The sequence below is a fragment of the Parus major genome, chromosome 7 (assembly GCF_001522545.3).
Source record: "Parus major isolate Abel chromosome 7, Parus_major1.1, whole genome shotgun sequence".
Classification (NCBI taxonomy): Eukaryota; Metazoa; Chordata; class Aves; order Passeriformes; family Paridae; genus Parus; species Parus major.
In genome coordinates, this window is record NC_031776.1 from 12,004,848 (window position 1) to 12,109,501 (window position 104,654).

The following is a 104,654-nucleotide window of genomic DNA, read 5'->3' on the forward strand; positions in this document are numbered from 1 at the left end:
CCCTGAGTGATGTGTGTTGAGAAATCCCCTCTTAAGAGCGGGTAGATAGTTAAAACCTCAACAGTCCAAAGACCCAATCTATGAAAAATTGTACTGAATTAATAAGGTCCATGCTTATTCTATTTCAAGGCAAGTTGTAAATTTGTATCTTGGATGTAAAGTGTGGGCAACATGCATAAGGATATTGTTTCTTGTTTCCATTATGCACAAAACACTTTCAAAGAAGTCAAGTGGGCAGACTGGGAGCTGTCAGTTGTTAGTATAGGCTTCCTGCAATTTATATGGAATTAGGTTTAGCACAGCTGTCATGAAGTTATCATTTAAAATTTTTCTTAAGGCTTATGAAAATAGCACTAGGTTTGAGATATTTAGACATGTTTCATTCATGAGAATAAACTGACCACCATCTTAGCTGGAGATAAGAAACAAATCAAAATTAGTTTGCCTGTGGTGTTTTTTGGCTGCACAGTGTCCGGCTGAGACTGCAGTGAAGGAGCACATGTTATGAGTGGGGGAACTTTTTTTCTGCACAAGAGGCAAAACTGTTATAACCCACAGCATGTTACTGGTGTGTAATGTAAGGAGTGTGTTATGCTCATGCCTTTGTCACCGGTTAAAATACAGCTGCAATAACTAGTCTTCCTCTCAACTTCTCTGTGTAGTGCAGATGCAAACATTGCTTCATACTCCAAAGCAAAATCACAGCCTTCAGTAGCTGGACTGATGGCTGAGGAAATCTATGAATGTATGATGTAATATATGTTGTATTTATAACATATGATATACAGCGGTGGAGTGTTGTGCTTATCAAGTCTGACAACTGGACTTGGACCATGTAAAATGTGTGTTAAGTTCTTCCATGCTTTGAGCTTCCAGCTTTGATAGGGGAAGTTCTTATACTGGCTCAGAAAGTGCCACACTAAAGCATGCTAGTTACAGTGTTAGTGGTAAAGATGAGGGCTATCCCAAGACTTATCCCAAGATTTTTTAGAACAAAATTTTAATAAGAAAAAGTTAATTGACATTTGATTATGGGTTTTCTACAACTTGGAGCATTCATAATTATGCTGCTCTTGGTAGTTTGGGGTTGTTCAGAAATAACACATTGTGGCTGCTGATGCTGGTTTGATGTGGACCCCTTGTGTCTAGGGGTTGTGTCCCCTCTTGTGTTACCTGTTCCCACTAAATAACTTATTCCACAAACCTACAACAATGTGCTTGCTGAGTTGTGAACAATAAATCACTGAACTGAATTATAGTGTGTGTCATTTTAAGTTAAAAGTCTTTTGTCACCTTTTGCTTTCAATTGTACTGGTTTGAGCATCTCTACTACTAAAATTCTTAGTCACTTTTGTTTTAATTTAAGCTTTTTTTGGGCACTTAAACAGTTTCTATGATATTAGTGATGGATGATTCATGTTAAATTAACTTTTCAGCTCCTGGAGGTAGGAATCTATAGGAAGTGCATTTAGAAGCAAAGAGGCAGTTTTGGGTTTGTACAACGTGGCTTGGCGTTGTGTTGGTTTTGTTCACAATAGTAAGTGCCCCAGCAAGATCGCTCTTCAGTGTTTTGTGCTGGAATTGAGGGAGCTTTCAAAAAGGGTTCTAAGAATTTTTTCTTGTAAAATCAAAAGCAGGTATGTATCTGTATATTGCTTTTCTATTCATATGCTGCAAAAGCCTTAACTTCTATTTTAAGGAATGACTGTCTATTCTAATTATAGCCAAAATGTTGCATGTTTTTATTGAGGTTATAGATAAAATCCTATATTCAAATGACAGGAAATAGAAGTGGATAATAGTGGATCCATTATTGAGAGTGTTCCCTCAGTCTATTGTTCTAAATGAGAAACATCCTTTCATACACAACCATGGGAGACACTAACACAAAAGTGTATTTTGTTTCCCTGACTGGAGCTGGAGAAAGCAAAACAATATCAGTAGTTATCTGGTAACTGTGACATGCATGCATTTAATTTTCCCAGGCTGGCTTCACTAGAGTTATTCTGGCAAAAAAATAAAAGGGAAATGGAGTTTCATTCAGTATTCCATTAAAGTGATGGCCATAGTATCTGGTTGTTATGATGTAATCATTTAAAGAATACTTCAAGGGCCTTATATTTGGACTTCTTGTAATTATATGATTCAGATTTTTGAGCTGAAAAAGGAAGGCTACCCTCAACTAAGAAAAGCCTCCAGATCTCACTGAACTCAGTGTAGCCAGCAGCTGGGACTTGAAGCAGGCTGGGCCCATCCTGGGTGCCGAGGCGCTGGTTCCATGCACGGCAGAAAGGCTGCGTGCAGTGTCCTCCCACAGACAGAGCCTCACTGTGAGATTTGACACAGTTTGAGATCTTTCATAAAAGAAAACTCCATTCAATTTCCACTACTACAAACGTGATGATTCCTTGAACACAGAAATTAAATTAAACTGAGAGAATAAATAAGCAAAAGAGTTGAAAATTAAAAACTACTCCATTCCATGTTCATGACATTTTTAATACTCATCTTGCTAAGATGCAGAACTATTGAATTTCCATTCATTAGCAGCCAACAGGATATGAATGAGTATTAACTTCAAACAAAAACTTGATTTATAACAACATCAAGTTGTGCACTTTAAAAAATAATTACAAATCATTTTTAAAAGGAAGAGTAACAGTGGAAGCAGTAAAGAATATAAAACATGACTGATTAGGCTTAAAACATAACTTCAAGTATTCTATGGCATTTCCTTAGACATTTGTCTCATCTGTTTGTGCAATACCCATCTTTGCATAGTAAAGAAAAATTGGTTAGACTCCAGCCTTAAGTGATCTGTTTCTTGAACATGCACCTGTACAGCTGTAAATTTGCCTTGCAGACTTCTCTTTTAGGAGTATCAGATCAAATCAATGAGATCATGCAGCAGACTGGAATGAGCTACACAGTTACCACAGTTTCTTGTCCAGCTGAATAGGTAAAAAATGGAGCAAAAGTAGAGTGGATGAAATGGAGGCAGAATCAACCTGGTCTTCTTTTGGTGACGCTTTGCAACGAACAAGTTACTGCTAAATGGATATGCACTTCCCAAAGCACAGTGAGGGGGATGTACAAAATCAACACCTATCACAAATCCAGTCTTTTAACTGTCTACCAGCACCTCAGCCTATGCCAGCTTTGGGCTGTGTTGTCACTTGTGTCATGTACACACAGGGCAGAAAGTGTGTTCTTCCCATACACACAGTGGCTGAGGACTGGAGCATTCAGTCAGTCAAGAAATCCTAATTGCTATGAAACTGCTGGTGTAAATCAAAATGTTACTCCAGCACTGAACATATATACATAGTAGCTGGGGACCACTGTGGTCTGATTTAAAACATCACATCACACACTAACAATGTTGTTTGTGAAATGCTTCTCCAAGGTTTATTACACAGGTAATTCATGTATATCCAGTTGACTTATTGTAATTTTTGATACCACTGGTGTTTCTGTTGTGGGTTATGCCTGCTTTGGAAGCAGAACCTGAAAAAAGTTAGACATTGTGTTCCCAATCAAAGCACTTTTAGAGAACCGTAATAGAGTTGCAAGTATTTTTGGTTTGTCAATAGAGAAATGTCACTATTTGATTCTGATTAAAGCCAAGCAGAAAACTTTTAGAATAAGGTTTATAATTTCTATTAATGTCAACTACCTGTGTGCAGCACCTTTAACTTATAATGTAGTAAGTGTAAATGTGATTATGTTAAAGCTGATTGAAAATATTTAATAACTATGAATCAAAACCAATACATTGAGACTATGGAATTGAACATTATCATAATAAGAAAAATAACTGAAATCAGGTTTTATAACTCACAGGAAAATGTCTGCAGCATTATGTTTTGGCTTTTAAAGCTAACTTGGGAAATGGATGTCCTCTGAACAAAGATGCCAGAAGTAGTGTAACTGGGCTTTTGTTGTTACTAAGCTACAACTTTTAAATTAGATGCAGAATTACAAAAGTCTTTAATTCTGATTAATTATCAGCAGACACAGCAATTAAATTTTCAGTTATTTCACTTACCAAATGATTTAAGTCAAGATTAAAAGGATGAGCTAGACTGTTCAGCTCTGTACTTTAAGGGAGCCCTAAACTAGATCTCTTCACAAACCTTTCTCAAGGCAGTTGTAGCCAGGTGAGCCTGGTTCCTAGGGACACAGGACTGCTGCCCAGGACTGCTGTCTAAAAATCTGTGTTTGTACAGAAGGTGTCTCTAAAAGTAATGACAACACACCTGAAATTACCTGGGATTTTGCACATGTTGTGATGGTAACTGGCTACCAGTAGCCAAGGGCCAAAGTACTAATCTTACATTAAACTTTGAAAAGTGACATGCATCAAAGAGATACAGGGAGTGAGTTAAAAAAGGTCAGTCAATCACCGTTGCAAGCTGCTTCAAATGGAAGGGTAGAAGGCAAGGCAAGAATAACTCATTCCAAGCTTTAACTTCTTTTGAGTACTTTAAGGCTTATTTAAGTTTTTATTTTACAGAATCTAGGCAGGAAAAAAAAGTAGCTTTTCTTAAAAAAAAAAAAAAAAAGAGCTTGGCACTTCTGTGATTTGTTTGAGAGTGTGTTACTTATATAATGGAAAAGTCTGTATAACAGCCAAAAAAAGTAATTCAGACTTATAGTCAATACATAGATATGCATTTATACATTTTAATTATTTTTGGTTTCAAGCATACAAACTTTAGATCACATCTGTTTGGTGTCAGAACTCCCTGCATCTGCATGCTGTTATCTGCCTTTTTTGAGCAAGCCCAGAACATCTGCTGTACAACATGCTACAGAAAAAATGGGGAGGAAAAAAAACCCAAAACCAAACCCAACATCAAAAATAGATTTACATAAAGAATAGAACCTTTTTATATGGAAATTCTTTTCTCTCATATATATATATTTATATATAATCTGTGAAAATGATGCATCAAAATCTTATTTCCATATTTACACTTTTTCCTTCTTGGAAGAATTCCATCCATCATTTAGTAGCTTCCATACCCAACAGGCTCCTGTCCAAAGTAGACAGTGAGCTCAAGGTGCAGGGAACCCTTAAGACCAGCAGCAGAATGCACTGCTTGGCTGGAAAAGCTATTGAAGCCTGGCAATGGCTTCCCAGTGGTTTGTATTTATCGGGCTGCACATTCTGCTTGGGGTCAGCTTGCTAACTTGGTTGTTTGTATGTGAGCCATGCAGGTTACCCTTTCAAAATTAGCTCCTCATGCCACTGGAGTTTGATAAGAAAAAGGAAGTCATGCGAACTCAAGTGAAGTTAGAGTGCCAGCAGGCTGGGAAAGAATCTTTTGCAATTCCATTATTTTGGAACAGTTCTCTTATTGCACTTGGTCTGTGTGTCTCCTTCGTAATTTGAGAAAAGGAAAAAAACACCTGATTTTTGAAGCAGTTTGCTTGTACCACTTGTCAGTTAATGTTAACAGGAGGAAGGTGAATAGAGGAAGTATTTCCAACTTATCTCCAAAGAGGACAATGTTCTACCAACTCATATCCCAACATCCCAACTTTGTGTTTATGGTTACTGTTCTCATGTTCTTCCGTACTGATTTAGTTCCTGTGTAGCTACAGCAAAGACATCATACCCAAAATCCAGTAGTGCAAGAAGCAGCTTTTTGAATGGCATTTCTTCAGATAGGGCCTTGTTGAGTTGGATCGAACCTTCGTTTTTTGACATTTCTTCCAGGTTGCATCAAAAGGAGGTGGAAAGAGAAAAATGCAAGACATTAGTTAGATATAACAGGAACAAAGCCATTGCTAAGGTCATAGTAAAGTAAAAGGCTCACACTGACACAGTTTAACCAGTAACTTTTTCAAGGGGTAACTGTTTAAAGAATTTGGTTGCATGCTTTCTTCAGCATGATATCAAGTACTGATTTCCTTATGCAGTTTAAAGAGCATGCTGGCATACAGAAATCAGTAACTTCTGTAGTACTTCAAATGGTGCTCTAAATTTGTACAACTTCCCAGCTCCCGGTAACTTGTATGCACTAGGCCAAGAATGCATGCATCTACCTAAAGACAATGAGTCACAAGTGTGACTTGGTAACTTGAATGGCAACATTTCAGCCCTGAGGCTTGAGTTCTCAGAGCATGTGCTCAGCTGTGGCTACACCACAATTAACTTTCTATAACCCAATGTGACAAAAGTGTGTGTGCCTTTGTGAGCTCTTACCACACCATTGACCATAAATGCTGTGAATCTTAGTAAGGTGCAAAGGACAGCTGAGACATTGCATTCGAAGGAGACTGGACAGCTTTGTCAGTTGTGTGATTAGAACTGAATGTTAACAGTGGGCAGCAAGCTGGTGACATCCAATCTCCTGCGATGTTGATGTCCTATGTCAAACAGCAAGACATTAGGAAGCAACAACAAAAGTTGGGTGCAACCTCCCCAGTATCTGGCTTTATGTGGGGCATCAAGCAAGGGGCTCATGCATTTAGTTTCACCATTGGGCATACACACCACTACCACCACCAAACCAACATGCAAAAAATACAGAACAGGAATTCATATATTCCCTAGAGCTACAGACCAACCCCTGGATTTTCAATCTTCTGCAGCCCTGTTAACCTCTACCATTGCTATAATTTTCATTCTAAACATAAGGTTTAACCGGTGGTTTGAGACTAATACAAAGGCAACATCTTTTTGAGAGGACTTCCAGAGGCTGGTAATTCTTGGGCATCCTTGAATTTGGCTTTTTCCTTGGATGCCTGTGGTTGGATTTGTACAAGATGAATGCTTAAGAATTGCTAGTTTCTGAAAGAAGATTACTGTATTCATCTTTCAGTCTTTTCCCCTCCAGCATTACTGTACTAAAGCTCCTTTGGAGTGAGGCTGACATTACCTCAGTATCTCAATTCCTTGTCCTCTAAACTACAGGTAAATTTGTGATTAGAAAATTAATTTTCAGGCCAACTTGCAAAACTGCCAGATAGGTAGTCTGAATATTACATAACTTGGTTAAATGTGAGTTAAAGGCTGCTGTGCATCTGCTTGTCCTGACAATTTAAACGGGAAAAGGACATGTCTGCTTTGCTTCCCCCCACCTCCTCCTTTTAAATACTGTCTAGCATCCTGAATTCAAGTATTACTGACAAACAACTAATTAGTCCTTTTGAATTGACAATGGAGATGGAAAATCCAGATGACATGACTTGTCCTTCTATTATATGGGAAGTACCAAATTCCCGTTTGCTCGAAGAGGACAAGTCCTTAAAACAGACACTGAATTACATTGTTACCTGAGCTTATTTTAATTAAAGAAATGGACTTTAAAGTCTTAGAACATGGTACAGAGGATAGATGTTATGCTAGCTTCCCAGTACAATCTAACAAAACTCTTTTGACTTTTATCCTATCTGTTCTTTTCTAACCCAATCTTCACTAGTGTACTGTTCCAGTACAAGCCTCATAATACATTCTGTGATCTGTCCAAACCATATCTTTACTTATTTCCTAATTTTATTCAGCAGAAATACAGCCTTTGAGGAACAAGGTACTGACCAAACCACTGCCTTTCTTCACTTAGGATATTCTGCTAACAGTGTTGTATAAGAGAGAGAAACGTGAAGAACTAAAATAAGAGCCCAAAATACGGAACTATGAGGTACAGTGTCAATAAGGAAACGGTACACACATGCAAAGCTTTAACAAGAGCTGCCATCATAGCACTTCAGAGGTGGGCAGGGAGGTGTTACCCTGTAGGAATTGAAATTCTGTTCTGATTACCTGACCTGCTTTAACAACTTCATCCTGAATTAACAACCATTATAATACTAAAATGAAGACAATTAGTAGCCTAATTTAAATTGTCAAATAGAACAAGTCTCCCTCTTCCCCAAGAAAATTACAATAAAGGAGAGTAGTTGAGTAGCAGTTTCTGGGTATTTCCACCATTTATAGCTAGAAGTTATAGCAGTACAAGGTTCCTTCTGCTATGTTTCAGTTAAATGGTAAGGGAGCAGAAGTGTCCTCTATGGAAGAACACCCAGGAGAATGATGCTGCTTCCTAGTCTTCTGTTGGTTTATGTGGAAGATCTTAGAACATCAACTTATTTGCATTTAAAGTTTTTAATGCCTCTTTTAATAATGAGTGTCAGCCTTTCTGTCTGTAATCCAACCAGAAAAAGAGTCTCTAACAAAAAGAAAAGTATGGGTTATTTTTAATCAAGAAAGCACTCCATGCTACAGCACATCACTGCCTGACATGGTCATATTTACAAAAACCCAATATTTCAGAAAAGAAAAACTGGTTTCAAAAAGGGCTGGATGTATTCAAGAAATGCCTTGCTGCAATCTGCTGCATTCTTTTGTGCAACCAACTAGGAATGTGGTCATAGAGTACATTACTGGCAAATGTGTGCCCCTGTGTGTGATCATGTAAGTACAAAGCTTTATTAAAGTATATGCAGATTTTATGCAAACCCAGTATTTTAATCATTTCAACTAGCTAATGTTTTCATAGGAATTCCTAAAGCATGGTTCAAATGCTGAAGAAGAGCTTAAATAAATTAACTTTTGCTACAAAACTGATTAAAATTAACAAAATGAGGGATTAAAAAAAGCAACTTAAAATAAGACACCGATCTTCCATTTATTCCAGTGGTTTGGCAAAAAAATGAGAAAATACCTCATGTTTGATTCTAGCTGCTGTTTGTGCAGTGATGACTGGATTTTGGTCCACAATTCATGCTTGATGGAAATGCTGGTAAGGGACCAAAACCTCCTTCTGCATAAAATTGCCACCAGCATTCCACTGCTTTAACTTGTGAAAACCTTTAGGGTCTAAACACAACCACACAGACCAGTGCTCAACCTCAGCATCTCTTATAGCTGGGTAAGTCTTTGGTTCCTCCATTAATCTTCTGTTAAAGAAACAGAAAACCTTGCAGCTCTTTAGTGAGGAACAATTGCTGGAAATAGAATTGTGACTACAATCAATTCTCTATCTGCCACTTTTGTATTCTGCTATAACAAGCAGCAGCTTTTAATGTGCGTTTGCACATCACTCTTACTAATATTACCTCTTAGCAGTATTTTGTTACCAAATCGCTGTTGAAGTCAGTAACAAAAGCATTAATTTACTTGTATTACTGCAGTAGCGTAGCAGAACTGAGTGCTAGAATATGTGCTAGGAAAAAAAGTGTCAGCCCTGGAGATACTCTCTAATGATAAAAATGTCCTTCCTATATTAAACACTGTATACTGAAACCTTGCACAGACTTGCTGCACCAAAGTTAAGTTCTTACTGCTGTCTAAATACCAACAGATTTAAAAGTACTATGCAAGGCTCAACTGAGTAAAATCTACTTCTTAACAAGGTTTTTAACCACAGCCTTTAAGCCACCTGAGATGTCTAATGAGATTCTATATTCTGCAAAATTGTCAGTTAAAATTTTCTTTCCTATTCTGCCCACACATTAACTTGATTGACAATTAACCTTGGATTCATTCTTGAAACTGGAAGTTGTTTGTTGAGCTGTTTTTACTTTGTTTCTCTGAATTTGCATCAAGCCTTCTTTTACACTTCCCCTCCAACCCCCACCCCCCACCTCGGTTCATGAACAAAGTTTGCTTAGTTGCAGCTTACGTTTGATATGGACTTGACATCACAGTACCGTATGTTCATATGAACATCTGATAACCTGTGAAACAGAAATCACATCTCCCAGTTTGTAAAGCATTAGCTATCTTCTCTCATAGTTGCAGAGACTAAATATATCACTTGCTTAAAAAAAAGAAAAGAAAAAATCCCTTTATTATCCTCCTCTGTCCCTCCAGATCTATCTGAAGCCAGGTATCAGGGGTCTACATGTGCTAGCCCTCTTTGTGTACAAGCTGAAAAGCCTCTTCTGTTCCCCTCTGGCCCCCAGAAGAAACATGCACTTCAAGCTGTGAGCTAGGCCAGGCCAGTGTATTTGAGGTTCTGCTACAGAATAAACAGTTGTATCTTGCTCTTGTGAAAGTAAGAGCTTCAGGAGGCATTTCCAGTGCAGATCCTCTGTAGGGATAATGAACTTCTCCCTTTGAGCAAACAAATGACACCAGGGTGCAAAGCTGACCACTTGTGACAGCAGTTTGAGAATTGTGAAACATGAAGAAGAAATAATCAATTAAATCCTGTATTGTTTTAGACAGGGAGGGATTGTCCTACTCCTCTCTTTTGTGCAAGGTCTGAAGCTCTGTGGCTGCTGGAGGCAGGGGCTGCAGTGCTGATGGCAAAGGGCAAAAGGTGACCAAAATGCAGCTTGCAAAGACTCAGAGGAAGAACTGACTATTTTATATTTTCATGACATGTATTTTGTTTTCAGCAAACTACCTTGTGCAGTACAAGCTTATCATCTAGGGATGCACACCCTGTTTCTGCAAAGTCTATGAATTGCTAAGTAATGGATAAATGTCTCTAAGGGTAAAAAAACTCATCCAAAAGGGTAAGCTGACTTTTTCCCAACAGAATCTAGCATGGTTAATTCCCATGGGCACCCTCGCAACAGGCACTGAGAGAAAAATGAATGTGGCAGGTGCTGAGTCTTTCTGAGAACACCCAACAGTGACAGGCAGTGCAACTGGGAGTAATTGCCTTGTCCAGGAGAAAGGGAAAAGGCTGATTTGCAGCTTTCAGCAGGCCTGAAAAAGATTTTGAAATATTTTGCTTCTATATGCATGTTTAATTAAGGCCAGCTGAAACTTTGAAAATATAAGAGTATTTTCCAGAATAAAGAGTATAAGAGTATAAACCAGAAGTAAAACATTTTCAGGTGACCTTTGAAAGTGAATAACGAGATAAATTAGACCTTATCACTAGATTCTGCTTTGATAACTGCCTTAATCGTTTTTTTCTTCACAAACTTTGACATGAAATATGAGTAGAGCCCATAAAAAATGTTTTTTGAATTATTATTATTACTACTACTACTTACTCTTCTTGAAGAATTATGGCTTATTGTTGTATCATGGCTTAACCTTGATTCATGTTATTGAAAAGAAACTACTTTAAATACCATGAGAAATCACTTGTACTTAATTACTTCCATGATCTGTTAGGTTATAAACACTGATTCTAAAGGGAGATATTTTTTTACCAAATACAGACCATTCAAATGGGCAGAATGGACACTGCAAAAAGGGTAGGAATTAAGTACCTTTGTACAAGACTCTGTTTCTTTTAACAGACCCAAGTGGAATGGCTAATCTGCTAGTTCATAGTTACAGAACACATCAAACTAGAATTGGGAGATAAATGCTTTCATCTTTCAGGAGAACACTCAAGATTTCAAAATGGTCTCTCTGAACCTGAATTTATTTTTTTAATTGTGTATCAATAATAATAGTAATTAAAACAGAAACCACAAACAAGTTAGGTCTGCTATTCCTGAGTCAACTCTGTCCAATCAGTTGTTCCTGAAAACTACTCTGCTCCTTCCACCTGATCATTTACACAGCATTGCTCATTTGTCAAAAAGCTGAGCAGTTTGAAAGTACTACTACATTCAAAATAAGACACATATCTTTTGGGGGCTTTTTAACCAATGTAATCAGCTTCTGAGAACAATGCCACTGAATGGAGGTGAAAAAAGACCTTGTTCCTTAAGTGTTAATTTAATTTTCATGAATTCACCTAATTCTTTTATTGTTATTCAACTTTGCACCCTGGTAACATTTGCTCTTTTCAAATCCATTTCCTCTGCTTGTTTACTGCATGTGTAATTTCTTTTCTTATTTAAAGCCGTTTGTTAGAGTCTGGGGAACTCTTGTAGCAGGAACTCAAAATTTAGTGATATAAGCAAGAAATAGAAATGCCAGAGCCACCGAAGAGAAGACATGCGGCATTGCTTACTTAAAGCCCCATCCTGTCCCCCCAAGGACAATAGCTGCTACCAGGATGGCACCAGCGATGGAGCCTATTATAAGATTGGTGGCACTAGGACCTGTGATAAAGGATTAGGGTAAGACAGACATAAGAACCAACGACTTCATTCACATTATGTGAAGCATCTGAAGGGTAGTCAAACAATTCAGGGCATACAGACAGCACACAAGGTGATGCCTCTAGACAGTCTCAACAAGGCCAACTTAACTTATTTTTCTTCAACAATAGGAACAAACAAAGCTGTTGGTCTCTGCATTGTGCTATGCTGACTTCTACCATTGATAAAAACCTGGTATTAGACAGTGAATTCCATTGTAACTTACTCCATTACCTGCTGCATGAACAGTCAGCTGAGGACACTAAGATAGTTGTGAATAATTCCTTATCTTAGAGGGAAAAGTATGACTGCTGTATGTTTTAAGACTACAGAAAATGAGAAAGAAATAAAAAAATCAAAAACCCTTCTCTTTTTTCATGGAGCTCCTGAAAGGTGTAGATATTTTAATTTGAGCTGAGAGTATCTACCACCACTTACTCATCAGAGTCCAGACTCCCTACAGTTACATCAATGCTAAATTTACAATTGTTTAACAAAAGCAAAGGATTATATAATAGAGAATGACAGTTGAAATAAAAGTCTATTTCCACTGAGCTTTCCAAACATCAAAGCATCTCTTCATAAACCTCAAGAAGCTACTGAACAACAGAATGGGGAAGGGTGGAGCAGAAAAAAAGAGCAACAAAAGGAAGCAGCACAAAATATGTTCGTGCAATTTTCTGAAAAGGGCAAGAGAACACCTAAATAAGATATTCATAATTGACCCTTAAGTGCTCTGTTTACACAGGACAGAGGAAAACTGACAATAGGCTTGAGTAACGTTTGCTCTGTACAAAAACTTCCTCTTGCAGTCTTTGATGTAAAACATTGCATCTGAATTCAAGGTAAAATGAAAGCAACTCAACAATTCTTCTGCAGCATCTCACATATTTTTTATTTAACCATTTACATATTCAGGAATAGCCTTCAAAAACAATTCTTACCTCCTATCCTACTCTCCCGAAACCAACATTTTTACAAAGTAATTGGAATTTCCTAATTAATTATTCTGAAACTGAGTTTGGAAAACTGTCACACAGCTAACATGAGGAAGAGAGAGGAGCAGCCAGAGAGCAGCAAAGAAAGAGCAAGGGCAGCTGCAACAACTGATAGTTTTAAGCTATTAGGTTGGTATCACAAAACCTCCTGCCCAGCCCCACACACTGCAATAAGCACTTACCCTAAGGTTTAAAGTTTACTGTGGCCACTTAACTTTACTGCTTCCACTACATGTTTGTCACCTCAGTGCTTCTGGAGATTCTGATTAGCCAAAAGAAAAACTTTTTAAAAAAGTTTTAAAAATTGCTTCCTGCAGTTCCTACACAAAAAGTATGCTGGAATATGAATAAAATACTTGGACTGAAGAAAAATATAGTGAGCTTTACAGATGAACAGTGCACAAATTTACCAACACAAATCAAAAGGTAATTTTGCACAACTTGGAAGAATGTATCTTATTTGGACTTACCTTTAAGCCACACCTGACTCAAATTAACAGGAGTAAGCAAGGTGGAGGGTAAGTGCCATCCTGCAGGCATTGTGGTTCCAATTAAGGCTTGCTAGCAACAGCAGCCTAATGAGCTACCATATCTGACTGAGATCCATGGCTTACTCTGGATTTCATCAAATGATCTCACAGAACAAATAACTCAAAACACAGCAAGTGATTTATCTGTAATTTCATTAGCATTTTTCAAGGCTTAAGCCAATTTCTTTCTAGCCATAGAATGCCATCTTCTCACAAGAGAGGTACAATGATTAATTGATAGTAACAGTCATAAATTAGATAAAGATGTGCCAAATCACCACCTTTTACATCCCTCTTCTCACTCTGTTCCATGGTTGTTAAGTGCCCAGGGATGTGTATCGATTTAATGGTGCACATCTAATCACCAAACAGCAGTTTACTCTTTCAGTAAAGTAAATCAGTATTGGTTTTATTTACTATAAATATAAAATAATTAAATCATTTTAAACAAAAGATAATATATAAAACAATTATGGTCAGGTAATAGAAAAGGACAAATATAAAAAAAATCAAGCTTGTAGAATAGGTAATATGACTAAACAGCAACCATGTATTTAAGAGACTGGAGTACTCCAACTGTTGAATCCCAGTTTCAAAATACAGAGATCTAAGAGGATCACTGATAAGCCATTTTATGGACACAGTTTGTCTTAAAAGTACTTAGAAAGAGACTACTTTCATGTGTTGTACCTTACTGTAAGGATCTATGCCTTATGTTTTACTAAGCATTTTAATTTATTTACCAAATAAATTGTATTATTAATAAACCAGAATTTTGCTACCAGTAAAGGGGCATTTATGAAGAAAAATAAAAATCCCTATGTTTCAGCTCAATAAGCCCCTCTAGTCACTGCACTCAGATGCTTGACAAACCAGAAGAGGAAGGTTTTAATAACCACCACACTGCAGGATCATTTTCCATCCAGATTATCACAGGAGGGAACACTTTGGTACCTTTGTTCTTTCTGCCACACTACTGCTATAACCTGCAGACAAATTTATCAGGAGGAAGCTCCTGCAGATAACTGCCTGGCACACCTTTTCCTGCAAGGACACTGCCTCTGGCATGGCTATCCTACCATCCCTGGCTATCTTTCAGGACCCTGATACAAATCCTACTGAAGATGTTAAAGCAGAACACACCTGTAACTTCAGTAGATTTTAGAGTATTCCCTAAATCTTCATCATCATCAAATAGATCCTACAAGAACTAATACACACCATTTGAAACTCTGCCAGTATTAGAAAAGGCAAGTTTACTGCAGACTCTCCTGCAGGTAACAGCAATGCTGGTGATCTGATGTATTTTCTTGCCAGCCAAATCCTTTGGTTTTGTTATCAAAGCTAACTATCTGTTTTGGTATGAAACCTGGAAAAAGACCTACTGCACTATTTTATCCCCCATGATTCTTGAAATAAGTTCATAAAGCATTAAGTAATTAAAGTTATTTCAGCACTTTGAACAAGCATTTACAATTTGCAAGTGAAGTGGCGAGGGAGGAGGAAGGACAGGTCCTGGCATCAGGTTGTGGTGATCACAGCCTCCCCTGCAGCCACACACAGTAAAGGCCAGCAGGGCCTGAAGGGCACTGGGAACAGAGAGGGAATTTGCATTCCCTACGTGCTTTCTATAACCAACGAAACATAGCAGTGGCTTGCCTTGAATGCACATTTATAGAAGAAACCAGAGGACAGAGAAATATGAGATGTAGGAAAAAAGAATGAAGACAAACAAAAAGAATGAGTCAGGTAGTGAGCAATAAAAGCAGAGGAGAGATGAAGAAAAGCTGGCATTGGTACAGAAGGATACAGCAGCAAGAACAAATGGTCAGGGACACTGGTCAGAGCTGAGTGGTTTGAGACAGCATGTGAGGGAAGAGACAAACAGAAGGGAACAAGGCAGAATGTAAGCAAAAGGCAAGTAGTCCTCAACTTGTAGGTACATTTTCTGCTCCAGAATTTGTACCCCAAATCTCTGCAACTTCCAGTTTTTCTACAGTTTTTAGCAAGCAGTTGTAAAAGCTACCAGTAAGACACAGATCTGATCTTTCTCAAGGAAATTACCTATTACCTTCTTCCTTCTATATGTTTTCTAGTAATTGTCCTCTGTGAACACAAAGGTCTCTTCTGAGAATCTTGGATCAGTTTCATGTAAGGACAGGTTCCTAGGGCTGCAGACTCAGACACACAAAGTGCTGCCTCACTGGACTAGAATTGTGTGTGAATGCCTTTGCACTCAACTGTGATTGGAAATGACAGACTCTCCTGATGATGAGTCCCCCTTGAGAGAGGTGCCACTGTCACTTGCCAGGTGTCACATATAGTACTAGAAACACGGGGAAGCTGGAATTCTCAGAGCAGCAAAATAGCAGTCATAGCATCTGTAGTTTGCACAGTGAATGCAGAATCAAGACAGCTCTTATATATGGGCCTTTTTATATGTGCATAAATACATAAACACAAATTTATATAAATCATAGCCATTGTTAAAATTGAGGTCTTGGGATAACACTTAGGATTACCATTTCCTAGAACTATGGAAAGACAATAAAAATTTCTTATACATATTCTTTATATATGAATACTACACTCCAGCACAGTGCTATCTTGAGATAACAGAATCCTAGCAACAGAACCTTCAGAAGCTTTATTGTAAAACTACCTGTCTGTATGACTATCATCAGCTTTCATCTGCCTAGCTTGATCATTAGACTGAAAGCCCTGCATGTAATGAAACAGTTCACATTACTCAGTCCATTTAGAAAAATAATCAAGAAATTCCATTTTTTCTCCTTTTCCTTTCTTCTTTTTTTGGTTTGTTTTGTTTTTTGTTGGGTTTTTTTGGTTTGTTTTTTTTTTTTTTGGTAATTTGGTGTAATGGAAACATTCAGACATTTCATTTTATGGTGACAATGTAAAAATTCACAAACTTTTTGTTTTATGCCCCACATTATCCCAGACAGGAGAAGGTTCAACACTGCATGAGCAAACCACATGACACAGACACAATCAAATCACACGACAAATACGATCACCACAGGACAAAGCTAAGGGGCAACACAGAGGGCTCAGGTGCATACGGTTACCTCACACACTAAGGCACCAGACAGAGAACTCAAACTAAGAAAAGTGCTTACTCTATTCCCCACCCTGTGCCTCCAAAAATCACCCCCAAGGCCAGTATGGTCCCTGCCACTGCACCTATTAGCCTGTTAGCGGCCATGCTCACTGTGTGGAGGGAAAAGGGAAGAATTTTTCAGGAAATCATCGCATATATGTCTGAAATGAAAACATGAAATAATTCCTCAAAGGAATACTTTATGATATAATCACTGTTGGATAAACAATTCAAATCTCCTCACAAACCTTCGTTTACCAAATAACGCAGCTTTAAAAATTGTGAAATGAGGTCTATTCAGTTTTCTTTGAATGCTTGCAAATATTTCAATGAAAAATTTTCCTGTAAATTCCTTTCAGCTTGTGATTCTATTATTTACTCTAAAAGGGAACATCCTCAACCTACTGCTTTTTTAAAACAGCCAAAAGGTAAATAAATTGCCAGTAAGAAAACTTGCTTTTTGATCACCAGAAACTTACTGTATCCACAGCATAATTAAGAAAATGAAAACATTGTTTGGAAAAAATTCCACCTCAAGAAAAAAAAACCCAAACAATTTTTAAATCAATTCCTTTACTAATTATTTTGCTTTGTTACTGCATTTATCAATAGGACTGTGTTTATCTATATGACCTAAAACCAGGTAACACCTTTTTAAAAGCAAAACCTACCCTAGAAACATGCTTCATGTAACACCCTAGAGATTTTGATATGTTCGGATAGTCTCTCAAGACATTGAGGCCTTATTTTTAATCCTTAGGGGAACTGTTTTGAGGGAAAAATTCTGTACATCTCCTATGTTAGAAATTAAAAGTTTGATAGATTCATTGAGTCACAAGTCATAAGCAAGGAGCTGAATTCCCTGTCCAATGGGAACCTAGGGACAAAGATTTTATAGACTCCATACTGAGTGAATTGTTTTAAAATATTTTGGCAATTTTTTTCCTGTTTCATAAATATACACACACAAACACACACACGCACACACTTGAGACGTAAGTTCTCTACTAAAATAAACACTACTCCACTAGTCAAATAAAGGCCTAATTCTGCAAATTAAACTGCAAAGAATAATCTCATGTGTATGTGGAGTCCCACTGACTTCAAAACTGCTAACCCACACTCTAAAGTAATTCAAAGTTTCTGCAGTAACCAAAAACTAACAGCAAGAACTCTTTGTGTTCCCCAAACTGCTAAATGCTGTGTACATCTGCTAGCACAGGATACAGTAGGTTGCTGAGTTTAGAGTAATTCAAGAGTTTTGTATTAATTAATAGCAACATAATAAAGGACCACAAATTTTTTTATCCTGAAATAGAGAATGGAGCCAAACATCAATTGATGGATGATGGAAAAGTCTGAGAAGTACAGCAGAATAGCAGTCAATTGTCAATTATCATAACAATACAAAAATAAATAGCAACAGTCCCTAACTATACACGTTCTAATTGTAACAAGAAAAATACTTGGAGTTTTAGTGTGAAAAATCTTAAACCTATTAGATGAATTTTCACATCATGAGTGTTTCACTTCCTCCAACCTTATGGCTAAGGAAAAACAAGTATTTTGGTTTCTGTCTTAGACTTGTAAACTGGCTTATGCCATAGGGAATAATATGGGATAAAAACTTAATGGAAGCTAATCTTGAGTATGTTGGGTTGTTAGGACAAAGAAAATACTACTGTACTCTTCTGAAATCTTCTCATAAAGGAATTCCTCTATAAGCACACAGAAAGAGAACATAGTGTTCAGCCTCCTAAATTCACTTCTAGGTGATTGAACATTAGTAAATTACTGTAACACCATAAGAAAAATAATCCATCTTTTGAGATCATTGAGCCACCTTGAACAAAAGCACAGTCTGCCATTTTGCAGAGGACTCCAGTGAAAATGCAGTCTAAGCTTTGCCTGTACCTGCTGGCAGAAATCCATGCACATACTATTAATTTAAGGCTTTTTTGCAGAATATTTCAATGTTCATGTATTAATTTTCACAAAGGTACATCCATTCTGAACTAGATGAGTAAATCTGACTTACAGTAATTTATCAAAGATAAGTGTACCTTCTGTGTTACCCTTCCTATAGACCTTTTCACAGAGGAGGGAATCATTTCTTACCTACCAGATTTGGAAATGAACAAAGTAAAATTCACGCGCTCTCAGTGTCACAGCTGTAAATCCTGCTCTCCTCATCCACACACACAAAGAACTGAACAGCTCTGTAGTGTTGGTCTCCATAATTTGTTCTTTTTTAAGACCCTTTTAAGCAGCATTCCACTGTCAGGAAGGTTTTTAGAGGAAACAGAACGATAAGTGGTTTGTAAGGCAGAGTACAAACCAGGCAGCTCTACACTGAACAGCGTTGGGATTGGGAGTCCAGAAAGCACCTGCACAGATTCCATATACAAATCTGGACTGGTCTATGGAGCCTCCATCGCAACAGTAATTTGTTTCAAGATGATCTCTTCAAAACAGTTGTTGGCAAAGGTCTACTGGAACCATTCTGCTAAAGTGTAACAGAAAAAGGCACACAAGACAGACGTAGAGCGATTCCAGAGGGACATACCTAAATCCTGTCCTTCCTTGAAACCTTGGTACTTTTAGTGTCATCAATTAGAGTCTGAGTCCTTAGGACTACATTTTTGAACAAGTCTTTTCTCTATCTGCCTTGCAAATGGAGCCAAAGAACCTGGAACTGGGAACTTTGTCTGTAAATGCATAAGACTGGATAAATATAGTCTGATGTTGAACAGTGCCCTGATGACAGGAAAGACATTAAAAATTGGACAGCACAACTCTGAAGATATCCAGATATTGTTTGGCAGAGGAGTCAAAGAGAAACTCAAATACTTTCTTTCCTCTTCAAAAAAACTTTTGCATTACTTTCTCAATACCTCCTCTTCTTTGTATTTGCACTTTATATGTACTTGAAATATGTACCAAGTACATAAGAACAAGCAACACTGATTGTAAGAATAATTTAAGTTCTCAAAAAATCTTTTTTACTTTTTTTGCAACATGATTTCAAGGAATCTGATTTTACCAGGGACATTCCACTTTTCCCTTTTTTATGCCACAGGTCTCCAAATTAGTTGACTAAGAAAACTGAAAATCTCTAGTAAAATATAAATATTCAATTATCATAAAAAAATAAAAGCTACACTAAGATTCCAATCACAACAAAAATTATCATTAAAAAATAGAGAATAAGGGACAAAGGAAAAACATTACCTGTTGAAATCTTCCCCAAATTTATATTAGAAAAGTAAAAGTTATCAATTCTCAAAGCAGAAAAACCTACTTCCTCTACATGAAGCAGAATTTTATTCTCTGGGTCTAAACACAGCTGTACAAAAGTATTTGCTTTTTATATACTAATTCTGCTACCATATATCAGCAGAAAAAACATCATAAATACTTAAAAGAACATAAAAACTGAAACAAAACACAAACCCTTGGGTCCTTCATCCTTCTTGCCACCAGTATCCCTGACAGGATCGTCAATGCTGCAGTCTGTCCCAGCCCAGGAGAAATTACAAATGCAAGTGGCTTCATTACTACAAACCTGGAAAGAAAAGTAAGTTACAGCAGTTAGTTTTTAACTACCATTTTATTAGCATGTCACACTGCATTTATTTAACATGCAATTAGACATTTAATTAATGGTATAAAACTTACCTATTTATATATTGCAGCAATAGCACTTACATAACACACCTGGAAGTTTGCCTTAACCCTCCTAATACTCTCACACACTAGGAGATGCAGTACTGGTTCTATCATCACTGGCACTACACACCTGCACAGGCTGTGAAAAATGACAGCAATTTAGCTAGACCAGTTAGATCCTCACCAGCCAGCTACCTGGACTTTGAGCCTGGATGCCCAGATGGGATACAAACACTTGTCTTTGAAAAGGTTTAAGACCTCGTTACATTTTCCAACCTCTCCCATATAGCTTGCTCCCATGTAAAACAAAGTCGATATATATTCATTGGTTTTTGTCAGCATTTTTCCTGAGCAGCAATAAGGAATGCTTGTCTGGCTTCTAAAAGAGAGGGAACTAAGTTTACATTTAGCTGAATGACCTCTAAAAAAGGACTTAGCACTTTAAAACTGGCAGTATATTTATTAGATACAAAAAAAACCCAAAAAACTATCCAGTGGACAAAACCTCAACCATCAAATCTATACTAAGAGTTAATAGCTATAAACTTTCCATATGAAAAAGAACATGGAATGGTGTTGCTAGAAGAGGTTACTGTGGAAAAAAGCATGACATAAGAAACAGACAAAGAATGAAGTTTTGATTATAGAACTAGAAATTAAGTTAATCATTAGACAAACAGCTAATAATGTCTTTTGGACGCTGGAACATATTATGAAAAAATCCAGGAAACAACCTACCCACAAATGATTCTAAGTAGCACATGTGATTTTTTAATTCAACTTTTATCATGCTCTGCTTTTAAGAAGCAGTCACTGGAGAATCTTACCTAAGAAGTTGAAGATAAACACATTTTACGGCAGGTTTGATCAACTGAAATACTCTTTTAAAATTAGGAATTGTAATAGTCCAAAACAGAACAGGTATGATAGTTCACTCACCCTTCATGACACTCGCAAAAAGTACCAAGATGGTTTCTAATCTCCTAGATACTTTACTTTTCAATTTTAAAATTTTTCTTCTTGATTTTGAACCTAACCCTCTACTTTGAAACATCCAATTTCATATTCAAGTATAGACAACAAGAAAGAAATAAGACCTTTCTTGTACAAAGTCTAGCCCTTTAGGCAAGTGTTGGTCTCACTGAACACCACAGTGGAAAGGTTTTATTGGTATTTAAAACAGTGATCTGTTCATCAAAACAAACCTAACATCTTAGACAAATGATTTTATGGGTAGCATAACGAATATAACATGCCTGAATGTAAAATGATACACTTTGGAGCTGTTCCAGAACTGTTTGGAGCTGTTCAAGAACTCCCTCTCTGCTGAGGACCCACAGTTTGGAATTTTAATTATTTAAGCCATGGGCTATAAATCTATGAACACAAGACCAACTTTTATAAAGGTGCTAGTGTGCAGGAAAAGGTTTAATTGAAGATGGCAAGTAGCTTGAAATATGGGTAGTACATTACAGAAGTCCTTACAATAACTAATGTCAAAGGTCCTTCTTGCTACTAACAAAGCCAGCTCTTTGGATCTAATTGCAGAACCAATTTGAGAACTTTTCTTTCTAAAATTGTTTTTAGGCATCGCAAAATGGCAGTCTTCCCCCGAATCCAACATTTGTGATTTCAGATCAAAAGGCCTCAGGAAGACTCTCAGGTGTTAGGATCAGGTAGAGCAGAGAGAGCTGGGGAAGCTGAGCTGCTGATTCCCACTACAGACTCACCCCATGACCAGAACACACTTTTCCATTGGAACCAATGGGACAGCTGCTTATGTTCAAGGACTGAATTGGCAGGCACTTTTTGTCCAGACACATCATCTGAGGTCCACATGGGGCTCCATCCTCCACATAACCTAAATCTGTATCATCATCTAAGAGAACATGAGCACCACTAGAAGAAATAAGTTTTAAGATAATATTAGTACTATGACTGGAATCTTCTCAAAATATTAAAAGCATGTCAGTGTAGACACTAGAAGCCTCACACCTTTCTGTCATTTAAGCATTCAGATAGACGGAACAAACCTAGTTTTTCTGTCTGTCCACAGCAATGACAACGTGTTCCAGTTGTCAAAATAAAAATAAATCTAAATTAGGACTAAAATACTCAAGAAAGGCAAATCTCTGATAGACCACGCTTTTTTTCTTTTTTTTTTTTTTCCCAAATGGTGTGAAACATTATTGCTAGAAAAGATACTAAAAAACTAACTTCCCTTGTGATTTAAATAAAAACATTAGTGGAATAATGCAAGAATTAAGAATCACTGTTCACTCAGCACTCAGCTATGTAAGAGGGCATTCTTAAGGTGACAGCAATGTTGTCAGTGTCTTCCAAATACAAACCCCAGTACTGTGCACAAACCTGGTAGTGCAGCAGACTGAAACGCATTTACCTATTCTTTAATTGAACTGTAGCTGAACATCTTATCTTGCCACAACTCTGCAGTTTCCTTTCTCTCAGCCTTCACTTCACTACAGCTGCTTCTTTGAGTATTTAATACTCAAAATCATTATATTTAAAATACTGGTCTTTGGCAATCACAGACTTTCTCCACCCCACAGAGAAACATAATGCTGAGCATAAAGCTCTGACTGTGAAGTTTTGCTATTAGAGGGATCAAGCAGAAGATTCAGGTGTATAACCCATGTTTTGCACTCTTTAAATGTGGAATATTACACTTTTCATAGTTTAGGGATTTTTTATTTTTTTTTAATCAAAAGAAATACCACTCAGAATAATGATTTTCCTGCAATTACCTAAAATTCACAGAAATTCACATCTATGTCTATCTTAATTGAAATGGTTTTGACAGAGATAAATCATGTTGGAATACTGCATTATCTTTTACCTGCAGTCCACTATGCGTCCTTGATGATAAAAAGAATTTGGGATAATTTCTCCTTGAACTTGACCAACTCGTGGAACTCTAGTAAGATTAGTACAGAGCAAAAAGCCACAGAAAACATCACTGGAAAATGAAAACATAAATTAAAATATTACTGGAATAATATGAGGTAAAGTTACAAAAACCAAGTCTGATAATGGTGCTGCTGATTACAGTAATATATTACCATAAGCCACATGATACACTTTCAGAGTGCAAGCTTGGAAATAAAATTTTATTTAAATGACAAGAGGCAGAGATAAGACTTTGTTTATTCCAACGCACCAGTGAATGCTCACATGAGCACAGAATGTATCTGTGCTCTAAGAACAATCCAGTACAAGTAAGAGGAGCTAAACTGTAGAAAGCTTTGTCATGTTAGGCTGAATTGCTTTTCCCTCTCTCTGGTAGCTAACACACCTTACATTAATGTCAAGTTTGAAACTTTCATATCATTTTACTTCCCCTGCAGGACAACAGAACCATAACAAATTTTTAGTGTGCAGTTGTGTGTGCCCAAGTTTTGGTAAAGAATCTACTTTTTTTAATGTCATTTTATATCTACACATATTTAAATAGATATTTATATAAAATACATGTTGTATATGTTATATCTTCAATAGAAGGTTATCAGCTAATACTGATGGTCCTAAGTCACAGAAGCAGCTGGATGAATGCTGGAAATTGACTTTGTTAAAAGTGAAAAAAACAGTAAATAGCCCTTCAGACAGATCATTGGCCTGCATCTCTCTACCAACAAAGAAAAGCTTTTATAGAAATTAGGGGTTTAACATACACACATTAACATTAGAACACATTATCCTCATCTAAATATTAAAAAATCCATGAAACAACTCCTTATGATTCTATCTGGAAAATAATAATAAAAAAGCCACTATAGAAGCATCAAATAGTCAAAGAAGGAAAATGCTATTCCAAAACTGAAATTTCTATGTACATAATTAAAAATGACAAAACAGAAGTAAAGCAGGAGAAAATTTAAGTCTATCTACTAATCATCATTAACCTGAAAAGTGCATCTAATAAAATATTAATCTAGTAATGATCACATGGAAATGAATTAGGCCTTTTCCTTATAGAAGCCAAATGTCTAATGGTCCTCTCTGGTCAAAATAAAGGTTGGCACAAACTTGAATAATGTGGTGTCAGTCCCAGAGCAAGTGAACATGGGGGTTATTTGCAGCCTAATTTACCCCTGGCAAGGCATAGGTGTTCTAATGTTATGAACTTGTGACTTTTTGCTGTCTTGTCCCTCAGCTACTCTGAAATAACTGAAGTCACAGTATATTTATCTGAAAATCTAGAATCCTTTACAAGTGTGTTGCTGAGTCACTCATAGATTTGTCAGAGTGCAGCTTTTTCAAATAGCAAACCTAATGAGGGAAAAAAGATTCAAAATAATGCAAAACAAGCTGCTGAAACATGCATGAAAAAGTAGTAGACAATATTAAACCATTATCAATCTATTTAAATTACAAATAATCTCTACCAAACTAAACTTACTGTTTGCTGCACTGAATCCATCGGTCTCCATCCTTCCCACAGTTTCCTTTTGTTGTGCCTTCTGTATTAAGCTTTTCATAACAAAATTTGTCAGATCCTGAAGACTCTGTTGATGACAAAAAAAGAAACATGCTTACCACTAGCAACATAACAGCTTTGAAACCTACATAATTTATTGCAGCCATTCTCTGTATTTTTTAAATATGAAGCATCAATTTAAATATACATGTATGCCAAAGATGGTGTTTCCCAGTGACTAAAAGGATGAACAGGCTAAACTGAAATGACTTCTACAAGTAGCCTCCACACTGTCTGTATTGTATTCTGCATATGAAATTTATCTGTGTTCTGATTTTGCTCACAACAGTTGCACATAGATTTAATCTAGTTGTTTTTCACTGCAATTTTTCCTGATCTGCATTTCAGATTTTATATAGGACATTAATGATAAGCATATGTTCTGACATCAACTAACTCAATGTTGATTTTATCCTATTTTTCAGATGTTCACAGGAAACCAAGCTTGAACAAAGCATAATTTTTACTTATTTTTAGGAGTAAAATTCTGAACTAATAGGTTTTAAACCCACAATTATTCACTGACGAGCTCATTTGTTTTTTCTAAAAATGAATCTAAAGAAAAAAATAGAAAAGCACAACAATTATATAGAGGAAAATAAAACAATAAGACAGAGTGGCCTCAGTGGCAGTTATGATTAGACAAAGTGCACAAGAACACACTAAATGCCAGAGCACAGGATGTCCTGCTAGTTCTACCCTGCTGAATTGTCTCAAAGTCATTACATAGAACATTCAGCCCCTCTCTGCTGCAAGCCAAGGCCACTGCAATTGCAATTCTATTTAACTCAACACTTCTGGACTTAAATCCATACTGTGCATATTTAAGTTCACACCAATGTACTAATTTTCCAGACTTGGAGGATGGTATAGGAAGGAGATGTAAGCTGGAGCAGCTTTGGCATGAACCCCTGATGGGATAATGGAACTGGTGATTGTCATTAAAAAAAACCCCAAAACATGTTTTTGAACTATACCCAAAAAAATCTTCAACCCCCTCCCCCCAGCAGAATTTTCTGCCCTACACATCACACCAGAACACTCTCACTGACACCACTCCCAGTTGCAGAATTCCACTTGACAATCAAGCCATTCTCCCACTGCAGTCTACTCACTCTACTCATCAGAAAACTTTAACTTGGAGTGACAAGAACAAAAACCAAAAATACGACAAATCCAAAGTAAAGGCAGGAATGAACGAGAAATAAAATACATTTAAGGTAGTCAAAGTAAACCTACTAGATCCCCAGATATATTTGCACTGATTATCTCTTGTCTTGCATTCACCATTATAGCAACGACCCTAAACAAAACACAACATGTTAGGAATGAGAACTGAAAACAACTTCATCTCCTTCCCCTCCCACAACAAATGTCTCATTTTCATTCTTCACACAAATGTTGGGATGTAGATTCCATGAACTAGGTAAATGAAGCACAAATTTTGGCCCAGAATCACAAAGCCAGTTTGTGTCCAATACACACTGACATTTAAACAGTTGCTTTATACTTTTACATAGTTGTAAAGAACTTATTAACATGAAGCATGGTAAAATATGTACATATAAAAAAGGCAGAGATACCAAGTGGATTTCACTCATAATAAAAATTATTACTATGCACATAGAGTGCATAAAGCACAAACAACACTGATGTTTAAAGGATAAAATTTATGAAGAAATATAGAATACAAGATTTTAAAAAATCAATGCTAAAGCAAAACAACAATGTGTTGATTTCTGTTTGCTGATGGGCAGGGGTTTTAAAACATTGCATACCTGATTAGAATCACAGGCATACCCATCTTGTTTATGAAGATTTGGTGGACACTGAAAAAAATTAAGAATATTCTTAGTCATGCATACTGCAATAATACATCAGATTATCACATATGGAATTTTCCTGCTTTTAAGAAAATTATACAACATATAGAGGTTGAAAACATAATTAATGCAATAATCTTTATAGCTACAAAGAGAAATGAAAAAAATTAATGTCTTGAGCCATGAAATACAAGGTTCAAGTATAACTTCCTGAATACTCCTAGAAGTGGTGAAGGAGGTTGGCCGAAATGAAAGGCAATGTGTTCAGGAAAAGGATATTTGGCTACTAATGCTGGGGACATTTTTGCAACACTACCACCACATGCATTCCAGTTCCACTACAACAGTGAGGGAGCACCTGGTCACAGCCTACCAATCTATTGCTTCCAGAGCTTCTGGAAATTCTTTGGTACAAACAAGTCACTAGGTCCATCCAGAAGCCTCAGACTACTAAGATAAGGACTTACTTTAAACCATTCTTAGGTTTTTCCTCATCTCAAAAGGACCTGTGAAAATTTGGAAAGAGTATGCTGCTGCACTGGGCTGTGTTAGCCAATACTCTGAGAGCAGCTTGAGAAAGCCCTTCTCTCTCTCCTTGAGAATGATACATCTACAGAGCAAAAGATTTATAATAAAATATTGGCAATAGCTACTTGTCTATAGAATTGACATTATATATATATATATATATATATGTAAAGAGAATAAGCATATAAGCATTCAATACTGAAAATGTTGAAAAGGAAGTATATTGAAAAGGAGTATATGTCACCTAAAGCATCAAAGTTGCTGTGAAAATGGAAAATGTACAGAATGTTGACTATTTATAAGAACTCAAATAGGTGCAACATTTTGTTTGCTGTTTATTCCTCTATTTTTCAGTATATTAGCCAAATGTTTTCAGGACAAATGTGTAAGATCCACAGCTTTTAAAGTTCTCATACATGTGCACACTCTTAGAAAACATAACACACTATACAAGTCTTACAAGGAGTAATTGAGGGATCTGGGATTGTTTAGCCTGGACAAGAGGAAGTTCAGGGGGGACCTTCTCACTTTCTACAACTCCCTGAAAGGAGCTTGTAGAGACAGAGGTCAGCCTCTTCTGCTCAAGTAACAAATGAATGATGAGAGGAAATGGCCTTAAGTTGTGCTGTTCTTATTATTTAAGTTATAGACCAGGCAAAGAGTAAGGAAGGATGCTTGACACAAATATACACAAAACCCCAAGAGTTATAAAATACAAATAAACCTAGAGAAGTCAACTTTTGAGTCCACTTAGATTATTGTTTCATGAGTTTACACTTCATGATTACATCATCATTTTGGGCATATGACTGTGCAGTTTGTTAATAAAAATTTTCCTGTTAAATGAATACAGAAAAAAAGACTTCAAACAAATATTAGCAGCACAAGCAGAGAACATTTCTGCACACATACCTGTCCAGAATCCCCAGTGCAGAACTCTGCAATGTCACACTCATTCACTGCATATCGACAGTCATAACCTCGTGGGAAAAACTAGAAAATAATAAACAATACATCTACATAAGCTGCTCCTTTTCCTTCTACCTAAAACACATTTTGAACTTTAACAGGCTACACATAACTGCCAAGGACAACTGAAAAGAACAATTGATTTGTGGCAGCAACACTCACAAGACATGATGTATTACAGCAGGGTCCATCACTACAATGAGCTCCATTGGAAAGAGAGCATTTCTTACAGCAGTCTGCATAGCATTCCTGAAAAAAAAATTAAACAAAAAGTTTAGTTTTCCATTTTAAGCACTTTTTTTTTTCTTCACAATCTTTCCAGCAACAAACTATTATGTACCAGCAGACAAAAGATTCAGTTTAGCACTGTTGATTTGAAATTAATAGCTGGAAGAAGCCTTTGCAATACTCAAATATTAAAGGGAAAACAATGACATACAATGCTATAGCAACACAGGGATTCACATTTTCTGAAGCCTGTTCCAAATTTATGCTACTTAGTTCAATAATATTCAATGCAGAAAAAACCCCTCAACCTAATTCCAGGTGCAATTATATTTAAATACTAGAAAATGAGGACTCAAATCTAGAGGGCAGATTTTTGCAAAAACATTATTGGAGTATTTCTGCAATAGAGAAGAAAACAACAGTTTACTTGTTCTGTCTGAACACAGGCACTGGTCTCCAAAGTAACAGTAAGGAGTCTCCCACTCCAGATATGCTATTCAGGAAAAGCAAAAGGGTAAGCACTTCTCCAGTGCAACTCAAACATTGCTGGGCAACAGCTGTATCTTGTCACTGGTGTAACAGGAACTGTTCAGAGTACCCTGTCTTTGCACTCATTGTCATTTGAAAAAGTGTTTTAAACACAGGCCTTTAACAAAATTGTTCCAAAACAACAGGCAAAACAAATTCATTTCCATAACCTTTCCCCCATCTCTTACCAAACAATTTATCTTAATAAATTTTGTCAGGAAGACTTGTAGTGTAATACATAACCTCTACTTACCATTCGGAAACCGCAATCACATTCTTCTCCTGCTTCTACATATCCATTTCCACACTCAGTGACTTCAAAGAGCTGAAAGAAAAAAGCCCCCAACCCCAATGTAAGAATAAAACTAGTGTCAAGTGACGTCTTTGTCACACACAACCCATTTCTGCAATGCTGTATTATATAAATGTGCTGTCCCAGACAATGTAGGTGCCATTCCTTGGTGACAGAAAGGCAATGTGGTTTTCAAGTGCTGCTCATCAGAATTTTTCAGACATGAAAGGCATACAGCTAAATCACAGGAATGCTGGTCCTCTTTAGGAGTATACTGATCTCAGAAAACCATAATAAATAGAGAGACACTGCAATAATATTTAAGGGGATGACATTGGAACTTCATTCCTGCTCCATGGACTCCCAGTTTTCCGGTAATTCCTTCAAAAAACCAGTCCAAAATATCATTCTTGGGATTTGTGCAAGTACCCACACTTGCTTTCTGCAATGACCTACTGTCTGTTCCTGTGCAATATTTGTGCATGAAAATAATAAATAGAAAGAAATACTGCCAAAAAGGAAGTCCTGTGTGCCTTACTACTAAGTTATACACAACCACATACAGATATAGTATTAAACAGCTAATCCTGGAACCAAATACATAAAATGCAAATAAATTCTGCAGTTCAGGGTGATGCAGATTCTATAGTGGTTTCACATATCATAATTTTGATTAAAGATACTTTTCAGTCTTGCCACAGAAATAATTTTGCAAGCAGCTCATCTGTTTTCAATATAATTCTGCTTTAAAAAGCATATAAGAATATCAGGAATCTCCAGTTTAATGTTAGAAGTTAACAAGTTAAAATGTGAACAGATGAAAGATTTGAGTAAACCTTTCTGCATGGGCTTAGTGGAAATAAAGCTGTGGAGAATCATCAAGATATGAAACACAACATATAATACAACACAAATGAAATCAGATTTTTATTCTGTCAAATTGACTCAAATTGACAACTATCACTAAAAGCTGAAGTTCTGTTTTTCTATTTCTATACTTACTCCTTTGTGTAAGAATTCTTGCATTCTTATTCTATAAGCAAAGATTGCTACCCTGGGAAAAGATACAAAACCACTCAAGCAAGCAAAATTTTTTAGTTAATTGTGCAAGGTGATGGTCCACCAAGGCGTATAGCACAGTAAACAGAACAGCCTAATAGCCTCGTGTGGTATTAAATTCTACAAGGACAGCAGTTTGACACTATGATTAAATAGAATATTAATGCTTTGGATTGCTCTTACTTGGCAAAAAGAGCCACATGGAATATTTTTATACTGCTCAGCTTTAGAGGGATGTCAGACTAACATTGTCTTAGAAAATTTATGACCTTGGTAAGTCTTTAAGCAAAAAGGCAATGGCACAAGGAAACCTAGGGTTTCTAGGTACTAGGTGGTACTATGTACTAGGAAACCTAGCTATGAAAGATAGAGTGTGCTAGATGTACATTTGAAATGAAATGAAGCTAACACTGAGAATAACCAAAAGTTACTGCTGTCTACATGAAATCAGCAATGGATTTCTATTTCCTAATGTGGTAATTGGCATTCCTTTTAAACAACCTCAGACTCAAAGTCCAAAAACTGAGTGTAGGTGGAGCATACACTATGACCTCACTTCTGGATTTATTTTGCACTATTCCAGCTTAATAAGTAATGCATTTATGCCAAAAGTGATATTTATCATTATTTGATTTTGAAGCACTATGGAAAACAAGTTGCATTTATCTCAGTATTATTTTTAAATGCTATTTAAAACATTACAGCTAATTACAACCTCAAGAAAATACCCCCATAGATATCTAAATAAATCTGGGAACAGATTATGTCAGTGAAGTTATAACATTTTCATTACAATGTGTAGCAGATGTCCTGACTACCAACTTATTTATTACCTTTGTTGGCCTGTTAAAAAGACAGGCACCTCCCCCACGAAGTAAAAATTCTTTGTATTCTGCAATGCTGCATTTGGAGAATTTCCTGGAATGGTATACCCTAAAATGGCAAAGAATTAGGTGAGTAAACACCTTGAAATACCACCACCTACTGGAAAGGGGCAAAGGGGCCAAAATATTTTTTAAATACTGTAAATCCCAGTTTCTTACAACCACTGTGTGCAACAATATGACAACTGAGTCTTATTCTCAAACAACAAAATCAAAACAAAAGAAAAATTTTAAAACATTTTGGTTTTTTTATATTTCTACTTTATGAATGTACAGTATAAAACTAGCTTTTAAACTATTCACCCTTTCTATTGCATGCATAATCCAGTATCCTCTCAGGTTTGAAAATGCTACAGCAAGAAGTTTCACAGCTTAATACAGACTGGTAGAAGAACAATTTCATCCCATTTTGTTCTGTCATATTTGCTAATCTCATTGCATGTCTCCCTAGTTCTTATACTGGAAGAAAGAGTAATCATTTGTTCATAATGTTACAGATTTCTCTCATATTTCTTCAACTCAATCATTTCCCCAAACTACTGAAAATGTAGTTTATTAGTAATTTCTCACTCAGAAATTGTCTGATATGTTTATTAGTCATGTTTTGAGATCTGGGAATGAGATCTATTCACACTATTAAAGATTCAGGTAACCATGCCATAAAGGAGGTTCTCCATTCCTTTCCTAATAGCTCACTGCTGCTAAGCTATTTCCCCACTGAATTATTCCATATAGAAAAATTGTCTCCTGACACTGAGGGAGTTAAGTGAAAAGGCTTTAACATGCAGCTAATTATTCACTCATTTCATCAGTCAGTCCTTTTTCAGCTTCTACATGACCATCCTCTGCTCCTGGCTTTTGTTTACTGTTAACCTTTTCTACAAAACAGGCTTATTCCACAGCCTCTTCTTCTGATACTTCCACCCAAGACCAATACTTTGATGAGTTCACCATAGGAAGGAAGCCAGTATTTATTCTGATCCATGCCTTACCTCAGATTCCAGAAGCAAATTTATGCAATGATTTTCTGCTGCATTCATACTGTGGCTGACAATTACAAGTGGGAACCCACAAAGTAACTCTACTGAAGAGACAATTTCCAAGTACCGTACAAAGAAACTTAGCTCCTTCTGTCTTATTTATAACTAATTTTCTCTATGATTTTTGCAATAAAGCTTCCACAGTGAGAAAGATACTGACAGGAAGTGATTTATAAGACTCAAACCTCTGTATTTCAGAAGTTATCCTTTTCTAATCAATTGCTTACAGTATAGCGAAACAAATCTTTGACAGTGTGTGAGGGTGGAGGGCAAAGAAATTCCTCCCATATAGGTGTGCTTCCCCTTCAGACTTCACTGACCATTTACTTACCTAAGGATTGAGTTCCAACTGTTTATAGTTTATTGTTTATTAACACTAAAACACATGGATAAATCTCAATGCATAAATATTTCTGTCATAATGTAAACTATGAACTCATTCCAGAGTCCTCAATTACTGATATGTATGACATACCCTGTTTCCTCCATGATGCAACCACCCCAGGATTCAGTGCAGTCACACTCTTCTCAGACAAGACCAAAATACAACAGAGAAGGAGAGAAGTTATAAATATGCTTACAATAAATATGAAGTACTCACTATAAAAATGGAGCTTGACTAATTATACAAAGACTTGATGGTTGCTTGGCTGTACAACTCTAGCCCCAAAAAGGAAACCAGCCCACTTGAAGACATACTAATGCATTAAATAAATATGGTACTTTCAGATTACCATATCTACAGGTTCTTAAGACTCAACACAAAACTTCAGGCATTACACAAAACTAAAAATAGTTGGCAAGGTTCTTCTCTATATGCACTCAAAACAGGCAGCACAAGGCTGTGTTCAGTACACATAATATTGATGATTTTAAATATTCACATTTTCTCATCCCTAAAAATACAGAATATCCTGAAAGAGGATTGTTACTGGACAGGCCAGGTTTTTTCCCTTTGGCATAAAATTATTAACAGTAATATGTGAATCAGCCAATCAAACATTCATTTGAAAAAGTAGTTGAATGAAAATGGATTTACAGTTTACTTACAGCTATAGCATGTAAGTCAACAGTGACCAAATTCATAACATAAAAACAAAAGATCAGCACCTTATATAGTTGGTAAAACAAGCTGCAAACTACTCATAAAAATGATCTACCAAAGATAGATGTACTCTAGTTTCTACTGGAAATCCAGAGTTTCTCCATGGAAAATATTCAGAGATTATTTTTATGGTTATTTCTACACTCCCCAGGTCTTTCATTAATCTGTCTCTATAAAGGACATCCAAACAAGGGCACTAAGCTGTCACATCAGAAACCTCTATCTTTCAGTTAAAAAATATTCTGATTTTCAAATTGTTTGAACTCAGTTCTACCTGTAACCAAAAAACAATGATATAGAAAATATTTTAGCAATTTGTAAGTTTACACAATTCAAAAGCAATGCTTTACAAAACAATATTCCTACTCATTGTTTCCTAACTCACAGATTTTTGAAGTGAATCCACAATAAAGTCAATATTATCATTCAGGTTTTTAAAGAGGAAACAAAGAGAAAAGGTAGCCAAGCTGCTTACAAAACACAAGTGAAAAACCAAACAATTTTTCTTTAGTCCTGAAAAGGGCTTTGCAGCAGTTTTTGTTAACAACACTCTATATGTGTTAAGGCTACACAAATCTGGTCTGGCCATGAATCAGCAAGGTAACAAGTTGAGCAAATGTCACACTGGACTAGGTTACAACTCCATACCATTTCTTCAATCTTAAATCATGTATTTTTGCATTTTAAGAAGTCAGTGATTGTTCTATTGGACATACAGATTTCATTACGAGAGAAAAGGAATTCTAAATTAAATTAATGCTGTTTTTACTAATATACCTTTGAATTTTTGTAATGAATCTAACTTCTCGACACAGGACATCACTGAGGTCATGCAAAATGTCGCTAACCTGGCAGCTCTTATTTTGGTGAAGCTGAAATTTCACTACATATATTTTCAAAAGCAGCAATTCCTATTCTACAGTTACAGGCATTTTGGCATTTCTTTCAAACACAATAAAGGAAGTGTTTATGTATTTAGCTAAGGAAGACAAAAGACACCATGTACATACTCGGTTTCCTGGCAGCTGGCTCCCATTGTATTCCAAGATTCTGAGCAAGACTCTGTGCTAGTTCCTGGGCCATGGGCAAAGGGAGGCCATACTGCATTCCAAGAGGAGCACAATTATAAAAAACCAAAAACCCATTAATTATTGCAATGAACACTACACTGGCTCATCCTGGCTTACCATATACCTACAGTTTCAATAATTCAGTGCAGTCAATCACAGTTCTGTGTGTATATAAGGAAAATAAACTCAATAAGGTATGTAACAGATAAAATATTCCTCTCCTAATCTCAGGCAATCTCTCCCCACTGGTTAAACTAAAGAATGAAGTCTATATGATATATATGCAATACAGTTCTGTAGTAGTATGATTTAACCCATGTAAAAACAGGAGAATTTCATTATCAATTTTACACTACACTGAGTAAAAAAAAAAAAATGACAGTGAAAAATCACAGAGACAATTTGTTTTCTAATTTCAATGTTTAAAAATTTCAGGAAGAATTATATGCCATTGGTACCTCAGAAGATCAAGTGTCTTACAGTGGTAAGACAAAGATATTCACTGCTGTATTTCAAATACTCCTGTCTGAGATTTTTGGGTCTAAATTTCTCTCAAATATAATAAGAGCAAATTTAAGTTCTTTTTTTAAGAGAATAATGCAGACAGGAGAAATATTTTCTAAAAAGAAAACTTTCTGAGCAGTAGTTTGATGATGATCAAAAAAGGCTGTGAGAATCCTAACTTTTTAATAGCAAGTTATCTTTAAAACCCTCAGTACTGAAACATACAAACTCTTGAGATTATAATGTAGAGATTCTACTTTATTTCACTTTAGTCATGAATAAAAAAATTACCTCATTCACTCCTACTCCTCTGGCCACAGAGCAAACACCTCCAAAGTAACTTAAGCTGCTCCTTTTGTAATGAAATGTCACATTCCTTACAAACAAATAAAAACGAAGAAACTATAACACATTGACATTGAGCACCAACAGCTTATTGAAAGACCATACTCTCACGCTACTATGATAGATTTCATGTACATTCTTCTGCTTCTAGCATAAAAACCAACTGCAAGTTTACAAACAGAACACCAACACTGAAAGAGGTGGTTTATATAAGATTTCACAAAAATAGGATTTTTTCTCTTGAAGTGTCAGAATCAGTCTTAACCCACAAACAAACCAAGCACAGAAAGCTTAAGTGCCAGATCCCTAAGACAATACAGTGATAACATTTCTTTTAAAAGTTAACAATATATTCAAATTTATGATCTGTCAGGAAGGAATTCTGTTCTGACATGTACCAGTACTGAGAACTTTTTAAATTATTATCTTAATCCAAACCAATTTAATCTCTAGTTTCAAATCCAAATGAAAAGACTGAGAAGTATACCTAAAGGGAAAGTAATTCAATACTGCTCTTCAATCTTGTCTCCTTTCATTTATTGTTAATAAGCCCCAAATAATTTAGTTAAATAATGTCATCTGGAAGACCTAAATTATTCAATACAATGCCTATAAATTACTATGAATGACACCTATTTTAACTTCATCATCATAACAGGCCTACAAACAACCTACAGTGACACTACATGATGTATGAATGACCTAATCTCTGAAAATTAATGTTGGTTTGGTTTTTTTTTTTAATGACCTGTATGTACCCCATACAGATATGTATTTATTTTTCAGAACATTCTAACAGCCATCAGAACTTTCAGACTGCACCTTAACTAAACACTAATAGCCAGGGGCTTTATGACAGACAGGATTGTAGTAAGGGCTGAGCCTAACAGGTACTTCTGGAAATGTTCTAGTTCATCTCCCCCCAGCTTCAAGGAGGCTCAGCTGGAGCATGCCATGTTTCATTAGCTTTGGAAAATCTCCAAGCATGGGCACTCCATAGTCCCTCTGTGCAGCCTGTTCCAACATCTGACCACCTTCACAGTGAAAGAGGTTTTTTTTCCCCTATATTTAAATGGAATTTCTTGTATTTCAAGTTGGATTTGATACGTTTCACCAAGAGAAGAGCCTGATGCTGGCAAACTCTTCAGCAGGTGACACAAAACATGCGTGGAAGTCACTAAGAGTGCATGTAAGCAGCACTGTGCCTGTATTATGAAGAGCAAAATCAGCATTGTATTGCAATGCCTGTATTAAGGAAATCTGGAGGAAATTCTTCATCCACTATTTTTATCTTCTTCTGCAAAAGATGAACTACAGGACGATCCTATGGAAGACTTTAGTTACTCCACCCTTACAGTATGTCATGCTGCTGGGAGATAGCTTAAGATCTTTATGCTGCACAGCAGAACACACATTTCCTCCTCTTTCCTTACAATGCCATGAAGTAAAAAAATCCTTGCTCAATGCTGAAATCATGCCTAGTGATGCAAGTGGAATTTCCCCTCAATATGTCTTGTGTCAAACGGAGAAAACCTTCCATTAACAAATCATCACTGCAGCTACATGGGTGAATAAATTTACTAACTGGAACACTGTTGTGGCAACATATAATCCTGCCAGCTCTGCCCTCTCCTGATCATAACTGGAAAAGCAGCACATTACATATGTGATTAGCAAAGCTAAGTGTCCTTAAGGACTCATCAAAAGACACTTCCCATGTGACACTGTCCCCAGGTTGCAAAGACATTCAAATATCATTATAGATATATATCAACATGACCATGGTATATACTCCACCTATTAAAAACGGGTACTAAATATCAATCAAGCTTCCTAAGGAAGACAGATGCTGATTGATACAGAGAATCTCAAGCAAAAAAAAGGAAGCAAGAGACAAGTAGAGAAAAGCAGTAGCCAGGAAATAACACTCAAAGCCACTGCCAAGGGTACATACGAGAGCAGGTGCACAGCATCAGCGTGCTGCTTGATGTAGTGCTGCCGGTACTTGGAGAAATCGTGGAGCATCTGCAGAGGGTCAGGGTGAATATTAATGCGGTCTCTGTCTGTCCAAGTCTCCACAGCAACGAGAACCACCCTGGTGTTCAGCTGTTCTTTGTATATCTGAGGGCAGAGACAGGACAGGCACAGGAGTAGAACACTGGGTCAAACATGCACAGTTAGCCAGTAAGAATAAAGCGGAAGGACAAGAGGGATAAAGCAGGAGGAAAACATGGGGAAACAGTTAGCTGGTAATGCCTTGCTTTTCCTAAAAGCTGATATTCTGATCAACTTAAATTTTATGTTTTAGAAGGAAAAAAAAAACCCTTGTTGCTCTTTTTTTTTTTTTTTTGAGCTACTCCATTTTCTTTAAAATTCTCATGGCAAATAACTTTGCCACTGAGTTCTGCAGAAAACCTGTGCAAAAATCAGGAAAGAAGAAATGTAAAGGTACACTGGGTGATCTTAAAGAAAAAGACAAGTGACCTCAAAGAGTAGCCGAAGACAATTTTAAAGTTGAGATTAAATAATTTCTCAGTTTTCCAATAAATCTGAATTTTAATTAATGCTTGATTACCATTTATATAGTATGATCACTTAATTTTCACATTGCTTTCATGGAATTAAGGAAAAATACTGATTTTTCTATAAATTTTCTGTAGCAATAGACAAGGAAACAACAATCATATATATATAAATGAGATAGGGATCAACTAAACTCAGTTTTGTCCAAGACCTTTGAAGGAAAAGAGTACTAGCATGCTTCAGTCTTGAGGAGATAGGCTAAGAATATACACAGAAAATTATTTATAACATGAGAAAACACAATGAAATTAAACTGCCTGAAATGACATGGGATGGGTCAATAAAGATTTTACTTCTGTTTGCTAAGAGAAAAACCTCTATTTCCTGAAGCAAACAGCAACAAAAGAATGGAAGAGGGAGCAGAGAACCTGAAGGCCTCTGAAAGCCAATATCCTTTGCCCAATAAAAAATCCCTAAGAAATACAGCCCACACCCTATGGACACAAGGGAATAACAAGGCAGAAAATCCTACTCTTTTTCATGCTTTACTTAAAGAAAAAGCCACTAAGATGTCATTTTGTAAGATCTCTATGAAGGGACTGAATTCTACACAAGAATGAAGCTTGATGTTTCTGCATACACACAGATAAAAATGGAAAAAACAGACATAATAGAGAAAGAAAATATGGATGAAAACTTTTGTTAAAATGCAGAAGAAAGAGAAAGAAATAATTATCAGATGAGGAAAAAAATAAAGATGCCACCTTTTCTTTGGGTCTGTCTAACATAAATTGCAAAAATATTACAATTATTTACACTTTTATATTCCCTAGTAACTTTTCTCTAGGCAATTGGCATTTTCAAATCATTACAGAAAAATATTCCAAAACATTTCTAGTATTTTATGTAATGTAAATATATACACCTAAATTTTCAATATATATCCAGTATACTTTATGGGTAAGAGCAAATACTGCATTGTTTCTTCTGAGCCAAACAAATCGTTGACAATGTTTTGCAATGAATCATATCACACAGTTCCACTGGTATCAATAATGTCACATGGAAAAGGGACTCAGAGTCAGCATTTGGTAGCCTTTGTAATCATTCCTACTAGAAAATCTACCTGTTTTCACTACAGACAGAACTCTGAAACATGTGTGATCATTATATGTGTATCAAAAAGAGGAAAATAAACACCAAATTAATTTTACTACAAATATTACTTTTATTTTATATGCTGTATGCAAAATTGTTTTAAATTTAGCACAGACACAAGTATGGTATCTCTGTCAGTTCACCCATGTGTAATGTACTACATTTTGTTTGTTTTTAAGCTATAAATAGAGATTTATAAAGCAGATTTTTTTTACTCACTTTTCCTCCCAATAGATATAAGTATCCCTTACGAGCTATACTTGCAGTTTCAATCACTTGTAGTTAGATTCCTTTCACAAATCTAAATTTGATTAAATCTCATTCTTAATTGGTGACAGATACTGAAATCACCCCTGCCAAGGGCAAACTCTGACAGTTGCAGGCTTTAAGAAAAATGCCACAGATAATCTGGAAGTTTCTTGTACCTTCATCCCAGGCTATTCTTTTGCAGAGGAACTAGAAGTGCACTTTAATGCGCAACTGAAATTTGGTATCTGAAAATAATAACATTTTTAATGCAGTGAAGTACAAGTCAGAGAATCAGTTTTCAGAAGAAACATTGATACTTACAGCATCTACAAGGTTTACCACAGACTTTGCAAAATTGTTTGTGTATGCAGTTGAAGAACGGTGCCTTTTGAACTAAAAGAAGAGAAAGTAGAACACAGTGAGAACTTAAATATTTATTAATTCTTTATTTTTACAGCATGAAAGTAAAATTAATATTTTAAGAAAGAGTAAGGGAAAAACTCAAAAAACTTTTCAGATCACAGCCTATATCTCATATTCAAGAATCCCTGGAAGATAAAGGAAGCCATGTATGTTATGCAGCCTTTCCCAACTGTAAAAGGAGCATTTAACCATAAGAAATAGCATTTTTAGAATCAAAGTTCAAATAATTGGTTCAAATAACCAAAAATTACAGGTAAATATGTACATAAACACAAACTCAAAATTGAGAGGATGCTTTACCATTAAAACTGCTTAACCTGATGAGTTACATATCAGACTGTAGTAGCCACATTCCAGCACTTTAATTATAAGACATGAAGCATTTACCATTTATCCTGTGCAAAGGCCTCCTTTTCCACAATAGCACAATAGTTTTGTGGCATGTAGCAGCAGTTATAGGAAAGGCAAAATGGAAGAGGGAGCGCATGGTAAAAGTAAATATGTGTTTGAACATGCAAAGAGTTAAGCTGAATATCTTAAATTCTAACTTCAATTTTTTTTATTTTTATAGACCTAGATGAGCTGTATTACAAATTTTGCTTCATAATATCTGTGTATGTCATCACAAAGGTTTCATGTCTTTCCTCTTCCTGCCCCCTTCTGTTCCAAGTCAAATTTTTTAAAGATGTAGCTATGGTATCTAAACATGAACACATAAGACTTTCAAGAAACTGTAAAATTAGAAACTGATATTACATTACACACTACTACTTCCTACTGCAGGTAGGAAAAATAGGTATTCAAAATTTCATAGAAAATGAATGTGAAATTGCTTAGAACAGGGGAAAAAAACCTTTATCAAAAAACTTACTAATTCCAACTACCTGATAAAAGCAACAAGTCTCATTGCCTCGCAGTGTTCCATGAAAGTGTCAGTTATTCTCTCTATGAAACATAGTACTTTTTTAAGTAGAGGTCTTGGAAGAAGACACTTGGCTGCAGGGGAAACCTGCCCTCTCCTGGTAAGCAGAAATCCTTGAAAGTACATTTAGTGATCTCCCAAACTGGCAGGCTGTGACTCCTAACTGTGAACACCACCCTAAGTCTAACCATTTTATTCTTTGAAAAAAATGATTATTTGCTTCTAAGTCACTGATAACTATGAAGCAAAAAATCTAGTGGTCTAAAGTTCTAACAAATAAAGTGTGAGAGGAGAAAACAGTGTCTGTGATAAGTGTAGTGAACACCTTCAAGCATGTTTGAAATACAAGAGGCCAGGGGAAAGAGACAGACATAGGAATATTTTCTCTTCATAAGGAACACCAAGCATAGGCATCAAACAAAACAACAAAATGGCCATAACTTCAGTTACTGTGCCCTACTGCTAAATAACTGACACCTGAACACTCTTCAAGAAGTTTCCTACCAGGTGGCTTTACAAAGGAAAACGGCTCAAGAAATTTCTCTTTTACTTTTTCTACCCATTCAAATTCCCTCCACAGTGCTAAATTAACACAGATAAAACATAGTTTATGTTTTCCCAGACTACTTCTATGATTTATTAGAGAGGGGAGGGTACATTATCCATCTATTCATGGATACATGTATGAATTACTGCATCCTGTTCTGATATCTTCTATTTCCTGCACTTAAATATCATCCTTCAGTGTTGACAACAGAGCCCACAACTCCACGAAGCACTGGGAAACTTGCAGCAGGGTGAGAGACATAAAAAGTTCTTTACTTGCAAACAAAGTAAGTAAAAACTAATGTATCAGCAGAATTTGATTTTTAAAAAAAGAAGTCTTGCTAACAAATGTCACAGTCTGACTTTTTCCAGTAATACCTCAAGACAAAAAGGGGGAAAAGTTGAGCTTTCCACCCTCCATGCATTTTGTTTAATGACAAACACTTTCTGAATCAAACAAACAACTTACCTTGCACTCCATTATCACTCATATTTATAAATATGGAATAACCATGAAGAACAATCAGAGTTTTGTCTACATGTTTTGCTGCATTAAAATTTAGATTAGTAAAACTAAACTCAAAGTAACAAATTCTGACCTCTTTCTATATAACTTCAAAGATAGGATGTAATTTTAGAACATTTAGTGTGTTTGTTCTGGACAAAAATGTTTTGTTGTTTTACTTTGTTGGTCATGGGCATATTAATTTATCCATATGATACCAAACTACTCCAGATTCACTTTGAATCTATAATTGCCCCAGAAAATATTAGGTAATATTAAGCTTCATGAGGTATTATGGCCTATAGTGCATCTTACAGCACAAATATTAACAGCTGCTGATAAATAAAATTCCGGGCCTTTCAAAAGCAGTTGATGCAGCACAGTGCTGTACATTAGCCTACAAATGGAAGATAAATCAGTCACCAAAAGGAAGATTACCACTGAGTTGATATACTTACCATTTTATGGTCATTGACTATCATGAGTTCCAGATATTTCATTTCTTCAAAGACACCACGAGATAACTGACAAATCAAAGAAATACTTTGAGAAATCATGAAGATGTAGTGATTTTCAAAAATAACTGCAGCTGATTTTTATCATATATAAATATTAAATATATATTGTTTAGGGTATGTAAACCAGGAAACAATTGGATGAGAAGAGAATCTGAGCCACATCACTAAGAAAGTTCAGGGTCTACTCTTTTTGCTTCAGTGCGGATAACACCACTGCTTCCCTCCTCATTTCATTAAGTACTACCCACCACAGATTTAATGAGGAAGGAGATTGCTAAATACATAAGCACCTTCAAAAATATGGCATGAATTGTGCAACCCAGTGAAGAAATACAGAAAAATCTCCTTTAACTCAATTATTTCCCTAACTGATACATACGCATGTGAAGATCATGAGGACTGCCCATTTATGTTCTCCCAGTAACCCAGTTCTAGGTGTCCTCATTTGGATTTTTGATTTAATCATGCTACTTAATGAGCCAAGAGACTCAGATATCTACAAAGTCAGATATCTACAAAGTAGCAAGAATTCATTCAAAATTCTTTATTCTCAAGCAAACAAAAAAAAATTCTGACGTTCCACTACTGAATTTCAATTTAAGTGATGCATAACACTGCTGTCACTTAAAGTTTATCAACTTTCTTCCAAATTTTCTACTTTTGAAGAAAAGTCTTGTTTTCTCATTTGGTAATTGTATTATGTGACAATATTAAGCTTCTAAAAATACTTGTTTCATAAAGCCTATGTTCTCTTGACATTAAAAAATACAGAAATTAGTGAGTTTGGGTTTATAAATGGTCTTAACTTAGGGTTACACTTCTACTTACTGCTCTCTTTCTTCTCCTTCTCCTCAGCCACTGCAGTTCAGACAGAAAGGGCCATTCAGAACTAGAGTCAGTCTCTGTAAAAATTACAATTTAAAAATTTCATGGCATTATTTTAAACTACTTATGCACACTGTCCAAACCAAAAGTAGATTAAGATCACCAAAATTAGAACCACCCTTGCTATTCAAAAGCTTATTTTTAAAAAGATGTAAAATATATAAAAACCTCAAATAATTCAGAAATCTTAAAGCATGCAAGAGAGGAGAAGAAATTATAACCTGAGCTTAGAATATACATTTTCTTCCACCTCATTGCCTCAGTAACATTAATATCACTGATTAAATCCAGTGATTTTCAGAGGAAAGCTAAATACGGGTCTGTGGATGAAAATCTTGCAGCTGGCTTTTGAAAAATCTATATTCCATTGCAATAATTGTGAAGAAAAGGCAGATAAATATCGATTATAAGATTTTCTATATAATCAGCAATTTTAGAAACACTGCTAACCTAATATTTAAATTTTCCAATTTATATGTACAATTATTTCCAATATTTAAAATAAGCAAAAACATACCGAGGTCCTGCAACTGCTTGGAAGCTTGTGTTCCGTAAGTTCTTTGGATGATATGTGGCCTACTTTTACTTTCCTAAAAATAAAAATATGTGAAATTTTCTTATAATTAATAACATCAAATTAAAGATGTGGCACTTCTTTCAGTATTTATAATTTTTATTATTTTTTCTATAAAATGCAAACAACTATAGTATTAATTTGGGATAGTACTAATTTGAAGCAATCTATTTACAATCCTGAGCAAATCATAGACCCTCTCTGCTTCAGCAAATTGACCAATCTACAAAAACAACCAAACCAAACTGTCACAGATGTCTTTGAGATTACCTTAAAAAGTCCTTCAAAAGCCTTAGCATTGGAAAATAAAGATCCCTTACCCCAATAAATCAAAATAGAATGTCTGTATCTGGTTGAAATCTTCCTTCCATAGATGAAAAGCAACTAATACTATTTATGAAAAAAAAATCCTAATTGTAGCAAATTGCAAGAAACTAGTCGATATACTATCCTTAAGAGGACCCTTTCACCTGTTTTAGTGGTGTATTCCACACTTTAAAGGGACAAGAATTTTAATGTGTATTTTCTTTAGAAGTCTGACATACCCCAAATTATCCCATTTGAGTATCTACTCTAGAAAACAACTCCTTTCTTCCGTAACACCTCCTCTGCAGAGCCTGCCAAAACAAGTGATTCTTCTCAAAGGGTAGGTTGCTACTGTTCTGTAACTTCCCTAAGAAATACTGAGCACACTGAAGGGCAATACCGCATATATTTGTTAGATTTTGGAGGGAAGGAGAGGGAGTTTTATATAATATCTACTGTAGTTAAGATTAATCAAGCTGAATAAAGTACATGCTGAAAGCTGTGTTCAAGATATTTATCTCACATACTACAATTTAGAAATGAGCCTTTGAAAGCTCTCTGTAACTGTATTATTTTCAGTAGTTTTGAGAAAATTATGCATCTCATCCGTTTTCTTATTTAGAGTTCAACTTGAAACCTTGAGTTGGGAAATGGTATCTCACTTTTGCAACCAAAATTTTTGCTCCACTCACAATTTTTACTGAAATATCCCTCAGAGAAATATCCTGGTTTCCTTTGTTCACCCAAGCAACAAAATAAGTTTAGTCAAATTTTCTTCTTCCTCATATAAACATAATCTCCATGAATTTATTGCATCTGTGTTGTCCGTTTTTAGAATTACATTTATGAACATGTGCTACATCACAGACACACAGCATGTACTGCTGTTCCTGGGGAGACTGATTCTTTTACAAGTAATATTTTCCCACATCTCTGAAGTTCCATTTATAGCCCAATAATTGACTGTCCAAATGATACTGAGTCCTCTGAATGCTGATCCAGGTTTTTGACAGTATTAGCCAATGATTTTGGAGACCTTTAATCAGACTATCATTTCAGCTTTCCAGTCACTAAAACATGTCAGTTCTGCAGCTTTAGTTATTTGTCACATACTAGACTTATACTGCCATATACATACTAGAGCGAGACAAACTTGAGAACTGTGGCACAGCATCTGCAATATATCCTACAGACCAAGCAGGATAAAAACCTTAAGAATTCTCTGTCTCAACGTTGCAAAATCATTTCACTGAAAATCACTCAAATACTTGAATCATTCAGAAGTTAGAAATATACCTGGTTTTACTGTTGTCTGTGAAATTATGTCAGCTGTATTAACAGCTAAAGTTTTAGAAACTGTTGTAGACATTACAAACAAAAATAATAATAGCAAAATACTTGCATAAAAGCAGTCCTATATGCTGGCCCAGCATAAGCTTATCTTTGAATATGCTGGATCATAATCATTTAAGCTATACAATGATCACTGACTTAAGACATACAAAGTTTAAGATACCTAGATGTAATTTTCTACTTAATTGTGCTTTTTTGTGCAATCATGGCAGGCCAAGAGCAATCTGATGCAACTATTTAGAGAGGAACATATAAATGAGTTCCAGAGATCCTTTCAAAGAATTTAGAAACACTTTAGTTCAAGTACTAGAGCAAATTGATGAATACTTTTTGATAGTCCATAACCATGTGCTACGGGAAACAGTTTTATTTCTCTGTTACCAGCACCTAAATGACCAACAGCAAGTAGGAAAAAAAATTAAAGAAAAGCAGAGAAAAGTCCTAGATAAAACTACATATTTGCCACCTTAAACAAATTCAAATCAAGTGTCTTAAAATACTGTTCATTTTCATACGAGTGCATGAGACCTATCATTCATTGATTTATTCTAATACTTTGATTTGCTATTTCTTGAGCACTCTCCTGAATCAAATAAATGAGACAAAAAGAAACTTACTGCAGTGTGGGTCAGATCCATCGGTTCTATCAAGTACAAATAACTACTATCTTCAAACATGCCACTAGAACATGGAGAATAAAACGTGATATTTAGGATTACAAAGCAATCGGTTTGACTCCAGGGTATGAATTTTGATATGACAAAACCAAACTTAGGGCAGAAAAACTGACCAATATTAAATACATATTCATTACTACTACTCTGTAGCTAAAGCCAAGATTGGGGGATTTTTAAGATACCTGGCACATTTTAATGGACTAACACTAAATGTAATGGCAATGCAGTGATAAAGTACCAAAAGGGATAAAGATTTGACCTTGGAAAAGGGAAGTCCTATGACACCCCTGAGCATGCAAAATACAATCAACAACTGAGTTGCACTTAGCAGTAACTAATGCTAATTTCTTGCAATTTTCCTTGTACAATCTAACAAAAAGATCCATTTTTCTATGACAGAATCCTACATGAATACTGACCATGCAAACTGCTGAAATGTAATTCTTGTTTATCCTTTACCATAGTAAGTCATCTGGGGAAATATTTACCTGCAGTTACTGTATTCAAAAGTTTCATGAGACAGCATCAAAACACTAATTCCAATGATACTAATAAAAATTTCAAAACATCAAAAAAATTTTGAGCTCGTAGTGTTTCAGTTCCTCCCATATTAAGATATAATATATAAGAATAATAATTAGTTATAGCCTTGTTTAAAAAATGAGAACATGCACTTACTGAAGTCCATTACAAGTTGAAAGAGCAACTCTGGAATCCTTCACACCTCTGATATTTCCATGGTAGTAACAATGTTCTCCCCCCTAATAATTTTTAAAAACAATCACACACACAAAATTATCTTGATTTAATGTCTGTTGCTTAAAATCAGTGCAAAAAAAAAAAAAATCTGACAGTAACAATACACATTTACCTCATTATGTACATGCCTTTACTGTGTATCAGCAATAAGCTTAGGTAAACTAAAAATATAAAGTATCCTCAAAAAATTTTATTAAAAATCCTGAAGTGAGATTGTCTCTCAGCCATTGTTTGAAAAACCTGCTATTCATCATAAAAATATTTTTAATTCTTGTGTCATGTCATCCAAACTCCAACATGCACATTAAACCCATTCTTTATGCAATTATTGTAACTTGAGAAGGTACAAGAACGCAAACACTTTGTCTATGACAGTTTATTTCCATTTTGCATCTTACTTAATGAGTTATTCAGATTCTGATTGAAATTCCTTACATGTTATTGTGTATAATTAAATCAAAGTACTTCACAGAAAGTAATCATTGTGTTTACCCTTCCATCAGTAAGAATGCATAAAACATGCTTTTTAACAGCTAAATTTGATTATGTTTCTCAAAGTTTTTTGAGATTTTTTTCTTTAAAAATGATCATCTGAGTAAAGAAATTGCTGTTTGTTCTTCAGTCATTTTTGTAATTAATTACCTCTCTCTAGAAAATACAGTACTTCTCATTGAGGTCTCATTTCTTTAGATCCGTATCAGGAAACAAAACAACCTTTTACTTAGGCCTAAAAAGTACTACAAGACACTACAAAAGACAGGACAGAGTCATTATTTGACCTCCTACACAAATTGTGTGGGGTTTTGGGGTCTTTTTATTATCTGTAATGATGCCTTTTACAGATTAACATGACCTCAGGAGCTCTATTAGTGCTTCTAAATAAAGCAATTCAGAAAACATCCCCTAGGAAGTTTGGATCAAGTTACTGCAGCATGCAAAGGTACCCTATTTGCTGAATCTGAAGTTCTAATATAATTTTCCAGTCAGATTCATGATTCAGCAACCGCAGTGCTCAATGCTAGTGCTGCAGCTGACAATTGCATGAGCTTGTCTAAATGCCAGAGGGAATTGTTTTCTTGCATCATTTAGCATTTTTGCCCATTCTGCAGAATATTGTGTCTTAATGGAACAACTTCCTTTGTATGTAACACAAAACTATTTTTCTTCTTCAGCAGAAGAAAACAAAACAGTATATTTCAGTAGCTACATTTCAATGGGATTGTTTCATTCTGCCCTAATCTGCCATATCTTATTTTGAGAGTCTCTACAGAAAGGGCAAAATAATAAACCAGACATCTAATACTTGGGCAAAAAACAGTCCAGACCTTCTGAAGACATGAATACAAACAGAATGCTTGCTTGCCTCCACTCTAAATACAGACATAATTCACACATAATACAGACATAATTCACACATAATAAGTTTGCAAGAAATACTTGGCATTTCTACCAAATTAAAAAAAAAAAAAAATACTGCAAATGTAGTTTATAACCTTCCTAGGAACCTTCCAGTCCTCATTTTGTTACTACAAACAAATGAAAAGACTGATCTGGCTCCCTTAGGGCTGAACTACCTTGCAGAACTTTAATCTGGCTTTGGATCAATAGCCTATGGCACTGAATTCAATTCAGGAACTAGTCTAACAAACAAAATTAATTGGATGTCTAACAATATGCTGATTTTGTAGTGGCTCCAGAGGTCAAATTTTCAGTTAAATCTTCCATTTTCTATTTCATGACTGTATAATTCTTGCAAACAAAAGTCACTGCAAGACTTCTGGGTTTGTTTTAATGTCTTACATTACCATTATTCTTTCTCCTTGCACTTGTGCTAAGGACATATAAATAATTAATGAAGACTAATCTGACAGTGACTTCAACCCCTCCACTTCCTATATTTCACATGATGTAATTACTCTGGCAGTAATGGATAATCTTCACTACTACCACCTACAAATGCCTACTCCTCACCACAAAACACAGCTTTCCTTTTTTGTACAATTCCTCTTGTATTACTGAGATATTCGTACAAGATGAGATCACAGTCACCTTCTATGTGTGGAAAAACATGTCCAAAGTTTTTAAGTTTTACAAAACTTTTTTTTTTTTTTAAAACATTTTATTGGCATTGTTCCATCCAGAAGATAATTTAAGAACATGATACCTTAGAAAATTTTGGTTTTCCATCTTCATAGTGAATCTCCACATAATTGGAAGATAATAAGTCACTGTCAAAGAAAGGATAAATAAAGATGAGAAAAATCTGAGTACTCTTTTTATTGCTATGGATAGGTTTGGAGGGTTTTGTTAGCATTTTCAAATAATTTTAATTTTCCTTGCACATTAGTATTAAAAAAAACAAAACAAGCCGTTTGTGTTCAGTAAATTGTTTGATGGTACACTGGAAGTCAGAGTGCGGTACAGAAGGAGGAATTCCATTCTGCAATCCCCTGTATTTTAGTTTTACAGTTAGATTAGCAGCCTTCTAAATAAGGAAAAAAAAATATGCCCCTTGGCTTTAAAACTTTCCTTGGTGATAGTAAATGTATTTTAGCTCATCACCGTTTTCAAATAGGTCTTACATTTTATCTAAAAGTGTAAATAGAGTGTATGTTAGGCTGAACAAATAAATACACCACTGTTATGAAGACAGAAGTGTATAATCACTTTCACAAAGTGCAAATAGTCGGGTTTTTTTCCAAAAGCAGTAATGTGCCTTAAAAGAAAACACACAATGCAGAACCCAAAACACATTCCATACTACCCTTTTTCTTACTTACACTTTTTACTTCAGATAACTTTCTCATTCTTATTTTCTTCCTAACTCTGGCAAGAAAATTCCTGAAGCATCATAAAAATTTTCCATAATGTGTAATTTACAGTTTTTTGTTGTTTTTTTTTTTAACTAAGCTTAGCCAGCCTGTACACATCCTGCAATAATCTCAGTGCCCCATTCACATCTCACCCTGTTAAAATCAGGGTTGCAGCAAAATGCCCAGGGAGAGCAAAGCAATTAAAGATGTTAACTGGCCCCACCAAACATGCAAGATAAGCATTTTACTTAATGTCATCCAGAATTCCTAGCATTTTGAAGCCTCTAATGTACACTTCCAACTAAAAAAAAAAAGAAAAATTTTAAAAATCATTAAAGGTTCTGATACTGGTACATATATCAAAACAAAAATACCATGGCTAAAAACAAAAACCATCATTATGGAAGTCTAGTGTGGCAAAATCGCTCTGATGGGAATTTGTGACTAAAAACAACCTTTGATAATGGGTATTTCAAACTAAGATTAGGCTATTAGCAATCCTGATAACACTTCAACTCTGGGACTCCTGGCTCAACAAATCAATTCTTCATGCCATATTTATCAGGCACTGCTCTCATTAGACAGCATCCTGCAGAAGTCAGTTACCAGTCGTTCTCCTAGAAGTCCTCTCTCATGAAACTGACACAAGGCACTCTGGGCCTGCAAAACCAATGCTAATAGCCCTGAAAAATTGCTGAAGTCTAATAATTTGCCTTAAACATCACTGTGAAGGCATTATTAAAAATATGGTTTTTTTTTTAAAGTGCAGATTTAAAAATAAATTCACTTACATGAAATAATTTTAATTTTCTCTATTTGTGTCATAGTAAGCTATAAACTTTCTGCAGAAAATACAAATGCTGTATAAACAGTGAATCTTCCCAGAGTGTAGTATTCTTGGATTTTGGTTGAGCTTCTATTGTAACCCAGCTGGTTCCCTCATCTGCCAACCTTTTCCATTCCTTAGCTTCTCGTTACTTCCAACTGCTAAGGAATTCTCAGTTTGGGTAGTGTCCAAGTACCATGTCACACAGGATATCTAATATGGAAAACTTATGATGGAATACTCCTATATGTATATACAGAAATATTAGAAGTACAAAGCAGGGATGCAGACAGTTTTCCAGTAGACTCTACACTTCTCTCATCACTGACTTTCCAACATGTATGGGGTCAGTGTGGCAAGATTTTGGTAGTGGAGGGGGCTATAGGAATGACGCTCTGAGAAACTATTAGGAGCTTCCCCCATGTCCAACAGAGCTGGTACCAGCCAGCTCAAAGATGGACCTTTGGGATCTGCAGGACACAAGGCACATCAATAAAATTCTTCTTGCTGAAGGAATCTCCTCCAAAGAAAATTAAGGCCTGCTGTTGGTGATATACTTCCCAAATGTCAGGCTATAAACAAAATGCAACTTTAATTTGTGAAGCACCCTTTCGACAAATGTAACACAGTATCCACCACCTAGAAGTTGGAGTAGAAAATCTTTTATAAGACTTTTGAATTTCAAAGAATTGTTTCTCATGTGAGGCTGGACTGGAGTGTTTATCACCAGTTTCTGATCATATGTTTTTAAGCTTGCCACATATAACCATCAAGGTCATGCAAGGGCATGTTTCTCTTAACATTTCCCTCAGGACAGCAAGAATCTTGAACACTCCATTGAAAAAAAAAAAAAACCAACAAAACAGTCAGCTGCTCCTTAAACTGTATGCCCCTACCTTGGCAAATACCTGATTTTTGTCAGGTACCTTATATCACTTTTTCTTATTTCAAGTATCTGCCTACACTAGCAAAATATCCAAAAGAACATCCTGCTTGCAATCATTGTGAAAGACAGGAAGTGTAAGGAAGTTTGTTCTACATTTTGCTGAACCTCCAGGAATAACAATAGATGTAAAACTATACATAAAACTTCTACTGCAAATTTCCCCTACGAAACTTTTACCTGTTATTAATGCTGACAAATATGACAAAAGACATAAGAAAGTACTAAAGGAAAAGGAAAAAAAAATGCTTAACTAAAATATCTTTCAAACATTTTTTCCTACACAAAAGACATACACAGAAGAGCACTGTAATTTCACCAGGAGGTGTGATGGGGTTCATTATGTAAGTGGCATCAAAAAGAAAGGCCTAGAATACACTTATTAAGAGCTCAGGTAGAAGTGCAATTGCCTGAGGAATGAGGCACAGAACTAATGCATAAAGTAGGGGTCTCCAGAGCACAAAATAACTTTTCTTCCTTCATTATCACTTACAGAATGCCTAAATTTTCCTCTGAAAGGCAGACCTGAGTTTTAGAAAATACATTTGCATCTCATGTACAATGGACTGTGTTTTGCCACCTTTGATCCATTTTGCTTAGGGCAGAAATGCACCCAGCACAGCAAATTTGATTTTCAATCCGACAAGCACCAGAAACAGTGCAAGCTTTAACTGAAACAAATGTCAGTCATGATCACATCAGACAAAAGTCTATTTTGGTAGTGACCCAATGGTATGATCCTTTTACAATGAACACATCAAATTGCAACATGTTGAATGAACTCAGGACAAAATAATTTCTCTGCTGTATCCTTTTCTACAGTTCCTTCCACCTTGTTTTGTTTATCTTGGATAACTGTTCTTATTAAGCTGTCTTGCTCCTTGGCTCTTCCATCTGAGTTACACTGAGAAATGCAAAATAAGCAGCAAAGGGATATGCCATTCCCTGTAGCTGCTGCCTTTGAAGGGATAGGCCAGCTGTTAAAGCAAGGAGCAGATGCTTTCTGAAGAACTCACACCACTTCCCTGGCACGTACTTCACTGCTGATGTTTTCATTAGCAGGAGAGCTGCAGAGTAAAAATTGGCTTACCTCAGCTGGCATCTAACTATCCTGATGAAGAGAATTGATTTGGGTAGGAAAAGGCTACGAAACAACTAAAAGATATCTCACATACAAGTAAGCAAATTAGCTTCCAGCAACCTAATAGACAACCTGCAGAAAATTAGAGTACAGCAAGAATTACCTTTCTTGCTTACTTCTTAAATTATCTTTATACTAACCAGGCAATAATTTATTAACTATTCTGAAATGTTTCAAGCTCAGTACCAGTGTCTGAGCAACCTAGTTTAGTTTAATTATTTAACAGAACACCCATCAGATGTTTTTGTCCATTTGACATATATAGTTTAGTAGCACATAAAGATGGATAAACAGAGACCTTGATGCAGTATTTTTTTTAAGATGAACAAGGCACTGTCATCTAATGCAATGTCCATCTACAGCCTTGTTTATATTAGCAGTTTCAATTATATTCACAAGTTTTGTTGGACTCACTGTTCTTAAAGGAATTTCTTAAATTTCTAGCATACATTTCCCTTAGTCTTTACTTGGCTGCTGTCTTCAAAGCTGCTCTGGCAGGAGTGTCTCCAAGAAATAAATATACGGCTAATAGTCATTATTTTTTAAAACAGAGCAAGGCTTTACTACTTTTTCTTATATCGTCTTGAAGGAACTTAAAAAAATCACAACATGATGCTGTGGATCAAGAAATTGTGTTTACAAGTAATTAGCAGAAATAATTGATGATGCAAATGTATAGGTTAACTTTTTCATAACTATGGAATCAAAGGAAGTCCTCACTCACTTCTGCTATTAAAGGCATAATGATTCTGTAAAAGTAAACAGCACACTTACTTAAAAACCACTTCTTGAATGGTCCTGCTATTGTTTCTTGGTTTTGCTTCATTTTTCTTTGAGGTAGAAAAAAAAGATGACCTAACCACAAATTTACAAACTGAAATAACTGAAGTGATCCTCAGATGGGGAATATGTCTCCAAAAAAGACTGACAAGAAAGCATGCAATAGAATGGTTTAGAATACTCATATAGAATGGTGCAGAAAATGCTGCATATTTTTTCTGGATCAGTCTGTCTCTCACAGTGCAAGAAACCCTGAGTCAGTTCAAGATACTTCAGGAAATGAATTCATGATCCTTTCTCTAGCTATGTCCTGAACCTCTCTCTCTGGGAATGGAACATGCTGTATTTTATTGGCTACTTCAGCAAGCATTCTGAAGGCAGCTGTTTGAAGAATTCTTCAGAATATTAACAGTACATTGGTCAGTTTCCACCATATTTTTGTTTACCATCATGCTGAAGATTATATCACTTTAAAAAGTGCTATGCACAAGGATATGAACACACAAACAGCTAGGCAATATTACAGAACATGAGTTCTATGTCATGGAAAACACTTCAGTGCAATTTGCTATGACAGAAGTTTCCAAGAAGAACAATCAACAACAAATATTTCATTTAAACAACTGCTCAAACTTACTCAATATTGCCTTTTAATCAATCCCTTTTCTTTCCTCACCAGCTTGGAAAACTTATCAGTCAGAATTTTATTAACCAGTAGTGTAAGATTGAGGGCTGCCACCTGTCTTTGCCAGAATGGTCTCATCCAATGGTAACTGTATTTGCTAGAGCTTCTTTCATTTAAAGGAAAGTTTTTTAGATAGGAGAGAAACTTGTTTCTTCTCCTCTTATGCACATGACTGAATGTACTAGATGTTCTGATACTTTGTGTCTAATCCTAACACTCCTATTTGAAACAACTCTTTCCATGAAGCAAAAATCCAATCAGATGTAGGTTTTTTCACACTATTATTTTATTTCTAATACCAAAAAAAAATGGAATAAGCTTAGTTATACTTACAGACAGCTGACTTGAGCACCTTCAAATCAGATTAACAACTATAGCAAAGCCAGAGGTACATTTCAGCAAACTCAAAGTTTATTTTGGTTCCTTTAATCCATGCTTCCATGTTCAACTATACTGTGCAACTTTAGCTCAGTCACTGAATCAAGTTAAATTCAGTTACAGAGGCTCCTAGGGACTTGTTTGATGAACTTAGTCACATGCCAGGCATACATAGGCTTTATATTAGCTCCAAATGCAAAGATTCCAGCCTGCCTACAAAGCAGTCTGAGATGCCAGGAATTCACTTCAACAAAGATCTCACTATTGACAAATCTGGATTGTATCAAAAATCAACTGAAACACCTACTAAAGTGGAAAGAAAACAGTTCCTCACCATTGTCAGGGCACAGTGGTTACATGTGGGAATAAGAACATAACCTATGAAAGGATACATCGAGTCAGACAGCTGCTTAGTATTTTGTCTGACAGCAAACACTTCTAGACATGTAGCAATCTTCCAGGGAGTTTCTCAGCACCCAGTGATCTGTTGATACTAGGATTTCATAAACCAGAGTTAGTGTAATTCTTTACGATGGCTCTCAGTAGATTTATTTTCTGTAAGTTCTTCCAATTCTTTTGTTTCTGTAAACAGTTTAATATGTACAGCAACCTGTAACAAAATTTACCTTTTAACTATTTTTGTGAGAAGCACCTCCTTTCAAACTTCCTCCTGCATTTGACACCAGAAATTGTTACATGGGAGAGAGAAGGCAACATCTTCATCCTGCCACATAGAATTTTACAGCATTGTCATATCACTACAGGTGTCTCTTTGTTTTTCCCAAGGCTTGTTGACCCTAACAATCCACCAAACCAATGGCTGTGGTTGCATCTCAGCTGACAGATATTCAAAAAACTGTTCAGATGGATGAGAGATCCACACAATTAAATCTGGGATCAGGACTGCACAGAATGAAGTTTTCACTGCTCAAGCAAGTGGTTTGTCAAGTGTTACTTTATATAAGGACATGTGGTAATAGGACAAGGAGGAATTGCTTTAAACTGAAAAATGGATATAAGATTTGGATATAAGGAAGCACCTCTTTACTGAGGGTGGTGAGGGGTTTTCACATCTGCCTCTAAGACTTCGCACATTAAATGCGCACTGAGACAAATGATAATTTTTAATAGGTTGCCTCCAGCTCTGGGAGTAAAGCTGTTATCTACAACTGAGAAGTTCAAGAGTGCATTTACAGGGCACATACATTTCTATAAAATCCTAACACTGAGTTCCTTGCATTTCATCCATAACAAAATCTTTAAAGCCAACTAGAATTTAACTTTTCACAATATTATTATCACATTTACTTTAGCTTATGCATCTTATAGGAGCCATTTGATACCCTGAAAGTTTAAGTGTTTATTTAAGAAAATGTCATAAATACTCAAAGTTTACTTCTGAAAAACTGTGACTAGCTTTCCCATTTTCATTAAAAAAGAATTATTAAAAAAAACCCAAGAATCAAGTAGTTTCTCAAATAGTTCACTTACTGCCCTATTGTTTTTTAAATTAGGTTAACATTGCAACTTCCTCTGGGACCATTCTCAAGTACAGAAAAACACCACAAAGAAAAAAACACCAATTATTAAGTTTAAACTATTAGACAAAATTTGCTGTTATGTTGACTGCACTTCAAAAAAGACACTGACTTTCCAACATAGTCATCATATTTTAATGTCTCAAATTGTTAAGTCATGTTATGGTCAAATGCAGTGTGGTTGGGTTTTTTCAGTTCATGTCAGAGATGTCAAATATTTTTTCTATGATATCTTCATTGAAAAGAAATACATTTTCCTGGAAACTGCGTTTCCTGGAAAAATGGACTTCTACAGAGAAAAGAAGGAAAAGCTAAAAAATATTTTGATGATTTTTTGTTTTCCTCCCCTTCCCCAAGAGTCCTACATTTTGAGGCAAGTAGGAAGAGAGAGAAATTTTTGTCTTTGGGTTTTACCTTCTGTTTCTGTCCATATCAGTTAACTAATTTCCTATTCTTGGATGTGTCTCAGCCACCACGGTTCCAGTTGGTGAAGGTTCCAGAATAGCCTCAGCCCCCTATGCTGGTGAAGACCTCTTTATTTAGAGGCTGGTACTAGACCATGGCTGCAAAATGCCAGAAAATACAGCTGGCTTCCCTCCTCACTGAAAAAGCAACAAGCAGACATTTTTAATTCACTGGCTTTGCTAGTGCTGCTCTTCAATGTGCTTTAGTACTACACCAGAACATAACGCCTGCTACCTTTAAACAGGGCATTAAGAGCTACCTGCAAAAACTCTTCTCTTTCAGCAGAACAACAACAAATTAAAAGCCTTTCACATCTTGCTGGAAATGAGATCATTAAAAACTATTTTTCTAGCACCTTCAAAACATCTGTTTGTGTAAATAATGCATAAATATAAAATAAGAAACTGGTCAGATATATTAAGATAATTGATTACCCAAATAAAATGTTACAACACTGTTGTTTGAGGACAAAAGTCAACTTACTGAAATAAGAGAACATTTTTAAAAGCTTTTTATATAAATTGTGTTTCATAGCAATGCTACATGTTACTCATTGCATAAGAAATTTATTGAGTTTGGGGACACAATCATAGCTGAATTTTAAGTCTAACTTTTCAAATGGGATTGTTACCCCACTACTGCCCTACAATCTTCCATTTTTGTACTAAGAGTATTAACTAAAAACATTATTTAATCCATTACAGATTATAAAAACTATTACTTTTTGCATGAGGTTATTTCCACAATCAACATACCTGCAATTATTATGCATCATCATAATTGGCATCACACTGAGAGCCTGCAACTGGTCAAACATCTGAGTGTAGCAAGGGGCAAGATATTCTAAAATTTCAGAGTAAGGAAACTGAATTCCTTGCTAAGAAACTCAGAACTGAGTTCTTTCTCCCTGAGTCTTGTCAGAAAAAGCTACCTTTAAAAATCCCCTTTAGAATGACAAATTACATTTTATCTGGTTTAGACCATCTTCAAAGTTGCAAAGCAACTTCAAAGTTGGAAACCCATTCAAGCTCCATACAAATCTTACATATGAATTGTCTCTGCATACTGGATTCAAGTGCTGGAGGGGCTCATATTTCTTTGAAGCTGTTTGTGCCATTGCATCATGGCAAGACAGAAAACAAAGTACAATTTTCTAGTAACATGCTCCATAAACCTTCAGACTGCCACCTCTTCTTACAAAATCTAACAGTTGTTAATGAAATTGAGTATCCAATTTTCTTCACTTAATTGTCATGTTATAATATTTGCTGTGATATAAACAGCATCTGCAACATAGAAGGTAGGCAATCACATTTTCCAACAGAGGTAAAGAAAACTAAAAACTAGAACCTGTTTGTATGTAACAACCATCATTGATTTTAGCTTTAATTACTTGTAGAGCATTCAAAAAAACCACAGGAACAAAACCAAAATGCAGAGGATACATACAGTGTCAGTGGCATTAACTCACCTTAGAGCATCTGTTACAAAAATATATTCATCATATACAAGGGTATTCCCAAATGTTCTGCCTTTGCCTCTGACTAGACATTAGCAGTACCAGTATGCCAACTAAAACCCAACCCAGTAGCAAAACACTGCTTTTTGCTGAACACAAACATAACTGAAACACAAGAATGGAAATCATTTTCAAATCATTTTCTATGGGAATTTACAATTTATGTTACAAGTTTTATGACAAGTTTTAGAGTATTATGTCCAGTGAAAAAGCAGGATAAGTTTTTGGAGTCATTTTCTGGAGCAGAACCAGATAAGGAGTCGAAACCAGTTTATGAGTCAAAAACTACTAAGGAAGCTAGGAGAAAAACCTAACATATAAAGAGACAAACAGTGGGGATATCAGTAAGGCATCTGAACACCCTGTGCATTATATAGGGGCAGTAAGAACACTCCTGATATCACAAGAGCAGAACTTCTTCAGCTTAGGTACACAGCAAGTAAGTTACCTCTCTCTTTTTGAAGTAATACGTTCTGAACTTCTTGATTGCTGAGAAAGCAGCCATAATTAGAAAAAATCCATACATTTACTTTATGAACCATTTGTTGTTAAAAATAAGCAAGCACAAACAGCAGGGGGACAAGAGCTAACACTGCCAGGATATGGGGAATGTCAATGGGTTTGTGATTTTACTTGGACAATAGCCATTCACCATGGGACTTTGACAGGAAATGCAACAAAACCCAAATCCTAATGAACAGGAGATAAGAGTTCTGGTCTTCATTATTGTCGCTGTTAGGCCACTGACCAATGGGCCATAGAAGCAGCCACTCAGGCATGGTCTTGAAGAGGTTCAGCCAGAACTTTAGAACAGATAAGAAGTAGTAAACAACATAATTTGTCTCCAGGGAAGGAACAAACTTATCTCAGGATGTTTGCCCAGACTTGTGGATATGCGCAATCATTTTTATGGAGCATTCAAGGGAATGTGCCAAGGGTAGAGAAGGTGAATCAGGACAGAACGTGTTGGAAAACGGAGAGGATGTGGCCTAAAAAGGAGTCACTAGTGTAAGCTGCAAGACAGTGGGCTTGTTTGGCACAGCACTGCACCTGATCACTGCTAAGTCCTACATCCTACTTTGTGACCTTGCTCTCTGCTCTGCATAGCTGTGATCTGCAAGGAAATTCAAGAGTCAGTCAACAACGATAGGGAGATCTGTATCTGGAAAGACTAAGAAAAGGCCTGAGACAGTGACCACATAAGAGATTTCAATCCTAGGCATCAATATTGAATGAACTTAAAGCCTTTGTTAATATTTGCATCAATGTATGCTGGCCTGCCCATGAATCAGGAGAGGGCTGGTGTACCTTTCACCAGCAAACTTTCAATTCTCATCAGCTTCATGAGCCTGTTTCCTTCCTATTCACCAAAGTGCTGTCAGCATGTTTAAGTGGTGCCAGTAAAAGGCAATGTTTTTTCTTTGTCACTGTCTGTGTGACCAGCAATACCCTACATACAGTGCCATCTTGGGAATGTGTGCTTACTCTCACTACTCACTGGATGTGCAGACAGGAGCAGTGGAAAGCAGACCAAGAGGAGGAATTCCCTGTAGCTTAGAGGGCACTAAACATTGGTTCCCTTCACAGATATGCCATGATTATCCACTGGAATTACTATGCACAGGTCCAACCCTCACAAAACCACAGAGTCTTGCACTACACTATATTTTTTCCAGAGCCTAGAGAACACCCAGTTATCTTGAAGCTTTCTTTGTCCTTCAATTCTGTGTGACATTCCCAACCCTCCCACCAATTCATCTTTTGCCAGACACTCTTCACATAACATTTTGAAAGATGGAAGAGCAATCTAATTTCAAAATTATGTGTGGACGAAGGAGAATGTTTCCAGGTCACCTTCACAGCGGCCAAAAAGCAAAATACACAAATAGAAATTCTGCAAATTTGATAAAGCCATAACTTGCTGCTTTTAAAAGCTATTAGGTTTAATAAGTTTGCATCTTTATCCCTAACATATAGGGATAAAGATGCGAAACATATATGACAGTTTAATACCAAAGAAAGACCTCATAGGAACCTCAAGATCAGAGGAATGCTTTTTAAAATCAGCATGCAATTGTTTCTGTAAATTTGTTTCTCCTTTTTTAAACATGCTCAATCTCAAGGGCCATAGAAGGGGCAAACACACTTTTGAGCATTACATTTTACCCGTTCAGTATTTAGTATGAATTTTATACTTCTACCTTATTCTTAAACTTTATATGGCAAAAAAAAAAGTCATTCTAATTTTTAGAAAATCATAGTTCCATACCTTCAGCAGTGATATAAAAGCATGTGTGACACAAAAAATTAAACCACCTTTATTGCAAGTCAGTTCTTCTAGACCAAATAATTATGTAATATTGTCTCTTACAGTCAGATTCTAGCTGCACCTTTCAGAGCAGCCACACCATTACAGTTCCCGTCTCATTAGGAACTTCATGACTGTAATGACAATTGCATGACTTCCAGATCATTAAAGATGAGCCATTCATACAAGTATTTACAATATTCCTACACACTGACTTGAGCAACTAAAACATCTCATGATAATTCAACAATTAGTTAAAAAAAGCACAAGAAAATCCACACTGTGCAAACACCACCAGTACTGGAATTCCTCCATCTATCATAATTTATTTTACCATGAACAATAAAATTTTAAGGCTAGATATCTACTTTATGGGTGTCAGCAAGGGTTACTGATACCTTACACGAAAAATGTTAAAAGCTGTTTTGTATTAGTAAACTTGGATAACAGCATCTCTTCTCAAGAGATCTTGACATATTACATGCCCTGACCTTGCACCATAAGATAATAAGAGCAGGAGCAAAAGAAACTTCAAATCATGCACTTACTTATTCAATGTGAGGTCAAGGATAAATTTAGAGTCAAAGGCCTCAATCTGGAAACTTGCCTGGGCCAGATGTACAGCCTGCAAACAGAAACACACAGTTGTCAAAACATTCACTGAGTTTTATATACAGCAAATGTGACTGTGAAAAACAAAGTTATGGAAAACATGCTTATTTTCATGAATCTCATGGGCATGTGAAAACTTTAGCCCTTTAAAAGACTGAAATAATTAAAGCATTTGTAATACTTTCAAATAAGAAAATCAAATATGACAAGGCTCATATTACACATTATGAAAAAATCCTTCAAAATAATCCCTTCACAATTAATGGCTTTGTAGTTGGCACTGTAGCTAAACCAGTATAAAGAATATTGATGCTGGTCAACATACAACAAATCAACATCAGCTCATCTCGCTTGTCGGGATATTCAGTATTTGTCAGACAAATTGTATTCTGTATTTTTCTCTATACTGTAATAACTGTAGTGAAAGACATTTAAAACACACTTATCTGTTTTCTAGAAAAATAGGGAGATAAGACATGATCCAAGAATTTCTTTTTGTAAAGACACTGTTCCAGCAGGGTTGAAAAGATTAGATCTGAATTTCATAGTATCTTTCCTGATAATGTTCTAATCAAATCATGCTTACTTATTATACACTAATTTGATACAGTATTAATAATTACAAAGTTGGAATATTATGACTAAGCCTGTCAAAAGACAAAAAAACCCTATTTTTGATAAAACACCACAATCTTCAGGTACATCACAAAAAAGATATCAAGTTCCAGTTAGTTTACAGCATAACTTAAATAGTATGAAGGTTAGCTTTTATGGCCCACAGTTCTGTTCCTCTTTGGGAATTTCTCCACAAAGGATAAGGTCTTTATGTTTCTCTTCCATTCTTGCACTACACAAAGCAGCACCAATTTTATCTTTTTTCTCAGCAAAGTTATTCATCATCTTTCAGAAAATTCTTCATTATAATTTTTTTAAAGTTGCTATTGTGACTAAAATCAGCTGTGACATTTCCTGTATTACTTTATCATTCTTTGCTGCCAGAATTATAATTTCCCTTTCAACAGGGTCACAGAGCTTTATCATCAAGCTTCTTTTTTTAAAGATAAAAGTAATGTACTTACAAAAAATTTTAAATACCTTTAATGCCATTAAACAATCTTAGCTAAAGCCTGTCATTGTTTATTAAAAAAATACAATTACTCTAGACAAGAATTAAAAAAATATTATTCCTAGCTGATAGCTAAAATAATATAGAAGCAAAGCAGTACTAAACTTTCTCTCCGTTCTATTTTTTGGTAAAGGGATATTGCTGTATCACCAGTTCACCAATTTGCTAACACTGGTCTGGCAGAACTGAGTTTACAGCTGCTCTGAATCAGCAGAGCAGGAGGGTATAAATATAAACACAAACAGGTGGCATGATCAGAGAGACTCTGCTAGCATATACATTTAAAAAAATAAGTAAAGTGAATGTCAGGTTAAATACATGCCTAGTAGAAAAGGCTTTTCAGCCCAAATCCATTTTTTTTTAAGTGAGATCAAGGAACAAGTATCACAAGACGACTTCCAAGTACCTGTTCATGACAAAAACTTTATTATGTTTTCAAAATACACATGTATTAATTTTTTTTTTAAAGCATGAAAATTTGTTACAGGAAAAGGACTTCAATTATTTTTATGCCATAAAGATTCCACTTAAGAGTTACAAAAGCTACTGCTTTTAATCTCTTCCACATGTAACATTTACCTAAAACGATGTGTCTTCATATATACGCCACAAACAAGATTTCAGTATTAACTATCTGCAAAATTTACAAGAGCATGAACTATTCCATTAAGATAATTCTGAGATGTGAGAAATCTCTCCCTAGGCATCAGCTACAGATTTTAGTGACAACTAAATGGACGACTAGTCTGATCTGCTATAGCTTTTCTATTGTCCGATCAAGCCTGTTCAATGATACCTGTGTATCACCCTTCAAGTTTCTAAGCCACGAACCATGTAATATTTATCTTTCTGCAATTTCAAATTATTAAAAGTAATTTTTATTCTTGGTCTGCAATATCATAAAACCCCTTTCTCTTGTAGAATTACATATAGCAATATTGTTGCTTCTGCAAGCAACTACTTCTGCATATAAAAACACTACTTGCAATCTATTAGTGTGAGTCACTAACAGATGCAGCCTGCACATAAAAGCAATTGCTGCAAAGCAGCAGACGCTAATTTGATGACCTGCAGCAGGGCATGTTCTCCACCAAACTCAACTGAAACCATTGGTTACAAAAAGATTTTAAATCCCTGCAGTTTAGCTAAAGCACTGTTTTGAATTCAGGTGAATGCAATACACTGCTGCTACAGCAAATAGAGATTCCCTTAAGCCAATTTAACAATAGATAACCACCCCCAAAAGCCGTAAACCAGAAACCAGCTGAAGGTAATGAGACTAAATATCCACTCCTGAAACTGATTATTTTCCTGCAATAAGTTAGCATAGAAAGCTACCAGTGAATTATCACCAGGTGTTTTAAGCATTACAACCATCATGTACCACAATGATGGGAGGAAATATTTCAGGAAAGTATCTGCAATTCTGTTATCCACCTTATAATTTCACTGTATTCTCTCATCAGCTACTGTATAATACAAATACCTGAAGTAAAATCTGAAATACAGTGTTCTTCTCATTGGCATAGAAAAATAAATTCAGGCAAGAATGTAATGTAGACCATCAAGTATTTTGAAGAATACATATATATTTTCTCAGGTAAAGTATTAAACGTCATCTTCTTGTACGGCTTGCAGACATGCAAATGCTCACACCTGCATAACTATTCTTTATTTACATAAAGATGTGACCAAGTTCCTTTGTCCATGTTTGCTTACCATTTAAAAACCTCTGCAGAGATTCCTGCTTTGACAGCTATAGCCTATTCCAATGGTAAAGCCAAAAAATAAAAAATTATATGAAGTTTTTCTTCAGCAAAGACTTAATGATGATGTATAAAAATGTGGTTTGAAGAAAGGGTTGAGTCTTTCAAATTCTTCCTGTCATCATACCCAAATTTTAGAAAAAAAAGTTTTTTTCCCCCTGTTTTCTGGAAGTTCAAATTACTGGTGTAGTCATTGTAATAAGAGATTCTTCATACTAGGGACATTCTAAGAATGCTGTAGCTGCTTAGTTGCAAAGACACTTAGCTGTAAAGTAGTAGCTCTCAAAATTTTTCCAAGCTTAAAATCCATACGTATAATGAATTCCAGTTTCTTTCAAATCAGAAATTAGGCTAGAGTGTGTTTCAATATAAAAATGGCAGTAACAGGAGTCTCAGTTTTACTGATCTGTCACAAATTGAATCCTTTCATTGTTTTAATTATCACATTTGGGCATCAATAATTCACTTTTTTCAGACTTTCTGGAAATTTACAATTATCATCACCAAAAATAAACTACTATATTCATTTTACTTTCTTCACAGTAAAACTATGCCCAATGCAATCATGTGTTATCCTTCAAAAATACTAAGTTCTGTCACAAGTCTTTAAACATATGTAACAGCATTATTTAACTGACTGATGGTAGCTATGAGTCTTTTTGCTATATTCATACAGATACAATCTCCAAAGGACAAGCTCATTGCTTTTAGAAATCTATTTTTGCTGTTCTGCTGACTAAAATAATGGCCAAAAGCTACCTCTCTCAGTTTAGAAGCTGAGCAAGGGGTTTCATCACTTTCATTATGGAAATAGAAATGTAAGTCAGATTTAGATGGATTTTACACCATCAAAACAGTTTTTTGCTCTAGACCTTCATTCTAATAATAGCCTAAGTTTTGTCACAAGTCAATGGGACTGACTATATATTAGCTCATAATCCTGCTTTTAGCTTGTTGGCCCATCCTCAGACCCCATACAGAAACCACTTCCTCTTCTAGCATTTGGTTACATTCTACTGTGTGGCACATCCACCAAAACAACCTTCCACTACTCCCTGGAAATAAAGCGTTTCATATTCAAACAGAATACCTAAATATCCCAGCGATATTTGAAAAGTGATGTTTAAAACATACAGCATTTCAGAAAACCTCCTGTTAATGATTTGTCTCTGGACTTTAACAATAGAGGAGTTACTTCGATGCCCTTGAACCCCAAGCCTTGAAGGCTGCTATTTGAAAGAAGGGTTGTGGGCATGTGAAAAAAGACCTAGATTTGCCTCTGGAAGCAATCCTACTGTTGTGCATCTAAACCCCAGGGGCCACAACTCACCATTCTCTCTCAACATGGCAATACTTAGATACCCTTCTGTAGAAACACTGGCCATATCCCTCTTGAGAATTGTTTTGTACAACTCCATAAAGTAGTGCATCCCTATCTTGGGCCACCTTCCTGCAGTACCCAGCTTCCCACAAATGCTAGAAAACCTATAAACTTAATTCATTTCTATTTCAGAACAAGGCATAACAAGTGTTGCACTACCTAACACTTAGGAAATGAAACCTCCTGTAACTTATTGTGTGAAGATCATGAGGGGACACAGAAATACCCAGAATTTTTTTTTAAAAAAAAAATAATTTAAGAAGTTGTAGAAATAACATGACCCGCATTTCAGCTAAGAAACAAAGATCTACATCTAGTAGAAGCTGGCATAAGGAAAACCTCCTACTCCCAGAAACCAAAGACAGGAAGACCAATTTCAATCCTCCTGTTAGTATCTACTGAAGACACTGAGTCAAGATAAGCCTTTTGGATTAACATAAATTCAGTACAGAATAGAAAAAAAATACAAAGTACACACAATCTTCCGCTTACAAGTAGTGCAAACTGAAGCTGCACCACTGAAAGATCTGGAAAGAAGAAAAAAAAAAAGGCAAAGCCAGCTGAAATACAACAAAGATTCTTCAACAATCTAAAATACATGTAAGTCACATGGATTTCATTCATTATTTTGACCAGTTTTCATTACACAGGGATTAAAAGTGAAAACACAGCCTATAATAGGCATGTAAAGGGAAGACTAACTAGTACATAGGATTTTTATCTGGATTTTAGTAAGAATTCACATGATGCCATGTCTTAAGAGTTTACCAATTGTGACCTTTGGTCTTTGGCAAAAAATACCTGCTTTTTCTTCAATACTGCTTCCTTTTACATGGAAAAGTGAGGTTTTCCTTCATCTTAAGGATGCTTTCCTGCTCAACTTTCATATGCCACATACTAAAATTACATAGAGGACTGAGACAGTACTGTATCTCAACCTTTAAAGTAAGGCAACATAGCAAAGATTACTGCATTCACCTGGCAGGAGTATTTTCTTTATGTAAATGGAAAACAGCTGACCTGATCAGAAACACCTAGAGTTCCACCCCATGAAAAATAGTTAAAAATAAATCAAAGTTTTTTGGGGAAGGTGAAATATCTTCATAGTCAAAAGTTCTCTTCCTTATTTTTTCCTCTTTAGGATCTGCAAAACAGTTTTCCTAACACCTCTCTCCTCCCCAAAATTACATTAACAGCTTATAATTATGCATGAAGAGATGGCTTCTTTAGAGCTCCTGAAAACTTATGATTCAGAAACTGTCCAGTACGTACAGTCTGCCTTCATATGCATCCAGTTAAAGCTATTTTCAACTCAAAATTTGCTAAGGTTGCCCTGGGATGTGTTTCTCCAGCAATCCTATTATGTTCAAACATCTTGCACTCCAGGATTTTTCCTTCTGCTGGACATCATAAGGACTTGCTACTAACCTTTTGTGACAAGTTGTGCCCCATGCAGTCTTCCTGCTAGCTCCTAAAAATCTTGTGTATGTAGCTTATGAAAATGAACCAAAGCAGTCATCTGGTTCAATAAAGAGATTACCTTCAAAACACTACCTCCACCTGCAGAAGTTTAAAAAGACAGAACACAGGTGACTCAGAACTCTTCATCAAGTTCAAGGATTCCTACGAGCTTCTTCAGTGTGTTTTTATAAATAGATGCTAATTTTTGAGCATTTTGCACTAAAAATAACTTCAGAAGAACTCAAAACCAGATAGCCTTAATTTGACTGTGAGGAAACAGGTACACAGAATTTACAGATTTTGAGCATCAAGAATTTAAAATCTGCTTTTTTTTAAGAGCACAAAGCTAAAATAAAATATTTACTAGAACCCTGTCCCCCTTGGAGATAGATCACTTTGTCAAAACAATGGTGAACACTTCTTTAACAGTGATAAAAAGCTTTTTCCAAGAACAAGGAATGAGAGAGGGTCTTGATCACGTATACCTTCTCACTATGATGACATTTCACCGAACAGGGATAGAGAATCAGTGCTAATAAAGTAACTTATTATTTATAGGTTTTTTTATTCTCTGGTACACTGTTTTCTCTCCAGCGTTTCATTTCTACAAACATTTCATGAAGAATGTTACAGACCTTACTTCTGGGACATGACTTTTAAAAAATATATTAAATAATTTTACATAATTATATTTCTCCAACTTTACCTCTGTCTTCCCACGTCCACACCATTTCTTCTAGTCTCACCCACTCCTTAAAGTGACTCAGCATTTCTGAGGCATTCAGGCCTAATCCCACAAACTGGCCATATTACATTATTATGACCACTACAGAGAAGTTCCACAGAAAGGAGTCTACTGAATATTATCAATAGTTATGGACCGTTTCCATATTATATGCCTATAAATGGCATATTAAGGTTGACAAGAAAATACAGGTTAAAATGTATAGTCCCAAGAACAGTAAAAGAACAAAAACATTTTCTTCCTCAACATTTTTCACTCTATCCATATATAAGGCTGCCTTAACTTTTTTCACAAGGTATTAAAATTTAAAAAAAACCATACCCTAAATACAGATGCCTTTCTTTACTTAATTATAAAGGTATTTTGGCTACTTCTCTTTATTACCAAAGAGACATCAAAATATCACAAGTAGGGTTTATTACAATATAGCATTTCTTTTAATTCTGGGGAAGAATAAAAGCCAGTACTGAAAAGAATCCTCCCCATAAGTCAAAACCAACCCCTGGGTATCTTTCACGATCAATTGCATTGTTTTATTTATGGGTTGTTTGGGTTGTTTTCCTTTTACACCTTCCAGACTTCCCCCAGGCCTCAATCATTGCTCTACATAGAGTATAGCAAACATTAAACAGAAGAAAATAATAAAATAACAAATATTTTAGCTATTGTAAAGTAGATGAAAGGGTAAAGAAATTACTTCATGCAAGGAAAGGCACAAGATGCAAGGTGGGGTGAAGGTGTCAGATACAACAATCTGGAAGCAAAACATTTAAAAATCCATCCAGACAATGGGCGTAATCTACTCTTTCCTTCAATTAAATATAAACAATAAATATAAAACAATAGAAACTTCATGCCAGAAGAACGAAGTCAACATAATGTCACCCTCCATGAAGGCCCAGGATTAAGGACTCCTCCTCTGGGAAAAACTGCAGCATTAGCATTACCTGTGCTTAAAAGGGACACAATGAGTAGAAAGAAGATCCACTTTACACAATAGTCAGCAGCAAGCATGCCCAAGGAAATCAATACCAATTCTGTCAGCACTGATTTCTGCAGAGCTTTACTCCAACATGTAGACACATGGTAGGGCACAGGAAGGAAGAGCAACGTTCTCATGGACAGTGCTGGGTAAGTGTAGATATTGGCGGACATTGTCCCCTATGGATTTCAAAAAAAACCCCACATACAGCAACATGGAGGAAACATTATATCTAAAGGCAAGTCTGCAAGCACTTGGAAATCCCTTTCTTCCCAAGAGCAACACAGCAAGACCTTAGTGTTTTAAGTGTATTTAAAAGAGTGGCCTCACTTGAAAGAGTAAAAGTTCTGAATGTAGTGTTCTCTTAAGTAGCTCCAGTTTCCAACAAACAAAAAGCTTTTCTGTTAAAGCCAGCCATAACATACTGGTGTTTTGAGATGCATCCAAAGGCACACACCAGTATCCATGTTCAATAAGCTAAGAAGCAACCTTTCTTCCTATTGAAACATAAAAACTATGCAGCTATCTCAACTTCCTTTTTGAAAGATTATTCAGTACCTTCTTATTAATTCCACATCTGAAATGGCCCATAATCAATCTTACCATAAGTACACATATATTAAATTCACTGTCTAAAATTTCAAGAGAAATTCTATGCAGTAGGTAGGAACTCCATTATAGCTAAGTCCTTCAGTAATATCACACACACCGATTTGCTTTGCTGTCTCTTCCCTACCACAGCAATCTCTTTATAGTCAAACCATCTTTACCTTCACTTTACCTTTTACCAGTAGGAAGAAATTAATTTTTTAAATAAAGATTTACAAAAATAGGATGAAATAAATTTAAAGGGTAATAAGTGATATACTTTAGACAGGTTTATTTCTTTACAAAGTTATTCCACAAAACCAAAGTTTGTTCAATTCCATACAATTTCAGAGAAAAAAAAAATCCAAACAACTTACTAGCTGCATCCACACAAAATGGAATATTAGATCTTGCCACTAAAAATGAGGAATGCAGGTACTGTTTAACAAAAAATGGTGACACTTTACAGTGGTCTTCACTGGCCATACAGTGGCAGGAAATTAATGCTGCATGTATTAGGTGCTGCACAGCACACTCAAAGCTCAGTAACTCATGCTGCAAGTTTAGGATTCCAAAGAAGCTCCCTATGCAGATACTTCTGCAGTCTAGAGCTATTATGGAAGAAACATTTTGTGGATGGTACTGTACCAAAAGTGAAGACACCAGAATCTACACTGATTAGTCAAGTCAACTTCATCTAATTCTCATTTGTTTTATCTACAGTTCAGTTTCTGAACCATTCTGAAATTCAAAATAATTGTTTTTAAGTTAACACAAGGGAAATTACATTCTTGTTTAATTACATGTACTCCTTTAATTCCTAAAAATTGTGGTAGGGACCACCATTAAGTCTTAAATATCTACAGATTAAAACAAACAGTTTCACATTCCATGTCACTGTTTATGTCACTGTTTTGAAAATTCTGCAGATGAGCCTCTTTTTACCCTACCTTGTCATGTTTTTGCTGGTGCCTTGCCCTGGTATCCAGGATATGGTAAGGAGTCTCAGAGTCTCTGTTGATGTAATAGATTAATCTTGAAGGCAGTGTGATTTCTTTCTGGATTGCATTGCTGTAGCTGTTATTTTTACTGTTACTGCTGTTACTCTCTTGAAATGTATTCTCTTCATCTGCCAGTACTTCCTCTATACCGCTTGCTGTTTCATTCCAGTGCAGGCCTGGGGAAGAAAGATATGCCAGCCGTAAATTCCATGGCAGAATGTGTTTATTTCCATGAAAATGCTACATATTTGCTTGCAGTTTTCTAACATTTTACTAATCACTCAAGCAAAGAAAAAGATAGCTTACTCATTGAACTAGATTTGATTCATTTTTCACACATAAAATGGTTTCAGAAAGAACATTATTTATTTAATTGCATATACATTTTCATATGCACTCATAGATTATAAATATTTTAATATCTCTCAACCTTCAAGAAGAAAAAAAAAACAACTTAATGCATATGCAGTTACCCCCAGCCCATCTTGGATAGCTAAATTTTTTCACCAAAAAATCTACAAAAAGCTAAGAATACTCCCCATGTTGCTAACATACACTGAATTCAGAGTCCATGTGCACTGAATGCTAAACTTCCTATTATGTAAAGGGAATTGATTTCTACTTCTTTTAACTTTGACAAGACCCCTCTTCAGCAGCAGCTTTTGAAATGAAATCCTGTATCGTTCCTCATTAAAATTTCAAGATAGTCAATCAACGCGATGTAACAACATAACAATATTACAATGTAACGGCAATGTACTAACAATAATAACATGATGCACAGACAGACTGCATTCAGAGCATTCCACCTAAATGCAACCAAGAGCAAATAAACAGAGCACACATGAAAATCCGACCCCAAGCAGACAAATTAGCGGATCGCCGTCCACATGCAGCGTGACACATTCAAAGCCCACCTAAGATTTTTGCGTCGCATCCCTCACCGGCGTCTTTCCACGCACAGCATCCCTACCCAACACACTGCAGCACCGGCACCGCACGTACCTCTCTTTTGTGCAAGCAAGCAAGCCAAGGAAATGTTAACTGAGCCCCGGGGTTACACGCGCCGACACAGACACGTACACAAAGCTGGAAGCGGGAAGGGAGGAAGGAACGGTTTGAGGGGGAATGGATGTTGCCGGGGTCCATCGCGGGGGACAGCGACCCAGGGGCCGCAGACACCTCAGGCCACGCACCCGCGCCCCCGCCATACCCACCGGCGGCCGCTGCGGCCGCGCGGGCCCGGGGGCAGAAGGAGCCATGGAGGAGCAGGAGCAGCGAGACGAGGTGGCCGAGGAGCGGCAGGAGCGCGGGGCGGCGGCGGCCGTCGCAGCCAGGCTGCCGCAGGGAGCTGCTGCCGGGCGGCTTCATGGCTCATAGCGCCCCGGGGCGGGGGGGCAGCGCGGCACAGCCCTCACGGCCGGCGGGCTGTGCCCGGGGGGCGCGGGCGGAGCGGCGCGGGCGGGTCCCCGCAGCGGCACCGCCCGTGCGGCTCCTGCCGCTGCCGCCGCCGTGAGGGACACAGCGGCACCTCAGCACGGGGGCGGGCGGGTCCCAGCAGCGGCACCGCCCGTGCGGCTCCTGCCGCCGCCGCCGTGAGGGACACACCGGCCCCGCCTCGACACCTCAGCGCGGGGGCGGGCGGGTGGCGGCGCGCGCGCACCTTCCGCGCCCGCCTCCGGCTCCGCGGGCCCGCGCAGGCGCGCTCGGGCCGGGCCGGGCGGGGCGGCGGCCGCTGTCCGATGTGCTACCCGCTCGGATGCGCTCCGCCTGTCCCGGGGGCCGCCGCCCGCTGTGCAGCCGAGAGCGAGGGGCGGCCTCCCGTGAGGGGGTGACCGCCGTTAGCTGTCCCTAGAGCTGCCCCGGGCCGGGGTCCCGCGGCTGCGGTGGGGCGCGGCCGGACGGGCTGAAGCGGCGGCTGGGAGCGGGTGCGCGGCTACCCGCGGCGTAGCGCGCAGACCTCGCCCCTGACGTGGCCACAGCTGCAACCAGCTGGGTTTAGGAATTATTTCGAAGAACTTTCACTCAGAGTGAAATTACTTTAAAATCCGTCAGCCCTGAGCAAAGTTCGGAAGTCTCCGGAGCCACTGAACAGCAGCAGGGGCAGCTTGTTCTCCTGACAGCAGGGCCGGTCTTCGCGCCCCGGGCAGTTCTGCAAGTTGAGCCGTTTCAGAGCTGGCAGTCCCCGGCTACTGCAGAGGGATGCATGAGCAGGCCCTGCTGCAAGAGTTGTGCGGAGCTTCAGGCTTCCCCCTCTCCTCCCTCCCAACGCCTCCAGCTAACAGCTCTGCTCCTTCCACCCCCCCGGCGTTCTCTTTGCTCCCTGGGACCCGCTCATCCTTACTGACTGCAGCTAACCCCTGCAATGAACGGGGGTGGAGGTGAGAACCAAATGTTACCAAAAAAAGGTGTGCATATATTACAAAGAAAATGGATGTGTGTACAGTAAACCAAGAGGAAGACTGCAGGGAGATGCATGGTCAGATCTGACCTGGTGTAAATCCACTCTGTGTTCAGCAGCAGACAGTTTGGACCGCAAACACAAGGACTGGTGCATTTCTGCGAAGTGAATAGTACCTCTCATACTTCCAGTCCAGCATGCCTGAGGTGAACCACCAGCATGAAAAATAGTTGCAAAGATAAAAATAACTTCAAAGAGATATGAGAAGATGAATCTTCTGTTTTCTATTCATTCCATGACTTCAAGAGTCAGAAAACCTGAGTTTAGAGACAAGTCTAGATATGGATTTCTTAGCAAACATCTTGCCCAGCAGACTTCTAATATCCAAGAACAGATATGTTTTATTTTGGTGCAAGGCTTGCTGCTGAGGAAATAAAGATGTTTCTCTTTTTTTCTTTTTTTCTTGTCTGGATATTGCTTTTTATTTGTCAGTTTATGCCTTCTAATCTGAGTCTGCATACCACATGTATTTCCAGAAAGATAGGTAGTATTCTGTTCCACATAATTTTCTCTACATTCCAGCCTGATTTCATTATCATTGTTAATTTAGAAAGTATAAGCAGTTTTACAGATCATAACCATGCAGACTACGTTATAACAGTAGTGTTATTCATTTTTAAAAAATTATTTCTGAATTCTCATGCTGGTTAAATAGGTGCTACTTGTGGAACCTCAAAATCTAGGTGTGTAGCAGCAGACAAACATTTTGAAAAGAGAGATTCATGGTATTGCCAGGGATAAAAAAATATAAAATATGCCATAGGATTTCACTGTTGTCTAGATCTAATAAGAAAGGTATACCAGTTTTCTACATAAAATGGTCTCCCTTAAATCTCACATTTCCAGGCATTTTCCATGCAGCCCACCCAGCCCAGCTGTTCCTCATCATTAGATATCACAAGAATATTTCAAATAACAGCAGCTCATGTTTCTTCCCATACACATATAAACAGAACAAAGGATCACTGCATTCAGATCTAAAATAAATACAATTTTAAAAAATATTTTAGAGCAAAGAGAAAAAGAGTAGAATGACCATGCAATTTCACCATACACAAGAAAAATTCTAGCAACAATGAACACCGGAAACATCTGCTCTCTGAAGCTATTAGGTCATGAATTTTCTGCCCAGGTTGGGAGGGTAGAAAATAATGATTGCCTTTTTGTACAAAGATGGTCTAGGGCAAAGATTTTCTGAAGTTCTTTAAACTCATGTACAAGCCTCCGGCAGAAATAATCACCTGAAGAACCACCTATCTGAAGCAGATATGCTTACTCTACAAAGCCCTGATGGGCATGTGGCTCAAGCTGTGCCTCATAAACCTCTAGAAACCTGCAGTTCACAGAGCATAATCAGCACAAGATGAAGTGTCCTACTATGAATGACAACTGCTTTTTCTTTTTTTTTTTTTTTTAACTTGCTTTCAACTTTGAATGACACTGTGAAATAATCCCAGATGGATTGCACTGCAGATGTCTGAAAACAAAATGCCAGAAGCATGGGTTATTGTAGCATCTGTATCCAGTGAAAGAGATTGAAACATCTAAGTCAGAAGGACACAGGAAACAGCTGACAGCTGGAGCTTCAAGACTGGCTGGGGAGCAAATGTGTACCATGCAAGGTATACACATACTTTTCATCAGGGTGTTAAATAGGGTTTACATCACAACTTCAGATGGTTGCCCAGAGCTTTCAATTCCTTCCTCCTTTATCAGGGTGGGGGGCAGTGAGCACATGGGATGAAATTTCGTAGTGTCACAATTCAAAAAACAAAGGCTTCAGATGCAAAACTGCTGATTATAATCTTGGTTGTTCATATTGATACTCAGGTGGAAGATGTTGGTCCAGACTGTTAACCCAGCCCTAAAGATAACAAACTTCCAACACAATCAAATGCCTTTTCTGATGAAAAAAAAGTCAACATAGCACTTCTGAGAAAATCTCTGTGTAAAATATGGATTTAAAGAACTTGTTCCTTACAAGTCATAAATAATACTGACCTTTTTGAGTGAGCACAATAAAACAGTATCTTACTAGAAAATAAAGATAATTTCTAGATTTCAACAGTAGTCTCTTATCTAATATTTATTTTGAGAATCCATGTAACAAGTCCTGCAACAAATAAGCAAGTGGGTATTCCTGGATATTCCCCACAGAGAAAATCTACTTTTCATTTTAACAAAAAGAGGAATATTTCTGTTGCAGATGGAATATGAAGGAGACAAGTTCAGGAGATGCAAACATGGGTGACTGATTCATCAAAAAGTCTTTGCAGGGATGCCATAAGAACAAGTCAAATTTACAACAGTGATGATTACAGAGGAGTAAAGCACTAGCATAGTCTGACACTTTGGTAATAACAGGTGATTCCAGGTGAGCAGCTCCAGACTGACCCTGGCCAGTGAAAGGTATAAACGCCACGGGGTGCAGGCAGCACAAACAGCACGGCAGAAGCAGCTATTGCTGAACTCTGCTCCCAGAGAAGGGCAGTAGTCAAGTCTGATTCTGATTTACTCACATTACTGAAGCACTAGCAGGCTCAGCTAGGGTGCTGCTGTGCACTGTGCTGTACACACAGGACAAAATGACAGATCCCTGGTAAGAGAAATTTCCTTTTTATTTGCAATAGCAAAGAGCAGAGCCAATGCTGTAAATAACAGAAGAAATGTAATGGCTCTAGGAGGGGTACCAAGCATGCTGCAAGTCTAAAAAGTGGTAATTACACAGGGGCCTTTTAACAATAGAACCTCATTAGCTGGCACTAAACTAATGCACACAACCTGTAATCTGCATGCAAAAGAGGGTGGTAGCCATTCTCAATTTCTCAACAGGGGGTTAACAGTGAAGACAAAGCTGTACTGAAACTTCATGCCACCCATATTTCCTTACTTTGTATCATATGCAGTGTAAGTATGGATAATTTATACTGAGAAGAAACCTGGTAATTGCAATGAACAATACATTGCATTAGCATAACTGGTTTTAATCATTCATGTTTCAATACTCACCAATTCTCCATGTTCAGCTATTCTTAAAGAGCTCCTCAGTAAGTAGAGTGAAAGAGGATATTGCTGTTAGAATTTTTTGTAATCATATGACCATCTCTTGCTACACACCCCACCACATAACAATGCAGCAGCAACACAGCATTTAGTCAGAAAAATCAGTACTTTTCATTTATTCTGTATATTTTAGCTCTGTAAATACTTTTCAGTAACCGAGGGGGTAGGAAAGCATTAAGAGATGCAGTAATGTGAGGAACACATAAGACAGATTCAGGAAACAGAGCACTGACTAGATTGTTCAGAAGCAGACATCATTTTCCAAATTGTAGATCTAACAGAACTGGGTTTCCATTATCCTTCACTTTTCCATCTTTATTTCAACCTCATACACTTTAAAGGAAGAGCTTTTTTCTGCTACTTCACAGTTCAGCAGAGCCCTAAAAACAGTTTTCCCATCTATGTACAACAGTGGAACTATGTACAATATTGGACACAACACTATTTTAAACACAGTAATACTATAGAATAAAATGCAGTAAAAAAGTCACTTTTCCCTCAGAACTGTCACTCATTTACTGAGATCTGTGTGCACATCTTCATTAATCACTCTGCTCACCAGTGATACTGCACAAATGAACTCTTTTGTGAGTACTGTATGTTCCAGCACTCCAGGGTAGAATATACACAGGAGTCAGGATATACTTGCGAGCCCTCTCCGCTTAACACTGTGGAATGTTAAGGTCAAGTGGAGACAGTAAAATGGTAAAAGAATAGATCTTACCAGTGTTCAGCAGAGAAGGAAAGGGAACCCAGCTGTGCTGCTAATAACAAATAGGTCAGAGGGTTTATTAATTGCAGTTCAAATTGCATCCAGGTGAAACTTAAAATCAATCATTTAAATCTGGATGAAAGAAAAATTATTTTGAATAAACGTGCCGGACTAATTTCAGAATTAATCCACTGTGTCCTCTTGTATAATTAACTAAGCCTTCATAGCCAAAGGACTTTACAAGCTGTTTAATAGAATTCCTCAGCAGATTTAAGTAGTTGCATGTAAGAAATTGTACACAAGACACTGCAGTGAGAGTTTATGCCATTAGTGAAAATATTCTCATACTAAAAACTCCAATTTTTCACCATATTGTCCAAATTATTAATGAGAGAGAGAGAGAGCGCAGCAGCAGAAACATGCTGGTCAATGAAGCTACCTAGGACACATTTGTCAACTGTGCTGGTACAGATATACTTAGCAAGTAAAACATGTCACCGGCAGGGGAAAAAAAAGGCTGCCCTTCTAATAAGCAAGCACTTCTAACTCTGGCTGTGACAACAGCCTGCTCCTTGCTAGCTTGTTTCACTCTTGTGAGGTAAAATGCAAAAACAGTGTCAAGAAAGTAAGATGGGGTGGCAGGGGAAATCTTGCTTAGATATGTACTTTGATTTATATATCCTTCAAAATAAATACATGGAATTTACATCCCAAGCACTTAGCACAGCTGATCAAATATTTCCGAGTGGTAGGTTCTAAAAAAGCTATATTGCAGCTATTCCAGTGCAGCTTTGGAAAGGGGAGGGATGATGTCATCACTCATTCCCTGACACTCTTGCACAGGGGAGAAGGGGACTGCAAGGGATTTCTGGAATCATCAAGTCCAGCTCCTGGCTATTCCACTGCACAGTTCATTCCATACATTTCCTTCAAGAGTAACTGGGGAGTTTGTCCTTCTACTGCCACTGGAAGATGTTTCAGAAGCTTATGGTTAGAATCAGTAAGCAATCCTCCTTCTTTATTCATTCATGATAAATTTATTCATGCCCAAGACAAACCCATTTGTTCTTGTGGCCCCCTTTTGTTCCTGCGGCAACACTAGCATTAATAGCTCATTCCCTCTACTGGTAGAAAGGACCAGGCTCTCAATGCTTACAGCATGTAAGCCCAAGTGATAGGTGAAAATTTTATGAGACTGAAGTTGAAAATATCTTTTAGCACAGAGAGGCCCCAAAGAGTAAAGGCTGCATTAGCCTGAGAAGCAGAAGAAATATGGCCATGCCAGTACAACACATGCTTGAGCTACTAAACCTCACTGGGAAAAGGAACTTACTATCTATAGCTACTATTGCTTGGAAGATGGCTCCCTGGGTGTGGACAAACAGAATTTAAAGGTGTTACAGCTGCTTTTCTAATGTTCACCCCAAAATAGAAACATTCATCCTTCAACAACTGGCAGGTGCTGAGGTGCTGCTCAGGTACACACAGTCTTGCATTCAAGAGAAACACCTGTGCTGCTGCTGCTGCTGTCATCACTGCTGTCATACTATGCTATAAAAGGTAGGTTAAAATGCCGAGAAGTGGCAATGCTCATCACATGAGGAAAATCCCGGAGTTTCCAAAAAATGCAGCTCTATGAAACAGGCAGAAAAAACTCCAGAAACTGATATATCCAATTAGGCAACCTGCCTTTTCTTCATAGACAAATTTGGACCAGTTTCCCTGCTCTTTCCCTAATTAGGCATAGGGATGAATCAGACATGAAACACGCTACCCTAAAAGATTCATATTTGATGCTGTATCTAGGCTTTGGCACTGATTCCCCTAAAGAACCTAAAACATTTAACAATCATTTCTCTAGAGACATGGTCTGAATTTTCAAGAAAAATCAGTGCAAAGTATTATCAAATTGTTGCACCAAAGCCTTAGGGTGTCACCAACATATATTAGTTACTACAATATATTTTTTATCATAAAAATATTGCAATATTGGACATGAATAACAGATTGGTGTGTTATGATCCCCACACCAAAATATTCTAAACTAATTTCCTTATAAGTTTTATATACAACCAAAGAAAGTCCTCTTTCATCTTCTCCCTGCCAGTCATTCTGGATCTATGGATACCCAAATCTTAGAGGTTAGCCACAGATTTGGTCATTCTCATGACCCATCTGTCGAAGAGATTATCAACATAGTTCGTAACATTGCATCAAAGTTATGTACAGATTCCAGTGAATGTTTTGCATAATTTCTGCTATTAATCTCTTGCTTCCTGAGGAAGCTCGAGTAAATTTTCAATCTCCCAAAGCACAGAAAGGATCACAATTCAACAATATTTTACTGCTTTACCAGACTTGAGCTGCCAGTGCCATAATGCAGCACAAAATTCAGGGGCATACTTCCTCTGCTTTGTCATCTTTGTACAAATGCAAATAAGACCCAAAAAGTCTTTTCCCAATGGAGTATGCACCCCTCAGGCTTCATGTTAATTTTCTGGACAAAAATCTTGGCCGCAAACCTTTAGAGCATAAAAAACCTGAAGTCGTCACAACCATGAAAGAGGGTAGTCCTCTTTCACACCCACCCTCTTTCACACACAGCCCTCCCATGTGGATTGTCATGTCAAGAACCCACACCTGGGGGATGTGAAATTATGTCCTTTACCCCGCTGCTTTCATTTTTCCTTTCACCCACATGAACTCACACTTAGTCACCCTTCAAAGATCTTATTATTTCTCTATAAGCATATGTTCCCCATGGTTTTCTGGAATTGCTTATCCCACTAGTTAACCACAAGTTTAAACACACATTATTATTTGTTGTTACTATGGAAATGTAGCATGCTTTTTAAGACATCCTTGGAAATGAAAGCATCATTATTTTGTCCTGCATGGAGTATCTTTGTAGCACACATGATTGAAAAAGTGCTACTTTTCCTATACCCCCCACTACCAAGAACAGGTTTATTATTCAAAACCCATAGTTCAAAAATAACTTTTTCTATTATTACTTATAAAACTGCTTCTTATGAGGAATTAATGAATTTGCTTTTTTCTCTTAAATTCCATCCATATCTTATGACTAAGAAATGCTCCAACATTAAGCACCTTTCAGTTTCTCATCTCTTCATTTTTTACTTGTGGACACCAGAAGCAACATAAACAAAGAAGGAGGTTGCTTCTTTTCACAAGGTTGTTGCCTTGAGAAACCAAAGGCTTCAATGTATAATGATGCCAGAACAATTTCTTGGTGCAGATATGCACAAGGGACATATAGCACAGTTGTCTGTACACACAGGTAGAGGTGCCAGCTGCTGCTTGAATACAGATGTCACCAAAAGCAGTCCATACCTCTAATTCAGGTTTAGTTGCACCATCTACAATATCACAGTTAAAGAATTGCAGATAAATATTAAGAAAACCATAGGAATGAATTAACTTGCAGCAGAAAATGTTTGCTTACTGCAAGCAACTCCAGAAAATTAGCCACTCCTACTTGTAGCTGAAAAGGAAGAGTTTGCTGATAATCAAAGCATTGCAAGCATCAAGTATCCAAACAAGAACCAATTATTTTTTTTAAATCTCACTGCTAACAAAATTGGATTTTAGATCAAATAGTATTTCCTTATCAAATACATATACAAAACTTGGACCATAGGGCTGCAAAATAAAGTACTTGGTTGAAACTTGAATTATCCTTCATTTTTATGAGAGTTCTCATGTGCTGATACTGCATGTGGAGCTTGGATTGCAAAATAATTTCTTAAATAAATAAACAAATATGCTTCAGCTGGCAGAGCTTGCTGGATTGGAGCATTAAACAGCGGGGAAACTTGCCCAAAGGTACAAAGCAGATTAGCTACACAGTCTAAAGGGCAGTCTGACCTCTGCTGGCCAGAGCCATTTCAAGGCCCTTCTCACTGGACAGTGTTTTCCTGCCTGTTTTGGGGGGTTTTTAAACATTATTTTAGCCCCATCCAAAAATTTATGGTGCTCTCCAACATAGTTGCATAATCCATGAAACCTCCATTTACCAAAGAGCTCCTGCTGAGCCCAAAATATCTCTTTTTGCTCATTCTGCTTACAGATAATTTGACTTTTCTTGTAGAAGAGAAAGCTGCTTTTAAACAGCCTTTACTGTCCATTGATTCAGGCTCTGTTTAAGCAATACAGCAGTATGTCACAACATTATACCACCTACAAACTCTAAGAGGGAAATAATAGTAGCTGAATGGATGTGGACAAGGAGCATCACTGTGATAAAAAAATAATTCCTAGATCAAAACCAATGTGATCAGAATTATAGTATTTCTTTTGCATTCATTTCCTAAGTAGCAATCACAAGAAACCCATGCAATTCTATTTCTGCTTCAGGAAGTCTAGCCTCTCAATAACTCAATTCAAAACATCAGCCTGTTTAATCTAGCTAAAGAATGACCTTATTTTCTTGAGCCTAATTGCTTTAAACCTGGCTTTCCCAATCTACAGCCCAGCACCCAGACCAGTGTAAAAGAGCACTGGTTACCTCCTAGAAGGTATCACACTTGAAACCTCCCTCTCTCTGGTTTTCAAGTGAATTTAGCTATTTCTATTTTCAGAACAGCCCTTACAGATATGGGCATATGGTAACAGCCCTCAGTCTGGGCTTAGATAAGATACAAATAGTCTTCCAGTGACATTTAAATCCAGGTTTGTGGAACCTTTTTTGGTCACAGACAAATGTGTTAAGGCAACCAGTTGTAGAGCCAAAACTAGAATCTGTACTGGAAGCACTAATGTGCTTAACCAGTCAGGGTAGAAAATGCTGTTTGGCTGATATGAGCTGTCATGCAGCTGAACTGCGAGCTCAAATTTAAAATATTCATCATCATCCTAGCAATCTTATCATCCTCTCCCTTCTCCAAGAGAGCAATGAAGAAACAGCCTTACATTTTCAGAGGTAACTGTTTTACAGAGGGAACATCTTTTGTTGCCAAGCCTGAGTCATCCCTACAGATTCATTTCTTGAAGAAGCGTGCACATAGAACTGACAGCTGATCACAAGCTCCCAACTTCCATAAAATTTTATCAGTTTTAAAGCAACCCAGTAAAATTAAGACACAGTAACCTTTTCTTTATAGTGGCAAACATTAATAAAATTCTCTGCTACTGTAGTTATGAAAAGGGAAGAATTTTTTATTCATAAAGCAAGGTCACTGAGGAAATAACGTGCTCACATAGCAGGGGTGTGCAGATAGCTTATTTGCCAGCCTGTTACCACAGCTTGGACTGCCCCATTTGCCTCTCAGGTGCTTCCAGTACAGTTCTGGCACTGGACCTTGCAGGGCTCTCAGCGGCAGTGACACAGGCCAGGAGAGATGACCCTGAGCCTGAGAGCTTACCCAGGCATTGCTGTGACCACAAAGGAGATCTTGAGGGGCAAGTGAAAAGAGTCAGCACAGAAACTTTCGCAGCTGGTATGTTAGAGTATTAAGATGGTAAATAGCAGGTGGTAACAACTTTAACTTCTGAAAAGCAGAGATATTAGATAAATAGTAATCTTCCTTTGGGTTTTTTTTTTGGCTGATGCCACCATACCAGTCAGACTGTGTCAGTATTGCCCACATAAACTGTGAGCAAGGTGATTCTCCCAGCTGGCCTGTTGCCACAGAGGAGCTCCAAATGCTGGGTTGACAAGTGCCATCAACCTTCTGGGGACAGGGTTGGGCAGAGGGGCTTATTTGGTGAGAATCAGTTTGTCAGAGTTAAGTTCCTGAGTAAAAGACTCTGAGGGTGCACAGGGAAAAGTGCTAAACATCACACCCAAGACCTGCAGAGCTTGGGTCAGAAAGCCTTTGCTGGAAATACAAAAAGACAAAAGAGGCCCTTGGGTGATTGGTTCCCTCCCACCAGCCCAGAAGGCTCCCCACCACACACTCAGGTAGGTACATGCATCAGGCACTGAGCTCCTCCTCTGGCCCATGGCCATCTTCAGGTTCTTCTTCAGAGGAAATCTCACCACCAGTGAAGATGCCAGTCAGCACTTCTCTGAATTTCCCTGTTCCCAGCCAGACCAGGCAGGAGCTGCCCCACAGCAGAACCACTGTTGCAGCCAGGTCACCTTTCACACTCACTGCCATGCTGAGTGGTGAGGCAGGGCCAGATAAGGGCTCAGTAAAGGCAGTAGCTGGGCAAAGAGAGACAGGTCTCAGCAGGTGCTAGGGCAAGCACTGTCTCCTTTTGTCTTTCTCATCCCTTGGCTTCCTGTCATGCCACTGCTGGAAATGAGGCAGCTGCAAACAAGGTTCTTGGATCAGCACTAGGTGTGCCTTCGCTATTTGTACAGCTCAGGAAGGACCTGAGCTCTCCGGATTACTTTCATGGTGGGATGTCTCAGGTTTCATTGAGTGATTTTCCCATGTTGGGCAAGCAGATTTTTCTGACCTCTTTGTGGCTCCTTTGCTGCAATGCTTCACTGTCAATTCAATGAAACTGCAAATAATGGGACTAGAGTCCCATTGAGTGAAATGCTCATCTGGTAACCCTCCTACCACATCTTTCACAGGTCTCAGATGGCTGTGTCAGGAGGAGACAGAGATATCCTTTGCTGCCTCTCCTGAAAACTGATTCTGTTTTGATGGAAGCAGTTGTAATCTCTTCCCACTTATGCTGCCAGACCCAAGCTCCACCCAGCATGAATCCTTGGTATGATCTGCATTAGGCTGCCAGCAAGGCTTGTTACTTTTCCAACTGACATTTGGAGATAGTAGAGATTTCTTACTTTGTTGTTTTGGGTTTTTTTTTAAATTTTTACAGTAAAGATGTCCTCAAGGAATTTACATGGAGATCTTTCCATTACATTCTCCAGCAGACATTTCTGCCCCAATAGGAAAGGCGGCTGAATATCTAGAAGGCTCTTTGCTCAAGGCACATAGTAATTAGCATTCCTTGTGCCAGGAGGGAGAGGATTAGACTCTCCCCAGCCATCTGCTGAATATGCCTTGCCAATGTCAGAAGAGCATTTTGCTATATAAACAGCATATATCCATACCCAATTTTGAAATTTAGTAATTTTCCATTAATAAATAAAATCTGCTTTTGCATAGTGCAAAGAGGAAAATTGGAAATACAACACAGCATAATAAGACACTGAAAGTAATGTTATTGAATCTTAAATTTTAATTTTGGGTACACTGAGACTAGTTAAAAATGGCAATGTAATGCAAGTTCTCAGAGATTCCACAAACCACCTTCATGACATCCATACTTGTTCAGCATACTCTCATGATTACCCTGCTGAATAGGAAAATTGGAACAGGCACGTGAAATGTAAAACGGGGACTTCTAAATTTGTTTGGAGAAAGTAATGCTGTAGGGCCTTGGAGGAAGAGGCACCCACGTTCTCTCAACTCTAAATTTTTACACCGTCCTTCACCAAAATATTTTCAGTTACAACAGACAAGTTGCACTCTGCAGAAAGGTAATTCCATTTTCTGGTGGATTTTGATATATACTTGTGCTGTGTTTCATTACAGTTTGGAGAAAAACAGACTTGTTTTGTTTTCAGTTCCTACCAAAGAGGATGGAGCTCCATCTCCATCTGGAAGAGCCCATGTCTTTCCTGTCTGGAAGCTGAGCTGCTCAGGATCTGGCAGACATCATTACAGAGACTTCTTCATGTCTGACCACACTCCACTAGCCCAGGATTTGGAATTTATCGATAAGGTACATTGGTATCCTCCAGGTAAATCATGGAGAATTTGGGAGTAAGGACCTCCAAATATTTAGTTGACAGTAATCCACTTAGCTATGCCCCTACAGCTGGACTTTTCTCCTGTCAGGCCTTCAAGCAAAACAAGATCTCAGTGCTTCTCTACCTGCAGCCCCTATTGCAAGTGATAGAAAAAGCAGAAAAGAAAGATGACATACAGCCTACTGCCAACCCATGCCTTGTGTCAAGTCAAAACACTTATCAGTAAATTGAGATTTAAATACCAGTTTTCCCCTTGCTTCAATATTCACAGTCTACTGGCAGTATCCTGAAATATAATAAGAACTTACCAAGAGCTGCTAAACAGCCTCAACATTCACTGGTTTCAGAAGAAGAATATCAAATACATTGCAAGCACCAAACCTGGATGGAGTTTTATGCCTAAAAAGAATGTTTTCTATCTCTAATTTTTGTAATTCCTCTGAGTTTGTACAACAGCTCTGTTCATGAGCCTTGTCACAAGTACAAGCCTTCACACTGCCACATTTTAAAAATAACCAGTGAGTAAGATCCTGCTCTAATTTCTATAAAAACTCCCCTACCGATGATAAAAACTGGTTAATAATTTAACAAAGTGATCCAAGTGTTCTAAAAGTGGCACAGAGCAGTTTATATTTAAAAGAAAATGCTTAGTTATAGGAGATTAATATGTGAGAAAAGTCTATTATTTAATGCAGAAAACTCTTCCAAATCCATTTGCATAGACTCCCAGCATCACCTACCCATGGGTAACTATATTCTACTGGCTCCTCATGCTGTCTCACTCTCACATTCAGAGAATGGCTCTGCAGAGAAAAAGGCTGGATGTTTACAGAGTGAAATATTATCCACAGGCCTTAGTGTAGTTCAGCCTATGTAATCCAGATCTAAATTCCACAACTTTACCCAGACCCCTAGAAAGTAGTAAGAAAAGTTGAGTTTCTCCAATACTGATATATTAATCTATAAATCAGAAAGAATTGGAGGGTTTTTGTTTCTTTTGTGGATTTGGGAAGGTTGCTTAACCCCACATGATCAAGGATCTCCATTTATGTTGAATACCAACAATTTTTATTGATATTCATTTCATGTTACCTAGGGCCTGATCCTCATAAAAATCAAGCAAACACTTGGACCGGCATCTAGACCATTACAAACTTCTAGCATTAGTCAGTATGCATTTTGATTTGAAACTGAAGGTAGTCAAAACTAGTGAGCACATTTAAAATATTTCTCTTAAGCATTTTACCTTACCTCATTTTTCTAGCCTTTAAAACAAGCATAATACCAGTTTCTTTCCAAGAAGTACTTTCAAGATAAACAACTAATTGGAAATTATGGAAAATGGGGAAAAATATGAATTATTTTATTAGTGCCTCCACACATACTTCATGATTCATCTTACAGGTAAAGTATAAAATATTTTTAAATGGTTTTTGACTGTTATCTATATTCCAAAATGTTATAATTTAACAGGGTTGGGGTTTTTTTGTTTTGGCTTTTTTAATATATTATCTTTTATTTTTCAGACAAATTCAAATTTTATAGGCAAATCTATGTATATGGAATACTGAGCTCCTGGATAGCTGGAAGTGAAGCCTGAAAGAAAAATTACAGTTCCAAGGCATTTTCTAATTTGGTTTATAAATAGATGGCTTTGACATGCCACTCATAAAAACAAAGCTATAGTTAGCTTGCCTGGAGCAGCTGCACAGCTGGGAGGAGAACATAGGCTGGCAGCCCGGCTGTGCAGTCGCCTGTGTTGTGATACATGCTATCAAAGCACCAGTTAAGAACATAGGAAGAATTAGCATTTTGGCTTGAAGCAGAGAGATAGGAAGTGTTCTTTGATTCTACTCCATCCAACATGTAAGCCACTTAAGAAAAGTAAGCTAAATAGGTCCGTAATTGGAAGCAGCAGGTAAGAAACTAACGCAACTCAACTTCTTGGGTTAGGCAGGCAGACTCATGGCAAAATTGCTATGTGCTGTAGTTGTAAACCTTGTCCTCTACTGATAACTGTGTACCAAAAGAATTCATATATTTAAGTAAAATGAACAAATATTCTTAGAGTAGGAATAGTGGACTGAATACCTCAGGGAATGGCACATCATGCTTGGTACCTGACCCAGCTCCTTCCTGGCACTGAAGGTCTTTGCGTTGACACCAGGTGATTTCAGCCCAACCACACGGATGAATATTCTGCTCTACCTGCAGTGCTTTGGCTCTGAATCAGCACAAAATGTTACAGATTTCAGATACAGATCAGAAGTAGGTCCCCTTGAACTGACAGGAGCTTACTGATGACAGAAGTTAGCTGTTAGATGATCTGGGCTGTAACTTACTGGATTAATGTCCTATTGCCCTCCCTCAGCTGGAACAGATAACAGCAGCACTAAAGTTTCTTCTGTATTTATTAAATTCACATATTCAAACTGCAAAATTAAGATTCACATCCAAACTTTCCAAAATCTCTGTTACTTCAGCATAATTTGTTTCAAATCCATCTTTTAATGAGATTCTTCCTAGCTGACAAATAAGGCCAGTACATGCACAAATATGAATAGATAAAACCTTGACATCACATAGTGAATGCCATCATAAAGGCCTTTCATACTATATTCAACAACTTTATTTAATCAAGAAGACTGTTTCCAGCCTCTTAGTACCTCTTCCAACATTAATTTTCAGCGCAGTAGACATGTATTTTGCAATTGCAAGAGAAATTCTACGTGCCTTAAGTGACATAATACAAAGAGGCTGAAAAAGAGCAAGTATCATCCTAAGGGCTGCTTACAAAAATGACATCTGAGATGCTACATGACCTTTGCTTACAGCAAGTCATTAAGTTTAAATATTTACTTTAAATAAAAATAAAAACTACCACAACCTTTCCTCAACAAACCAGCCACACTTAACATACAAATATCCTCATAATTCATCATTTAGAAAGAAAATTTTTCTTCCTTGAAAGTACAAAGCTGAGAATGTGACACAAATAGTAGTCCTATTCACTTCTAAGTGTTAAAAATCTGAAAATGAAAATTGAAACCAAGTCAACTAGTGCTTGAATTTTACTACTCAGTCCTTTCAAATCCATTTACAGGCTGAAAATTTTGACTGTCAAGACATTGCTAAAAGTGGAAAGTACCTCTTTAAAACATGCTGAAGAAAGAGAAAGGAGGAAAAGCACTCAAACCCACCACAACTTAAGCATTTCACATAAAATTTCACAGTGAGTTGCAGACTCATGCCTTCCCCACCTCTTCAGACATAAGTAAAGAATTTACTAAGTTTCACACCAACTGATGATGGGGAGCTCAGATTTACAAGTCACTTTTTAGCAAATGTTAATTATTTCCTCCTACAAACTTAAGAGAAATAATTATATTAGCAAAGAAAAGATACAGCACTCTCATTCTATCTAAGATGGACTGAGAGAAATAACTTAGACTGATGACAGATACGTGCCACAGTATTCAAACAAAAAGAAAATGAAACCAAAATGCCCTCTTAAAGATAAATCTAAACATAAAAGGAGGGACAAACATTGCAAGCTCTCACACTGTTAATGTTTGTAAGTTCATCTCTCTGATATCTGACAAAAATTTATCAAAGTTTTGTTCACAGCAAATTTAGGAGAGTGCGGTGGAAAATGTGCTAATCTAATGTTACTATTCTAGCTGTTCTACATGATTTATAATCTACATACCTATATTTTTACAGAGTTGACACCCGTTACCCTTAAGAAAGGAGATAAAGTGACAAAATGATAAAAGGCTGGGTTTTTGCACAATGCTACTAGGGCTGCCTTGGAGAAGGAAATGGGAGCACAAGTCAGCAAAAGAGGGCTCTTTAAACTCCTGTTCCTCCAGCCCTCCTCATTAAAAGCTATTTAATCTAATTATCAGCAGTGGGAAACCAAACAGAAGCTCTTTATGAACACAGGCATGAAAGTCTGTACAAAAGAAAGAAGGAAAACAAACAAGAAACTTATAGTTTCTTACAAAAAAAGTAAAAAAATCTGTAACAAAATAAGCCACAGAAAGTTACCCTGAATGTCAGCTTTGTAAAATATTTATCAAATCAAATTAATACCAAGCCAGTTAGTGCAAAATCTTGGACTCATTGCAAACCATTACAGAAGTCTCAATCAAGAGGAAATGGAGCTAAAAGCAAACAGGAAGAAAAAAGTCATTATGGGAGCATACATAAGAAGTATAGAGAATTATATATAATATGTATATTATTTATTATTATATTAATATATAATAATATATAATAATATATTTTTATGTATATAATAAAATTGTAGTACATAAGTATTAAGTATTAGATTTGCAGTCAGCAAACCCATTGAACTTCAAATATTCAAGAGAACAAAGGAAAAAAATCTAGTGGGGAAAAAAGAAGAAACACAACAAAAATGCAAACAACCCAACTCCTGTAGGATAAAAAGGAGTATCAAGCCTTAGAAAGTTGGCTTAGAGGACTGAATTTATCCAGGATAAATATTAAATAGTAAATATACCACAGTATCCAGGTAAACCCAGGAAAACCAAAACTCACACAAATCCTCACTGGCACCTTCACCTTTATGAGCTGGGCTCCCCACTTGAAGAAAATCTCCCTGGAACAGCTGGGTGCCAGTGCCAGCTGTTCCCCACAGCCCTTGTGGACAGTGCCAGCACAGCGAGGGACACACGGGGCATGAGCACTGGTCCAGCTGCCACCCAAGGAATAAACCTGCAGGGCATGGTGAAAGGACAAGACACAGTGAGCGCAAACTGAAACACAGGAAACTCTGTTTAAACATCGAGATAAAAACCTTTTTAACTATGAGGGCGGCCAGGTGCTGGAACTGGTTGCCTATAAAGGCTGTGGAACGTCCATGCCTGGGGATGCTCAGAATCTGTGGGATGTGGCTGAGCAGCCTGCTCCAGCTGAGCCTGCTGTGAGCAGGGGATTGGAGCAGATGGTCACCAGAGGTGCCTGCCAACCTCAGCCCTTACTGCACTTCTGTGAGCTCAGGGGAGATGGTGGGAACACAAGGCCTGCCAAAATATAAGTCAGATTTTTGTTGTTTCTCCACATATGCACTAGATGTGAGTCTCTTACAGGAAAAAAAATAGTTGAAAATGGTTTCAACTTATTTTTCCCTGTGAATTAAAAATGGTTGTTTTCCAACATACCGTAGAGCTCAATAAATAAAGGAAAAGAGGGGAGCTGACCCACTGGCTGCATAGGGAGCTCGAGAAGGATGAGGTGGGCAATAAAATTAGACAAAAGGATGAGAACCAGACAGGGATGCTTGGCTCCCCTTTACTCCATGAAAAGGCAGAGGTAGTTATAAAGGCATATGCAATAACTACATAATTACATAAAACCATCTTTGTGATACATCTGAATGACACTCATCACACCCTACTCTGAGAAAATAAAGATGGAGAACTCTGCATTGCAGATGAATTCTTATTTTAAAATGGTGGAGTGTGAGGGAGGAAAAATAGAAATTTGCTAAGCACAGAAAAAGTGAATAGTCTCTGTATAATTGGAAATAAAAATACGTAAAATACTATTTCATTAGTGCACTCCTTTGAGCTCTAAAAAAATATTGTGCTTGTCAATGACAAATACACATTTATATTCACAATAATATAAATGTATCCATGCATTTTTAAAAATACATTTAACACTAATGTCCAAAATAAGAATAATACAAAGATAATTCTTGATAATATTAAACACTTAAGAGTTCTTTACATCCACAGAAAGTGCTGTATGAACAGTAACTAATTGTGGTAGGTAAAAACATGCTGACTTTGACTCCATTATTACCCTGACTCCAAATTCAATCAGAACTAGAGTGTGTTGGCAATAACTCAGGAAATGACAATTTGCTAGAACAGATCGAAAAATTAAAGCACTAGACACATTTAGAAATCCATAAAATAACTGTCACCAAAAAGTCAGTATGTTTATTTTTAATTACATGCAGATTGCATCTAATGCAAATAAAATGGAAAGTGTTTGTATCATCATTTGGGCAACTGATTTATTGCTCATCATTAGACCTGAATTTTAACAGAGCTCCTTTTGGCACGTGGAGAAATCTGTTGGTAGCCATGTACTGACTTACAACTTTTCTCTTTAGCCTTCAAAGGGATGTACATGCACAATCCTTGTAGTAAATATTTCTCCCCCCTTACCAGTGGCTGAAAGTATAAAACAAGCAGCACTAAAGTATTATCCATGCATTAAGCAAATAAAAGTAACATACCAGAAGATTGCTGAGCTGCACCACTACAGGAGTAGATGGATTTTGACAACTGGTTCCCAAGGTTCAGATAAACATTAAAAAACCAAAACCAAACAAAACCCCCAAAGCTGAATATTCATTGATCTAGTTCCAATCTAAAATACATATTTAAGGCTTATTCATCACTTCTACATCCTTCTTCATCTTAAAATTTCAGTGTAATAAAAAAAAAAGTCATTGCAACCACACGGGATGGAACACATGCCAAGGACTCTGCCTTCAGCTTCTCTGTTCATTCTTACAGCACAATCTCCAAGCCAGCACAGTATTTAATCTCTCTGCATGGGCTAGCAAGGGTGTATTTTGATTCTGCAACCTTTTTGCACAATATCAATCATAACTCAGTAAGCTATAATCAACATTTTCAGATGCACCAGTACCAACATTAATGCAGTGTGACACAGCAAATATAAAAAGCTGACCAGCCTTAAAACATTGAAGTGCAATTATATTTGAGGACGTGTGATACTGAAAAGCCTGTTTATGAATCCCCGTATTTGGGAAAAGCTGCTTTTCAGTTTTCCTTAAGAGTAGAACACTGATAAAAAAGAATCTATGTTTAGAAATGCTGAAACTGTTAAATCACAAACTGCAATAATGATGTGTTCATACGTTTCATAAGAAATGCTTCTGCACTCTAAGAAAATAATTATGACTTCCAGAATCATCAAAACACAATAATTATAACACTAATTATTCCAGTGTATCCCAAGCCAACTAAAACTATGCTATTAATTCCATCATAACTCCCAAAGACACCACTTTGAACTAGATCTCCCTTATACACTCTATAACCATATTGTTAATTGCTTTTATTTCCCATGAAAGACCAATCACCTGACTTAAACTTTGGTTATATTTGTAACTCCATGTTTAGATGGCTGAACAATTACATCTTTAGTTAATCATTATTTGATAGCACAGTGTTAACTTCATTTGGCCAACTGTATAATTCATGGCTATTTTCAAGTTCGGACTGAAAACTGCGAAGCGTGTCCTGAAATTTTATGACTTACTAAAGCCTGGGGAAAGCACATGCCACTGCCTCTCAGCCATTTACTGATCTGACGCATCTGCTCGCGCTGCTCCTGCAAAAGATCACACTGGTTTAAACAGGCACTGCTACAAGCAGCAAATGACTACCAAATTTATAGAACAAGGTATTATACTGCTCAAGTAATTCCAGTAATCTGTTTACCACACTCTTAAGTATTGTTGCACACAGCTTTGAAGAGAGTTCTGCCTGCATTAATTCAGTCTATGATTACAGATGCCAAACTTTTGCATAAAGTAGAAAGCTGCTTAAGACTATAATACTTCTAGCCCCTGCCCTCATATAGTAAGTGCACATGCTCAAAAACCTCTTAATGAGTAAGCTCTGCAAGGATCTGGCTTGTCATGTGGCTGGGGCTTCTTGGTTTCATGCTGCCAAAATGAAGTTAGACATTTTAAATGTATCTATCATCTTTTCAATGCCATCCTAGGGTGTCACTGCTTCAGCTGGCACAGAATAGGATGAATCTTGGCATCTCTGAGTCAAAGATATCACACCATTGTGAACAGTTGTTTAAATTATGACTGTCTGCCTTCATTCTGCTTATTCCATAGCATTCTGTGGTGTTCTTTCCACAACAAATTATAGCAAACAGCTTCAAGGTATTAAAGCTTCCAGAATAAAGAAACTCCAAAAGCACATATTCAGTGTTTATTTTATTAAAACAAGATTTGTTCTGCTGAAGGAATGAATGAATTTATTACTGCAAAATAAACAAGGAACAAAACCTTTGCTTCTGGGCATGCTCAGAACTATGCTATTACAAATTTTTCTAAAAAGTATTATCAGGAATGCTTTAATTCATCAGATAAAACATTAAAGGCAAAAATTCAGTGATTTTAGTTACATTAGTGAGAGAGATATATTTTACTTTTCCTATCTTTCCCCAAAATACCAAAAGCTGAAAAACATTTATTTCCAGTATGAGTTCAGATTGTTCTCAGGCAGAATGACCCTAAGGGAAAAAGAAAGGAAGACTGGCAAAGGAATCAAGAATTATCTTTCCACTCCTGTTTCACACTATTCAGTGAAGTAAAGCAGACTCCCAAGCACAGGAGCACCTGTGCCAACCTGCTCTCGGCACTTCAGACTGGGACAATGTCCTCTTCTGACACCTGTCACTGATTTACTTCCAAACAGAACATACTGACCTGAAATTTAGCTCTTTACAATATAAAAAAAGAAATCCAAATACAGGACTGAGAAAAACAATGAAATCAATAAATCTGAAATAAAATGAGAAAAAGATACAACAGAGAAAGAATATCCAGCAACAGCACTGGATAAGTCTGTAGTAGCGCTGTATCCGTACAAAACCACATCATGTCAAATGACCACAGGCAGAAGAGATAGAGAAGCAGATAAAAAAATTACAACATCAAGCAAAATTATGCAAAATACATTATCAATAACAAGAATATGAAAACCACAAAACAAATTCTCATTTGGGCAGAAATTTAGCACAAAACTTAAACAACTTCAGATGAAGGTATAGGCTCATAATAAACAGAAATATCTCATTTATCTGAGTCCCAGAGAAGGGTACTTTCATAACACAAATACGAGAACATGGGATACAAACCCATCAGAAAGAACAAGAGAGCAAAAATTTCTATCAGAAAATTAACTGAAGAACTGTGAGGTGCAAGAGTCAGATATATAAAGTTTTGAGGGATTGCTATTTTATGTTTGTTTAGCACCTGGCACAATATGACTGGGTCACACTCATGATTCACAATACTAGTGAATAATAAAAATCTATCTGCCTAGAATAAGATTGTTCTGAAAGGTTGAATGAGTACTTTATATGTGGAGAGACTTTTTAAAAATTATGAAATGTATAATAAAAAATAAACTTAGAGGTCTTAAATAAACTTTAAATTGCATATGTATTGAAGATGACATGGTAACATTTTTCTCAACTATTAAAGAAGGTACTGGTTCTAACTGCTGCCAATCTAATTCAAAAAGCATGACTTTATTCCTCTCTACTCCACCTCTTTTCTTGCTTCTGTATATTAAGACATGCAAACATACTGACAAAACATTTTGGTCCACTAACATTAAAAGAACGCAGTCCCTGCTCCCTCCCCAAAAAAAACACAAAAGGAAAAAAGAAAAAAAACAAAAACCAAAAACAGAAACAAGAAACATCACCCAGAAAACAACCAACCTGCCCACCAATTTCAGAGAGAAAGTATTTCAGTTTTCAAGTTTGCTATTTGTGTAGACTTCACAATCATGCTTTGACGTACTGGCCACGCTGTTAATGAAAAAATGTTCTATTCCATAAGGGCAGAAAGCGTATTACTTATCTAACAGGAAGTGCTTGCCTATTCCATGAGACCCCAGAATTTTCTTCTTCTTGCATATGATATTGAGTATTTTTGCAATATTTTGGTTTGCAAATATGTTCATAATTCTCCTTCCAAAGCAGTTTCTGAATTTACTTCTCATATCACAGTCTTTTCCTCTTTTTCCTAGTGGTCAGTGAGCATGCACAGAAGAGGTTTCTAAACACTCAGAAGCGAGGCATAGATTAACATCAAAGCCTACAGTAAACCTTATTTTGACAAGGTTAACCACAGAAATGTCTCCAGATTTGTACCTCAAGTCTTATTCTTCTAATAAATTCTTACACTTCATACTTTTTTTTTATTTTTCTTTTTTTTTAAAGGAAAATATATAGCTACTTACACTTTTATTTAAATATAACATTTTTCTTCTAAAAAAACCCACCCTGATAAGAGGGTGTATTATCAAAAACAACAAAAAAAAGACATTACAGTCTAAAAATATTAGTCATTTTATAGTCCTCAACACATTTTTATTACTCAAGATTTCAAGGAAAAGTTGTGCACTGGAGTAAGACAAAGGTACAATGAATGAGTATGGAGAACAGTATTTCGACTCTAAAGAAATATACACTAGTGTTCTTAAAGTACAATGTGCATTAAAACTTATTCACACACAAACAAATTCATGCTCTTCACATGTGAAATACTGTGAAAAATAAGATGGAAGAAGTTAGATAGGAAAACATTCTTGTATCATAAAAATATGTTAGAATGGGACTTATCTATAGTTAAAGCTTTGCTTTAAAACAAACTTTATTTAAAAGTCTTCTTTTGCTTTATCTAAAAATTAGCCTTTCTATAAAAACCATTCCTTTAAAACTTTGCTTTAAAAACATCAGTTTTATATTAGACAAAATATTAAATTATACAGGCACAATTAGTTGAGGGCTATAAGACTTTATAATATAGCCCTTCATTTTCCAGTGACTTGCAATACAGTCATACAATTCTGTCTACTGACAACAATAGGAAAATTCATCCATAGAAATCAACCTTTATATAAAAAAAATAAATTAAAACAAAACAAATTAAAAAAAAAAATCCGTCAGACCACGGATAAAGGAACTCATAAGGGAACTTGCTTTCCAGCTGACACATGCACATCTTATTTATCTAGGGAAATATGCATATACATGACAAAAAATCTCCAAAATATTCTCTGAACATGTGGTTTATGATGACAGCTTTTATATTTCCTTCAGATACTCTATATTAAAATAAACCATTTCTAAGTCTACCTTTATCTCAGTCCAAATCTGCGACGCTTGACGTTTCAGAAAGAAGTGAATGAATAATCAAGAAGGATTTTGTTTTCTGAGGGGAAAATGTGCAGATATGTTCAATGCCAGAGACCGCAGGGTCTGGTCTTTTCCATGTTTTAATTGTGTTCTGAAAAATGTATTGTACCATTAGAGAATTTATGAAGACCTTCAAGGTAAAATAGATTATATAATATATCAAATTGAAGATCTGAAAACCAAAGCCTGGATTATGATGATGTGTAACTACGTGTTTCATTTACTGTGAATGAACCATTAATCTTGGGTTTTAAAGCACAGAAACATCTGTAAGACTGGCTTTATGTCTCCTAACCACAATAAATAAACTGTCATCATAACAACTACTAAAAGAAAAAGAAAATTAAGCTAAAACACCCTGGGTTTGGGTTTTTTGCCATAAAACTATAGTAGATGGAACATCAGTGGCCAAACATGAATCTCTATGGAATATAATTTTAATTCAACCAGGTTTTTTAACCAAACATTTGAACTCTAATTTAGACGGATGTTGTGTTAGGTTTATTTAAGTATTTTACTGAAAATTCAGAAATAAAGTTTCTATTCTAGTCTATAAAAATTTAACCAACACAGAAAAGCACAGAACCCCAGACTCAAGGCTGACATTCTGAAACAACTTACTGCTATTTCTTTGCATGAAAACTTTTCCATCCCCCTCACTAAGGATGTGAAATTCACCTATAAACTTAATAAGTTATTAAAAACAAATAAACAAAAACCCCCAAACCTAACCCTTTATTTTAGAATTTGAGATTTCACTTCAGCCACCACCATTTGAACAGTCCCCTATGGAGACATTATTTCCTTACCAGCATGGTCCATTATTGCTTGATGAGAGCCCACAGTGAATTTTAGTCCAAAAAAAATGCTTTGGACATGGTTTCAGGAACAAAGAAGTCAATAGAAAAATGTGTAAAATTATATTTCGTTTCAAGAAAGCACTGAATTGATCTGAATTGTATCATACTGTATTATTTTTAATGCCATTCCACAGGCAAGTATATATTATGTGTTGAAGAAGGTGCACATATACACAAAAACAAAATACATACATAAATTTCAGCCCCGATTGATGTATCTTCATTAAATTTCTAGCATATCAATTGAGTCATCTCCTGCACTTTAGAATTATGTGAAAAAATTAAAATAGGCACAATTAATTAACACAGCTTGTAAATTACCCTATTATAGTGCACTGTTATGCATGGATAATACCATAATAACAATATGATACCATTCAAGGTCATTTTGCTGATGTACAGGTGAAGACTAGTCAATATGATTCTAAGTGCTTTTAAATCAAATCCACAATTTCTGCAGCTTTACACAGTAGAACAGTGCAATATATTGTGTCCCCATATTCCAGGAACAAGAGCTGAATTTACAGCTGTATTTGTTTCACATTAGACTGGCTTTGCGCTTTCTGGAGCTCTAGCACTTCCCGGAGCTCTAGCACTTCAACCGCGTTGTCTATGACCTCCTTCTTTTCCCCTTCCTTCTTCCAGGTGCTGGCTAGAAAAAAAAAAGAAAAAAAAAGTTCTTTTGGTAGCTAGCTCTCACCTGGTAGAACAAGACAGTTTCGAAGTAATGGTACAGCAGAAGTCCTTCTAGAGGGTCGGTTCACAGTGCCAGGATGGCCCCGATCTCCACTTACTTCCCAGCTCCTGACTTTGGAGGAAGCTTGCTCTGGTTTCTTGGGAAAAGATTCTGATGTGACTTTCCGCCTTTTTTCAGGAATCCCTGTTACAACTGTTGAGTTCAGAAAAGCCCTTTTTGGTTTCCTCCTCACCTTTAATTTTTTAGCATCAGGCTTTTCTTTCTTAGGGTGCTTTCCCACTGTAGTTTTCCTTGTCTGGCACCTATGAATGGAGAAAGCAGATTTATGGGCACAAGGCTGAAGTTGTCTTCTCATCCCCTCTTTGCGCTGTTTTTTAGCTCGGGACGTTTGTTTGCTTGTGGTTACTCTGTTTCCTCTCCTCCCAATAGTACATCTGACAGACTTAGATCCTGCAGCCTTTCTGGAAAAAACTGGTTCTTTATTAGTGCCTTCTTTTCTCTTCCATAGTGCTTTTGGAGTCTCCCTCTCTAACCACTCGCTCCTGATGGAGGTCAGAGGAGTTTTGGTAATTCTATTAAATGGAATTAATCTATAATCACCTTCTATCACAGAATTCAAAGGTGAAATGATTAGGTGTTTAAAAGAGTTCTCAGACGCAAGACAATCTGTTCTTTCTGTGGAAACAGAAGGTCCATCTGCCTTTTGACTTGAGGCTGCATCATTCCCTTTATCTCGATCTGGCAGGAAAGATGCTGAAGAACTACAAAAGTCTGACCAATTGAGTGACTTTGATGGTGTGCTTTCTCTCTGAGTATCAGCTAGTTTCTTCATGTTTGCATCAAAGCTGAGACTCCTGAAAAGCTGTCGGACATGAGAGGGCTTTTTGGCCTTCTCTCCAACTGTACTCTTTGGAGGAGTTTTCAGAATTCGATTTGTCAGTGGGTCATAATATTTGAGAGAACACTGTTTGTATTTATACTTTACAGAGTCCTTGCTATCTGCGGAGTGATGATTTTTCCTCATTTTGGGAATATCTATAGGTTTACCTTTGCACTGTTTTACCTCTGGGCATGAGAGCACATACACCACTGTCTTGGGCTGTATAGGACTCATGATCTTGCTATAGGACTCTGGAAGTTTAAGGGCACATAGTCTAGTTTTCATGTTTGGAGTTTTTTCATTCTCCAGCCATGCAATGCTTGCTTTCTGATCAGAAGCATCAGATTCTCTTCTAGACATTTTCCTTTTTGCTACAGGGTAGTTCAGTAGACTTGTTTGGGTGCCATGGCTGACTTTAACCACCTGACACCTTGAAGCCAGGCGCCATGTCCTTTTCCTAGGCATTTTTACAATTTGTGGGTTGCATAGCGTATCTGAGGCTAAAGATGGGTTATCAAAATCAGAGCCACCACTTAAAGCATCATTAAATTCTGGCAACGCTTTAACTGGTGCACTTTCTGTTCTATTACCCTCAATAATATCGATCCTTTTTTCATCCTTCTGCTTTTTTTTCTTCATTCTCTTCCCTGTACATTTGGCTGAGGATTCACTGTTAAAATAGCAGCGAAAACGACCTTCCCTGAAATCACGCACAAGTTCTTCAATTTTTATATCATCTTCATACATTATTTGAGACCAAGTTTTTCCCACAAAAGAAGGAGGCACGTGAGGCAGGGCTGGAAGAACTGGTTCTTCGGTATGAACTACGACATCCTTTTTCACTGCTTCTGTTTTCTCTAACGACTCAGTTTTTAAAACAGAAGAGAGCTGTGTCCCATAGTCTTTATCCTGCAAACATACTTGGACCTCTTTCAGGAATTCTATATCTTTTATAGCTGCCTTGGGTAAATCTGTTCCTACCTGTATCGGTGTATCACAGTCAAAACTCATTTCAGAGCCCTCTAAATTAGTATGGTCCAGAAGTGACGAAAAAGGTACACTGGGATTATTCTCCTCAATATCAATTTCTTCAGATGTAGCTTCATGGCAGTATTTCAAAATTACATCTTCAATAGTTGCATCCACTGAACTTTCATCACCTCTGACTGTCTTTGCGTTTTTGCATCTTGCTAGTTGTGGGGATGTCCCAAGATCTAGGGAGCTGCTGATACCCACAGTATCCCTGAGACGGAGATCAGACACCAAAGTTTCGTCCTGAGTTCGTAAACTATCTCGCTTTGAGAGAGATTGACCTGAGGTAATAAAGGAAGAATTGCTGTGGCTGCGTGTAGGTTTCTGATGAGAAACTGAAGGGCGTTTTGGGTGACCCAGTGCTGGAGCAGGATTCAAGCGTGGGTTCAGTAACACATCACTATTGCAGACCTCCATTGCTCTTTCATCACATCTGCTACGCGGAAACAGATTTGATGCTGCCAAATCCCTAACATTTTTTCCTGTTTTAGGATTAACAGAGGAACTGTGGCTTGTAGGACTGAGAGAAAACTGCTGAGGTACAGTGTTCACAGCTGCAAACTGACCTTCATGGCTATGATTTGCAATTCGAGCATTTTTCAGAGTTACCCACTTCTTATCACTACAAATGCCAGTAGACTGCTGGGATATTCCTGGAACATGTTCCTGGCCTCTTTGAAGTTTTTGAAAACCTCCTTGTGTAACAGAAATTTTCTTTGTGCTCTCACGAGACAGGCATGGAACAGAAGAGCCTATTTCACGAATGGACACCTGGTCTTTGCTGGAATTCTCCTGTTTCTCACTGTTCCTCTTTTTCTGCATCTCTTCCGAGGACAGGCAAGAAATTCTAGGAGCCTCCAAAGTGATGGGGAGTGGCATGTCATCATAGGTTGGTCTAAAGGGGAGGGGAGAAAAAACAGCTTATATAAATACTGTAAATATGCTTAAAATTTTTCAAACAACAGCAGTATGGGGTTTTTTAAGAGTCATTACCTAGACTGCATCACTTCTAATGAACAAGCTGAAATTATGGTTTCTGCTACTCTAGCAGAGGTATTCACTTTCTTAAAATTATGGAGGGGGAAATGCTCCACAAAGCTAAAGATAACAATTTGGGCATTAGTCTATCACCCTCTCTATGTAATCATCAATTAAGAATGGCCAAACATAGAATACAATAATTTTATAAATACAGCAAAGCAGGAAAAGTAGATACTTCCTTTGTTTGAAGTGGTAAGCCTGTAAAGAGATAATTTCACTGGTCATACTATCATTACTTAAAATTGAGCTTTTGTAGAGAAATGGAATAAAATCATTGTTGAGTATTAATGACCTTTTCCCTAAAAAACATGGCTGCCTGATAGGAACTCTGCACATGTGGCCAAGGAATTCCATGTTTACTGTTTCTCACAGACATACCACAGCTTCTGACTCACTCCTGTAAGAAGCCAAGTTAGAATTGTTCAGTCTTGCTGCGACAACAGATTTTTCTGTATTCCGTATCTAGCAGTTCTGTCTTTAAGACAGCCTCAAAAACAAGGGTTTATGGCTTCCAGAATTAACACAGCTGACAGATATGGAGTATTTTTCCTATGCAACACAGGAACCCACAAGGCTACAACATGTAGCAGCCAGGCAAATCCAGTGAAAACAATTTTTAAAATATGTAAATATAACTGAAGAAGAGAATATTGTGTTTCACTCAAAAATTATAACCAGATCTTGTGAGACCCAAATGGATGCTTACTTTAATACACAGCAGGCATCAGCTAACAGAAGTACTGTGAACAAATTTTATAGTACAGCAATTTACTTGGTTATATAACTAAGACTACATACAGCTAAGGGACTTACAAGACTGATTAAGCAAGAGAAATCTCATATAATGAAACACTGGAAAAGAACTATTACTACATGAATGCAAAGTAATCAAATACATCAGATAATTAAACAATGCCTATCATCTGAAGGGCTGTTTTGCCCTTGCATGAATTCTTGGTCACCTAAGCTATCAGTGGTGTTATTTCAAATCCATGAGGGGTGAAAAGAATTTAAAAGTGAGAGACAACAGTAAAGCAATATACTTGCATGCTGTTTATATAAATACGTCTTTCTAAATTGTCTTCACTGAGCAAGTTACACCTCAAATGGGCCAAATGTACTGCTCAGCAGTAGAACAGAAATAGGAATTCCTAACACATGCATTCCACTAACACATATTTAGAAAGAAAGCCTTCTGTATTATACCTGCTGTCATGGTATCTGTGGGGATGATGCTGTAAAACATCTTGAAGAAAACGCTCCATCAAGCTACTGGTACCCATACGATTCCTGCAGTATGTTGTAAAATGTCTGTGCTGGGAGCTGAAAATATGCTGGTGAAAGATACAACAGATGATTACTCTAATGCTACTGCTAACACACAGGCCTATTCCTAAAAATTCCTTTCCAGGTTAAACATTACACCATTGCTATGAAAATATTTAAATAAACAGAAAAACCTTCTTTTACTATTTTAAAATCTTAATTGAGATTTTTAAATATGCTTAGGCAGTCTCAAATAATACTAAAATGTATTGAAACATCTTTCTGAGTCAGAACTTGCATTAGTGGTTCTGGCAGCTGCTGACAAATCTCTTCTAACTAGTAAAAATACTCTCACAAATCTCCCAGCTGCTCACAAGTCTCTTAACCAGAACAAATACTATAAATGTAGCTATAAATTCCTTATATTCTTGAACTTCATATGAGCAAACATCCTATAATTCACTCTAATTAACAAAAATATTCTTAAGTGTAGAAGATTAAATAGGCTTCTACTTTCTAATTTAAAAAGTTCTTTTTTCAGGAGACTGAAAAAAGAACTGAAAAAGGTTGATCAAACATCCCCAGCCTTGATATCTGACATATTACTAGAACCCTCATACTTTAAAATATATAGATATCTCAAGATTAAAGACAGAGAAAAAACCATAATGGATGCAATGCAGAGCTGTGTGGCACTTTGAAAAAGCAGACTGCAGCAGCTGTGCCACTCCACTGCCATCTTTTACAACAGGTAACAAAATAGGCAAGGTATCTTCCTCAGGCCACGTATTGTGCATTTCACAAACTGCTTATTTTTCACTCAGTATTGGCTGTTCGGTGTAGAAACTGATATTTATTAGTTGATAAGGCCTTTAGTTACTCCCTGCTATCTGCTGCCAAATTATGCAGAAGCTGTCTCACCTGTTCCAGATTACTGTAGTGTACATGGCAACAGTTGCAGTATCCTTGTCTATTTTGCACAGGGGATGCTCCAGGCTCAGGATGTTCTTGCCCTCTTCTGTGTAAACTGAAAGAAGCAGGTAATATTATGTTGGATTGTTTAATCCATGTCCTTACCATGAAAATTCAAAATATCTATCTTTCTACAGAGATGGGAAAAACTTGCAAAATAAATTTTTCTGTTTCAGACTTTTTAATGGTAAGTGGGACTATGTATTTGAAAGTATTCTCAAGCAAATGTCACTAAAGAACTTCTTCCTTAAATGCAGAACAAAGGATAACAGCTTAAAGGCACAGTTAGCTGAAATCTGAAAATAATTGCCTCTAAAGAAAAGGGCAGTCATCTTTTCATTTGTCTGTTTGTTAGCATTTTGAAATAAAAAAAAAAAAAGACCACAAACACTTGACATCCACACAATAGTTTGGAGCACTACAATGTGCCTTCCCCACAGTGTTTACCAGTACATGGGTGTAAGATACAAAGGACCTCCAATCATACAATTAATCCATTTTGTGCCACTGTCATCCATTACATAAAGTAACAGATAAGGCTGAAAAGCAAATTCTTCCAATTTTACTCTGGTAAGCAGTAAGCTAGACGCCAGCTAGATCATCACCTAACTTACCTGCTACTGCTGTCTTGTCGTGGAGAGCCCTCAACACCATGTCTTTGGATTCCTACAGGAAAACAAAAACAACCAAGAAATAAACCAAGCAAACAGGCATGCAAAACACGAAAACCAACAGAGTATCAAGGAGATGGAGAGATTTTACCTGCAGCTAGCTACTTCTCTTACACTGCATTTGTCAAAATTACTTTTAAAGGAAGAGAAAAGGTTTAGTAAGTTCAAAAAAAGCACAGAGATCCTTTTGCCCACAAAGTTCATCCAACAGCTTGGTAAAATAAGCTTTACTCTTTCATAGCTGAGGTGAGTGAGTTTTTCTACTAATCTGTCAGGGTTCAAGACTAGGCAATCTACACTGGTACTGCAACACCCATGATCGCTGAGATAAAATGTAAAGTGTCTCAAACAGCTTACAACAGGACAAGAAAATTACACCTACATGGAAACTTTGTGGATGATTCAGAAGTCACTCCTTCCATCTAAGTTCCATAATGAAATTTAAGAAATCAAAGTATGCAACTGAACTATAAGGTGAACTAATGCTTCTATTGATAGTTATTGCATTTTTAAATGTAACTGCAACAAAAACTACTTTGAATTTTATCAACTTCTTACCTTGTGCTGAAGAAGCAGAAGCTTCATCAGATCGCTTGATTCTCTCAAACATCTGTAAGTAAAAATTTTTTAAAGTCAGTCCAGCCTCATACTCACTGTATCCTGAAGCTCCTCCTTCAGTACAAGCTACAAGCTCTCTAGAAGCTTGAAACTGTTTCAGCTATAGACCAGCACTTCACAGAATCACAGAATGACTAGGTTGGAAGAGACCTTCAAGATCATTGAGTCCAACAGATACTTGATTTAAAGAAATCTGCATTCTAAAAAGAAACTTCTCCTTTACTAGGTTATCTTAATATTACATTTAACAGTACGTTTTAGCTTTGCTAGAAGAGGCTAACTTTTAATTATTGAAATCAAATACTATACTTATGAACACACTCTGTAAGGTTATTAAACAATAACCTTGTCAAATTAATTTAATTGCTTAATTTCCTAAGTTACTTTAACAATTAAGACAAGAGATATATGTAAGAAAACCCATATGAGACCTGCACCACACAAAGTAATTATCTGGGCTAGAAAAGTAATGCTTATTACTCAAAAGAACTGTAAATAAACTTTGAATCTCACAGTTTTTAATAAAAATATGACTGCAGCAACAAGCAGTTACGTGCTTTAGGGTGTCCAAACACAAATACACAAAGGACTTCCAGGTGTCACACAGGCCTTTTACATGGAACACAAGCATTTAAATCAGCTTTCTAGTACTTACCTTAGAGTCATCAACCTTCCTCATCCACCAAAGCTGACTCCAGACTAGCAAGCAATAAATATTGAACAAGAGGCCATTTGCAGTGCAGGACACTTCTCTCATCCCATCTGGCAACAAGGAAGTTAAAGAGCTTTTTAATATAACATTAATAACGCATGTATTACATGCCGTAAGGCATGTAAATTTTTCTGTACGATTTTGCAAACAGTCGAACAAATGGATAAATCTTTTTGAAGTCTGCAGCACATCTTTTTTAATATGGAAGTAATTTTAACAGTCTTTCCTATATAAATGTTAACCATTGCTTCTGGAATAACTTTGTTTCTTCTTTCTTCCTCATGAGCCCCGTGTATTAAACATTGTTGTCATTTGCTAGACTATACACTGCTCATGATAAAATGCCTGGGCTATAACTGTTATAGCAGCTATGGTCAGAAGGAATATCTTAATACCTCAACTTTAAACACGCCCCCCCACTCCCCAAAACAAAACAATCCACCAAAACAGCGAACTCCCTCTACTTCCCATAGTGTTGCAATTTATGTAGTAATAAAAAAGGGACTATAGCTATAAATCCACAAAGGATTTTTCAGATGTCCAAGGAAAGACTGCATAATTTTGCCTTAGCTAAGATATTTACAGTGGGAACTATCTTAAACTGTTGGAGCAAGAGAAAATAATATCTGCTCAAGATTAAGATAAAATGTTTTACAACCAAAAAAATCCTTTAAATTGTAACAAATGTATAAGCAACCAGTTACATACAGAAATATTTGATTTTGCAAAATTCTAACCAAGATACTTTAGCAGCTGTCTCTAAAACAAATGCTTCGTTTTGGCTTCATTGAATTACTCTGTTTACAGCACGTAGAGAATGAAAAACTTCGATCATATTTAACAATGCAACAAAAGGGTATGAAACGTACACATAAAAAAAATAAAAAATAGTAATTTAAAAAAAAAAATCAGCTGTGCATTCTGATAGTATCTGGGTGCCAAAGGCATCAGATAAACTCTCCAGACAGTGTCACTCTTGCACCGCAACAAATAAAATATAAAAGGGTGAAAAGGCAATAAAAACTGCACCTCGAAATACACCTCATAAACACCTCTGCCACCCCTTCACCTGCGAGCAACTGTGCTGGGCGGGCAGAGGGAGAACAAGAGGGGAAACTCTCCCCTAAACAGAGGACTTGCCGTCCCACAGCACTACCACCACCAGGGAGGCGGCAGCTCCTCTCAGGAGCGGCCTCTGCCCCGCGGCCTCACCGCAGGGCGCGGGTCCCGTCCCGGCTGCACCGGTCCCGGCTGCA

At 36.9% G+C, this 104,654-nt stretch overlaps 2 protein-coding genes across 15 annotated transcripts; both read right to left on the reverse strand.

Moving 5' to 3' along the window:
* Window positions 1-2,360: 2,360 nt before the first annotated feature.
* ADAM23 (ADAM metallopeptidase domain 23) lies at window positions 2,361-71,064 on the reverse strand. Of its 8 annotated transcripts, XM_015634956.3 has the most exons (27): window positions 70,871-71,063; window positions 69,603-69,829; window positions 60,540-60,616; window positions 48,760-48,823; window positions 46,515-46,597; window positions 45,777-45,840; window positions 43,444-43,516; window positions 42,870-42,943; window positions 41,982-42,047; window positions 39,449-39,520; window positions 37,152-37,318; window positions 35,144-35,228; window positions 34,289-34,379; window positions 32,649-32,697; window positions 31,083-31,182; window positions 29,152-29,223; window positions 28,305-28,391; window positions 28,086-28,166; window positions 26,601-26,651; window positions 26,062-26,125; window positions 24,745-24,850; window positions 23,185-23,304; window positions 22,058-22,226; window positions 20,112-20,223; window positions 11,883-11,973; window positions 9,636-9,690; window positions 2,361-5,718 (listed from the first exon to the last, which is right to left on the reverse strand). In XM_015634956.3, exons 1-27 carry the CDS (start codon window positions 71,022-71,024, stop codon window positions 5,605-5,607), a joined length of 2,568 nt encoding a protein of 855 aa, XP_015490442.1. In that variant the 5' UTR covers window positions 71,025-71,063; the 3' UTR covers window positions 2,361-5,604. The 8 variants fall into 8 exon arrangements, 7 of the variants coding, with proteins under 7 accessions (XP_015490442.1, XP_015490445.1, XP_015490444.1 ...); XM_015634959.3 differs by lacking the exons at window positions 9,636-9,690; window positions 11,883-11,973 and adding an exon at window positions 16,678-16,768 and having other exon boundaries at window positions 70,871-71,064; XM_015634958.3 differs by lacking the exon at window positions 9,636-9,690.
* An 18,229-nt stretch (window positions 71,065-89,293) lies between these two features.
* ZDBF2 (zinc finger DBF-type containing 2) lies at window positions 89,294-103,824 on the reverse strand. 7 transcript variants are annotated; one of them, XM_033516104.1, is made up of 8 exons: window positions 103,342-103,821; window positions 102,627-102,678; window positions 102,012-102,063; window positions 101,347-101,452; window positions 100,366-100,493; window positions 96,807-99,013; window positions 96,439-96,508; window positions 91,631-96,161 (listed from the first exon to the last, which is right to left on the reverse strand). In XM_033516104.1, the coding sequence occupies exons 1-7, from the start codon at window positions 103,441-103,443 to the stop codon at window positions 96,441-96,443; spliced, it is 2,715 nt and encodes a 904-aa protein (XP_033371995.1). In that variant the 5' UTR covers window positions 103,444-103,821; the 3' UTR covers window positions 91,631-96,161; window positions 96,439-96,440. The 7 variants fall into 7 exon arrangements, with proteins under 7 accessions (XP_033371991.1, XP_033371995.1, XP_033371993.1 ...); XM_033516106.1 differs by having other exon boundaries at window positions 96,045-96,161; window positions 97,677-99,013; window positions 103,342-103,824; XM_033516100.1 differs by lacking the exon at window positions 91,631-96,161 and adding an exon at window positions 89,294-91,028 and having other exon boundaries at window positions 96,210-99,013; window positions 103,342-103,817.
* Between the last annotated feature and the right edge of the window lie 830 nt (window positions 103,825-104,654).

Bases quoted from the DNA above. Each gene is read 5' to 3' on its own strand.
- ZDBF2 (XM_033516100.1), bottom strand. From the start codon at position 103,443: ATGAGAGAAGTGTCCTGCACTGCAAATGGCCTCTTGTTCAATATTTAT. The intron at 102,064-102,626 runs GTAAGAAGTTGA...GTTTTCCTGTAG, and splicing joins TTCTGCTTCTTCAGCACAAG to GAATCCAAAGACATGGTGTT. The intron at 100,494-101,346 runs GTGAGACAGCTT...ATCTTTCACCAG, and splicing joins ACTACAGTAATCTGGAACAG to CATATTTTCAGCTCCCAGCA.
- ADAM23 (XM_015634956.3), bottom strand. From the start codon at position 71,024: ATGAAGCCGCCCGGCAGCAGCTCCCTGCGGCAGCCTGGCTGCGACGGC. The intron at 42,944-43,443 runs GTATGTTTTTGC...TAATTTTTACAG, and splicing joins CAAGCAGTTGCAGGACCTCG to AGACTGACTCTAGTTCTGAA. The intron at 26,652-28,085 runs GTATGTGTGCAG...AATTTTTTTCAG, and splicing joins GCACTGGGGATTCTGGACAG to TGTCCACCAAATCTTCATAA.